Here is a 144,179-nt window from a genome sequence, read left to right as displayed (position 1 = left end):
GCATCAAGCTCTATGTCGACATATGTTGCTTGGGTTCCGTTGAAACCAGACATTTGCGCGGCATTAAGAGTTGGAGCGAGCTCCCACCGGCTCGCTACAGTTTAGAGTGAATGGATGTGAGGCTGAGGCCGTTTTTACACTGACAACCAACTGTGTAGCAGTGATGGATCATCAGTCAACCCTCCTGCCTCCTACGGGGCACCATCGCTCTCCTTCACTTTCTACTCTGCTGGCCTTCTTTAAGAGGAAGGGCTGTGCTTGGGATTTACAAGTGGGGAAGAAAATAACTAGAGCCAACATAAATGCTGATCCTGCTGTCGAATTTTCTGCTGGATGGCGGATGGAAGAGACAGAAAGACTCACACATAAGGTGGAAGAGAATCGCATTAAATACCCAGGGGAAAGTGAGCCAACTGCCGCTTACGTAATACCTGATTTTAACAAGCTGGGGCACTGCAAATGTGAGAAAGCTGCAGGGAAAACAAGTCCCATCTTAACTGACTGGTCGTCGCTGAGCTTTCCCGTTTAAAAAAGAGATTTAAGACATAGTTGGACTTTCATTTCAAGCCAGCAGCTTTATTTTGTTGACTGAAATGGCAGCATTTTCCAGTGACGCGGCGTGGGGAAATAATTAGGGGAAGCCAATAATGCGTCAATTTTTTGGGGTCAGGGGGGGGGGGGGTGGTGGTCAATGTAACGCTGTAACCAGAGTGATTACAGCGCCCAGTATCATTTTACACACATTTGTATCATACATATGCAGGACTTACACACGCCTGTTATCGATTAGGCCACGTGGTCACAGGAAAGGAAATCTCATAATTCTGAAGTCCCGTTGTCTAGCTGCTCAGTGAAAACATAATCCATTGTCAAATTGCAACAGAAAGTACCAGATTGGAGCACTTTTGGTTGGTGACTCAGATGTGATATTAAATAACACATTAAATATATACCGACAGGTTTGTAAGCCTTCAATTGGATCAAAATACTGACTGAAAACTCATCTCTTTCGACTCCACTTCGAGAGATAGAATTACTAACAAATAACTGCTAACAGAGCACTTATATACTAATAAAGGCAACCCGATATCACGGCAAGACGTGAACATGTGACGATTTACCATGCTGGGAGACGTGAAGATATCACGATTTCGTCCCTTCAAACGTGACAGTTACACGGTATTGTTAACCCATGTTAACCAGTGGAGAGATAACCGGAAATGCCAAGCAAATGCTACCCCGACGTAATGATTTATTTTTTAATAGTCACACTCGATTACGCCGATTTTCTTGTTGCCCCAGCTGGTCGACACCTCTTTTAGCAGAAAAAAAGGCTACATTAATGTATTAAATCGATGTTAATCCATGCGTGTGGATTTGGAACCGGAAACAGACGTAGGCAAGGTCCTCAGCTCGATGATTGGATGGTTTAGCCGTAATGCATGCTGGGATTTGGTGTTTATGTGATGTGAAATCTGAAAACCTTTTTTTCAAAATAAAATAATACTTTATTCCGAGTGTGCTTGCTTTTCTCTTTGAAAGTAATCACATAACGGCATTGTAATACATGGTTCGGCTGCATTAAATATTACATATCTGCCGTAATTCTCTATTTATAGAGCCCTGCTTAGAAAACTGAAAACGTGACGTGGATCATAAATATATAAGCAATTAAACAACATCTTACATTTATTTTCACACAATACGTCTCCTATCAGTATCAACACTAATTCGGCTGACTTTTATATTTGATTCAATTGGTAGATAGGCTGTATTCACACCATAACGGTGCAGAGCTGATAGAAAAGGACACCTGGTGGTTAAAGCACGTTATTGAATTGTATTATTTTATTAATAGGAGGATGTGCAAAACAGACAAACTAATAAGGCTTAATTTAAACATTAAAGAGCACACACAGTGACATTTGTATCTACAGATAAATATTAAGCCTGACAAAGTACTTAATATATTGCTTTCCATTAATGTTAACTATGTTTAAGCACTTATTTTAACTGATATTATACATATGTATTATACTCTTATAAAGATGTATGTAGATAGTATAAGAAATATGCAGAATGACAGTTTAATGGTGGAGGAACCTGCGATCCAAGTTTTTCATTGATTGCATAACTACACCGTAGTTGTGTATAATATGATATGTCAATAAATCTTAGCTTAGAAAATCTTGAAATCTTGAAAGGGATGTGCAAACTAGTCATTATATACAGTCTTTAATTAACTATTAGTAGAGAATAACGAGTAATGAATATACTTTATAGGGATCCTATTAATATCTAATAATAAAATAATACAATTCAATAACGTGCTTTGACCACCAGGTGTCCCTTTCTATCAGCTCTGCACCGTTTATACAGCCTATCTACCAATTGGATCAAATATAAAAGTCAGCCGAATTAGTGTTGATACTGCAAGGAGACGTATTGTGTGAAAAGAAATGGAAGATGTTGTTTAATTGCTTATATATTTAAGATCCACATCACGTTTTCAGTTTTTGCGGCAGTTCTCCTGTTTGTCTAGAAGTCTTCTCAGCAGGGCTCTATAAATAGAGAATTACGGCAGATATGTAATATTTAATGCAGCTGAACCGTGTATTACAATGCCATTATGTGATGACTTTCAAAGAGAAAAGCAACTCGGAATAAAGTATTATATATTTTGAAAAAAAGTTTTCAGATTTCACATCACATAAACACCAAATCCCAGCATGCATTGCAGCTAAACCATCCAATCATCGAGCTGAGGATCTTGCCTACGTCTGTTTCCGGTTCCACATCCACACGCATGGATTAACATCGATATAATACATTAATGTAGCCTTTGTTTCTGCTAAAAGAAGTGTCGACCAGCTGGGGCAACAAGAAAATCGGCATAATCGAGTGTGACTATTAAAAAATAAATCATTAAGTCGGGGTAGCATTTGCTTGGCATTTCCGGTTATCTCTCCACTGGTTAACATGGGTTAACAATACCGTGTAACTGTCACGTTTGAAGGGACGAAATCGTGACATCTACACGTCTCTCAGCATGGTAAATCGTCACATGTTCACGTCTTGCCGTGATACCGGGTTGAATAAAGGACTGGCTTATCTATAGCCAGTTGAGTAGCAATTGAAATGTTTGGCTCTATGAAACCTGATGTACTTATATGATCCTGTTTTCTTCAAGGTTGTATCTTCCTGGTCGAATGTACTTACTGTAAGTCGCTTTGGATAAAAGCTTCATCTAAATGCAATGTAATGTAATAAAAATAGAACTATAATTTAAAGCCAGCAACTGTTTTGTTGGTTTAAATGATAACCGTCGCTAGCATATTTAGCTAGCTAATTAGCTTAAACTGCAGAAGTCAAAACTATAAGTAAACAAAAATCATGCCCAAATGTAGCCAAAATATTTGGAGCAAAATGCTTTCTATTTAAACATTTTGGGGATTCCGCCCAAGTTGGCTGCAGACATTGTTCTGTCTTGTTTATTATATCAGCAATGAACATTTCAACTACGAAGGGACTCGAACACTCAATCTTTTGATGCGAAACAGATGCCTTGTTGTCCATTAGGACATGTGGTCACAGAATTGCTATTTCTTTACCCATTGGTAATCTGTTGAAAGTGAAATTAAAATGTCCATTATCCGATTTGACAGAAAGTGCATATTATATATATTAAATAACAAGAGTGAACCCCTTTTTCGATGGTGACTCAGGTGTTATCGAAGTAAATGCTCACCTTTTGAAAGATACACTGCAGTTACAGACACATTGATTTAATACATTACAATAAGGTGCCAGTATACTAACCCTTTCTCCTTTAAAAAGTGATTTAAGGCTAACTTTGAAGAAAATGTCACTTGTACTTCAAGCTAGCATCTGTTAATTGTATTGGCTGTAATGACAACCGTGGCTAGCATGCTTAGCATTAACGCTTGATCTGCAAAAGCCGGACTCTAGCTGACTTTCTAAAACGTTTGAAGCTGAATAATGTAAAGGAGACCCTTATAACCCTTAAACCTGTTAGGCCCCAAGCCTGTTTTTCAGGTTTCAGGCTCGAAAATGACATTCCCAGAACAAATGACCATATCTTCCCTTCTAAAAGGGTTAAATTAATAATCTTTTTTCTCAAAGTAATGATAAACCTGTGAGTTGGATGTAGAAAAGTCAGAATCAATATAGATGTTTTCTACTTTAAAGAAAATTCAGATTGAACATTGTAAAAAACTGTAAATTATAGTGTCCGTCCAAAAACATTGTTGTACTTATAGTGAAAACTAACCTTGGATGATGGGTTAGTAGACTAAAAGCATTAGAAATCCAAAATACAACAGATAATAAGTACCTTGTATCAAGATTGAAGCAAAACAAGTGATATTTGACCTTTTTAGACAGATTTAGCAAAAAAAACCTCTTCTGGGGCCACTTGGGTGGATCTTCCATATCTCTGGCCCCCCTTACTCGATTTTGACATTTGACATCTCTTCCTGACTGTTAGAGTCAATAGAATCGAATGGAAATCGTCCCATAGACTCTCATTTAAAAAAAAATGAAAGCTTTTACAGAGCGTAGGAATATCCCTACTCTGATATCTGGAAACGGAAAAGCAGTTTTATTGCTTATGGATTATCAGAACATTTCAAAGGGGACACAGACACATTGGATTAAAATATGGATTAACTACACCATAGTTTTTTATCGTTTTAATGCCATTGAAGACCAGTTTTGACCAGACAAAGACCAAGGTAAGCCATGTTAGCGTTTTTGGCTACCTAGCGCCACATGTTTTGATGTAGGTTTTTGTTATTTTCTCTGCAAATGTGTAATCTTTGAGTGTTGAGATGGGTACCAATAGATTATGTGTCTCCTTACGATCATAAACGATGTGTTGGATGTGCAGCTAGGATAAGTAATAAGGATGCTAGGAGTGATTTTCGGTGCATTAATAGGTTAGCATTTTTCGATTGGGTCTAATTCAGAGGGTCAGTGTTAGCATTTTGAGTTTAAAAAAAAAATAAATGAAAAAGATCAGTTAAATTAGTTTTTTTCCGTTATATGGATATAAAATATTCATAATTTATTAAATATTAAGGTTCCTTAGACGTTGTTTCCTGCAAATGACGCGATTTTGGCCCCGTGGGGCTTAAGAGGTGGTCTTAAATGTGCCGTTGATGAGGTCAGAGGCTATAAAACAAGGCTAAAAATGGATGTGTCTCGCAACGTTAAAGCACTTAAATCCATACTCACAGTATCAACACATAGACCCGTGCCTTGGAGACAGAGAGGAGGAGACAGATCCAGTTAAGAAAGCAATTACAAACTCCAATTGAATTAGCCTCCAGACCCTTCACTAGATTTCTTAATGCTCTAATTGGGATCAGCCAATCTAGCTGCAAATCTGTCTGCAAGTGGTTCCAGGCTGCAGGGGCAGAGAACATTGCTCTCTCCACTTAGAGCCTTAGGGACCAACAGTAAGAGGGTGTCATTTGAGCACAAACAATAGTTATTTGGTGATATATACCCAAAAAGATAAGAGGGAAACAGACCAAGGAAGGACCTATAAATAAATATGTCTGCGCAAGACCCATGAAGGCCACTTAAAGACACCTATATAAACTCATACTTAAAGGTTGCTTCATCCATGATAGACAGATATAAAAAGGATGGTCCAAAGCAGGGGCGGACTGGCCATTGGGAATACCGGGAGTTTTCCCGGTGGGCCGGTGCTGTGCGTGGGCCGGAGGGCCAAAAAATAAAAAATATTTTTTGTTTTGTTTTGCTTACCTAAATCCTACCGGCCCACATTTGTAAGTGTTCCGGCCACTCCCTGGCCACTCCCTGGGGTGTGGCCCACACCCCACTGGGCTGGGCCCTTTTGATTGGCTACCTATGTTCTATCCATCAGATAGTTTCACTTTCACACATCAGGCCCGTAGCAGCTGTCACTGTGCAGTGAACGATCAGGAGTGAGTGACTGAGAGACCTAGCTGGCAGTTGCTTACAGATGGATAAACAAGCTCCAAAGCGTAAAGGCGTTTTTGTATAGTTTGTGTATACAGTATACAGTATTGTAGCGAGCCCTGGGTTCAGAGGGAGGGGGCTTGCATAGGGGGGGTTGGCAGGGAAACTGGGTTCAGGGGGGCTCTACCCATAGGATAGAAAAGGGGGAAGTGATGTCTGGCTCGACATTATAATTGGCCCGCTGGCCCGGAAGCACTATTTAGACACCCCGGGCCAGCATAAGGTACTTTCCACTTGCCCGCTCGGGCCACAAAAAAATGTGTTTAAAAAAAAAAGAATTGTCCTGTGGTATTGGTATTTTAACTTGCAATTTAGTTAAATTGTTTCGTTTATTAACGCTACAACATAGCGTTTTGTGAGTCGGTTGTCGTTGTTGGGTGAAAAGCAAACAGCTGTTTGCTGCGGAGCGGAGCGCGAGCAGGCTCCCGTGAGCGGGAGCGCGCTCCTTCATACAGACTATCGCGCCACCTAACCATTCGCCATTAATGTTTTTAATACCAGTAGTAACCGGCCAAGCGACGGGCAAAAAACAATCTTCAAATAAAAGAAAGTCACCGGAGGAGTTAAAGGAGAGTGACAGGGAGTATGAGAAGAAGAGGGAGAGAACGTTTCAGCCAGCTTGATCGATGGAGTTGGCTTCTAGTGCAGTGACGCGTCCTAAAACCCTTTTATAATCTATCGATTAGATTTATGATTTGAAAATTATAAAAGTAGGGTAGACATGTGGAGATTATCCGGCTGAACAAAACGTGCATTTATCAAACAGGTTTGTTTTCCACAGACCTTATTTCCAGCTATTTTCCAAAACCCTTTGGAGAAATCCCATTGCTTTTTGTCGAGGAAACCAGCAGCTTATACTTCCTGGTTTTAGGACACGTCACTGCACCTCTCAATATGATGCCAATATAAACAAGGTCTTCTGTCGGCTCTATACATCAATGCCGACCTATGCTGACAAGTAAGTGAAGAGTAGAAAATATAAAAGGTACTGGCTTTAGGGAAATGTCCCAGCAGTTTAGGATAATGAAGGTTCTTATCTAATCTATTACATAGCCATTACATTTCTAACTCCTAATGACAGGAAGGCAGAAAGCGCATTATACAAATAATAATACTCATAATAATAGCTGACATTTTTTTAACAATGACCACAATATCATTATTTTAATAAACCAAATATGAACAATTGAGGAAATGAGGAAGAACTGATGATTCAAACGTTGTAGTACAAGTAGTAATGTAGTTAGTGCATAAATGACTATTGCAACAAATGTGTTAATTTTCTTCATTATAAGTCGATTTTTTTTGGACGAATGCTCCGGGCCAGTGGTTACAATGGTGGGGCCAGTGATAATACAATTCCACCGGCCCGGAGGGCCAGTGGCATTTTACCCTTAATGTCTACCCCTGCATGTAACATATGTAACATTAAGCTGTCTGTGGCTCTTTTCTACAGAGCCCCTAAAGCAGAGGTGTCAAACTAAATTTCATCACGGGCCACATTCGCATTATGGTTGCACTCAAAGGGCCGGTTGTAACTTTAAGACTATATAAACATTTTGAAAATTTTGAAAAAAATTAGGGCCGGGACTTAAACGCGTTAATTAAGATGAATTAATTACACAAAAATGAAAGTGTTAAAAACATTAACGCATTTTAATCGCACTTATATTTGCACCGCGGAACGTTTCTCACTGGATGAGTTTCAGGGCTACCGATTATACTGGAGCACCAACTAACGTTCATTACTTCAGACAACAACAAACCACAGTGAACAATAGTCAAACATGAACGAAGAAGCTGATGAGACCGCTTTGGTTGGCCCTGTGGATGGGACATTTTGTTTTAAAAAACGGACGAATGGAAGCGTCAATAAGAGCACGGTGTTTGCAAATTATGCAAAAAGGAATTTGCATATCCAGGGTGTCCGCGGGGTCTTAAAAAGTATTAAAAGTTGATAAATCAATTTAGCGAAAATTAAGGCTATTAAAAAGTATTAAACGGCATTTTCCAAGGTATTAAGAAGTCCCACAGCAACGACAACATGAAACACCCTTTAATTTACTGAAACGACATGTCGGGAAACCCCCTCAACAAGGCGGCCCCATGCATAGCACGCCGTAAAATGCTGCTTCTTATTTTAAGTTTCGTTGCCTGGCTCCGCCCAAGGTGGGTTGACCGACATACGCAACGCTCTGGGGTCCCAACGGCTCCGTGTGTAAGCCCTATATCATAATTTTCTGATAACGATGAAATAGCCCGCCTCCCACTCCCCACGTCTCCTGCTGCTGCTGGGCTGTCAGAAGAGGGGGAGGAAAAGAGAGGCAGGCACCGTTTATTAAATATTATTATACAGAGAACAGAGTCGTTATCAATTTGTTTTTAAGCTCAATAAATAACAAAGAAGACCTCTGATCGGCACTTTTCTAATTTTGTACGGAAGATTTAAACTTTAACGGACATGTTGACCGGCGAAACATTTTTTTTAACGGAAACTCTGCCGCACGGTTCCCTCGTCCCTTGGAAGTGGCGGAGAGGTGGGTGTTTTTCATCTGCTGGTGGACTACCTGAGAGATATACAGCAGGAGAACACACCGTCCACCGCGGAGAATAAACAGAAGGGCAACCATGGCAACCATGCTCCGGGGTCTTCTTCGCTGCTTTTGGTGTATTTTGTGGCGGCAGCTGCGCCACTTACAGGCCTGGCATATGTACTACAGCGTTTCCAGCATTTCCAGCGGTCTAGTGTGAATGGACACGTTAATTAATCGAATGCGTGTGAACGGAAGACTTTTTTGCGTTTGCGTATGCGTTTTACCGTATGCGTCCTCGTGGGACCGGAGTGTAAGCCAAACTATATCCGGTCACAGAGATTTGCTATTTTAAAGTAAAGTCAACACATATCGACCCTAATATAGTCTATATTAAGAACGAGAAAAGTCTTAACATATATATCGTTTTTTGTAAACATATGACAAATGTGTGAGGGTGATGACGTCAGAGCATCGTCCTATGTGCCAGGGCTTAGCCCCGGACAGCCCCAGCCCAATTTAACCCCTGGGTATTTGTGAGGGAGCTCCTATATAGCATTACCCCGCTGAAGCTCACCAAAGTTTAATATATTTCATAGTTCAAAGTTTTGTCAATTGTTTTGTTTATTGGTCAAATACTGGTTTCTAATGGTTTCTGAGGAGTTTTACTGGAATGAAAGAGCACAGAGTACAGAAGCAACAAAGCAGCATACTGCGTTAAACCTGACCTTCACAGAGAGGTTGAAGTTCATGTGGAGAGGAGGCTTCAGTAGTCTGTCTGCACTCTGTTTAGTTTTGCTATCTTACTATCAATATAGTCAATGTGAGGTAAAGTGTGTAACCGGTTAGAACTCAAAGTTGCGATGAGGTCTTAAAATGTATGGAAAGGGTCTTAAAAAAGGTCTTAAAAGGTATTAAATTTGACCTCAGGATTTCTGCATATACCCTGATATCACCGCAGCACATCAAGCCTCAATTATCACCTCAATGCAAAACATATAGCAACTAGCGTGGAAGCTAGCGTGGACGTTAGCCCGACTCGGAGTACAAGGACCCACACCCAATTCGCGTTGATCAAACAGCGGCCTATGCAACAGAGATTTTATTTTTCATCAGGATATTGGAAGAATAGGAGGGATTGAGATCAATCACTGGCACTTTTTTTATTTTATTTTAAATGGTACACTTTATGTTGAACTATTTATTACGTTGTTGGTGCAACTGGCACTTTATGTTAAACTGTTTATTGTTTTGGTCAAGGTTATTGAGAGAGTTGGACTGAAATTGATTAGATTTTTTAAATCAACTGTTGGTAAATCAACAAAGTCTGTTATGGCCTCTGAAGCATTAGAGAGATGTTTTCTAATAGTCAGGGTTTCCAATGTTCTGAATGTACTTGAAAGTATTGTGTTTTACTTAAAAAACAAAGTGTTATAGTTTACAGAAGGTCTACCTACCTATAGGCTACCTGAATCTCTGAAATGTACTATATTCCTAAATATGCTATTGCTACACTTTATGGCAAAAATTGCACTTTTCTGTTGGTCTTGGTTAAGTACCACCTTGAAAAACATAAACAATGTTTTGTTGCTTAAGCTTATGTATTCAGTCATTATTCAATGGTATACTAAAATCCATGTAAAAAAAAAGTCAATTCTGAGAAAAGGGCACATTCTGAGAGAAAAAGGCATATTTAGAAGAAAAAAAGTCAAATCTGAGAAAAAAGTGAAATTTGAGATGCATCGTGCTCCCTGTATGGGCAACGTGCTTCTGTAACCGTATAACAAACACACACACACACACACACACACACACACACTGCCCTATTATTCCCCCTATTAGTTTTATGATGGAGATGTCGGCGGTCACCAGGGCACATGATGCGTGTGTGTTGTGCTCTGCTCAGCTCCGCTCTGTGTGTGTGTGTTTGGTGTATGTGTGTGTCCAGCACCAGCATTTGTTTTCAAATAACCATGAACAGTGATTTACACACATCTGGCTAACTCTATGTGTATTCCCAAGTGAAAGAAGTTTGTTTAATCTTAATCTTAATGTAGTGCTTAGTCCTGTCGGAGTACACCGGAACGAATGACATTATCATAATATCTTCTGAAAACAAATACCCACACACAGGCGACCGGACATCTTCTTCATAAAACTAATAATATGGCATAATAATCGGGCAGTTTGATGTGTCTAACCATAAGAAAGTATCTTGTCCACACAAGATACTTTTCTATGAACCTTTAGGGGCTCGTACTTTTCTACTTTAACAAATGTCTGTGGGGACATTTACGATTCTGATTCTGCCCTCTTAATGAGAATCGATCTTTCAACAACAAAATAATTCAAAATTATCCATTAGGCCATGTGGTCATAAAAGTCAGATTAAAAGAGTCCTGAAGTGCCATTGCTCGGCCGCTAAGTGGAATACAAAAATATCCATAATCAGACTCAGACGAAGGTACAAGATTGTAAAACTTTTGGGTGGTGACTCAGGTTTAACTACCTTAGAGTTGACTGGTTGACTGCGGCCTCAAATGTGCAGAATAAATGCTCACCTTTTGAAACTAGACTGCATTCACAGAAGCATTGATTTAATAAGTTACTACTTCTGGCCAGAAGGAGGATTAAACCGATAACCTAGACCTTAATAGAACTGAGCTCTAACCTTTTGAGCTGTCCAGCCTGTTTCAAATGATCTTTTTCAAATCTACCAAGTAACTTTGTGAGGCTGAGGTCCTGCTTTCATTCTTTATATAACAGGTCCGTTACTTTGACAACACTGCCTGTTTCAGTGTGTTTGCAATGTGTCATAGAGATGGCTCTGCAGCAGCCAGCGCTTATGGAAAGCAGATCAAAAAAGTAACACCGCTCTCTCTCTCTCTCTCTGCACTCTCTTTTAAATGGCGCAACCAGATATTACTAAAAGATAGTAAACAGATGCATGACCAAAAATATATGAGAATGGTTTACATAATGCTCGCCCAATTCTCTCCAGCATTTTGAAGTAACATTTTTTTTGTATTTACTTAAATTTGTGGTGCCTTAAAATATTTAATTATTGTATTTCACATGTTGTCCTCCAGTGTAAGACACATGTTATTTTGATGTGGCAATTGTATGACTAGCTGAATAAAGGAAGACAAATTAAAACAAGTTTTCATTGCCAAGCGCTTAATTATGAGTGCCAAAAGTAAGACCAAATTCTTTCAACAAATAGGAGAATAATATTTCACCTCATCAATATTCAGTCCAATGAATGAATGTTTAATGTTTAAAATGTGCTTTATATTCCTCATATTGCGTTTGTTACAGCACCTCTTTTTACCCTCTGATTGTAACTGGAGCCCAGTACGTCGTAAAGAAAGAAGCTTCGGGGAACTTTGGGATTTTAGACTTTGCCGACCATTTGTATGCAAAAAAAAACTTAAAAGCACACTACATGAAAGCAAAAAAGAAAGTTTGATGTGATGATCTATAGATTGATTACTACATTGTTGCATTTTCTCTTGAGTACCAGACGTTTACATTAATTTCCATTGTGGTCTTCATTAGAATGGAGTAATACATTTCTGTTCAAAAAGAGGCCCTGAAATGTATGTACTGTAATTCAAGCTTGAAAAGATCACCGCTCAGCACACACATTCATATTCATACTGACATTAAATATTTATCTCGTTCAAGGTTGGAAAAGTATTTGGAGACTAATGCATCAAAATCTACAAACTTGCAGCCTTTTTTATTTCCTCCAGACATTTGCAATAAAAATACTCCCGTCTTGGCATTTGGAAGTGTGAATCTTAACTCCCCTCTTGGATCTACAGCGGGAGAATCGCTCAGCAAATTCCTTTCTATCCTCTCTTGGCTAAGGCAGCCTGACTCTGAGCGTCTGAGCTCCTGAAGCAGCCAACACAGCATGCACGCCCAGTTCACTGCTGACACTTCTGGAAACAACATTCACTGCTTCTGCCTGAGAAGACTAGAAAAGTTTAATGAGTAACAAACTCAATTTAAATGAAATTTCCCTGGTTGGCTTTAGCAAAAAATATTAGTACCATGACAAGTTTTTTTATCATTAGCCACCATTACATTCAAATTGATGACCACTAAAAAAAGCTATAGATCAGGGGTGTCCAAACTACGGTCCAGGGGCCAAATGCGGCCTGCGGACCATTTTGAATCGGCCCCCACTCAGCAAATTCAAAAAGTATAATGACTTAAGTATAATAAACTTCTGCTTGTCTCATATTGTACTTAAATATAAGTACAATAAAATTGTAAATATATATGTTAAAATATATTACACAGTATTCATGAGTTAATAAGCCCAATTTTCAAATAAATTCAGTCAATTCAAGTTGAAAACATGTTCTAACAAATCTAAGTTGATAAGAAAAAAGCCCAATAAGAAACAACCTTGAAATCTACCCTTCACATTTCCTCTCATTATAAGCTGTATGTACAGGACTGTCTCAGAAAATTAGAATATTGTGATAAAGTTCTTTATTTTCTGTAATGCAATTAAAAAAACAAAAATGTCATACATTCTGGATTCATTACAAATCAACTGAAATATTGCAAGCCTTTTATTATTTTAATATTGCTGATTATGGCATACAGCTTAAGAAAACTCAAATATCCTATCTCTAAATATTAGAATATCATGAAAAAGTATACTAGTAGGGTGTTCAACGAATCACTTGAATCGTCTAATTAACTCGAAACACCTGCAAGGGTTTCCTGAGCCTTGAAAAACACTCAGCTTGGTTCAGTAAACTAAATCACAAGTATGGGGAAGACTGCTGATCTGACTGCTGTCCAGAGGACCGTCATTGACACCCTCCATCAGGAGGGTAAGACACAAAAAGAAATTTCTCAAAGAGCAAGCTGTTCACAGAGTGCAGTTTCAAAGCACATCCACAAAAAGTCTGTTGGAAGGGGGAAATGTGGCAGGAAACGCTGCACAACCAAGAGAGATGACCGCAGCCTTAACAGCATTGTGAAGAAGAGTCGCTTCCAGAATTTGGGGGAGCTTCAAAGACAGTGGACTGAAGCTGGAGTCCAGGTATCAAAAGTCACTGTTCACAGACGTGTCCGGGAAATGGGCTACAATAGCCGTATTCCCATGGTCAAGCCACTTCTGAACTCAAGACAACGGAAGAGGCGTCTGACTTGGGCTAAGGAAAAGAAGCACTGGACAGTTGCACAGTGGTCCAAAGTCCTCTTTTCAGACGAAAGCAAGTTTTGTATTTCATTTGGAAGTCAAGGCGCCAGAGTCTGGAGAAAGGCTGGAGAGGAGCAAAATCCAAGTTGCTTGAAATCCAGTGTGAAGTTCCCACAGTCAGCGATGGTTTGGGGAGCCATGTCAGCTGCTGGTGTTGGTCCACTGCGTTTCATCAAGCCCAGAGTAAATGCAGCTGTGTACCAAGAGATTTTAGAGCACTACATGCTTCCGTCTGCTGAAAAGCTCTATGGAGATGAGGAATTCATTTTCCAGCATGATCTGGCACCTGCCCACAGTGCCAAAACCACCAGTAACTGGTGTACTGACCATGGCATTACTGTCCTCGATTGGCCTACAAATTCCCCTGACCTGAACCCCATAGAGAATATGTGGGGTATTGTGAAGAAGAAGCTGAAAGACACCAGACCCAACAATGCTAATGAGCTAAAGGCCGCTATTGAAGCATCCTGGGCATCCATAACACCTCAGCAATGCCACAGGCTGATTGCCTCCATGCCACGCCGCATTGATGCAGTAATCCGTGCAAAAGGATTCCCAACCAAGTACTGAGTGCATTAATGGACATTTTCAAATGTTTGATTGTGTTTTGCTGTTATAAATCTTTTTTTTTTACTTGGTCTGAGGAACTATTCTAATTTTTTGAGATAGGATTTTTGAGTTTTCTTAAGCTGTATGCCATAATCAGCAATATTAAAATAATAAAAGGCTTGCAATATTTCAGTTGATTTGTAATGAATCCAGAATGTATGACATTTTTGTTTTTTTAATTGCATTACAGAAAATAAAGAACTTTATCACAATATTCTAATTTTCTGAGACAGTCCTGTATATCTGAAGCTTCTGTTTTAAGGAGTGAGCTGCCAACCCCAATAAAGTAAACCATCTGGAGAGCTGTGAGTTGTTTTTTTCTTAAAGCATTTTCCAGTATCAAGAATAATGTACCTACATTGGATTGACTTTTCCAATTTATAACAGAACTTATGAGGCAACATACCTCTAGTGAGTGGCCGAGCCCTTCGTATATTTTTCTTCATGTGGCCCTCTGTGAAAAAAGTTTGACAACCCTGCTATAGATGAACTAAAGTTAGATAGAACTCCAATCATAGAAGCCATATGTTTACTTTTGATCTTAAATAAAGCAGTATGCTTCATTCATTATGTTCTTATAAGCCAGTAAACCACTCAATTTAAAAATATTTAATTTTCAGCTGCGTTATTGTTATATATCTTTATGTTTTGGCAACTTGGGGGCAGTAGAGTGAGCTTTATACGCACAATTTTACATATTATGACCTTATAAAGCTTATGTTTACAAACAATAGCCAATTCAGATTAATTTGGAGTTTATTCCTCACTGTAAAGTAAATCCAAAAATCACTTTTCGCCTGATCGGAAAATCTGTTTGTTTAGCAGCTGAATGCTCCTCTGAATTCAGCAGCTATAGTCCCCAGCTGTGTCTGTTAGCCAGCTGCAGGTGTGTATTGGGGGTTTATAAGAGGCTGTGTCTAGATAAGAGCTGAATTCCAGGCTGCAAAACCAAAGAAAATGTGCCAAATTGAAAGGAACGCCAGAGTTGATTATAACTCCCTTTTGGATTATCACTAAAAACAATCCCTTTCAACTAAAAGAGTGATTTTATCCCTTGCTCCTTAAAAGGTATATGTCACCGCACAATTCATATTTTTTGTCTTACCTGTAGTGCCATATATTTAGTTTATTTTGGAGATACGCTCAGTGTTGGAGACCTTGAATAGATTAATGCTTATATCTGCACAATGATACATAAAGTGGGTGTCGTTCAGTAGCAAGAAAATAGTTTATCCATTCAACTGCTCACAAAAAGGCCTGTGGGTTATTTTTGAGACGTTGCTGTTGAGTCTTCACATTTATTTTTCTCTTTTCTTCAAAGATAAGGGAGACATCTCTATGGCTGATATCTCAAGAACTCACACAAAAACAATCTAAACCTATAAATACTACTACTTAAAAGAATATGTATTTTTGATTTTGGGGTGTGTTGTCCCTTTAATCTCAGTAAGGTAATAATCAGTTGCCATAAATACTGAATGTACCCACAGCTTGGACATAAAAACAAATGTTATTGCCAGTACACTCTCCATTGTGCTTGAGTTGAATCTTGGGCAAAGATATGTGCATTTAAAATTAAATCTCAAGCGCCACAAATCATATTTATGGCTCCCATAAAATGCAGCTTTCATTTTCATTCTGTTTTCACAGTTCAATTCAATCACATTATTTTAAAAGCACGGACCCTGAAGAATGTGTCACGCAGCACCGGGGACGTCTTTAGCTTTCCTTTATCCTAGAGTTAAACAGTGTCATTAGCTTCCAAATGGCACACTCCTGACATCCTAAATGCAGTAAAGTAGTGCTTCAGAGAACGAGAGAGGGCCATCCTCGAGCCATTATTATGGGCTACGTCCTGTTTTACAAATGTAGTAAAAGATGCTGAACGAGGTCTCCAGGATTAAAATGCATTCAGCAGAATTGTTTCTCCTCCCTAAAGCTGTGTCACTGCATCATTTAGCAGCTAGCAAGCTGTACAGAGATTTGCTTTTCTAAACTACTAAGAGATGTGCGTGCTCTGCAGCTAAAGGCACTGACCTAGCTTGAACCCCTTCTCTTTAGGAATGTAACACACATTTAAAGCGCCAGTCCAAGTGCTACAGCATTTTCACTTAGTCCGCACTGTTTTCAGGAGTTTCTCCCAGGAGCTACCGCTTGTTCCTTTTCACTGCGTGTTCAGTGAGGGAGCTGTTATACACGGCGGTGCAGAAGCAGCCGAACTTGGCATGAAAGTCAGTCTGTGTCTTACAGAGAGCAGAGCAGTAGATTCAGCTATCTTCACTGGCATCTACCAATAACAAAGGCACAATGCAACAGCGGCTCCGAATCCATCTTTGGAATTTCAGGCATTCATACGGGAAAAAAAACAACACAAACCACAGCCTTTACTTCCCTGGTTTTGCAGAATGTAACTGTGAAATTCAGTTTTAGGGTAAAGTTTTTGCTTTTAGAGTTAACTTTTCTTTAGGCCTACTGATATAGAAAATACTTGTTTGACACAGATGAAAGTGTGACTGCTTTGGAGAAAGTGTCACAAAGTCACTTCAGTCCTAATTTTCCCATTTCCCTTATTTGTGCCTCTGCTCAGCTATTCTCCGCCACATTACCGCTCTCCATCCATTCAACATGTTCCCTCAGGCATTTTCAACTAACTCTCTTATTCACCTGCTCACCTGTTTCGACTCTCCCTCAGAGGCCCGGCAGTACATGACTGGCACATTTTCACACATTTCCGGCCAGATTGTCGATGCAGTTAGCGCCTTTTCTTGGGCTTTTTTATGCCTTTTTATTTAAATGAGACAGTGCAGCGTATAAACATGGAAAGTAGACATGCATGAAAGAGCCTTAGGTAAGACAACTAACAAAAAAACTTAAAATTCCGGACATTAAAATGAAATGTTTCAAAAACTGTATGTATATTTGTTGTGCATGCCCTTTTATCTAAGTGTTTATTTTTATTTATTCTTGTCTCTATCGTCACTTTTGCTGTAACAATGTACATTTCCACTCTGTGGGAAGAATAAAGGTTTTCTGATTCTGATATTTCTAAAAGGCTACATAAGATATTCCCTCCTTTGGTGTTATGATTATTATGGATGCCATGTGCACACAAAAAACGCGAAGTGCAATTTTTTTTAAATGTACCTGATAATCTGGTATGCTATTGCTACAGTGAGATGTATCTAAAATCAACATATCTTTGCTGTGATTTAATAGCTGTATTAGATCAAAATTCGAAAAAAGCTCGTTTTCTGTTATTTTCCATATTTGGCTACTAGGCACATTTTTTCCTCCATTTCTCATTCAACGATGTGAGTGTTGTCAGGGAAATCTCAATGCTAATCCTTTGTCCGTCTCTATAGGCTTCCTGTGTTGTGTAAACACCAACACTGACTGGGTAATCAAAGCTCCAAGTCGTACCGAACAGCTTACCAAACTAACAGATAGCTAACGGCAGCAGCAGTTAGCAGTTAGCAATACTTTAACAACAAGGGACGCTTTTTATTCATGAGGAAACTCTGTAAACAATAATAATACAGTATGTTTATTGTGAGTGAGATTGTTCCCACTCACCAGTTACATTGTGGAACAACAGATTTTCAAACCGCAGAGCAGTAGCGGATTTAGGATTGTAGGAGATCCGGGGCTTAGCCCAGGAGTTGTTGGGGGGTGCAGGGGTAAAGTGCTATTTTTTTTTGCAAGTGGGGGGTGGACCGAACATCCTTTAGGGGGAAGATTTTTTTTAAATATTGAAGTTAAAAGCATCAATCTGGTGCACTTTGAGAGCAACATTAACCCTACCTTAATAATACCTTAAAGCGGACAAAAGGCACTGGAGCACACTTATTCATTAACATCCTTTAATAAAGCAAACTAATGCCTTAACTCACTCAAATACAGTCGTTTACTTATTTCGGTGAAACGAATGTGCGTAGAGTTTTAAAGGAATGCGGATAGTCTCACCTTGATTCTGGCGCATTGTTTATCGTTTTATAGATCTATTCTCCATCCACCATCTTTGTTTGTGACGTAAAGAGTGTAATGATGCGTTCACACCGGACGCGATGCGAATATTCGCTTCGCTCTAAACGCTCCTATCGCATCGCTGTAGTCGCTCGAGTTTCACCGCGGCTGCCAGCTGTGTTTACTCGCATCATTCAACAAGACGCGCTGGCTCGGGAGCTACAACTACAACAAAATGAACATATTTTACCGTGATTAAATTGTAATACACATTTCTAAATGATGCTGAAGTAACAACATACTGATACCGGTTAGTAAAAAACATGAATTAATGCTTGACAAGTCTGCAGACAAGACGGCAGGCGTAAAACCTTTTAAAATGCTTGTTCTCTGAATGTAGATTGGGTCAACCAGGCTAAGCTAACGTTGTATATGCTCACTCCACACTCATAACAACGGCCTACAGACATAAATAAACCAGCGACTGTATTCGCCATGACACAGACAGTCTGTGGTTTGTACTTGTTTAACTTCTGTACAGTTTCTGAACAGATATGAGGAGCTGTGATCTCTGTGTGCTAACTGCTAACAGCTAATGGCTGATGTTTTCTGGTTGAACGTCAGTAACGGCAGGCTGAGATCCTCACCTCTGATTGGCTTCCGCGAGAACACGCCACGTGAATTTGATGCTCGAGTTGAAAAAATTGAACTTTCGCGCCGCATCCACCGCTTCATGCGCGCCGTCGGAGCGAATTCGCGTCTGATCGTGTCTCTGCATTGACTTTACATGTAATCGCGCCGCCCCCAAACGTCGCATCGCGTCCGGTGTGAATGCAGCATAAGAGTCACGTTTCTGAATCGGACACTCTGAGTGGATGCAGTCACAGCCAATCGGAGTCTGATTCAGAGGGTTGCCTGTCAGTTCCGTTGCCTGTCAGTTCCGTTGCTATGGTTCCGTTGTTAAGTGTACTGAAACGAGAGCCGGTATAATTCCAAAACAATATACAAATTGGAATACGTTATTTTAGTGTCTTAAAGGTAGACTGAGGTATGAAGGGTTAACGTTACATCTTAGGATAATTTTTAGTCATGCTCTGTATACATACTAACATATACGGGTATAATTAGTGTGGTTACTCCATGTTTACTAGCTATAACATTAACGTTACATCACTCTTTTTCACTTCTTACTCAGTCAGCCAGACTGCAGATATTACCATTAGATTCACAAACCTGAAACATCATCCATTTCTTCACTACTGGTGATGACATTGTTGTCAGCTGCTGATACTACTGCTGCTGCTGCAGCTTGTGGCGCCTTTTTCAATGAAAATAACTTTCTAATATCCATAACTTTATAGGCTATTAGCAACTCGTCAGGCACTAGCAGAGCCATATGGCAATGGGCACTAGGAAGGATCACTTCTTCTTCAGGGCAGGGAAGGTTACGCAGTACGCAGGCTACTGTCCCGCAGCGGCTGCCTCTCTGGTGGACTCCGGTACTGTACATTAATCCCGAGACGTTTTTTAAAAAACAACAAAAGAAAACATCCGGGGCTTGAGCCCAAATAGCCATCCCCTAGCGCCGCCACTGCCGCAGAGTCAATATATTGTTTTTTAAGTTAGTGTGTCTTCATAATTCTTTAGAAAGTGTAAATTACTATGATCTGTTAAAAGATCTGCCTCAAGAAATAGAGGCATATGGTCACACATGATATACTCTAAAGGTTGTAGGCAAGTGCCTCTTAAATAAAGCAATAACATCCAGTGTGTGTCTGTGTGTGTATACTGTAACTTTAAACATTTGTCAGCGTGTGTGTGTTCTACAGAGCTTTAAAAAAAAAGAGGCCTTGGCCGCACTGAGTTCGCTGCCCTGAAAAAGACGGCCCCTCGCTCTCTCTGGGGATCGCAGTCACAGCTGGTGCAGCTCCATCGCCGTTCACACACCGATGATTATCCACTCGGGGGTCATTGTGCTCCACATCCCCCCCCCCTGGCCCGGCAGTCCGTCACGGTCGCAGCTAGTCACACATGGGTGATTCAGCCAGGGCTCCGCGGTGTTGATAAGCACGCGGCGGTGGGTGGTGGTGCTGACGAGGTGAAGGGGACTCGAGAGTTTCACTTAAGCTTTAAATAGAAAGTTTCACGCAAGCTGCGAGTGCATATTTGGTTGTATGATGGAAAATTAAGGGTGAATATTTTGGATTGCTTTAGATAATATATCCAGTTGCCGTAAAAGCTGTTGACCAATATCAGTGACCCAGTTGTAGTTTTTCATCCTGATCCAAGACTTGCAGGAAGATGATAATACGCCACTATAATAAACACAAGACTTTAATTAATACACACAACTTAAATTTACACCACGCCTCCTCCTGTGGCTCATTAACTTCAATGGAGGGGGTTTCAGATTATCAGCTGCATGTGGTAGCAGCCACCTGCTCATTCCATCTTAATTGCAAAACTAATTTCATTACTGGTATAATTGGATGGGTTCAATGACTCTGAAGACATTCCTGTCACCTGATGGGCCTTGATGGTTGATAGTCCATATTTCTGCAGGATGCTGAAGGATGGTTGTTTCCACCTGGGTGCAATTAGGAGAGGAGACCAGATTTAAAGGGGTAACATGAAGATGGTGAAGAGGTGGCCAGTTACCTAAAATGTGTAAACTTGGATTGGTACAAAATAAAAAAAACTGTGATGGTTTGAGTATTCTAGTCGCTTGATTCATTCATTTATTCACAGATGACAACACAAACAAAGAACTAAAGATCAAGACAATTAACCCTTGTGTTTGTTTGAGATGCTTTTTCAAAAGTGCTGTTTTTGTTAAATAAGAATATTGGCAAAACCACATTTATTTTTTTCTTCACATTTATTTTATCTTTTCACAAACCTTGGAGTTCTACAAGCAGTGAGAAATGTAATTTAAAAAACATTAGTTTGGCATACTTCATAAAATAATTAAGCTGTAATGAGTTCAATAATGTGTATAAATTAATGTTTTGATACCCAACATTTTATATTCAATATGCAATCGTTAACTGCTGTTTGTTCAGTGTAACCTGGCAGCCAGTTTTACTATTCATTGAGGAGAAATGAAAAATAAGCTGATGTTTTTGACTAAATGGTAAAAGCAGAGAATGAAAAATATGCAGTTTACAATCATCTACAATGCGGTCTTAGTGTTATTGTGTGCACAAAATGAACTTTTAAATATTTGAAATAAAGCACTGAAGTGCTTTTCACTTTCAAAGTTGTTGTTTGTTCAGACACTGATGGAACTGCGCTGTGTTGTGCCTATTTACAGTATAGAAAAGGTTTTATCTACCTGAAATGTTTTCTGCTGGTTATGGAAGAGGATTAGGTCCTCATGTGAACCTTTTTTTGGATATGTCCAAATCTGACTTTTTCCCCAGAATTCTTCCTTTACAAAAAAAGAAAATGTTCAAATGTGACCATATTGTTCTTCCATAGCTGGACAAGGGTCCTATTAACAACAGAGCCGGTCAGCTAACCAATCAGAGCAGACTGCACTCTGGTTTCAGAGAGAGGGTGAAAAGAGGTTCTGCAGCACTTTGAGAAAAATAAAGAGTTTTTGAACATTAAAGCGCATGTAAACATGTCACAGTGGAGGCACTAAATACAAATATGAACCTAAATATCCACATAATCAAGCCCGCTGAACCTTTGTTGACGATAGAAGACGAAGACACAGAATGGCTCAGATGACTCATTCAACAAGTGCTCTTTAGTAAGGCAGTTGAAAGTACAAAAGCAGGTTTTAGGAAGACTTTATATTATGAAGTGATGCAGGCAACGAAGGGGCAAAAGCAAAGGCAGTCCAGATATTGTATCTGTATTATTAAAATCTGAAACCGATTCTGTGAATCTGGAACCTGGGGGGTATAATACGAAGCAGGATTTTCTCTTAGCCGGCTAACTTCAGGGAAAACTCGGGCTTTCCGATCCTACGAAGCTGGTTCTCTTTTTAGCAGGCTAGATCTCCATGGTAACTTAAGCTGTGCGGCTAACCTGGGGAGTATACTATGAAGCAGGATTTTCATTTAGCAAGATAACTTCTGGGATTTCCGGTACTACGAAGCTGGTTAACTTTTTAGCGGGCTAGATCTCCATGGTGACTTATCCTGGAACCTAGTCTGTGCTCCGAAGCAGGATAGGTTCCAGGATAAGAGATCAACTCAGCGAAAGCACCACGCCTGCTGACCAATCAGAGCTCAGTGTGCAGAGGAAATACAGTTTAAATTGCCGTTGCAGGAAAGACGGCCGGCAAAATCACAGACTGTGTGAATGTGAAAATCAATAGAACATCACCTCCCATCTTCAGAGCAATCTGACTATTATAACTATTATACTATTATGTTAAGAAAGCTTAATTAAATATCTGCAGCAACATACGTAACCGGATCAAAGTAACATTACGAGTGCAGACGTCGATGTGTCCCATTATCATTCATATCACATCATATCACATCATAATGTAGGCTATCATATATTTCCTTATCTGAGTCAGCTGAGCCGTATCTGGCCGTGCAACACTCACAGTGTCACATACTGTATGCATAACTTAAGTATTATTTTAAGCAACACATTAAGTTGACGAAACACTCGAGTCAAATGTAATTAAAGTCAGATCCACTTGTGTCTTAGACGGGGCAGTGATATCATAAACCTGTTAATGTACGCATTCAAACACTTTTTCTTTTACCAGCTGTATTCACCTTGCAGGTGCAACTATATGGCTTTTATCCTGAATAAAGTGTTTAAGTCATGGATGTTTAAAGTTTAACTTCTTCATATTTTACTAATATTATAGTTGACTTTTCATTCAGGAAGTATGACGCTGCGCTGTCAGTACGCTTCTCCATGTTTGTGATTGGTCAAATGCTCCAGATACCACCCCTTTTATGTGAATGCGCACCTAACTTTATAGGAGATGGCTGGCTTGAGCGAACGAGTTGATAGCCAGCGTTGTAGGACAGTTTAGCGAGAGCGGCTTTGTTTTGGATTAAGTCAACCGGATAACTCAAAACATATCCAGGATAGGTTGAACTAGATTCGTAGTATACCCCCCAGGTTAGGTTGCAGGCTAAGAGCTCAACTCAGTGAAAGCACTGCCTGCTGACCAATCAGAGCTCAGTGTGCGGAGTTTAAAGCGATAAAGTCATATTACAGGAGAAAGGAAATGCAGGAAAGACGGCCGGCAAAAATCAGCGACTGTGTGAACGTGAACATTAATAGAATATCACCTCCCATCTTCAGAGCAATCTGACTATTATAACATTAGCGTTAAGAAAGCTTACTTAAACATCTGCCACAACATAAGTAACCGGATCAGAGCAACATTAAGTACAGTCCGGGGCACATCACATCATCATCATCCTTATCTGAGTCAGCTGAGGTTAGGTTGAACCAGCTTCGTAGTACAGGCCTCTGAAGAAGAGCTAGTGTTGTTGGGCATTGAGTAGAATACAGATTGCCTTTTTTATGGTTGTCAATCAATGTCATGTAACTTAAAGGTGACCTATCATGCAAAATGCACTTTTATACGTCTTTTACACATGAATATGTGTCCCCGGTGTTCCAGGGAGCCCACCAAGTGTCAGAAAACATACCCAAATCCTTAAGAAGGGGATGCAACGGATCTGATACAGACTGATCCAGATTTGAACACTTCTATGACGTCACAGAAGAGGCGCTACCCCTATTGGGCCAACTCCACCAATCAGGAGGAGACAGCCACGGACATTGCCGTTCGAAAGCGCTGGAGACGCTGTAGTACATATGCCAGACCTGTAGATGGTGCTGTTCTCACAGAATTAGCCCATGAAAAGACAGTGTTAAATTGAGCGAAATGAGGAATGGCTAAAATGCATGATCTGTTTGGTATTTTGAAAAATAAAAAGTATAAATATGCCTTATATACAGTGGGGCAAAAAAGTATTTAGTCAGCCACCAATTGTGCAAGTTCTCCCACTTAAAAAGATGATAGAGGCCTGTAATTTTCATCCTAGGTATACCTCAACTATGAGAGACAAAATGAGAAAAAAAAAATCCAGAAAATTACTGTCTGATTTTTAAAGAATTTATTTGCAAATTATGGTGGAAAATAAGTATTTGGTCACCTACAAACAAACAACATTTCTGGCTCTGACAGACCTGTAACTTCTTCTTTAAGAGCCTCCTCTGTCCTCCACTTGTTAACTGTATTAATGGCAGCGTAGTGTGTTACTGATGGTAGCCTTTGTTACTTTGGTCCCAGCTCTCTGCAGGTCATTGACTAGGTCCCCTCGTGTGGTTCTGGGATTTTTGCTCACCGTTCTTGTGATCATTTTGACCCCACGGGGTGAGATCTTGCGTGGAGCCCCAGTTCAAGGGAGATTATCAGTAGTCTTGTATGTCTTCCATTTTTTTATAATCGTTCCCACGGTTGATTTCTTCACACCAAGCTGCTTACCTATTGCAGATTCAGTCTTCCCAGCCTGGTGCAGGTCTACAATTTTGTTTCTGGTGTCCTTTGACAGCTCTTTGGTCTTGGCCATAGTGGAGTTTGGAGTGTGACTGTTTGAGGTTGTGGACAGGTGTCTTTTATACTGATAACGAGTTCAAACAGGTGCCATTAATACAGTTAACAAGTGGAGGACAGAGGAGGCTCTTAAAGAAGAAGTTACAGGTCTGTGAGAGCCAGAAATCTTGTTTGTTTGTAGATGACCAAATACTTATTTTCCACCATAATTTGCAAATAAATTCTTTAAAAATCAGACAATGTGATTTTCTGGATTTTTTTTAATCATTTTGTCTCTCATAGTTGAGGTATACCTAGGATGAAAATTACAGGCCTCTCTCATCTTTTTAAGTGGGAGAACTTGCACAATTGGTGGCTGATTAAATACTTGTTTGCCCCACTGTAGGTATGGTCCTACACTATATTATTCAAATATAGCATGATAGGTCCACTTTAAATAGCACAACATCACAAATGATAAATTAGCCTTATTGGGGCTTTACAATATGTACCGTACGAGACCATCTGCTTTCATTGCAGAAGATGCAAACTAACAGGAAAAAAACTTAGAAAAACTCAAAGAAAACTCAGGCAAAGAGCGACTGAGGAGGGCAGACATGCAATTAATGCCTAGATAAGCAAAACAATTATATCATTTTATAGCAGAAATTATAATACGTTTGTGTACATATGTGTACCCCAAAAAGATGGATCAGGATGTTCACCAACGGTTCTCTGCACCCAGGGGTGGACTGGCCATTGGGAATACCAGGAGTTTTCCCGGTGGTGCTGTGCAAAAAAAATAATAACAAAATAATATTGTTGTTGTTTTGCCTAAATCCTACCTGCCCACATTTGTAAGTGTTCCGGCCACTCCCTTTTTTGTTTTTTGTTTTGTTTTGCTTACCTAAATCCTACCGGCCCACATTTGTAAGTGTTCCGGCCACTCCCTGGAGGGGTGTGAGGTAAGGTAGCCCACACCCCACTGGGCTGGGCTGGGCCATTTTGATAGGCTACCTATGTTCTATCTATCAGATAGTTTCACTTTCACACATCAGGCCCGTAGCAGCTGTCACTGTGCAGTGAACGATCAGGAGTGAGTGACTGAGAGACCTAGCTGGCAGTTGCTTACAGATGGATAAACAAGCTCCAAAGCGTAAAGGCGTTTTTGTATAGTTTGTTTATACAGCATACAGTATTGTAGCTAGCCCTGGGTTCAGAGGGAGGGGCTTGCATAGGGCCGGCATACTTGGGGGGGGGGTGTTGGCAGGGAAACTGGGTTCAGGGGGAGTGGCTCTACCCGTAGGATAGAAAAGGGGGAAGTGACGTCTGACTCAGAGGTCGCGCGGCTGTGGAGAAGAACGTGTTGCCCACATTCTGTTACTGAGTTTAGGCTAGTTAGCTAGCTGGTTTATTGTTTTGGGTGCAGTCAGTTTTGCCTCCACTTGCTGTTCAAATAAATGTTGAAAGAAAAAGTAAATCTGTTTACAGTTCTGTTTCATATGGGTGTTGAGAGATATATCCATAGATTTAGTTCCTAATTTTGCTCTCAAAGTGCACCAGATTGATGCATTTAATTTCAACATTTAAAAAGAAATCTTCTTTGGTGAGGTCCACCATCTTCTTTGGTGAGGTCCACCACCTGCGTCAAATTGTGTCACCCACATTGAGGATGCTTCCTACACCCCATGTTTTATTCCATGTGTCCAAATGTTATTGCATTAATGATCTGTTAACATTAAAATCACTAAATATATGCTGTAACTATTTTGCTCTAGGCAACTCAAGGGCTCAGGTAATGTGATTACTATATGAATAATGGTCCCAAATAACATAAAATGCATAGGGTTTTTTGTTATTGTAAGTAACAAAAAACGATACATACACAACGATACCCACATTAAGTGGGCCTGTCTGTCAATTAATCCCCGGGCCACTTTTTCCCCCCAGTCCTTCCCTGTCTGCACCTCTTAATTTTTCCTGGATCCTATATAGTAACTTCTGTCTCTATGTAGGTTTTCTGCAAGCCAATGGCATTTACTTAAACCCACTCCTTTTTAAAGTTCAGTCAAATGTTTGCATGTTCCACAGCACCTTGTGAAAATATGATTGCACCTTTTGATAAATGCCTCCAGTAAGAGTCTGTCAGTTGCCTGCTGGTTGGAGCAGCCTGTCCTCCTACAAAAAACGACCAAATAGGTAGATTGTTTAAGCAGCTTAGATTACGATCCATAGCCACGTTTTAAAGTGTAGCACCTCTAGTGGTCGTGTAAGAAACAACATGCTCCCGTATATTCGTTTGTTCACAAATAACCCTCTCAGGAAAATCCTAAATTGTAGAATAGTTTGGTCATTAAAATGCTTTTTGATTAGATTTCTAGCGAGAAGTGTATATTGTACTTTTAGAATCCACGTCCAGTGGAGGTGTAGGATCTATAGTTTGATAGATATTTACGAAGATGATCTGAGGTCTCGTCAGGATAACATGTATGCAGCTTCCATGTAAAGTTAGCGTGGGTGAAAACAGTTTTTCCGGTCTCTAAGTTTTCATAATAAAACCGGATATATTCCCCTCACTGTCAAATGATTACAGTGATATCTGCATTACTCATCACTAAAAAACATCAGTTTAGCCTTGTTATACACAATATTGATTGGTTTAAATTGTGTACAATTATTTTGTATTTTTAACCTTCGATTCAGAGAAACAAATAGTTTTTTAGGAGTTTAGACACTACAGTTTCCGAAGACACTACACTACCCAGAATCCCCAGCTATCGTTTGGGACTACAACATCCACCTTGCTTTACAAACCCCGTGATTAGTCGTCAAGCCCTGTGATTGGATGTTGGAGTGGCAGTGCGACAAGGTTGCGTTGAGCGTCGACAGCTCTTTGAAATGGAATGGAACCACGGCAGACTTTCCAAAACTGGAATTGGACGGGTCCAGCCCCTGGGTCCAGCCCATACATCCATGGTCCAGCCCCCCCCTCCCCCCCAGAACTACACATGCTGGCTATTGTGTGTTTCGCAAAATGTTCTATGGCACGTCTCTTTATAAGACGTTTTCGTCTTTCCCACAATTAGAAGTTGCCAGTATTAAACTGTGTACACCCTGGAGGTATAGGGGATACGAAACACAGTGGTGTTATCAAATTTAAAACATATAATTAACAAATGGGTGAAATAATATACCCACATGACACCTAAGGTCAGAAGAGCTTTATTTAACAGCTGGTCTTATGTCTGTGACCCCTCCCGTTGTTAATTGATAAGCCTGAAACATGCACTTGTCAAGGTTCAGAGGCACATTTTGCAAAAATGGCAGTAGCCATCGATCATCTTAAGATAAGATAAAATATACTTTATTGATCCCAAGTTGGGAAATGTTTGCATTGCAGCAGCATAATATAGACAAGGCATTGCACATAAGAGAAATTCAAAGAGCAGAAATAAACAATTCTAATGTAAACATCCTTAACATTTAAATAAAACAGCATTAAAAAAGTAGAAAATATACATGTTGTAATACCAATTTACAGTAATCAAAATATAAAGCAGGATATTATATACATTAAGTGTGTGAGGAATGGAATATTACATTTAATATAAATGTAAAATGTACAGTGAGTTTAAATCAACCAAGATTCTGAATTACGACCTCACCGGACAAAAGGGACATTTGCAGGCATCTTTTCATGCTGTTTGTGAGCAGCTAATAAGCTCTCAAGGCTGCAAACTGTAACATCCCGTCATGTCTGCTAAATTATTCATGTCATGTTAATCAGTTCATGTTATTGTTTCACGTTTAGTTCATAGCCCAGGTTAGATTTATGTTTAGTCAAGTCTTTTTGTTCATCTGTCTAGTCCTGTCATTGCAATTTCTGTTTTATTTTGTACTTACCTCTTGTCTCTCATTTCAGGTCCCCTTACTTCCTCCCTTTGTGTGTTTTCCCGCCATCGTCAGCCCCGCCCCTGATTGTTTCCACCTGTTCCCCCTTACCTCATGTATAAATAGTCCTGTCTCCCTTTGTCCTGTGCCAGTTCGTCTTGTGCCTTGTGCCATTAAGAGAGCCAGCTTGTCACGCCTAGAGATTTTGTACTTTGTGATCATAGTCAAGTTTATTTAGTTTGTAGTCTGCTTTGCTACGTTTTGCCTCTCAGGAGTGATTTTTTAGTTTGAACTTTATACTTATCCAAAGTAAAGACCTTTTGAACAACAAACTTTCTTTTGAGTCGTGCGTTTCAGTCGAAGTGTCTGTCAGGGGTTCTTAACACAAACTTACTTCAGAAGACCAGTTTCCTTTGGTTTGTTTGGTGGCTTGTTAAATAAGATTTTGCAGGACCAGACACATGTTCAAGTTTCTAAGTGAGATAAAACGGAGGATTGAGGGAAGCTAATGTGCTTATTGTTCAGAGTCTGGGGCTCTTGTGTTGTGCTGTCTGGCTCACTGTGCTCAGTCTGCTCTCTGAAGTGCTGCTTTTGGTGGAAAATGCAAGAGTATTTCATCTACACTTTTGTAATTGTTGAAGACAGACTGTCCAAATCCGATCCAATGCTACAACATGTCCACAGAATCTCCCTTTCACAGACACAGTTTGATATAAAACACCAAAGGACATTACGGAGTACAGATATGATGGAAATTGTATTTCCTTAATGCAGAGCTGAATATTGGATAAACATCAAATTTTGTCAGTTGCAGCTTTATCTATAAGTACGTTAAATTAAGAGCGATTTTCAAGCTTTCTATAAGGACATTTTGTCAAACTGTCCAAGAAAGTGAGCCTTTAGTCATCTGTCACTTCTATTGCATCTTAAATGTCAGAAATAAACTTAAAGGGATGAAACCCTTGAGAAAATTCAACATTTTATAGATGCGGTTAGCTAGTCTTAATGAAAGACATTAATCCCTCAGCATTACCATTATGCGAAGGATATTATATGTCCCTTGTACACATCAAGCGCTATATGGAAAAAATGGCAGCCCTGATTGAGTGCTTTCTTATCTTTCATTATAGACAGAGAAAGAAATGGAAACTATCACACTAAACAAATAAGCTGCTTTATTAGGGTTCTGTCACTCGTTATTTCATATTGAATGTCAGTTTCTACATTTTAATTTCTAGATTGGATTACATATTAATATCACTGGGGGGGAAGTGCTCATTTAAAGAGTATATTATTGCATTTATGATGCATTAGCCAGTTCACTTCAAGGATGAATTGAAAAAAGCAATGAAGAAGAAGACCGAACTCTGAATGTAGCAATTCGATTTAGAGAGTGTTTGCTTACTTAGTGTACAGAACAACTTTATATTTATGTACACTGAACAAAAATATAAATGCAACACTTTTGTTTTTGCTCCCATTTTTCATGAGATGAACTCAAATATCTAAAACATTTTCTATATACACAAAATAACCATTTCTCTCATATTGTTCACAAATCTGAAAAGATCTGTGATAGTGAGCACTTCTCCTTTGCCGAGATAATCCATCCCACCTCACAGGTGTGGCATATCAAGATGCTGATTAGACAGCATGATTATTGCACAGGTGTGCCTTAGGCTGTCCACAATAAAAGGCCACTCTGAAACGTGGAGTTTTGCTTTATTGGGGGGGGTCTGGGGGGGTCCGAAAACCCTAGGGTTAAACCCTAACCCTAACATGTTGCCCATTGAGCATGTTTGGGATGCTCTGGATCGGCGTATACGACAGCGTGTTCCAGTTCCTGCCAATATCCAGCAACTTCGCACAGCCATAGAAGAGGAGTGGACCAACATTCCACAGGCCACAATCAACAACCTGATCAACTCTATGCGAAGGAGATGGCTCCATCCCAGGTCCGACATCCGGGAGAGTCCATACCCCCAGTCCCCCCTACACATCCTAATCCTAACCCAATAGCCACATAGTCGCACCACACGCACAACTCATAACCTTGAATCACAAACTGCAACCATAACTCAAAACCTAAACAATTCAACCGACAAACGCAATCATTGAAAGCCAATGAAAGGCAGAGCAGGGCAGGTCATGACTCTTTTCATCACGTGGAAAAACATGTGAAGGTCCAATATTATCAGTCTGCACAATAATTATGTTCTTCTGGTTGTTGCTTGAAGATGGTGGATTTATGGAGCGAAAATAGATGTAGGAGTAATTGTAACAATAGAGGAACCAGAAAAAAGTGTGTTAGTAGACTTTTAGAGCCTTCGCTGCAGCTGGCCCTAGGCTCTGGAACACTCTGCCCCTCCATGTGAGGTCGGCCCAGACCCTAGGGTTTTTTAAATCTACACTAAAAACTCACTTCTTCTCCCTGGCCTTCTAGTCAGAGCGGAGCACGACTCATAACATTTCCCTGTGTTTGGTTTTTATATTTTCTGTTTTAATGTATTGTCTTCTGTTTGCGACTGTAGTAATGTGTTATTTATTATTTGCATGTACAGCACTTTGGCTCGACCAAAAATTGTTTTTAAAATGTGCTATATAAATAAAACCTGATTTGATACACACTTGAACAAATGGTGCCACTGTCACTCAAAGTTTAAGAGATAAGCTACAGTATATCATTGCTGTCAATTCATAACCAACAATCTCCCTTTACCAATGTTTAAATATTTTTGGCAAAGTTCAAAATATGAGTTATTAGAGTTTCTGTGAGAATAGCAAACAAGTAAAGGATACACCTGGTGTTAAAAAAAAACTTCGAAATGAGGATTACGTGAAATATCAGAATATCCCTTATTATAAACCCCAGCTGAATCCACAGTTCCATCCTCCCTAATCCCCACAGATGGGTTTCCATTTGATGAAAGGCAAATGAGATATCACAAACAAGGTAAAAAGCTGAAGCAGAACTCCCATCAATGAACAGATTGCAGCAACACAACCCCCTCCTTTATATATTATAAAAGAAAACACCTCAACAGCACTAAACCACAGCTGGGATTATGGATATCAGTTTTCCCTGTGAATCCCACCGCATCTCTCATGCAACATCTCCTTTGAGACGCATTTTGTGTCCATGGTTGTTGATGAATACTGTACAACAGCTGGATATGTGCTTGGAACATTAAGGGGCGTCAGAGCAAATACAGTGACGCATGCAAACCCGTCGGGGCTATAGGGATAAGCCTTCAGAGAAGTGTGTGTTTTACTGTGTCTATTTATCGTAATAGGTTGAACCCTCAGGGGAGAGATTTGCTTCCCTGCAGCAGCTACTGTTATATGGAGGATGTGTGCCATGCCACCAATGTGGGGAGGAATTGAGTGCTTAGACAGTTGTTACGCCCAGGCCTAGGGGAATCTTAGGCGCAACACAAAGTTGCACTCTCCCCACTCCCAAGAACATGGACGCCAAGACAGAGAAAGCGTTTGGTAAATATAATTACCCAAAATATACACACACAGGAGTAACAAAACCACAAAACAAAGAAACCTAACACAAAAATCTTACCTACCGAATGAGGAAAAATAAACTTACAGGCTTCTTACCTACTCTAACATTGAACAGGAGAAAACGAATTAACCAAAGAAAAGGGTTTTGCACTCCTGAGTAAAAAATACAGCGTGCCTGCAAAGACAGGTAAAGTGGCTTACTTTCTTAAGTCTCCCCGCAAGAAGAGAATGACAAGGTACACGGTCAAAGTGCGAACACAGCACAACAGGACAGATACAAATGCGCAACAGTGTTGGGAGAGTAAGAGAGAGCGGCCGAGGAACTGCACGGCTGCAGCTTAACATGCTCCCGTCTCCTCAGGTGGACCAATCAGCATGCAGAAGGTAGCTAATCAGCTAACGGGCACTACCTGCTTGCTCACTAACACACACAAGAGGAGGGAAAAATATACACACAAATGACCTAACGACCCAGGGTCGTAACACCCCCCCCCCCCCCCCCCCCCCCAACTAAAAATCAAACCTTTCCCTGTTTTGGCGTTACCACAGGGAGGAGATTTTACCCTTCCGTCACCTGCCACAGGATCAAGGTGAACTGGAAGACAAAAAACATTTCTATGAGTTATCACTAATTCATCTGCCAGTACCGCGGCAGCAGAAAGCGACGCAACTTTCTGTTCATTTAGATGGGTGACAATTTTATCTGACAGCTGATTTTTAAATTCTTCGAAAAGAATGAGTTCACGCATGTCCTCTATGGTTGTGATTTTTGCTGGCTTGACACCACCGATCGAAAAGGCCACCTTTTCCTCTAGCAAACTCCACATAGGTCTGGTTGACATTTTTTCCACCACTCCTAAACTTTTGCCTGTATGCTTCCGGTACCAACTCATACGCTCGAAGGACCGTGGCTTTCACAACATCACAATCGAGGCTCTCCTCAATAGTCAGGGCATTGCAGACTTCCTGAGCTTTTCCCACCAATTTACAATGCAATAACAGAGGCCACACTCTCTTTGGCCACCGCAACATAACAGTGATGCGTTCAACAGCATTAAAATATGAGTCTACCTCTGATTCCCTGAACGGTGGGACTAATGTAATGTGCCTACTCACATCAAAACTATCATCGGGATTTGTGTGTGGTCTATGGGTAGGTGTTGGACTGGATGGTAGAGCGACTCCCCGCTCCATCTCCAGAACTTTTACCCTTAGGTGCATGGCTTCCACCTCTAATCCTTGTGTCTCAGCTCTACCTCCCTGATGCGCAGAGTCAGCTGTAGCTCCTGATGTAATGGGCACCCCTGGTTTATAGGGTGCATATTTAAAAAAAAAAAAATGGTAAATGTATTTAGGAACCTATCCATATGATTTTAAGTGGGGGTGGACCTCCAATCCTCTAGGGGGTTCCAGGGGCATGCTCCCCGGTAAGATTTTTTATTTTATTTTGGAGTTAAATGCATCCATCTGGTGCACTTTGAGGAGAAAATAAAGAGACTACATCTATGGAAACAGCTATATGAAACAAAACTGTATACATTTCAATAATCATAAAATCATGGCCATAACCAGTAACATACCATTTCCAATATGAAAACACACTGAAACTTGTTTATTAATTTATTTTTGGTTCATTTATAGTTGTGAGTGTGTATGGGCTCCTGAACCAGACTCTCCTGTCTCCCTCCTCTCCCCCTGCTCCTCTTTGAGGCAGCAGCACAGACTAGTTTTAGCTCTCAACAAGTTTTAAAAGTGTATCTTAACTTTTTTCACCTAGTTAACTTTTTATTTATTTATTCATGCATATTTTACTAATCACTACCCCCTCAAATGGAAATATGTGTTTAAATAAATGGTGACTAAACCGTTTAAGACCCACTACGAACTTAGACTAAGTTAACTATCTAAACACTCAGAGTCGTTTACCTCACCTGAGCTGAGGTTATCCCGAGCTTGAATGACACAGAGACCAATCAAGGGCTTTGATTTATGATCTGTATGACAGTGGCCATGTCGGCAGGCCACATCATGCAGACAGCCAGTCACCCTGTGTGAGGCAGGCCACTTAACAGGCCAGGCCATCGGGAAACCCCCCGGTCCTCCCGATGGCCAGTCCGGGACTGGGTACAGGAGGCGTAGAGCGAGGGATCATTGTCCACAAGTTAATCGATCGCAGATGGCGTCGTGGTCGCGGACGAATATACTGTATATATATCTAAAATAAAAGAATTATTAAAAAAATAAATTAAAAAAAACCTAAATGGGTCGCCCAAGTAAAGTCTATGGCCGTTTCTCAATCTCGAGGATACTGGCTTCCAAGCCAATATTTTGAGGATGCTACGTCAAACAAACTGTCAATTCCTAATACGAAATAAAACAAAAACAAATCTGCAACTGTCTGGGTAATGATAGGCGAAAATTAGAACTCATCATTATTTGTCAATAGACTTGGAAATGATAAGGATGACTGCTTTGTCTTGAATTAAAATGTTATCTGCAAAATCAACATGGTTATGGTGATGAAAACACCCTTTCGCCTACAGCGGAAATAATGGATTTATGAAGGATGTACTTCTCTAATTTCCCATACAACAAATGCCAAAACAGAGGGTCAATAGAAAATTCACGATACTTTGAATTGTGTTCCAGCTGCAAGAGCAACTGTAAAGAAGTCCATGCATCACAAGGGCTGGAAAAACATGCCCCGCGGCTGGAAAACATATTAACCCATAATAGGTTGCGAATAAAGAATGATAACTCGCTTAATGGTGCACACTTTCCTTGGCGTAAAGACTGTGACAGCGTGTTAAAAACAGGCTTTGTCTTCTTGATGACAGTATGATTGTTGTTTACCGTGCAACAGCAATTATTAAAAAGTTATTGTCATTTTTATGTTTAAGTGCTGTGATTTAATATTGTTTGAACCAGCTGTAAAGTCAGTTCACAGGGCTTCACAACGTTTATTCCTTTTTTAGTTCTGATCTTTTTCTGGATACAGATTTAGTGATTTAGGGGCCAATGGAAAAATCCAAGCATGGGGCTCCCCTAATGCGTTTTATGTATCCCTACTCCCTAATTGAGAGTGTTAGAATAAGCATTGCATGGTAGAAGGAATAGGATTGGATTACATTTCATTTAATTTCCATCTTTATAACAAATTTAAGATAAAAACAAACAAATAAAAAACGAATAATAGAATACTGTATTGGTAGAACAGAGTATTTACGGTTCTCACATTGATATGTGAATCCATACAAAAATACAAAAACAACAAGATTATTACACATGTGTAATAAATGTACATTGTGTATGGCACTGAAAAAGAGGTTGATAGACGGACTATGTCAATTCTAAGCCTGCTGACTTTTTTCTGGTTGTATATAGAACTTCTAGAACTTACAGCCAAACGGAAAAAATAGCTGTTTCTTTATGCCATCTCCAGACGATTTGACAGGGAATCAGCCATCACTCAAAAAGAATGAAAGAGGTTAAAAGACAGAGCGTCGGACAACAGTGGAATCAACAGTACACGACAGGAAGTAAACACTAAAGGTACCAAGGTATGGGCTCTATCAGTGTTTAAAGAATGATTAATGGAATGAAAATGTGAGCAGATTTGGACAGTTACAGAAATCCTCGATCAGTGCTGCCTTCATGTAAAATTACATTACTTGGTACGCCTTGGAACAAAAATGGTTTCCTTAGCTGAAGAAATACGATCATTTCTCAGTAATTAAAATCATTTAAAATCAATATTGTGAGTCAAGTCGTCGGTATATTAAGTAGGTGGCCGTGTCAAGAGATATATAATGTGAAACAAAGAAGTCATTATGAAGAACACCAAACAGGGTGATCATGGAGCCAGACACGAAGCATAAAATGCTATAAAACACACTGATAATATCCTGTAATAGTTTTCAGTTTTCAAAACACAGTATAGTAGTTACAACAACTGATGCAGATGCCATCTCTCACTATCCACTTAAATATAGACTGTGCACCAGCCTCTTTAACGCTTCTGAATTGGCTCTTCATAAAAGGTGACGTAATAATTGCTCATGGCACAGATTTATTTTTAGGACCAGTGTTCTAAAAAAGTGGACACATTGTCAGAGGTACAAGTGACATGTTGTTGTTTTTAACACCACTGGGTCAGATCTTTGACTGAAACGTTTCTCAGGCATCAGATTGAAGTGTCTTCACTGTGCTCACCAAATGATAGGGATTGATCTTTGAGATTGCAGGGATCTCCTTTATATCCTTAATCTTCTAAATCCTAACAATCTCTTCAATCTTATACATCTTCTGAAGCCACCTCTATAGTGTCCATTGCTTCCGTTATGGCTTTGAAACCCCCTTTTATTTTTTCCAACTGTCTGTTACTCAATGCATCATGGGTCTTCAGGGGCTGTGTCGGAATAAAATGGAAAGTATGTTCCTGCAGATTTATTGAGAAAGTGTTAAAGTACTGCCATTTTCCCCACTGCTTTGGGTGAAAAATAGTGAAGGAGAAACTTTGTGGGGAAAAAGAAATTGCTGATTTTGGCGGCACTAATATCTTTAAGACAAGAAAAATGTGTAGTGGAAGCAGGGAATGAGTAGTTACTCCCGAATGCGGATTATACACCTTATGGGAGCCGTCCCCTGGATAGTGTGTCACATTAACAGCCTACTTTTGGTTCTAGGACAGTCATGCATCTTGTGATAAAGTACCACCAACCGATGTCTCATAGGCACTATCTCATAGCCTAGACAAGACTTAACATCCATCCTATTGTGAACCTGTAATGCTTGGACTCCTGTCTGAGGGTGGTGCCAAAGGAAAGATGAAGTTGTCATCAAAATCTAAAGGGTTTATTAAGTGTGAAAAATCTATTTTGGGTCATTTCCGACTCAGCTTGTTAACTCTGCATTGATAAACATGGCTCAACTTTATCAGTTTAAGTCCCTGCTCAAACAAAACATTTAACAATTCAAGCAGAAAAGCATAATACTTACAGTTACGGAACTATGGGTTTCTCTTAAGAATTGACATGGTCAAATTTGATTTGCCTATTTCCTAACGGTGGTCATGTTTTTCATCCTATTTTTCTCTAGTTTTATGTAACCATATAAAATATATATTAAAAAAAGTTATTGTCCGAGACACATGTGACTATTGCTTAGCTCTTTCCAAATAATGGGCAGTGATGTTTGTTGTGAAAAGCACTGAAAAAGAGGTCTATGTCAATTCTTAGCCTGCTGGCTTTTCGTGGTTGTAAATAGAACTTATAGAATTTGCAACAAAAGGGAAACAATGAAAGAGAGATGCAAGTGCAAAGAGCTGTTTCTTAATGCCACCCCCAGTTCATTTGACATTCTTTGTTTTTTGCAAAATTAGCGTTATTTGTATTAACAGTATTTTTAACAGGCAAATATGTATACCCAAATTATGATTAATTGAGAGAAAACTCGAAATGCTTTGTACAATTACAGACATTCAGCGCCCCCATATATCTTAAATATCCTAGGTTAACGATATTTGACTATGGGATTGTCCATTAATTACTCAGCCGAGAGGTCCTGAGCCAATACCTGTGGAAACAAATGTCCATCAACACTGACGTATTTTGTAACTATTGCTCTGAGATGTATTTTGTGAACATCAGGTGTGTTTGCACTTGCCTTTTTTAACATTACGCTAAGCTAGCAACCTTAATTATTTTACTTGTGTGACTTTAACACTGTGTAGAGTTGAGCAGCTAAAGAGGCAGATATTGTTCGCAGGAGGTTGTGGAGACCCAAAGAAATACATCTCTAAAGCACGCTAATGTTGTACTTGTCTGCTGGATGTTTAAAGAGGCTAATGTATGCTAATACTACAACACTTTTGTACATACCTGGCAACATTTGAAATCTTTTTACTATTTGCAGTAAATTTGATTATTTTTAAGATATGTTACTGGTGATTGATGGAAAGATTTGTGTCTAGATGGTAACCAGCAACTTGCAAAACAGTTGGGAGTTTGAACAGTTTTCACAAATCTTAGGCTAGGTTGTTCTGGACTGAAAGACTAAAACGCTGAGTGACTGAATCACCAACAGTGCCTACAGCGTGGTTCAAACTATGATTAAACCTCAGCCAAAGTTTGAATGGTTCATTTTAGGCAATGCCAGTCCCTTCAAAAGGAGGTCAACTCAAACATTATCTTTAAGCAGCATTCTATGAACACCACACACCAAACATGAATCAACCTCAGGGGCACAACACTTTATTCAAAGCTCTGATATAAATGAGCCTGCAACGTTCCTCAAACGGCCCCTGTCGCTTCTAATCATTGACATATTGTGCAGCCAGGAAGGACATTTGTTGGATTTTATGCATAGTCAGTTCCGATGATCAACCTACCCATTGTCGCTGGTCGTGTTGCTGAAACGACAGCATTATTATTGTCTCTTTGAGCACAGTGGTGACATAGCCCTGTTCCCCCTGGCCTGATGAAATGGGAGGTATGAGCAGGGACTGGTAGTTGTTGCACTCTCTTTTTTATCCAAGTTAAGGCGCATATATCTCTGATGTTTTCCTTTATGGATACAAAAGCCCAAATGTAAGAAAGAAAACACCCACAGAAGCTCAAACTTCATTCACAGGAAATCAAAGTAAAATGTAAAAAAGTGATGTGAATAACAAGGGCAAGGTACAAGAGAAAATTACAAACGAAAAATGACACACAAAAACAATCAAATCTCTTTTAAAGGGGGTTTTATTTTATAACATTAAAAAATGACCATGCTGTTGCATGACTTGCCCGTTGGAGCTGGTGGCAACTCTGCTCTGACAGATTGTTCATATGTTAATAACAGACAGGGAAACAACAGGGAATCATTTTTACTCAGAAAAGCACTATCATCTCCTTTCAAGTTAGACCCATTCACTTTTATTCGTGGTTCATCAGGCATTGCATAACACATGACCAGAAAACAAAAAAGGATTTACTAGTTATGATAATTCAATTGATTTTATTAATAAAACAAAACATGATGCCATAAACATTCTACAATTAAAGTAGAAATATTACAAAGGAAATGCTTATTTCAACACAAATATCAATTAATTATTAAATTAATGCTTATATTAGAATTATTTATTATATATTTTTTAAATGTTGTAACATTATTTGATTTATCCCGTCTTACTTAATTTGGAACGTCCTCAGCAAAGCTCAACCAAACATTTTCTTTTACAGACAGCTTAGGAAACCTTTGTTGGTAGAACTGTTGCATTGCAGCCTTTGACAAAGACTCCCCACCGTTTCTGATGTATACCAAATTCACATTCATTGGGAAGATCTGAAGATTAGAAAGGCAGCCTGAGAATCGGCATTCCGTGTCTTCAGTCTTCTATCTTTGGGACAGATTCATTCAAAGATTCAAAGGCTTTACTGTCATATGCACAGTAGCTACAGTGTAGAAATGGCAATGAAAAATCTCAAGTCCAGAGCTCCTCCAACATTGCAACATAGTTATATCGGACATAAAACAATTATAAAACAGTGCAAGAAGAAACAGAAAATAATAGATTAGAATAAAATAGTGCAGATTTTGTTGAAAGACCAATGTGCAAGTAATGCAGATTAAGTGAATATACATGTCAGAAAAAGAACAAAAATATATAATACAAATACAATAAGCAGAAGACTAGCCTATAGAGCGTCTTGCTCTATCAGCATCCTTATATATTCCCTGGCTGTAGCTATACTGTATAATATTTGTGTTCTCTTGGACACTACTTATTATTTGTTCTACGTACAAATATATTATGCTGATTGAGGCAGGTTGCTGAAAAAGAATAATGGCCATATAGCATAAACTCATGTTTTTTTTCTGTTTAAGGGCCATCACTTTGATAAATATTTTAACATGACTTCAGATCCACAGTTTGCAAAGTAACTGGTGAGTCGAATTATATCTTAAAGTAGTACTTAGTCTTGATTACACATGTAACCCTTTAATTCCAGACATAATTCCTCTTATAATCCTATGTCTTGCAGTGCTGCTTCTACCATTAACGAGTCTTTCGACATGTTAACGAGCTCCATGGGATCTGCTCTGCTGACTACAATAATAATTGCTTCCACACCATAGATCCTGAGGCTTTTGTATTTGGTCGACTGGCAGGCATCAACGGCGCCACCCAGTTACACCTGAAGGAACTTCAAGATCTTCATTAAAAAATGAGGAGAGTGCTCCCGTTTTCCGGTTTACATCACTGCCCGTCCCCGTCCCCCGTCCCCCGTCCCCCGTCCCCGGCAACAGGTTCGTGGGAATACATCCATTAAATTGGATTCCTGGCCTGCAGGGAGTGACAAGTGAAAAAGAGGTGTTTGAACCAGGAAAGGAGGATGATGTGCATTTTGCGGGTGACAGGAAAACAGTGCCTGTCGTAATAACATGGCTATTTGGTCTGCTTAAGCCCCAATTTCCACAGTCCAAGCCACTGATGTGTTTCAGACACAGTCAATTTGGTGGATGGCTGATCACAATGAAATTGCTGTGAGAGCTGTCCAGTTCGGAAGGCAAAATCGTCCCAAGTGTAATTTGTTTGCTTACCAAGAAAACAATTATTTGTACAGAAACCTTTTTAGTATGTGTCACTCCCTTCTGCTCATCCCTGGTGTCCTTCCAATCTTTTACCGCTTTCATTATAATTTTGTAGCTCCGCTGTTGAGTTTGTTTCTGCTTTTCAAACCAGCAGCTGAACCAGGCAAGTGTTATAACAGCAAACTCTGAGTCCATCCAAGACATTTCCCTGTGCAGTGATTCCCCTACACTCCTCAGTCACACTGGAGTTTACTCAGCAATTTGTGGTTACCATATTCCAGTCATATTATTCAACTCGTGCTTCGACAGACCTGAGCAGAAAAGGTCCTTCTGGTCCATTAGCTTCCAATTAAAACGGATTACTAAATGGTTTGAATGCTCATTTAACGACCATTTTTGGCAGAAGGCCACAAAATCCTTGGCTCTGTGGGGGAAGTAAGACATGTCTGCAAGACAGAATCAGCCTCGTGCTTTCTTAATTGGACGTCAGCATACAACAAATACATCTGCTTCGTGGAGTTCACGCTCCCCTGATGCGTGAATGCAGACTCATGGGTCGGGTGTCAAATATTAATCCATTTGTACAAAGATGCTGGTGTTAAAATTTACATTTGGGGTCAGATTCTCTGTGTTCGAAACATTATGAATAAAAACGAAGAAGAAAAAAATGACTTCCCATTATTTTGCAAGCAACCTCATTTTTCATAAAAAAGACTAATAGAGTAGGAAGACACAAAGCCCACTCTCATGTATGATTACTGTAAATCTAACAGCTTGCAATGAATTGGCTTATCTTAGCAGAAACGTGAATTATACTTTGCGGTTTTACAGGGAGGATCTGAGTGGTTATCCTATATGATTTCATTTCACTGTACATATGAAGTGGACTTAGTCAATGTCATTTCACACATTTTGATTTTTGGCCATTACCATCTTGTTCCTTTGGAATCAGAAGCGACACGAAAGGGTGGAGCTACGTTTTACTGAACAGGTAACCCCGCCCTGAAGCATACCCTGCATAATAGTTTTTTTCACACTAAATGGAATGATAACTAACAATTAAATTCCTCACTGTGAGGACTTTGCATTCAAATGAATAATGTATTTTTCCAAAATGTCGAACTAAGTTCTTCAAAGCTCGGTCCAGTTTTGATTTCAGCGCCACATGAACAATAGGTTCAGTTTCTCTCTGAGACAAGTGATGGCTCGTCTTGTTTGATCGACTGACACTCCCAAACACAAGCTCACATACATTGTCACACTATTGATTTTACACATCCTGATGCAGTTCCCAAAACTCCTTTGGTAGCCACAAAGCCTTGGGCCACTATCCACTCTGTTATGTTTATATCTTATGAAGCAGCATGGCCCTTGTGGGATTTACAGGCAGTGGGAGATATCAGAGAAGTGTTGCCTTGTGTGGCCTGCTTACACAGGCTGGTGACTCGGACTGAGAACAGAGGATCCAAGGGCATCCGTCTGAATGTATGTAATGTATCAAATGTTGTAGTGATTCCACGTGCTCCACGCTCTGTCGTTAACAGTCGGAGTGGTGGTATGTCAAACACACTCAAACTGGCTTTATTAAATGTCAGGTCTTTAGCAGGTAAATCATTTTTAATCAATGATTTTATCACCAAGCACAACCTGGATTTTATGTTTTTAACTGAAACTTGGTTAGACCAAAACAACAGCACAGCTTTTCTTATCGAATCAACTCCTCACAACTTTAATTCTATGACTCAGGTAAGACTACATAAGAAAGGGGGTGGAGTAGCTATTTTGTTTAATGACTTATTTCAATGCAAGCAGACTATGTATGGAAACTTTGCTTCTTTTGAATATGTGGCCCTTCAGTTGAAATGCTCATCTCGAGCTCTTTTCCTAAAAATCTATAGACTACCCAAATACTGTGCAAGCTTTTTTGATGATTTTACCGAGTTGCTGTCTGTAGTGTGTATTGACTTTGACCGTTTAATCATTGTCGGCATTTTAATATCCATGTTGACAACCCTGAGGACAGAGGGGCTAAAGAACTGTTTTGTGTTATCGACAATTTTGGACTGACTCAGCAAGGGTCCGACACACAATAAGGGGCACACCCTGGACTTAATTGTATCAAAGGGTCTGAACATTTCTAAGCTTGTGGTGACTGATGTTGCGCTCTCCGACCATTCCTGTGTTTTCTTTGAGAGCTCTATTACCGTCCATACAATTGTTAAGAAAGAGGTAACCACTAGACGTCACTTAACTGAAAAAATGTTTGCCCAGATTTGTACTCACTTGCCCATGCTAACTTCTCAGTAAATGAGCTAGTTGATCATTTTAATTCTAAAATAACAAATGTCATGGATACCATCGCTCCCATTAAAATAAAGGAAGTATCTGGCAAGAAAATATCTCCATGGAGAAAAGCCATGACAGTGAGAACAGCAAAAACTGAGTGCAGAAAAGCTGAACGCAGGTGGAGAAAAACAAATCTCCAGGTTCACTTGGAAATATATAAAGAGAAACTCGGTTTCTATAATCAGGAAATAAAAAAGGCACGACAATCGTTCTTCTCTGACATCATTAACAAAAATAAAAACAACTCACGTGCCTTGCTACCGTCAACAGACTAACAAACCCCCCAGTGTCGATAGCCTCAGAATTTCTATCCACCAAGGCCTGCAATGGTTTTGCCTCCTTCTTCACTGACAAAATCATGCAAATTAGAAAGGCAGTCAGTGCCTCTGTATCAGGCACAGCAAATGTACTGTGTCCCTGTGTTCACCTAAAGCCAATTCAGACACCATGTCACAATTCCGTCTGATAAATGCTAAAGACCTGGAAGACATTATCCAACATCTGAAATCCTCCTCCTGCTGCCTCGACATCATCCCGACAGGAATTTTTCAAAACTGTTTTTCATTGCTTGGCCTCAGATATACTACACATAGTAAACAAGTCTCTTCAACCAGGTGTATTTCGACAGGCCCTGAAAACTGCAGCAATTAAACCGCTCTTAAAAAAGCATAATCTAGACCAGTGGTTCTCAACTGGTGGGTCTCCTCTTTACTCTTCTCGCAGCAAGATGTCAGAACAAAGTGAAAAACAAACCATAGCATAAAATATTATTAATATGTCGGGTAGTAATAGATTTATTTATTTTCTTCCCAGAGTGTACCAGAATGCATAGTTTATGTTAGTATTTCTAAATATATCCTGGGGGAGATTCCCCCAGACCCCCCTGCTGGGGTTGGGTTTACAGCATGTGTGCCTTTTTATATTGTTCAGCTTTGATTCCATCATCTCATTAAACCTTTTTTAAAAGCATACTTTAGTTCTGTGAAGGGATATAAGGGATATGCACTGTACTTCACTTTTATTAATAATTATGCTGAAAAGCGTATATATTACAGCACGTTTTTTTGTTTAATAGATTTGAGTGCTTCAAAATGTTGGGTCGCGATGTATTGACCAAGTAAAAAGTGGGTCCCGAGGCCTGACCATTTGAGAACCACTGATCTAGACGCAACCATAATGAATAACTACAGGCCAATATCAAACCTTCCCTTTTTAAGCAAATTGATTGAAAAAGCAGTTTTTCAACAGTTGAGTAATTTCATGGTTTTAACTGACGGTTTTGATGTGTTTCAGTCAGGCTTTCGACCTAACCACAGCACTGAGACTTCACTTGTAAAGGTCTTAAATGACATCCATTTGAACACAGACAGTGGCAGAATATCAGTGTTAGTATTATTAGATCTCAGCGCTGCCTTTGATACTGTTGACCACAACATATTGCTAGACTGTCTTGAAAACTGGGTGGGAGTTTCAGCAAAAGCTCTAAACTGGTTTAGCTCCTACTTAAAGGACAGAACAAACTTTGTCTCAATCGGCAATTACAAATCAACCCTGATAAATATGTCATGCGGGTTTCCTCAAGGCTCCATCTTAGGACCTTTGCTTTTTAATATTTATATGCTACCTCTGGCTGAAATTATTAAAAACAGCAATCTAAGCTATCACATCTATGCAGACGACACCCAGATTTATTTTAAAATTACACCAGGAGACTACTCTCCGATTAGAACACTGAGCAAGTGCATTGAGCACATCACTGACTGGATGACTCAGAACTTTCTCCAACTGAACAAACAAAAAACTGAGATCATTGTTTTTGGAGCAAAGAAGGACCGATTAAAAGTAATCACTGAGCTTCAGTCGGCAGACTACAAAGTAACTCACAAAGCAAGAAATCTGGGTGTAGTGATGGATTCAGACCTGAATTTTAACAGTCACATTACAACAGTTATTAGGTCTGCATACTACCACCTGAAGAATATATCAAGGATTAAAAAACTAATGTCGCAACAGGATTTAGAAAAACTTGTCCATGCTTTTATTTTCAGTAGACTCGACTACTGCAATAGTGTATTCACAGGGCTCACTAAAAGATATATCAGAAAGCTGCAGCTGATTCAGAACGCTGCTGCTCGAGTACTCACTGACACTAGAAAAGTGGATCACATCACTCCGGTTCTGAGATCATTACACTGGCTTCCAGTCTGCCAAAGAATTGATTTTAAAATACTACTGCTAGTTTTTAAATCACTAAATGGCTTAGGACCGAGGTATATAGACGACCTACTCCATCACTATGAGGCATCCAGGAGTCTCAGGTCTTCTGGGTCGGGTCTGCTCTCTGTCCCGAGAATAACCACTAAACATGGAAAAGCAGCTTTTAATTATTATGCCCCAACAATTTGGAACAAACTTCCCAAATCATGCACGTCTGCTGAAACACTTCCTATTTTTAAATCCAGATTAAAAACGCACCTATTTGCCGCTGCTTTTAATTGAGCTGCCCATACTCACACTACAGTATGCCTTTTTTAGTCATGTATTCTGTACCTGCTGTGTTTATTTATTTAGAGTGGAACTATCATGCTATATTTTAATAATATAGTGTAGGACCATACCTATATAAGGCATATTTATACTTTTTATTTTTCAAAATACCAAACAGATCATGCATTTTAGCCATTCCTCATTTCGCTCAATTTAACACTGTCTTTTCATAGGCTGATTCTGTGAGAACAGCACCATCTACAGGCCTGGCATATGTACTACAGCGTCTCCAGCGCTTTCGAACGGCAATGTCCATGGCTGTTTCCTCCTGATTGGTGGAGTTGGCCCAATAACCATAGCACCACTTCTGTGACGTCACAGAAGTGTTCAAATCTGGATCAGTCTGTATAATATCCGTTGCAGCCCCTTTTTAAGAGATTTGGGTATGGAGGAAAATAGAGAGCGTTGTGTTTTCTGACACTTGGTGAGTTCCCTGGAACACCAGGGACACATATTCATGTATAAAAGACGTACAAAAGTGCATTTTGCATGATAGGTCACCTTTAATTTATTTAATTATCTTTGCTTTTTATGCCTGTTTTTAAATGCCTTTTTAATAATGTATTTATGCTGTATTTGTTCTTAAATGTCTTTTGCTTTTAATCTGTAAAGTACTTTGAATCGCCACGTGCTGAAAAGTGCTATATAAATAAAATTGCCTTGCCTTGCCTGCCTTGCCTTGCCTTGTGCTCATACAGAGGTTTGACATGAGCCAGTGCGGTTGCTGGCATGTTTAAATATTCGACCGCACAGTGATTCAGGTTAGTGAATAAAGAAGTGCATAGGTTTACAAGGCAAGTAATAAGTGCTTATATGGCATGGCTTTTACTTTATGTAGGTATCATGAAGCAAGCAGCCAGCTAATAAAGAGAGGATGCATCAGTAAACAGATGAGTACATACTAAAAGTCTACGTCTCGCTGGCGGCTATTTGACTGTGTACTAACATTCAGCACACAGCCAACATGTCTGCCGCTTGGAGATATTTAAAAATATCAGAGAGAGAGGTGCGAATTGCGATTTGTAAAGCGTGTTCAGCTGACATTTCTCGAGGGGGTGTAACTGCAAAGACTTTCACCACTTCGGGATTACTCCACCACTTGAAATCAAAACACCCGGACAAATATGCGGAGTATGATCAACGTAACCCTGTTCTCTGACATTCGGTGATATTTTTTCGGTGCTAAAACCCTTTCGGCCGAAAGCCGAAATGGCCTTTTTAACCATTTTCGGCCGATAATTTTCGGTGGCCGAATATTCGGTGCATCCCTATTTAATACAGCTACACCATTGTTTGGTTTCCATGGTAACACGTCTCTTTAGTAGCGCGCGCAACTGAAAGTCTGAGAAGGTGAGGCAGATAGTCACAGAAAACAGAACAAAAATCGACAACTACTCTACTCTCTGCTCACTCCTTTCCTGTGAAATACAGGTCCAGCGCACACATATGCTCCATCAAGGATGGCGCTACAGGCCGCAAGGCATTGCACTTAGAACTACAATATAAGCATGTTAATGTTAATCTAACAGCTCCGGCGATCCACTAGCACCCCATGGACACAGTGAAATAAGTGTTGTTTGATATTGTGGAGAGGGTGATACATCGGTACAGAGAAGAAATATGCAACGGAGGCCGAGTCAGTCACCCCGGCCAGAGGCAACACGATTGTCTGAATGACATGCCCGATTTTTTCTTCAGAAACAATTACAACGCGTTAATGAAAAGACTGGCTCACCGACTTCATTACTGAGATTGACCAGACTCTTATTGATAAAGAAATTTTCACGGATGATTGGAGGATCCAAGGAGCTTCGGAGGCTTTTCTGCACAATCTCAAAAATTATAGACGCCACAAGGAGAGACTTGAAAAAATCCATGCCGAGTTGGATGGAGAAGAAGAAGACTAATAACCTGCGGTTGGTTGAAGCCAGGGATTTTTTCTTTTTCGATACATTGACTTTTTCTTTAAAGTAAAATAAAAATGGGGAACTACTATGCAAAACGCTCGGTATATATTGATCAGAATGTAGTCAATACCCTTTTAATAAGTGTGGTGATGAGGACGATTGAAAACAGAGTGAATAGTGATCCCCGTGTAAACAGAATGGCAGAAGTTTGTAAACTAGAAGACATTTTGGATATCGTTTGTTCTGGCAGTACTATTCCTGGTCATTGGGAAACGATTGTAAACAAAACATTTAAAGTGGTCCTGGAATCTTCATTTTCCGAAACATTCTGTAACATTACCGAAGAAATGAAACAAACATCAAAATTGTATCATGTGCTCTCATTGTATGCTCTGTTTGTAGATGTAATGCATCTTTGTGTCAAAAACAGCATACACATGAATATTTTGACTGAAGTGAAAAAACTCCATCATGATATTTCCAGTAATCTGGGGAATTCTAAGCTGGAGACGGTCCTGGGGATGTTACAATCAGTATAACTATTGATTCTGTGTGTGACATTTTTTAAATGTAAATAGGACATTTTTATTTTTATTTATTTTTTTAAAACTGTTGTCTTCATTATAGCAAGGGGAGCATGTCTGATACATGTGTATTACAGTCCCTCACATGCACTGTTGTCTTCATTATAACAAGGGGAGGGTAACAGTGAAGATGTATGATACATGTGTATTGAAACGTGCGTATTATACCCCCACAGAAACACAGAAACATGGAAACGCATATACAGCAAAAATAAATACATGATATGCAGAAAGAGCATGAGCAGCATACAAGCATTTACCACATGGCAGTACAATGTAGCAGCTATGATATATAAAGTGCAAGATAAGATAAAAGCGCTACATAAAGTGCAAGAGGAGATACCCCTGTGTTAAAGTGCATTTATTTAGCGGTGATTACACGTCTGTTTGTTGCTCAACCATTCTTTAAGTTGACCTTTAAAACTATTGAGAGTGGGACAATCCCGTATCTCAGTTGGGGGGCTTTTTTTTTTAAAAGTTATTTTTCATCTATCATTTTCAACCAAGCAGCAAGAGGTCAAATTTAAGAATAAGTAATAGTTTGTCACGATTTTACGGGGGATAGTCAGAGCGCAATGTCACATCTTAAAGACAGCTTGAACTGGATAAATGGTTCGTCTTCAAACATACCATACGTTCTGCATGTTAGTATATCTGGCCAATTGGTTTAGAGTCTAAACTTTAGACCCTACTGCCCTAGACGCATGCTCTCAATAGGGAAGTCACGCTTTGGGAAGAGGTGTTTCATTTCACAGGTCCACCTTGATTCTTGTTGTGCTGGCTGAAGGAAGAGGGACGGGGGGAGGAAAATTCAGAGGATGAAGAAGCAGAAAAATAACTTGTTTTGTAAAACGGGCAGCACGTCAGTTTCAAGGAAAAGATGACACTGTGTTTATGCATGACATGCAAAATATCTTGAAGCCCTACAACCAAAAAAAAAAGAGTGTGTTAAAAATATGGCAAAAAGTCGTAATATTGTATAATGTATTATTTCATCGAAACAGTTAAAATCACAAACTTGCCTTTTAGAGTCGCAGTCTTTTACAAAAATTCTGTTTTGTTAAGAGTTACCAAAAACATAGTAAACATCGCAATTATTCCCAAAACAAACTGGGAATGGGGACATCGATAACATATTTTAATGTTTAATTTTCTTCAGGGCCACCGTAGTGCACATTGATGAACACTTTAAAACAAAAATAATGCTTACAAGTGTAAATGAGCCGGACTTTAGCTTTGAGCTAATTTCCATCTATAGTCCCTTCACATACAGCATATAAGAACATGACATTTATATATATATATACACAGCAAAAATAAATACATGATATGCAGAAAGAGCATGAGCAGCATACAAGCATTTACCACATGGCAGTACAATGTAGCAGCTATGATATATAAAGTGCAAGATAAGATAAAAGCGCTACATAAAGTGCAAGAGGAGATACCCCTGTGTTAAAGGGCAAGAGGAGATACCCCTGTGTTAAAGTGCATTTATTTAGCGGTGATTACACGTCTGTTTGTTGCTCAACCATTCTTTAAGTTGAACTTTAAAACTATTGAGAGTGGGACAATCCCGTATCTCAGTTGGGGGGGCTATTCCACAATGAGCTGCCTTTAATGGAGAGGACATTTTGTCTAAAGGTGGTCCGTCTGTGGTGGACTTCACAGTCTCCTCTGGTTTCTGACCTAGTGCTGCGTCCAGTGTGTTTTCTGTGGATGAATTCCCCCAAGGAGAGGGGGGCCAGCCCATGTAAATATTATTTTTTTAAAACACATACTTTTAAAAGACATAAAAAATGTCAAAAACTCAAGAATTGTGATTTTCAAGGATGGTACAGTGGTGGTATGTCTGTGGCTTTCTGTCAAACACCTGGATAGCTCTCTTGAACAGCTGTTCTATGGGTTTCAGGTGTGTGGCACAAGCAAACGACCAGTTTGTAAAACAGTATTCAATGTGGGATAGAATCATACAGTGGAGGTATGACTTTGCAGCATTGACAATTAAGAAAAGGTCTAATTTGTTTAAAATGTTGCAAGTTGAATTTAATGGTATTGGATACTTTCTGGATATGTTTCTTAAAAAGTCAAGTGCGAGTCCAATATGACACTCCCTGTTCAAGATACTTGCACTGGGAGACTAGTTCTATTTCTGCTCCATTTAAAAATACATTGGATCCTTCGATCCTTAAAACTAGAACACTGATGGCTGGCTTACGCTACAAACTCCATCACCTTTTAACAAGAGAGTAAGTATATAAAACGTTATTTTGTATATTTTACACATCAGCAGAAACAGAGAGAGATGGCAGGAAGGGGGGAGACAGTCTCCCCCACTTTTACAGACACTGTGTTTTAGAGAGAACCCCTCCCCCCTGCGTCAGCAAACGGCTTGCGCGGTAATACCATCGCCCAGATGGTCCGCTTTTAGTTTCCCAGACGGTGCTTGTCAGGACTCTTTTCACTTCTGGCGGCGGGGGGATATTTCCTTTTTCTTCCTCCACATTGAGGGGTAACGGTGAAAACTCTTCTTTGATCTTGCTTTTTGTTTGCGTTTCTTTGCTTTTTGTTGCACATATCTTGTACACCGCTGGTTCCACAGTATTTTCTTGATGCACTACTTCTTCCGATACAATGGTTGCGTGGAGATCTCTGGAAGACACCAGAGTTAACACAGCCCAATCTGTTGAGGTCAACGTTGCTTTAATACTGTGGGGTCCATACGTTTCTCCATTCTTCAGATTGTAGAAATGCAGTTCATTCGCCATATAGTTGAATACGTATCCCCAAACATGTTCATTTTCCAGAAGCCATTTCTCTTCAAGATCTTCGACCGGAGGTGTTTGAACCCGGCACAGATACTGCATCCTTTTCTTGATTGGCGCTCCGGACGGATGGCGGTAAGTTGTCACAGGCGTCTCGCTGATTAAACCCATATCGAGGCGTCTCTTGGCCATTTTTTATTTTTGGAAAGATGACTTGATGATTGGAAATGACTGGCTTTTTATCTGCACGGGGTTCTTTTTTTTTTATATCACTCCACCCACTCGGTCTTCTGACATCACATAATTGGGGCGGACCCTTCTGTCACTTGTATGCATACGAATGTGATGGAAGCGGCATTTTGTTTTATTAGACTTGGGGGCGGGCCCACCTGTCACTTTGTATGAATACTAATGTGATTGAAACATTTTTTATTATACACCATAAGGCGCAACAGTGGGGGCTTTTCACACCTGTGAATACACATCCCCCCCCTCCTATCGACGGATCTCACACCTACTTGGGATATCACACCTACTTGAGATCTCACACCTCGATCAAAGGGGAGGCGGGACTTAGCTCATTTGCATAATGGGGGAGGTGTGACCTGTCAACTACTACAACTATTGTCTTACTGATACAAACAGCTAGACTCAATGGCTTTTCCCCGCAGACTCATTCAACAGGTGAGTCTGAGAGAGCATAAGCTTTGGAGACGTGAAGGGAGGCTTTCATTACCTGTAGGGAATCACACGAGGCCTTTAAGGGTGTAATGGAGTTAATGATGGGAAGTTTATGGGGGAAAACACACTGAGAGCAACATGAATTGTCTAATGAAAGTGTTATTATGTTGGTGTAATTAGCACAAAAGAATCACACTGGTGCTTCTAATCTTGGCAACATCTTTATTCCAGCTCGCTGATAATATTATCAGTTACCACGGAGTGTTATATTTTCATTTTTGCTTTACAGAGGGAAGAGGGAACACACCAGTTTTTTCTTTGCAACTGGAAGTGTGGTTGGGTCTTGTTCACCAATATCTTAATGCTAAATTATTTGCACCAGTTTTCATATAATCCCATTATAAATTGAAATAGACTGCAAGTTGTTTTTTTATTGGCAGGTGAACAACAGTACAAATCAACATGAAAGGGCATGAGAGGTCAGTGCAATGTGCATACAAATACATATTTAGAAATGAAGAGAATTCAATTCATGAAAATAATCTAAAAAGGGTGAAGCACCTGACTCCAAAAGTACAATAGTTCCGAAGTGGAGGTATTTTTACAGTAAGTGAATGCCTTACACCAGGGGTGTCAAACTGAAGGCCCGGGGCCAAATCCGGCCCACAACCTCATTTTATGTGGCCCGCAAGAGCTTGCAAAGAATATAATAAGTTTATTATACGGTTACATTGAATCTTGAATCTACATGCCACTTTACAGAAGCACGCAGCCGATAAACTACATGTCCCACAATGCATCTCGTTTTGTGACATGCGCACTGAAGAGACTTGCAATTATTTCTTCTTTCAGACGTAGTTAATGATGAAGTTAATACCCTATCCGATAATAATCCAATGCAGAGGTAATAATATAATATACTACATTATTTATATAGTCTTAAAGGTACAATCGGCCCTTTGAGTGCAACCATAATGATGATGTGGCCCGCGAAGAAATTGAGTTTGACACCCCTGCCTTACACGCTTTATATTAAGTAGTGTCAGTATGGTATATGAAATAACATAGTAAAATATGTTTGAGAGGACATACTTGTACCATCTGAAAAAAAGTGTAATCTCTTATAGATTGACATGTTTGTGCAGTGTTTTGCAAAATAAAAATAAAAAACAATTATTGAAATATTAAATAAATGTAACACATTAGCAATCAAGTGTTTTATTTAATGTATGAGGTTTATTTTCTTACCATTTAAAAAGAACCCTAATAGAAAAATACAGGCGGAATTCAGAATCTTAGAGAAAACTACATGAATCGATTTTAGAAAGCAATCCCTTTTCCCCAACGAATGAAGCATGAACCAAAGGATTCATTTGCATTTTAACTTCTAGTTGTTTTTGTTAGTTTGTAGATTCTAGCTCTAGTCTAGAGGAATAAACTTGGGAACAGTTCAAATCAGCAGTAAGACTTCACCCTTCCTGGTCCTTGTCTATTTGTCCTCTCCTCGTTTCAGGTTCATTTCCGTTCAAATAATAATAATAATACATTACAATTATAAAGCGCTTTTCCTGGTGCTCAAAGTGCTTAAATGCAATGACCCTGTTACTGAGTGGTAGATGCGCTTTCTTACAACATGTCGACCTGCAACAAACAGACAAGCAAGATACAGACAGTCCGCTGTCTGCCACATTTTAAACTATAAAATACACCAGGCCTCAGTCCAAGGCTGAAGCTTTGGCGTACGTCTGAGCAAAGCCACAGAGGAATGAATCACAGCTTTATCCATTGCTGCAGAATATCAGCAGCCTTGGTCAGTGCCAGTGGCGAGCCGTGACTTTTATACCTAGGCCCTCTGAACCCCCCCCCCCCCCCCCCCCCCCCCCCCAACTTCCCTCGAAAAAAAGAAGAGTTATTACATCACAGCGTATACTTCAGCGGAATATCAGAACAGCGGCCACAATTATAAATGAATTAAGTCGGCACGGCAGCCCACATTGAAAATGACTTAGGCCTACCTTTGATGATCAAATCACTTAAACACAAAGTCCATCCTCCTGTCCTTTTGGATGAAGCACTTGATGGCGGGGTCATGCAGCTGATCCTTTGCCACTCAATTTAACATTTTAACTCAATCTTGAAAATGACTCGGTTAATAATTTCGCAACGATGTCATCACTATCACTGACATGAGCCATCATGAACGAACTTATGCTAATCATAAATCTATCGATTAGATTTATGATTCGTTAACAATAAAAGTAGGGTAAACATGTGGTTATTATCCGGCTGAACAAAACGTGCATTTATCTAACAGGTTTGTTTTCCACAGACCTTATTTTGAGCTATTTTCCAAAATCCTATGGAGAAATCCTATTGCTTTTTTGTCGAGGGAACCCGAGTGCAGCTTACTTCCGGGTTTTAGGATGCGTCACTGCACCACTTTATACACATGTATAAACCTCACAGCGGGCGGAACTTAAAAAAAATAAATAAAATAAAGCCCACCCATTTAGAGGGAAGATATGATTGGTCAATTGTACTGTCATTTGAGTGCCACAGTGACGCGTCCTAAAACCCGGAAGTAAGCTGCGCATGGGTTCCTTCGACAAAAAAGCAATTCAATTTCTCCATAGGATTTGGAAAATAGCTCGAAGTAAGGTCTGTGGTTGACACACATTAAGAGACGGATCAGGTGTTCAGTCGGATAATCTCCACATGTCTACCCTACTTTTATAATTTTCGAATCATAAATCTAATCCGTGAATTTACAGCAGGACCACCAATAAACTCCTGTCTTCACAGTAACTCGCAGAGATGGCTCAAGGAGCTTTTTTCATTTACCCCTTCACATTCAAACAGAAACGGAACAGGCAGATTCAAAGGATTTATTTCTTTGGAAATGTTATTTTAAATACAATTAAATCAAGTCCTAGAGGGCCCGGACGGCTCACCACTGGTCAGTGCATGTCCTCGGTGCCCGCTCACAAACAAGACAGCCAGCTATCTCCTCTCGCTGGGTGGAAAGGGAGCACGCTGTGAAAGGCTTAACAGCTTTTTAACCGAAAAAGAAAAAGACCAAAAGCAAGCGGGAGAGATAGGGACACTAAATCAAGCTTACACAAAACAATGAATGAAATCCATTTTAGAAGGGACAGATTTCACTGTGGAAGAGACTCCGCCATCCGGGTGCCTTGTACTTGTGTCACTAATGGAGAGATGAGTGCATCGTACAGCAGGAATCGCTAACACGAGCCGCGGCAGATAAAAAAGCAACAAACACAAAGGCTATTATATTGAAAATAGAGGGGCCCCTGAGACAGCGTCCACAGCTCTAAAAGGAAAGGTCAGATTGACGGCGCCGTGCTCGCTGCCAGAAAGCATCCGTCTCCAGGGTCAGCCGTAAACACATGTTATTTATTCAGCAGGACTTAATTAAAGAGGCCCGACTTGGTGTACAGCGTTAGCAGTGATTTCTCCGAGGAGGCGACGACGTTATTCACATTAATTTATCGTCCAATAGATAATCCTCAGGTGAACGCCGTCCACGTCTGCCATGTTCATGCATGGAACAAAGACCATCTGCCGTTTTTATGCAAAACTGATAGAAATGACAAGCTTCGAATGAAAAGATATCAAAAAAGAAATGCTTTCTGCCGACATGAATCTTTGTTACATTTTGTGACCAGAAAAAGAGCGGGCAGGCAGGAGGCGGAGATGAAAGAGGTTTTTTTTTTGTTTAAAGCAGGAGGTTTTTCTGACAAAGCCTGTGTACTATCGACCAAAACCCCAGGGTAATGACGAGTTCACTGAGATATTTTTTTAACTCAGACTGCTAATGTTATCAGTTCTCAGAAATCTCGCTGTCTAGGAGCTCACCATGACTTCTTTGCCGTTTTCTTCTTCTGTGTGTTTTCCCCAGTTTTCTCTTAAACATGTTTTTTGGCCTGCTGCATACATTCATACATAGGGATGTTCATGCTGGGCTCCCCCTCTGGACAAGAGGGGGAGCACTCTAATGACAATATGCTTAAAGTCTGTCATACATATTCAGACTTAGAGATGTTAAAGCTTTGAAGTTCTTCACAATGTCTGTGCCATCAACTTCATAATTCATATTCGTAGAGCCATGGAAGAGGAGAGACAAAAGTATTTTTAAAGTCGGGGTAAAATCAGAAATGAGTTGAGTTTCAACATTGGGACACATCCCAACTTGTATGTAAGTGGGTGTTTCTCAATGTCGAAGACGCTTCCTTGGTAGGACATGTCCCTCCGAGTCGGGTCTTTCAGAGGCTAGGCAAGAATCCTTCCTTTCATTCGGAGAATGAAGAATGGGACAGGCTAGCAAGTGTGCAGGTGCGCGCCATATGAGAGGCCCCGCTTAAATTTTCCGCCAAAGATTTGGGAAATCGGTCCGTGCGCAAAGCATTGAGGGGATTTGAAGACAGTGGAGGATACACTGGTGCATCCTCGAAATTTCCATCAACGAAGGATGCAGTCCTCGTACATTACATTACATTACATTGCATTTAGCTGACGCTTTTATCCAAAGCGACTTACAATAAGTGCGTTCGACCAACAAGATACAAACTTGAAGAAAACAGAATCATATAAGTACATTAGGTTTCATAGAGCTAAAACATTTCAAGTGCTACTCAACTGGCTTTAGATAAGCCAGTCCGTTATTAGTATATAAGTGCTTTGTTAGCAATTCTTTGTTAGTAGAATTCCAAGGATCCTGGACATTGGAACAGTCCTTCGGCGGGATTCAATGACGTAGCATCCTTGAAATAGTGGCTCTGGAGGAGCCTTCCTCGACATTGAGAAACACCCACTGTCTTCCATCAATCCAACACGAGTTAGCAAAGAGAATTGACCCATCTAGGGTGACCAGGTGTCTCTCGTCCCACAAATTGAGATGATGTACCACATTTGATTGACAGTCGCCCTCCTAAAACTTGGCTTTTATCCAATGGCTATTTAGAAAGAAAGAGAGGGCTAACACCATTGGGTCTGTCAGATCGTTTTGTATTACTTTAATGAACAGCAATACGTTAGGTGCATTCTTTATCACCATCATGTTATAGTGATACATTTAGTTTGTGTTAGTTTATTTGTTCAATACAGCCTATATCGAGCACATACATTCGTATGCTTTGATGTTGAAGTACTTAGGCTAATACGGTGCTTTTCTACAGATAACCTTACCACTGCACTGGTAAGGTCAAACTAGGCCAATTAATAAGATGACCCGCTTCAATGAATACACAAAAAATATGAAGAAAGAGTTATCTCTGGGGCTACTTCGCTGCCAGCTGTAGCCCCCCGAGACCCGAAAGTGGCATAGCCTAATGGCGCATTTCCACTGCAGCGCGTAGAACGGTTTGAGCGTGCCGTGCCAAACCCGGCCCGTTTTGTTTTGCTTTTCCACAAGGGGTAGTTCCGGCTCAGGGATACTTTTTCACCTTTTTTCTGGCCCTCCAAAATCGAGGATGTTACTGGGCCAAAAACCGGCCTGAATATGCTAAACTAGTGACGTAAACACTCTCGACTGCTGAATGGTCAGAGAGAATCGCTGGCAAGGGGGCTACAACTACAACAAAATGAACATATTTTACCATGATTTAATTGTAATACATGTTTCAAAAATGATGCCGAATTAACTACATACTGATACCGGTTAGTAAAAACCATGAATTAATGCTTTGACAAGTCTGCAGACAAGACGGCAGGCAAAAAAACAATTTCCAAAATCTTTCACCGGAAAATGGCTGAAGCGAGGCATTACACATTTAAATGCAAGTACAGTGGTGTAGAAAATGTGCACATGACTTGTGTTTAAAGTTTATAATCCGTTTCAGTTTTGCCCTGAATGCAAACAAAACCTTCTGAAAAATGAAACAATGTAATAAACTTTCGTCTGGTGTGCACCAGAGAAGCGACTATTAGGAGTGAATGAGACCTTAGAGCGTTTTGCACCTAAATGAATAATTAAAATGAACCTTGTTTTGACTTTTGTTGATATTTTTGGTTTATGCTCAGGGCTGCACATAACTGGTGCGCAGGTGCGCATGCGCACCCCCCGCCAAAAATAACACCGGATCATTTGAAAAAAGACGCATTTGCGCACCAACATTGAGAGAGGGAGAGAGAGAAAAAAGAGAGATGAGAGAAAAGAGAGAGAGAAGAGAGAGATATTTGCGAGTTGCATAAGAACTGGTAAGATAGCAGGGTTTCCCACACATAGACTTTACTTGAGCGGGCCGCTGGAAGTATTTACTAGGTTTAATTGTTTTAATCCGTCCACGAGCACCACGGCATCTGCGATCCCTCGCTCTACCCCTCGCTATCGCGTGAAGGGTCTGCTTTATGCGCTCCGCTCAGTAACCCTGCTGCGTGCTCACTAGCGCACCTCCCCCCCCCCTTCATAAAGTCAAGTACCCCTTAAAAGGTCCGGTTTATTTAATTTTAAGGATGCGCACCAAGCAACATCTCCAGGTGCTCCTTTAAGAACCAGGGCAAAAAAGTTAGGTGCACCCCTGTTTATGCTACAATGTGCACCAATATGTGTAAAAAAGGTTTGCATACATCAAGTATGATATATGAATAGAATACACATTTTGTTATTGATTGGTGATGGTGATTTTATGATTTTCTTATGGCTGCTTATCCTCCAGGACTTTTTCAAGGTTGCAAACAGAAGGATAACGTTTTATGTTAGTTTGGTGGTTCTGTCCTGGAGAGATGATAATTTTACAAAATATCCTCCTGGGACTCGAGGAAAAAAAGTGTCTTCCAATTTCCTTTTTTGTGTGATTTCCTTCCTATTTAGGGTTAAAAAAACCTCTTGCAATATAGACTTTTTTAATTTAATTTAATTTAAAAATGTTACAGTATGTCCACTGTAAAGGACGTCGGGACCATATTAGTTTGAAAAGACAGCCAAAATTAACAGATAGACTATGTAACGTATTATGGTTATAGAGTGATATTAATACAATAATACATTCACCTTTATTTAAAACATGAATAAGTAATTGATCTGAACATTGCTGTTTATTTGGTCACTAAAAAACTAGTTTGGTTTTTGGTGAATCTTTCCAGATCTTCAAAGACTTTGTGGTCAATGTAGAGGAAAAGTACCTCATTGACTCCAGTCGGCACGGGCTGTAGGGTCATCTTGACTAGTATGGATGTGGTCTCCATTTGACCATGCTCATAGAAACACAGCTTGCATTCCTGAGGCAATTCTCATTTTTCATGGCTCCACTTAAAATAAAAACAACAATAAGACATACGTTCTACTCTTGGCCCACAGGGGGCCATGTCTTTCCAGCTCGTCCCTATCTGTCTCTCTGTCTGTATCTGTGCGTTCATGGAGCCTCCTGCATCTTTCCCCCCCCTTCCTCTTGACCCTCTTCTATCCCAGGTGTGAAATCATCATCTCCCTCATCATCTGAGAGCTCAAAATCTGAATCTCCCTGAACTATCTGGTACAGAAAATGTCTGCTTCAGTTCCGTCTCCTGCAACAATATTGAGTCATAAAGTCCATGAAGATGGATCTGACGTCCACTCGAATGGACATTTATAAAAGGGCTGTTATTTGAAAACTTGAATTATTTAATTGCTTTCAGAACAAATTATATAGTTCCTCACATGTTAATAAACAAGAACATGTATGATTTTCATGGTAAAAATTACAATTATTCAACAATATTTGACTTCTCCTCCTGCTTCTATAACATTTTGTTTTTGGTATGCCAGCCATTTTGGATGAAAAGAAAGAGGAACTTCTCAGCATGCAATTTTAACCAATGACATATCACTGGAAAGACCAGGATGTCCTCTGTACAGTACATCAGGGATTGATAGAGTAGCTCAAAAGAGTCAAAGGTGATGCATGTTAACAAAAGGTCCACTACAGTGGACATTTTCAATGGGCTGGGCCCCAGGAGGACAAAATATAGTTACTCAAGTACATCTTCGCAAATCAGTTATGAGTCTTCAAAACAATCGCGCAAAATGTAAGGCAGGGCCTCTCATATGACGCACACCTGCACACTTGCTCGCCTGTTCTACTCTTCGTTTTCCGAATGCCAGGAAGGATTCTTGCCTAGCTTCTGAAGGACCTGACTCTGAAGACTTGTCCTACCAAAGAAGCGTCCTCGACATTGAGAAACACCCACAGTCTGTGGTTTTGTGGTTTGCATTGAAGATGACGTCACGGCTCCGCCTACACTGCGTTACTATAGTTACTGCCCCAGCTACTAAGCTGTAATGGAAACGCAGCATAAAGTGAGTCTGGCCTACCAAGGCCTAACTATACCGTACTAAGCCGTGCGAGGCCCTGCAGTGGAAATGCGCAATTAGTAGCCTACTTCAACATTAATGCATACAAATGTGCTCGAAATAGGCTGTATTGAACAAATAAATTAACACAAACTAACTGTATCACTATAACATGATGATGATGATAAAGAATGCACCTAACGTAGCGCTGTTCATTAAAGTAATACCAAAAAGGCACATTAAACAAACCATCATGCTCTTACTTTGAAACTTTGAAATCCGGAAATGTCCTCATCAGCAGGCCATCACTCGGTTTCTGAAAATAACCGAGTGACACGAGCAGATTTCGGTCGAGACCGGCAGAAAGTTTGTCTCAAAACTGTGTAAAAAAACGATCCACAAGCAGAGATTTGAGATCCACAAATGCATTTTTGGTTGACAAATACAAAATGGATTCACAAATGCCTGATTGAAAGTTGTCAATGTTAAAGAGATATTCACAAATTCCTTTTGTTTATCTGTAAATTAATTATAGTATTCACAGATCTTTTTTTTATTTGTGAAAATATTTGCCTATTTTCAGATCCGTTTTACATTTGCACATTTATTTGCGAGTTTGCAAATCTTTTAAATGCATTTGTGGATGGTGTTTTACATTTACAAATCACATATTTACCCACAAATTATTTTTATGTTCACACAAATATTTATGAGACAAATCTAAGCCCATAGCCAAGACACAGCTGGGCAGGGGAGGCAGAAACAGAAGGGCAACAGGTGAACACAGTGAGGCACAATCAGACACAGGAGGGCAAACACAGGAAGGAAGACAAGACACAGCGAGAGTAGAATTTCAAAATGAAACCAATAACTAAAGACACAAAACTAAAATCATGACAATTCACACCTGTCACTATCCATCTATAGCCACTGTTTTTTCTGGAATTTGCCAGCACTGCACAGACATTTAGCAGGTCGCAGGGAAAACAAGCATCGGCAGTCATTTGGATACTGCCTGGGAAAAAAGCCAGCAGACTGGGCTCTAGTTTCAGACAGAGGGTGAAAAGAGGTGCTGCAGTACAGGCAGTATGAACAAAATAAAGAGCTTTTTGAACATTAAAGCTAGAAAATCGTGTCAGAGTAGAGGCACAAATACAAATATGAACCTAATAATGAGCATAATAGGGCCCCTTTAAAAAAAAGTCCTAAGACGATCATTTTTGGCATAAATATTTTATCAAAACTAGTTCTAAAATCAATGCCCCAACTGTGTCTTGGAACTTATTCTTAGACATTCAAAAGGAATATATAGAATCGGATAGAAAGATCAACAAGTCACTATTGATTAAGAATGAGCTGCCGTTCCACAGTGGAGTTTCCAGAGCTGGAGGCTTATTAGTGAGACATGGAAAAGGTCAGGCCATTCTAACATAACACAGACCACCCTCAGATGCCATGCCTGTGCCCTGTGATAGTATCAACCCCATGGACCTGTGTGGCTCTCTAGACCCAGCCAGCCATGTAGAAATGATGAGTTCCCTGTGTGCCCTGGCTGCTGTCGCAACCAATAAATCTTCCCTGCTGAGAGTCAGGGGATAGGATGTACTAATTGCGTTATTGATCTGCAGTTTTGCTTCACGACAGCACCTGATAAACACATCAGGGAGAAGGCATGTGTGCCTGCAGAGCTTCACCCTTATCGTTTCTAAAGGCGGGGAAACTAGCCTTAAGGGTGGTGACTGGCCTCGTGTGGAGTTTTCTTTCCTCGCTTAAACACACATCACTGGCTATACACTTTCACAAAGAGAGAACATGCTGTCAGAGCATCTGCTGAATGTGTTCCTCCAGGTGATGTTAGTGGAAGGCGGAGGGAAGAACCGTGAACAATATCACAGTGATGTTTGACTCACACGCCTCATTCTTCTCTCTGTGTTGTAACAACAGAGCACAGATCCAGCTCTGTGATTTAATTAACAAAGGCTCTGCTTTCATTTGTCTGCCTTTGTTTAGTTATGCACCACTGAGTGTGTTAAAGGCAAGGAGCGGCAAGAGCTGAGTGGTTTGTCAAGCAAAGCCACCGACTTCATTTTAATATCTAATAGACTTCTTTAATGAGATCCACAGGAGATTAGTAACAGCCTTAAGGACAGCAACAGCTTAGTGCATGTTGTATCTTATGTATAATGTATATTGTATCTCACTGAAAAGTGCAGATATTTGACAATAACAGTCATGTATCACTAATTTTGCTTATTAAATTAAAACTTTTGCTAAATTTATCATCAGGTTTTTGGCCCTCAATGTTGTGGTCTTGTGGAAAAGAAAGAGACATGAAGGGAAAGAAAATGGACAGTTATATTACTACCCTAATCTAAACACCACTAATCACGAACACATTAACAACAACCACACAAGGTTAAATAGTTAGCAGCGAGGACTAATTGCCGAGAGGCGTCTGTTCATACACAACAGACCCTCCCGAATGTTCACAGTCCACAGCCTTTTGTAGTCCTCTCCCGGAAGTTGTACGCCGGATGTGTGCAGGGATTAGAGGACGTTGATCCAATCAACTCTCCGGAAGCGAGGGGGGGACAACCAATGACATCCAGGGAACCTCACAGCTCATTTACATAAACACAGAACAGAGTTAATAGGACCGGGGAGCCAGCGGCCGTAACACTTAAGTTAATCTTAAATTCTCTTTTTGTTACGCTTGTTTTTTCCTCCTCGCTTTTTGTTAAATTCAGTACCTACCTGTTTAGAGGGATTTTCTGTTTTCTTGAAATTAAAAAGACATTTTTTGCTACATTCAAGACTGTCTCTGGGTCGTGCATTTGGGTTCTCCAGTTTGTGTTAAGGTCGTGACAATATATCTGCTGTGAAATGAAGTGCCTTTAAATGACAACCTGCACAAATGAAAAACATGTTTTTATTCACAAAGGTTCAAATGACTATGCATAAAGAATTGTGCGTAAAGCTGCGTTCACATGATATGCAAATCCAAAAAGGCGGGAAGAGTCGGGTTGTTATACATATTCTGCTCGTTGGTTTTGAACCAGGTAATTTCAGTGGTAGCAGTAGTAGTTTTTGTGAACGGACAACACACTCTCACTCCCTAAACATCCAGGAGCGACGCTTGGTCCCATGGCGTCCAGTTGTGACGCGCCGAGGCTCCTTCAGCTTCATAAACGGAAGCAAAGAGCTTTTAGCTGATTGCAATGTATTCCCATCGGCGGCGGTATTTCACGCTCAGGGAAGCACCGCATCCGTTTATGTCGGCGGCTGTTAAAAGCAATGTGAGAGTCCATCCCCATTGGATAACATTGTACACCCGGAAGTACTGTCGATTGATTTGACAGTGATATCTCCACTACTCATCAACTCAAAAACATCAGATTACCTTTGTTAATTAAACGACATTGATAGGTTTGAATTGTGTACAATGCTTTTGTGTTTTTCCCCTTCAATTCTGAGAAACAACTTGTTTTCTCTGAAATGTGGAGCGCCAAGGAGACTACATTACCCACAATCCCCAGCTATTGTTGTGACAACGCCTGTCCGCTTTGACAAACCTCGTGATAAGTCAACAAGCTCTATGATTGGATGAAAGATACATTCATACAAAAATAATCCAACCCTGTCTCCTAAACATTACGTTCCCACAGAACTAAACTGCATTCTCAATTACGTTTAGATAGAAACGCATTTTCTCCCACGTTACGTTTGTTATGAACGTATCTTTGCCATTTATTTTCTTGCTTATAATAATGATAATAGTCATTTATAAATATCATTTTAGAGCACACATTTGAAATCGAGAATCAGGCTCGATATATGGTTAAATTAAAGTCAGTAGGCGAGGCTGTAATTTCGCCAGCTGTTACTTTCATGAGCGAGGCAGAAAATATTAGTTTTAACATGCCAAAAAGCTGCTGTGTCGTTTATTTCTCCTCAAACATTAAAATAAATCCAGACTTACGTGTTTCATACTTCCTGAAATACTTGTCGACCCTCCGCTTTGCGTCGGGCCGAACCACGCCCCTTAGCTGTGATATAACGAGCATATACCACGGCCTGTCGTGAGCTATTGCTTAATTAACATACAGTATGTTTATTATAACATTTTTCTGTGTGTCAAAATGAAAGACAGACCACACACCTATCAATCATCAAACCGTCGGGTCTTAATTCATTACGTGTTGAATTCTATCAGGAAAGTCGACGGGGGGGGGGGGGGTAGGTCGTGGAGTACTTCGTGACCACAGAGTGTGAACGTTGTGATCAGCTGTTTGAGCGCAGTTCTCCAGTGAAGGGAGGGAGTCTCCCTCCGCAGCCGGTTGGCGTAGTTTTGGCACAATTTCGTTGTACAGACCAACGTTAAAAGCAGCCCTGTCTGTGCACACAGAGACCGACTCTGTCGTCCGGTGATCTAACCGCCTTCTGGAAAAGCTTCACAAGTACATCGGTACACAAATGCGCTTTGTGATACAAGTGACGGTACGCATTTCAGATTACGCACATAACCTGCGTACCAGTTATGTGCACCCCTGTACTACAGCAAAAGTATTCTCCGTCGGGACCGGGACTTCCTGCAACAACACCATGCCGTTATCTTGATTCTGATTGGCCAGAATACATTATCAAAGATGTTCTATTAAGAAGACGATCACGACGTGACAAAAGTTTTCAAAACCGTTTCTGGTCTTCGGTATTTCCAGACAAGTGGCTACTGAGCCACTACTGTGCAATTCTCGGCGCGAGTTGGCGTACTTTATTTTGCTTACTTTAACATCATTTTTCATGGTGGGGCCAAGCCATTTCTTGGTATGGGTGTAGCCTACCCCAGCCACCCTGGCGCTGCCACTGGTGGCATGTATGGGGCGGGCCATTCTGCACATGCATTACATATTTTAACGCAATTCATTAAAAGAATTAATTACCGCCGTTAACGCGATAATTTTGACAGCATTAGAAAAAACTGTGCTTTTCAACCTCCAGCTCCGAACCGGCCCTGGAACCGCGTTGGTGTGAAAGGGGTATACAGTAGGGATGTTAAGATTCACCGATTCACATCGGTGCACCGGCATAAACGTTCAAGATGCGAGTGCACCGGTTGAAAGAGTGCACATCGGCTACAGTTTGGGTTGAACTCGCAATGCATCGATTGTAGCGTCTTTGCATCGGTAAAAAAATATTCATTCATATAATATCCCCTCATCCTGTCAGCACTCAGCAGAGACGATCTTTGATCTTTGCTTCGCACTACGGAGGCTGAGAGTCTCAGTTATCAACACACAAGGAAGTCGAGGAGAAAGAGAAAAACAGCGCACCGAAAAATAACTGCAAATCAAGCGTTTGGCAACACTTCGGATTTTTCAAGACAGACGGACAACTTGAAAAAGCGCTCGCAAATTGTAAACGATGCCGACCCGCTTTAAAGTACACAAGTAGTATGAGGAACTTAGCGACGCACATAAAGAGGCGACATGGGGTCTGCGGCTGAAAGAGAAACCTGAAAGTTAGACTATGAGTTAAACCACTCAGTGAGGTGTTCTGTCAGAGAGAGTGGTGTTTAGTTTACAGCAGCCTGTGACTGCCAATAATAGTTTAAATGTCTTCCTTACAATTGTAAGCAGTTATGAAATACCTGTTTGTGAAAAGTTATTTGTATTCTTTATTGTTCATATAGAAACCACTGCTTTCTGCTCACTGGTGAGTGAGCCTATGAATGAGTGTTAAGCACATCAGGCTGGCAGCTGTATGGGCATTGCACTATGGTAGCTGTTATTTGCACATTGTTAATCATGGGCAATGCATCCTTAAATTATTTAACTGTGAGGTGTTATCAATTTTACTTTACTCTGGAGACAGAGAACACTACTACACTTGTGAAAAGGCCAGTTTGTGAAAGGTCTAACTGTTTGTTTTGTTTAAAGGTAAAAAAGAAACAGCATAATGGGATATGCAGCAACAGGCTGCCAAACAAAAACCATAACATTAAAGTAAAAATACTTTAACGGAAATAAAGTGCAAAAGTAATTAATATACAGGAATTTTCCTTAAAGATTTTACAGGAAAACACTTTCCTCTCTTTTCAAAATCCATTGTCTTAAAATGTTACATTCAAATACCTTAAATAAAGTTCTGATGAGAAAAACAGTTTTTTACTAGATTTGTATGATCAAACACTAAAATAAATACAGAACCTAAAGTTCTACAGGGAGAATACTGTTTTTTTTACAGCTTTTTTATAACATTTTCCAATCAAACAGGTTCAATAAAATGACATCACAAAATGTTCTGGAGGAAACAATTACTCTGAAAACTTAAAATATAAAAATATTTGTAGAATTATAGTACAACTAATGAATACAGCATTTCATATTTAAACATCATACTTATAAACAGTAGAAACAAAAAGTAAGTTGAATTTTTTACTTTGAAACATTCTCAACTGAAAATAACAGTGAAATTACAAAATGGCGATTTGAAGGAGCAGTGTGCAGGATTTAGTACGTCTAAAAATGGGGATGTAGGTTCCAACCAATGGATAACTTGTTCACTCATCCTCCTATCCCAAGTTTGTAGGATAATTTATATTGGCTGCAAAAAACTTGAGGCCCAATCATGTTTCGGAAAGATTCCACAGCAGTTACTGGGGAGTCACACAAAGTGATGGGGATGGGTGGGGCTGAGTTCTTCCTAAAGTCCACAACCATCTCCACTGTCTTGAGAGTGTTGAGCTCCAGGTGGTTTTCCCCACACCAGGTCACCAGATGGTCCATCTCCCACCTTTAGGCAGACTCGTCCCCACCAAAAGATGAGTCCGATGAGCGTGGTGTCGTCTGCGAACTACAGTAGCGTGACAGACTGGTGACTGGAGGTGCAGCTGTTGATGTACAGGGAGAAGAGCAGAGGGGAAAGAACACGGCCTTGAGGGGAACCAATGCTGATGGTCCGGGGGTCAGAGACGTGTTTCCCCAGCCTCACATACTGCTTCCTGTCAGACAGGAAGTCCGTGATCCACCTGCAGGTGGAGTCGGGCATGTGCAGGGAGAACTTGTCCTACAGCAGAGCCGGGATGGTGGTGTTGAAGGCGGAGCTGAAGTCTACAAACCGGATCCTGGCGTAGGTTCCTGCTGTGTCCAGGTGCTGGAGGGGGAAGTGAAGTGATAACTATTAGTAAACCATAATGATTGGTGTTATTATCAGCAGCTGCCAATCGATCCCCTACATCTTGTATGATGGACCTTTGAAGCAGGGTTACACAAAACACACACAAAATTGTAGAACAGTTATTGAGAGCCTCCCAAGGGCATTGATCCTAAGCTAAACCTTTCAGAACACCAATTTTCTAATACCTTAGAAACTACAACTAGCCGTTGGCACGAATGTAATGCTTCAGCTTCCTACAACTTTAAAGCTGTGTGGATGTGGCTCTATGAAGAGTTGTTCATATTTTTCTCATTATTTCATAAGTTTAGAAGGGGTAACAACAGTTACCTTTTGTTAATTTTACCTCAGTGCTAACGCTACTTTAGCACTGGCAAAAGCGATCTTTTTTACTTCATGCTATCTGCACAAACGTATCATATGAAAGCTGAGATTCCACAGATTCCCTTAAAGTATATGTCTCATCACTCAAAACTCACTGAACTAGAAGAAGAAACTTAACCTTAAATACACAATTAAACATTCACAAACTAAGGATTATCTAAATACATGTTTAACTCCATTACAGTTGCAGGACTCACCAGATCTCAAGTCTTCTGTTCTCTGTTGACGTCCCGATGCTCATATTTAACGTGTAGATGTAAAACTATCCCGATATTAGTCCATAAACTCGTGAGCAGACATACAGACAGCTGTAGCTCCGCAGGAGAGCCGCTCAAACCGAGGTGGAAGTTTCAAATTGGATTGAAAGGCGCGGACAGTGCTCATTTGCAGGTTTTTTCGATGACGTTTATATTAACCAATCAGGAGTGTTGTGGACTCATTCCAATCCTGCTTGTATTGTCTGCCGTTGTATGGCTGGATTCCATTTCAAGTGCCGTAGCTTTTTACTTACATTTTACGTTCTTTTATTTGACACCTTTTTTTTACAGTTAACGATACTAGTTTACTATGAAAACAACTTTATTTACACAAAATCATTTTTGGGTATTTCTGCAATATATTACATTTTTTGTGAAGATTTATACATTTATTTAACATTTTAGAGATGTTTTATAATAAGATTTCTTTTTATTCTACAACAGTACAGAATACAGTTATTTTTTGTTTTTTTACATTTTGTTACATTAAATTTAAGGTTTTACTGCAACAAAAAAAAGAAAGTTGCCTTCATTTTACATGCAGTAAAATGATGTGTATTTTATGTGTTTTTACATAGAATTCAATGTAATTTAACATTCAAGACAATTAAACAATGGAATTATCCTGTAAAAAAACGATAATTTATCATCAAACCAATTTACAGAATAAAACCTTTATTTATTTTAAATAAAAGTAATTTACTGTATTTGTATGACACTTAATATAGAAAAACAAGAAAGGTCTGTAAAATAATATAGTACATTTCTGTGAAAAAAATGTTTTTTTTACAGTGCATTATAGGATTCCATTCAGGCCAGAAGAACTCATGGTGGTTATAAGTTTGATCAAGAGAAGTGTAGGCAGAGATACTTACACAGCCATGGTGTTCCAAAACCCCTAACCCTAACCCTTGATTAAGACATGTTTCCCAACGTGAAGGCCATCTTCCAAGTGCCCCTTGAGATTTCAGTCGGCTACTGCGGCAGTGTACACTCCTTCAATGCCTTATGCTGTCTTCACACATGGTTAAGGAGCACCATCGGCCAAGACAGGCTTGATGACCTGGCCATTAAGTTAATTGAACAGGACATTCTGTGGGCCTCAAACCCTGACAACGTTATTGACTTATTTGGTCAATTGTAACAGCCTTATGTTGAAGCCAAATCAATTATAAAAAGGGGAAAAAACTCCCTGACCCAGACAACAATAGGAGGGCAAAGATTGAGAGGAGATGGGAGATACAATATAAGGGGATGGCAGTTAGAAATTGGGAAAATATCAAATGGAACAAATAAGGCAGGAAAGGAGTAGAAAGTATATATCGAATGAAAGTTGGAGAAAAAGAATACAATTAGGGAAAGAGAAGGAGTTATAGAGTGATACAATAAGAACAGGAAACAACCCGTGAAGCAGGAGAAAAAGCAGGACAAGAGAAGGAGATATGATGAGCGAAGGGATGATCGAGTGAAAAGAGAGAGAAGGATAAAGGCAGCAAAGGCTGCCCCAAAACGCCTCGTTGGAGATTTCTCATTTTCCATCGTGAGATTCCTGGGTTCTGTGACGTGTGAACACCCAAATCAACTACAAATGACCAGATTGGCCCAAATGGACCAATCCGCGGAGCACCTCACACACCAGGATCCCTTGGCTAACTAACAGGGAGTCCCCATTGACTTGCATAGAGCTCCCTGAACGCTGGTAATAGACGAGTTGGGATGGTGGAGAAATGCTCTCCGCAGACCCATTCTCACAGCATTATAAAACCCTTTTCTTACTCAATATCAAGCCACACTTATTGTTTTTACTTCGGCTGTGAGTGTTTGTGTGTGCTTGTTCTCACTGTATCACCGACCCGGAAGCCTGTCCGCTCCTCGCAGCAATGAACCTCGCAACGTCCCGACCAATCAGAGCACACTGGGCTCACAGGGAGGGTGGGGGGCAGGAGCTCCAACAAGCTGTTTAGGACAGAGAGTGAATACACATACTATACAGAGATGCTGTATGAGAAACCAATGTGAGTTTGGAAAATTGCACAATATAAATCTATTCTAGTAGACCTCAACAATGGAAATATGATCAGAAGAAATGGCCAGGACATGGGACCTTTAACACTCACATTAGGCTTTACATTGGGGCACAATAAACCAACTCCTCTCTGCACCTATAATATATCTACATGATATATAGCGGCTTTGTTTTGGATTAAGTCAACCGGATAACTCAAAACATATCTAGGATAGGTTTTGAACTAGATTCGTAGTATACTTAATCCAAAACAAAGCCGCTCTCGCTAAACTGTCCTACAACGCTGGCTATCAACTCGTTCGCTCAAGCCAGCCGTGTCCTATCTAGTTAGGTGCGCGTTCACATAAAAAGGGTGGTATCTGGAGTATTCCACCAATCACAAACATAATAATAATAATAATAAATGGGATTTATATAGCGCTTTTCTAGACCCAAAGACGCTTTACATTACGAGTAAGGTCGACAAACAAAACAAGAACAGAAAACACAAACAAAACAAAAACAGAAAAGCAGTCAGGAGGATGTTGGTTCAGAAAGGGGGAGGGGCAGGTTTAAGGATAAGCAGAGTTGAAGAGGTGGGTTTTGAGACGGGACTGGAACAGGGTGAGGGAATCAGACTCACGGAGGTCTTGGGGGAGGGAGTTCCAGAGCTTCGGGGCTGCCGCAGAGAAGGCTCTGTCCCCGAAGCTCCGGAGTTTGGCCTTGGGGATTGAAAGCAAACCGGCTGAGGTGGATCTGAGGGACCGGGGTGGTTGGTAGAGGATGAGGAGGTCATTGAGGTAGGTGGGGGCCAGATGGTGGAGGGCTTTATAGTTGAGGACCAGGAGTTTGTAGTGAATGCGGTGTGAGACTGGGAGCCAGTGGAGTTCTTTGAGGACCGGGGTGATGTGATACCATGATTTGGTGTGAGTGAGGAGTCTGGCGGCTGCGTTCTGGACACGCTGGAGTCTGTTGAGGGATGTTGTGCTGATGCCGAAGAGGAGTGAGTTGCAATAGTCAAGGCGGGAGGAGATGAAGGCGTGAATGAGTCGCTCAGCTGCGGGGCGGGTGAGAGAGGGACGGAGTTTGGCGATACTGGGGAGGTGGAAAAATGAGGTTTTTACAACTTGGCGGATGTGGGGGTCGAGGGAGAGGGTGGGGTCGAATATCACGCCAAGGTTGCGTGCCTGGGTGGAGGGGGAAACAGGGGTGCCATCGATGGTGAGTGTCAGGTTGGGGGTTTTGCTGAGGGTGGATTTGGAGCCGATGAGGAGGAGTTCAGTTTTATTGCTGTTGAGTTTGAGGAAGTTGTGTTGCATCCAGGATTTTATTGCAGTCAGACAGGATTCGATGTGTGTGAGAGGGGGGTTGTGGGGTTTTTGGTGCTGAGGTAGATCTGTGTGTCGTCAGCATAGCAGTGAAAGTCCAGGTTGTGATGGCGGAGAATTTGATCAAGGGGGAGGATGTAGATGATGAAGAGGAGGGGGCCGAGTACTGAACCTTGGGGAACACCTTGGGTGACTGAAGCTGTTGTAGAGGAGTGATTGTTGAGGGAGATGAAATGGGATCTGTCGGAGAGGTAGGACTGGAGCCATCTGAGTGCAGTACCTTCGATACCGATATCCCGGAGTCGGGTAAGCAGGATGGTGTGGCTCACGGTATCGAAGGCTGCACTCAGGTCAAGGAGGATGAGGATGTTGAGGGAACCGGTGTCAGCAGAGGTGAGGAGGGAATTGAGAACTTTGATGAGAGCCGTTTCTGTGCTGTGGTGAGGACGAAAACCAGACTGAAGGGGTTCAAAAAGGTCATTTGTTTGGAGATGGCGGTGGAGTTGTTTGGAGATGATGTGTTCTATTGTTTTTGAGAGAAAGGGGAGGTTGGAGATGGGGGGGGTAATTACTGAGGGAGGAGGGATCCAGACCGGGTTTCTTGAGGATGGGAGTGACAGCAGCAGTTTTGAAGGCAGAGGGAACGGTTCCTTGGGACAGGGAGGAGTTGAAAAGGTTGACAAGGTAGGGGCAGAGGACGGGGAGGCAGGACTTCAGAAGAGGGGTGGGTAGAGGGTCAAGCGAGCAGGTTGTGGGTTTGGAGGAGCTGATCAGTTGGAGTATTTCAGGGGGGGTAACCAGAGTGAACTGGGAGAGAATGCCGTGGGGAGGAGGGCTCGGGAGGTCAAGGGAGATGGAGGGAGGAATTGTGGCGGTGGATGTTGGGGGAGATGTTTGTGTGTCAGATGCAGCGGATAGGGAGTGATTAATGGCAGTGATTTTGTCAGAGGAATGAACATGGAGAAGCGTACTGACAGTGCAGCGTCATACTTGCTGAATGATTAGTCAACTATAATATTAGTCAAATATGAAGAAGTTAAACTTTAAACATCCATGACTTAAACACTTTATCCAGGATCAAAGCCACATAGTTGCACCTGCAAGGTGAATACAGCTGGTTTAAAGAAAAAGTGTTTGAATGCGTACATTAACAGGTTTATGATATCACTGCCCCGTCTAAGACACGAGTGGATCTGACTTTAATTACATTTGACTCGAGTGTTTCGTCAACTTAATATGTTCCTTAAAATAATACTTCTGCATAGGCCTACAGTATGTGACACTGTGAGTGTTGCACGGCCAGATACGGCTCGGCTGACTCAGATAAGGAAATATACAGTATATACATTATGATGCATATGATATGATGTGATATGAATGATAATGGGACACATTGACGTCTGCACTCACAGTGCTAATGTTACTTTGATCTGGTTACTTATGTTGTGGCAGATATTTAATTAAGCTTTCTTAACATAATAGTATAATAATAGTTATAATAGTCCGATTGCTCTGAAGATGGGAGGTGATATTCTATTCATTTTCACGTTCACACAGTCGGTGATTTTGGCCGGCCGTCTTTCCTGCAACGGCAGTTAAACTTTAAACTGTATTTCCTCCGCACACTGAGCTCCGATTGGTCAGCAGGCGTGGTGCTTTCGCTGAGTTGATCTCTTATCCTGGAACATATCCTGCTTCGGAGCACAGACTAGGTTCCAGGATAAGTCACCATGGAGATCTAGCGAACCAGCTTCGTAGTACCGGAAATCCCAGAAGTTATCTTGCTAAACGAAAATCCTGCTTCGTAGTATACCCCCCTGCCCCGGAGCAGGTTAGGTTGCAGGCTAAGAGCTCAACTCAGTGAAACACTTAGAGTGTCACATACTGTATACAGAAGTATTATTTTAAGCAACACATTAAGTTGACGAAACACTCGAGACAAATGTAGTTAAAGTCAGATCCACTCGTGTCTTAGACGGGGCAGTGATATCATAAACCTGTTAATGTACGCATTCAAACACTTTTTCTTTTACCAGCTGTATTCACCTTGCAGGTGCAACTATGTGGCTTTTATCCTGGATACAGTGTTTAAGTCATGGATGTTTAAAGTTTAACTTCTTCACATGTCTAATATTATAGTTGACTTTTCATTCAGGAAGTACAGTATGACGCTGCGCTGTCAGTACGCTTCTCCATGTTTGTGATTGGTCGAATGCTCCAAATACCACCCCTTTCATGTGAACGCACACCTAACTAGATAGGGCACGGCTGGCTTGAGCGATCCACTTGATAACCCGCGTCGTAAGCCCATTCCCAAACCGCCCCCTACACCCTACCCCTCCGTTTGCGCGTTCACGTGGAGGGTCCGCCATATTGAGGGCTGTTCCAAAGCAACAAGTGTGGAGCGGTGTGGAGGGGGAGTGGGCTATCAAGCCCTCAAACAGCGAGTCGGCAGCGGTGCTGACTTGAGACCGGTCTCTACCTGACCAGAGTTACGCTGTGTGTGTCCGTCAGGAAACACGCTGTTTACAAGTAGTTCCAGCAAAACTCCACTGATAAATTGCGATGTTAACAACCTCATGATAACCTCATATTTTTAACTTAGGATCATACCTGTGTTTAGTCTAGAAAAAGGTAAATGTGTGCATTTTATTATAAAGTTCTGTATATTTACAGACCGTTGCACAAACTAAGAAGCTTATAAACATCAGGTTTAAAACTAAAAGAGCTTTGAAACACAAGATGTTTGGAGTTTTATTTGAGTTATTCATTTAAACTTTTTGTCTAAGAGATGCTGATTTGAAACCGTTGTTACATACAGTTACGGCATTTCCTGTTTCTGCCGGAGAGAGGGGAGACCGTCCCAAAGCTTGTTGCTGTATTTACTCCCTCCATCTGAGAGGAGGGAGCCTCGTTGAGCTGCGAGTGTGGCTACAGACGGAGTTCACTCCGTCACGGAGGGGTAGGGTCGAGGGAGTGGTTTGGGATTGGGCCGTAGTACCGTTTAGCAAGAGCGCGTATGTTTTGGATTAGGCCAACCGGCTAACTCAAACATATCCAGGTTAGGTTGAACCAGCTTTGTATCCAGGTTAGGTTGAACCAGCTTTGTAGTACAAAGTAGTACGGACTTTGTATTTCTTCACCTCTGACTCGTTTAAATTTTAGGAGGGGCATTTACGTAGACACGTTGTGCCTTGCTTCCTCTGTTTCTGGCTGATCTTTTCATACCCTTGTTTCTCAGAGAAGAGAAAAAAGACTATTCTAAAAAAGGTGGATACATTGTGTCTCTTCACTTGTTCACTCGTGTACTCTAGGGGTCAGAGTTCATATGGTGAGGGATTCCATGAGCGGTATGCGCCGGCCCGTGCCTTTACCTTGGACTTCTAGTAGAACTGCTCGGGTCTTGATAGATTGAGTGGGGAAGTTCATGAGACCTTTCTTGATAGATTGAGTGGGGAAGCTGGGCGACTGTGGCTGTGAGGAAGTGTGGTCGTCTTTCAACCAGAAGGTTGTGGGTTCGATCCCAGCCCATCCAGTCAACATGTCGATGTATCCTTGGGCAAGATACTTAACCCTGAGTTGCTCCCGATGGCATGGCCAATGGTGTGTGAATGTGTGTGAATGTTAGGTCCTAGAGTAAGGTACACTGCTCTGTATGAATGGGTGTGAATGGGTGAATGACATGTAGTATTTAAAGCGCTTTGAGGGGTCTTAAAGACTGGATAAAGCGCTATATAAGTACAGTCCATTTACCATTTGCCTCTATACCATACAGCCAGCCCTAAATAATAACAAGTAACCATCATGTGTGGTGCTATCTGTTGTTGTCTGTCTTATTTTTTGTTGATTTCATATTGTTTTCACAGAGCTGTTACATCTAAACTAATTTAATATTCAATCCCACACATGACGATTGAGAACATAAATTTGTGATTTACCTCGTTTACCACTTTTGTTGTAATACTATGCATTTAGTTGACACTACTAGCCGAGTTTCTTTTGTCCAATATCTCGAGGGTAGGTACATTGAATTAGAAGAAGAAGAAGAAGAAGATAGAAGAAGAAATACGCTAACGCTACAAATGGCACAACACTGTTACTCTGTTTTTACTGACATGTAACATTTTATTTCACCTTGCTCTATGTTTTTTAACGCACATTCAAAAACGGGAACATTTTCGGGAGTTTTAACCGGGTACCGTCCACCAAAAACGGGGACTTTGCCCGAAAAAACGGGGACGTTTTGGTCACCCCATCTGACTGTGTTTACAGATAAGCACACACGCTAACATTAAGAATACAAGCTCACTTGGGGTTGAGGCTTTTTTACACGTTGCTTGACTGCCTGCCCACATATCTGATCCAAACATAGTAACGTGTATTGGGGAAGATAATTATTTAAAGTTATTATTTAATAATTGTGACATTTATTGTACTTTTTGATGGATGAATGATGCTCAAGGTGAGGGGGCAAAGAATACAACTGAGGAGGCAATGCCCCCTTTTGCCCCGTTGTGGCGCCGGGCCCGGCTGTTATGTAGATAAGGTAGATCATTGGGACCTTGTGCATGTGTTAATCAGGTAAAGAAAGATTCAATGGAAGATAATGCTAATGACATTTGGGCAGCAATTAACTTTACATGCTAATAAAAGGCTTAATCATGATCAGACGATAGCCTTTGGGACTGTGGAGCTGCCAAAGCCTGCTCAAGTGTTATTGGTCATAACTACTTTGACTACAAACTGAAACCCTAACCTAAGTTTTCCGGTTTTCACCAAGTCTGATGTGACAATTCCCTCAAGTTTTTCTAAAATCCCTAGCCACTCACAAATGAATACTTTTTTTATTCAAAAAACAATAGGACCTGTCTATTGCTCAGGCCATAAAAAAGAAGGACAATTACATCAAACATCCATTACAAAAAACGAATCAAACTTCATGCCTAGAGGTTGTAAATGTATACCAAAACAAGGAATTAATCTTCCTTAACGGGCGGACACGCGTAGAGAACATTTTTGTGCTCAATTAGCTCCCTTCTCTTCTCCTGCACTAGTTCTAATCATCACAATGAGAAACGATAATGGAACTTGGCAGATCATTGGAAGTGTCTTTTGACTTTGATTCAAACTAACTCACCGTGAACAAATCAAGGCCGTAGGACTGTCATCAAAGACAAGGCAGCCAATGGCAAGCGAGAATTGTGTTGAATCATCCATATTGAAACAGTATAAGCATGTCATGCCTGTTGCACTTGAAAAGGAAAGGCTCCTATCTGCTCTCAACAGATTGGTATGACTGTTCTGCTTTATGTTACAGGAAGTGAGATAAGAAACAACTCCCACAGTTGTTCAGTGTTTAGGCAATTGATATATCGTCCTACTAAGCCTGTACTTAAATTCCATATATATATCCAAACCGGTTTACTTATTTAACTCTAACATAAGCCAATCACTCAAAGCGATGGTACCTTGGTGCATACCAATGTAGACGTGGAAATCCTTGAATTGCTGTCATAATTGCACAGCCACAATGTTCAAGGTTCTTTATTTGTCAAACGAACATAGCTACAGTGTAGTTATGTTGATGAAAATCTTTTCAGAGTGATGTCAGTGTAAAATGCCATATGGAATGAGGGAGCAGAACGTGTCCCTGGGCAACAAGAGTACCGTAAATGAGAAAAAATAAGTTAATGAATGTGGTAAATAAAGTCTCAGGTGACAGTGGTTAATGTAATTTGATGATGCTAATACATCTCAGAGAGCTCTCATGCTGTACATGCATATTGGTGGTAATGACTCAACAGTATACGTTTACAAATTAGAACTCAGAGGAATATCGGCATCTTCTTATATTTGTTCTAAGTGCCCCAATGACTTGTAATAAGCTGTTTGGATTTCAAGTGCAGTTTTTCTTCTTAATAGCAAATTACTGCACTGTGGTGATATTTCATAAGTTTCATTACAAGTGGTAATGGTAAACCCGAATCAATAATAGAGGCCCCAGTGAGCAGATTTATGACAACAAGAACAAATTGAATTTCATGCAACAGTGTATCGGGTTTTGGCTAGATTTATTTAGGGATTCTGGAAGGGGATAGAGGGGGGGTAAAGACTCAGAACAGGATTCAAACCTGCATTACAAGTGCATGATGCCTGGTGTGGCGTGTGAACGTTTTCCATTAAATGACTCCAACGGTCAATGCGGTTTCACTTTTTTAAGTCAAGCTCACATTGTACTACTTTGTATTGCAGTTAAAAACCAAATGTGAATTTCAAGTTGATAGCAAAATGTTCAAAAGGTAAAAAGTGACAGTTCTATTACCTGTTTATAATTTAAATCCTGACACAGTGAGGTTTCTTTATGCACTACAATGATCTAAATATCTTTGTACTACCACAATACATCTTGCGTATACTTGGAGGAAAACTGCAGGATAATAATACATGCTTGATATTATTATCAAAATAATCAATGGGAAACCTGATGAAACCTTTTCTAAATTAATTGGAAACTACTTTATATGGCCTATATAAAACCCAGAAATATAGTTTCCTATGATGTTTTAGGTTTGAAGTTTATCTATAGGCTTAATAATAGATTATAAAGCGTGGTTGCCAAGGGTTGCATGTTGGGCACTTAAACTAATTAGCATAGTGACATGATTAATGAACAAAATCTGAACATGGCTATAGTTGTATTACTAGATGACATAGAAAGGTGATCTAACAGTCTATTTGTGCGATGTCCAGAAATGTATCTATAACTATGTTGCAATCATGCAACCATTTATTGGCTGAATTTAGGTAATTAATCAAATGTATCTCAATAAAGATAAATTGAGTAAAGATTTTATGGACATGAAGTACTTCTTTCACATGAATGCGCTTGTGAGTAAAAAAGCCTGCACTGCTGTATTGAATATTTATACAAACAATATTGGTTTTGTTTTTCTCTGATGCTTGCTTTTATGACCGCCAAAGAATTACTGTTTTTTAAAATAAAATGCTGCACAGTAAGCATTCGTGGTTTGTTTATGAAGAGAAGCCTTTCTGCCAAATTTCAGATTTTCTTCAGGGTTGTTTGATTGACATTGTAATCCACATACTGCATGTCCTTGGAACATCTTGTGCTCAAGTGTCAGACGATTCAGATTTGCACATACTGTATTCAATGTTCTGATTATGCAAGTCAGCTATACATGCATATGTTGATGAATCCCAATTCCCTTTGAATGGCAAATGCATGCTCAGGACTTTAATTAACACAAATTAACATGATTGCTGTGCCTCAGAAACTCCATAATCCTCTGGACAAAAGTGGCGATAAGAAACAGAAGAACTTCAGCGATGCAGAAAGTGAGACAATACTCAGAGAGGCTGGGGGGAATAAAGCAGCAGTGCTATTATGGCCCCACAAAAAGATGATGTATGGAGGGAGATCATGAGGCAATATAATGCCATTACATCCTTCCACAGAAGCGTAGAAGAAAGTTAAAGAAAAGTGGTTTGATTTACAACTGTTCCCTGAATGGTGCATTGCAGCCAGCTGTGAGAATAGAAAAAGTCTGAGACAGAAAATATCAGGCGGTTGGTGGTGGGAGGGGGCTCTCCCAGCTGGGGATGTGTCAGTTTCTGGCAGTGACCCAGATGAGGACAGTGGCATTATGCCCAGTGTGGAGGCTATATTCTACTGCTGATGACTTGTGCAGGGAGAGAACTATCTGGAATGTGGGTTAACTTCACAAACACCATTTATCATTTTCTTCATGGAACATCTGGGACAAATGTAAAATTAAGAACATCACACAGTCATTAATTGAAATTACACATACAATAACATTTTGAACTGACTGAATGTACAATTTTTTTGATGTGACTTCTAATTTAGATATAAGAGCCAATTCATACCATCAGTCGTTATTTTTCTTGTTTTAAAATCCTTTATCCATAGTGGAGCCTAGCAGATGGGGGTGCTGCAGCCCCCTCAGCAACCCCCCCCCCCCCCCTTCCCGCGTCCATTCGTGATGTCTCGCTGTCTCGCATATCCCACGCAGCAAGCAGGAAATGAACCCAGCTCACACTGTCCGCTCCTCGCAGCAGCGAGCCGTGCAACGTCCCGCCAACACGACACCCAGACCCCACGCAGCATTCTCATCTGTCTGTCCTTACTGGTGTCATTTTCTGGTTGCTAACGCCATTGTAGCACATAATCACTGATGTTCCGCTGTAACGGTGGTAGACAGTGTTGTAACAAGGTTGTGATTGGCCCCGGTGCAAATATTGTTTTGCTGTACATTATAAATGCAAGCCATTAGCTGCCGAACTTGCTGCTGCTAGCTACAGTACAGTACAGGTTGATTAAACGGTTCGCTCTTCACGCAAGGTATCACATGACATGAAAGGGAGCAAGGTCATTAGACAGACAAATTAATTTAGGTTGCTTGGTTACTTTGAAGACTGCGTTAACCGGTCAATGCCATTGGGGCCCCAAAAATAAAAAAAAATATATAAAAAAATTGGCTCGGGCCTGGCCCCCAGTGCGTTGCACCGGCTGCACCGTCGATAGTTACGCCACTGTTGGTGGACTCATCAGAACAGAGTGGGCGAGCTGACCAATCAGAGCACAGTGGGCTCATAGGGAGGCGGGGGGGCAGGAGCTCCAACAAGCCGTTTAGGACAGAGAGTGAATACACATACTATACAGAGATGCTGTATGAGAAATCAATGTGATTTTGGAACATTGCACTATGTAAATCTATTCTAGTATACTTCAACAATGGAATTATGATCAGTAGAAATGGCCATGACATGGGACCTTTAAGACAAGTGAAGTGGTGTCACTCGCTTCCACGATCACTCTGTGATCAGTGCTTGACTATAATTGCCAATAAATAGCACCTGGGCGAAATGGATTTATTTTCCTTTTTTCTTGTTGCTTTAAAGCATTTTCCTCTGTCCTTTCACTTATTTTTCCGTCTGGACAACTCATTCGCACATGCTTCAGGGGCTTTTGTGCTTCATCTCATGGATTACAGTCTGACGGTAAATCATAAAGCCTTTTCCTTCGATGCATCTTTCTTAAAGTGTTTTTCAAGTTTTACTGTATGTGCTAGGCTTCTCCAGATGAACTTCACTGTGTGTGTGTGTGTGTGTGTGGGGGGGGGTGTGTGTGTGTCTGTGTGTGTGTGTGTGTGTGTGTGTGTGTGTGTGTGTGTGTGTGTGTGTGTGTGTGTGTGTGTGTGTGTGTGTGTGTGTGTGTGTGTGTGTGTGTGTGTGTGTGTGTGTGTGTGTGTGTGTGTGTGTCACTCATTATTTCCGAGTATAATAAGCATCAGAGCTCCAGGGAAGGATATTATTTCATCACTATTTCACAGAAATAAAAACACCATTTTGAAAAAACAGCAACACAATGTTTATCATAATTTGCTATTGTTTGCAAAAATATTCCCCCAGATGCGCCAGTTTGTGGCATACTTTAGCTTGTTCACTCACTGCACAATGCCAAAAAACCGAGGAAAAAAAAACATTATTTTGAGAAAAGTTTCCAGCAGGAGAGCTATAATGTGGCCATCTCAGTTTCTGTATTTTTAGTCTGTATTTTACTGTCCATTATTAATCAAAATGTAATTAAATCCAATAAGGTATCCTTTATACAACTAGTTATTTCTCTAATAACTGAGAAACCATTTTGATTAATGCGGTCTGGGTGTGTTCCTCAGAAGCATTTGAGGACCCGATACGAAATCCCTAAGAAACGACTGTGAACTGTGTTTTGTACAAACATAGTACACTATCAAGGTGAGAAGACAGATCGGATGCAAGGCACTGAATATTTATTAGTGTGGAGGGATACTTAGTAAGCATGTGTTTGAATCACATCAGGCCTGTTGCTTATGTAACATATTTTGGAGTGCTAGCAGGTGTTATAATGCAGATTAAGGCAGCCTATCCCTTTAAGACAGAGGGGAGATATATATATATATATATTTATATATACTGTATATGAAGTTGTTAGCTATACAACCAAGTCATAAATACACACACCGGCCTCCAAAGGAAAAGCTTGCTGTCTGCTTTATTCAAAAGTTGGTTATTGAACCCAAAGCCTATTGCTTCGGCCCTGGAAGTCTGCTGAGTCACCCCCGGTATTCATCAACTACGGTCTGGGAGCTGAGCAGGAACGTTTAATAAAATAAGTGCGAGTGTTAGACTTACCTCATTCACACCAATGGTGTTTCAGGGCCGGTTCGGAGCTGGAGCTTGAAAAGCACCGGGTTTTCCTGTTCACACCGCAGCAGAGCAGCCTCTTAGCTCCGGAATCCGGTTCGTTTCAAGCACCAAAAAATTGTCCGGCTAGAGCAAAAGCACCACATACGCCACGCTTACGTCGAGGCGGGGGCAGGGGCAGATCAACTCCTGAACAACAACAAAAAGCCGGCGTTTTATCCAGTTTGTACACAACGATGGAGAAACTTAACAAGCAGCAGTGGTCCACTGAAGAGACCAGCTACCTACTGGGAATCTGGTCTTCGGAAGAGGTACAGAGGAAGCTGGAGCACAATCGGCCATTGTTGTTGTTGTCGGTGTCAGCTGTTTCCTCGCGGTTTGGCTTTATGAAGCAGGCATGCAAACGGTTACGTCATGACGCAAACGATGACGCAATGACGCAGCACCAGTCGGACTCTGGGCAGTGTGAAAAGAGCCGGAGCTAAACCGAAGAGCCGGTTCTGAACCTGAAAAGCTCTAGCACGGAGCTTGAACCGGAGTTGCGTTGGTGTGAATGAGGTAATAGCACTGGGGAGCCGTCAGGGCCCTCTAGGCCCGGGCCTAAGATGTTCTACAAAATAATATTTAAACACATTAAAAAAATATATATTTAAATATTTTTTTTAATATTTCTTTTTAGTTATATTTTCCATTAGTTTGACCAAAATAACTTGATTTAATTGTATTTAAAATAACATTTCCAAGGAAATAAATCCTTCGAATCTGCCTATTCAGTTTCTGTTGGAATGTGAAGGGTTAAATGAAAGAAGCTCGTCTCTGCGAGTTACTGTGAAGAGAGGAGCTGTTGGACGTCCAGGCGGTCCAGCTATGAATTCACAGAGGGCCCAGCTATAGTAACGAGAGAGTAATATCAAATGACAGTACAATTGACCAATCATATCTTCACTCTAAATGTTTGGGTGTTATTATCGCGGACTTTATGACAAGTTCCGCCCGCTGTGAAACTTTTCTTGTTTCCATAGCAACAACAACTTCCTGTCAACAGCGTTAACTCGCCTTCAAAATAAAAGCATGCCAAATTACACTTAAGACATACAACTGCAACGAAAGTAACAAATACAATGCAATATCCTTTTCAATTTCAAAGAACACAAATAGGCTCATTTACAGGTGTTGTTTTGTGTGGTAGAGGGTCGCTTTCATTGATGCATTTTGCACCCCGGGCCGTTGTTTTGATATTCCGCTGAAGTATACGCTGTGAAGTAATAATTGGAGGGAAGGGGTGGGGGTGAGAGGGCCTAGGTATAAAATTCACGGCTCGCCACTGGGTAATAGGATAAACATGGTACGGAAGAAACAAAGGGGTCCAATCGAGAAAAGGGAAAACTGCAAAAAAGCTAAATAGGGCCTCTTTAAAGGCTTTTATTTGGAAATGTGGAGGGATTCTTTGTGTTGCACTTTGCACAATGAATATGTGAATTGCTTGCACAGGTGTAACATTGAGGCCTGTGTGTAGGCATCAACTGAAGTATTTTCAAGTGAATTTGAGGTGTGTGTCACTGTTCATATACATTTATGAAAAGTGGACATTTGCTTTTATATGCTAAATAAAGTCAGAAATGTTTTGAAATTGCTTTCATCCCTTTGGTAACAGCAAGAAGGAGAAAAATAAAATAGGGGGGCAAATTTTGTCAGGGCTTAACATCTTTTAAAATGGTTATTAACTAAGTGTTATGGTATTTCTTTAGGACCCTGCCTTTTCGTCTCTGTTTTATGTCTGCATATAGAACATAATGAGAATCAGAATATGAAATACTTTAATATTGCCTTTAAGGATATGGGGTTATGTTATGGTTGCTCTATTTATAATACAAATATCTATAATCATAGAATACAAAAATATATAAATGGAAAATAGAAAAATTAATTGTGTAAAAATATGTGCACTGTGCTGTAATATACAGCAACTACAGCAACAATACATTAAATATAAGCAACATGTAAAATGATGAATACTGCATTATATATACAAATACGGTTGGAATAGTAAAAATAGCATCATGAATGAAATGTACAGTATAAATACAGAATCACTAGCCAAAAAAACCAAAACCATAGTAATCTATTTGATGGCTGAACATTATGCAGCCCTTTATTTAAAAGTAGGGAAACATCAAATAATTTGTATGCATGAAGAAAACATGCATCTTTTCACCCTATGCAGACTATAGCTTCTTGATAAATATATCCATTATTCATGACGGTTTAAATTGGGACACAGAAGAAAGCACCCCCTGTCTTGAAAGCGGTAGCAGTATATTTCCATGTTGCTCTTAACTAGGTGCATTCCCTTAGGTCTTAAAGGAGTACTTTGGTGTGATAAGAAAGAGTGCAGGAGAGACACTAGCTCCGCCAAAGTTGGAATGATAAACTTTTTTCCCACAGAGAAATAAAGGATTTCATAAATTAGAGCACAGCGGATCCTCTACGTGCAGAGGTACACCCTGAGTCGCCTGTGGGATAAAGCGGGTTTCAGTTTCCTCCGACAGAAAGTTTACAGTAGCTGCACTAACAAGCAGTCGTGTTTACCAGCCCTGAGGAAGGCCTTGTCAGAGCACAAGAAGGACAGTTTGGGTCCCTTAGCTTGGCCTGATCAGGCTTGTTCGACTCAGATGCGCCTGATGTAGTGTATCAAATGCAGGCGAGGCCCAGGGGGACAGGAGTCGACGTGCTGCCAGATTGGCACCTGTCCAAATCCCTGGCACTCAGTCAGAGGGTTTAGAGGTGCTCCTCATGAAGATGATAACCGGCGCCAAGAAACAAACTGCAGCGGGGATGAAAGACACACACACACACACACACACACACACACACACACACACACACACACACACACACACACACACACACACACACACACACACACACACACACACACACACACACGTTTTTCTTTTAGCCTATTTACCTCGTTAACATAAACAATACTCATTACATTGACACATGCATTATTTTTGATTAAAATAATGGTTGTTGGTAATGTATTAGCGACCCCCACAGATGTATGATTTCACTGCGTCCGTGGGAGCTCAGCTCCCATTGGCTCCTGTTAGAAATTAAAATCAATGTTTTGATGCTGTAATGTAGCTTAAACATACCGTCAGTTTAAACGCTCTTTTATACTGAAAAACCAGAAATTCTTGTGCACAAGCAGTTAAGCTTTTATTCTGAAAGTCCTTCATCTACGGTTAGCATTTAGCATGTGGCTAATATACGATTTCCTAAAGAGGTGAATTGAGAAGCGAAACGACTTGGAGTGGTGAAAACCGAAGCCTACTGATTTAACACTACAACGATAGATGTCGAGATACTACCATGTTGAATATTAAATGAAAGTACAGTTTATTTGAATACATTATTGTTTACAGACGAGAGTAGCATGTGACAACATCCGGAATGACCGGAAACCAAACGAGCCGAGAAGTATTGTTTAGAGTATTGATTACAGCGTTTAGAATGTTTTAAATGAAAAGTGATGAAAGAGAATATGAGGAGAAACGGCGTGTTAAGCATATATTGAATGTGAAAAGAACCTATCCTCTGTTTAAATGCAATAACGGACATTGGAGACGAGGTGAGCCGGCTGGCGGGGAGGAGCCAGCAGAGGATATATATAGCAGCGCCGGAGGAGAGATCCGCTGTCTTCTTCTTGCTCAGAGGAACCAGATCACAGCTGTTTTCTGCCGGAACAATATTCTGTCTGTAACACTACCGCGCCTTTTTTAATTAAAGTATCCCATTTGAATCTTTTCAGAGACTCCATTTAGTCTCATTTTAAAGCTTCTCTCCTGGACGCGAGAATAAAGAACATATTTAACACTCCCACATAAAGGCCCAGATACACCGGCCCGAAATCGGCAGTAAATGGGAGTCGGGCCGAACATGAGCGTGGGCACGCCCTATTCGGAGTGGTGTGCGCAGCACCGTCGGGTCTTTTCTGCCGACCTGACGTCTTTTCTTGAATCGGCGTCGGGAACAACACCGGAAGTCAGACAAAGGGATAACACTGATTGGCTGTTCAGCTAGCGAATCAGTGCATGAGAAGCGTTAACGGAAATGAGGGAGGTAAACAAATTATTTAAAATGGAAGATGGAACACACACCGTTTCTATTTCACCTCATCGGTTTATAGAGCTCCTGTTCGTTCATGTTTTCAATGGACGAGAGTGAAAATGGAAAGAAAAACGCTATTTGTTGTTTGTTTATATCACGGAGTCTGTTCTTCTTCTCTGTCTTCCGGTTTTTCCGGTTGTTGCCTCCTTTGAATGATGAATACACACTACCGCCGCCTGCTGGTAAGGAGAGTTATTGCCACTCACGCATACGCAGTTCATACGTGCTCAGCTCGGATTTGCGGTGTGTTCCAGTGCGCAAAGTCGGCAAATACGCAGGAGAGTCCGGTGACGCAACAGTCGGTGTCGGCGTCGGCGAATTCTCAGGTGACTGGCCGGTGTATCTGGGCCTTAACTCGAACCCTGGGCATCACCATAGAAGAACATCTCTGCTTCAAACCACATATTGACAATCTCTTAAGGAAATTGAAATTAAAACTGGGATACTTTTTTAGAAATAAGGCCTGCTTCTCCACAAGTGCGAGGAAAAGGCTTGTAGCTGCCACATTTTTGCCACTCTTGGACTACGGGGATGTTGTGTACATGAACGCCTCAGCCCACTCCCTTCATCTGATGGACGCTGTTTACCATGGGGCTCTCAGGTTCATAACCAACTGTAAACCCCTCACACACCATTGCACGCTGGACGCTTGAGTCAACTGGACATCATTATCAATGCGCAGATCACTGCACCGGTACAAACTCATCTATACCGCTATGCTTGGACTGCTGCCCCTCTACATATCCACTTACATATCACACAAACAGTACAGCTATAGACTACAATCTCAAAATGACATCACTCTGTCCGTCCCCTCAGTCCGCACGGTGCTTGGGGAAAAAGCCATATCATACTCTGCCCCCTCGACCTGGAACACACTTCAGCAGGAACTTAAGCTGACCACTTTGATACCCATCAGCCATCACGGTGTTTAGTGTCCTGTCTGTCAGTAACTTTATGTGGTAGTGTTACCACTGAACAGGTCTCTCTTGAAAATGAGACCTTGGAGGTTTCTCAATACTCAAATTTCCCCTCCTCGACTCCTTTCCTCGACTCCTATCCTCGAGACTTCACTGTAAAAACGCAAACTTAAAATTGTTGGCCTGAAAATAATTTGTTTGTAAGGTGAACAAAAAATATTGAATTGAGTTGCTTACTACATTAAAGTAGTTATCTCGACTATCTTTATTATGTTGTTTGTTTAAAGTGTGTGTCATTTAATTAATTCAGTTGGCAAAACTTAAAAATCCAAGGTTAGAGTTCAAACGAAGTTCTTTGTGTATTCTTCGAGCTAAGAACGGGGTCTCCAACAGAAATCTGCAGGGGGTTTTCTACAGTATTTCGCTTTTACATGTTCGGCAGTGGCACTTTGCTGTTCTCAACGGGACTGATCATCCTCAAGGTGAGCACTTTGTTTGAATGTTGTATTGAAATTATGAATATAGAAAATGACTGATTTAAAGTGTAACATTAATTGATTGCGAATTATTTAGTTGATTGTTTGTGAATTATCAGTTAATGTGGCACTAGATCTTTGTTTGTGGTACATTAGCCGAGTTTAACATTAGCTAGCTAACGCTTCTCTTCAAGAGGAAAAATGTTTTATCATGTCGGTCTGGCCCTAGACTTCTAAGGTATGCTACGATGGACAAGTGTAGCCAGAAACGTGGTCGGCTGTTAGCTTAGCCCATATAAGATGAATATCAGTGGCAGAAAAATATAACTAAGAAAGGGGGTTTTAGCAATATTCTGGCAAACCGTCTGTCGGCCAGAATTGAGGACATGCGGGTTCTTATTATACATCCATGCATGCGGGTCTGTCAGGTAGAGCCTGGAGTGAGGGAGCAAACCAAGCGTTAAACTGTTTTATTGCCAGAATATATGGTAAAAGACGGACTGCATAATTAGGGGAGGATTACCGTGAGTTAACGGATCAACTAGAATGTAACGTGTGTGTGAGGGAATCAACCGTTTAAGAGCACGATATCAGCAAACATGTTTTCACCGTAGCTCCAACGATATTATTTTAAATGTTAATGTGAAATGTTAAACAACATTTAAGGTTAAACGTGTTACAGCTTCATAGATCGACATGTCTGATAGGTGGTAACAGTCATGTCTCTGTCCCCGTCAGTGCAGCAGACCGACGGAGACGAGACGACGGAGTGTGTTGAAGCGGCCTATATGAACAACTACATTCTCCGGTTCAGGTGGCGACTGGCGCGCTAACGGAGCTCCAGGAGGGAAAACCTTTGCGATGCTGAGGTTCGGCTGATTTGCAAAGGTATGCTAACATGGACGTGTGTTGCCTGCCACATGGTCGGCTTTTAGCTTGAAAAATATACGATGGTGCATATTAGCGTTAGCATAGCCAATCTCCATTTAGACAACACTCATTTTAAAAGGTTTTTCTCCTGCCGTCTGTCTGCAGACTTGTCAAAGCATTAGTTCATGGTTTTTACTAACCGGTATCAGTATGTTGTTACTTCGGCATCATTTTGAAACGTGTATTACAATTAAATCACGGTCAAATATGTTCATTTTTTTGTAGTTGTAGCCCCCTTGCCAGCGATTCTCTCTTTAGTTTAGCATACTCAGTCCGACTCAGCCTGGTTGTTTGCCCGCTAAGAACCTCAATGTTATGGGGTCAGAAAAACTGTTACGGCTAGCCGGTTCTACGCCAAGTGGAAACGCAACCAAAAACGGGCCGCACGGCACGCTTAAACCGGGCTGTAGTGGAAATGCGCCATTATTGTAAATCACCTCCGCACCAGCCTCTCGCCTGGGCATGTAGACATGCCTATTTTCTTAAAATAGCTGCTTCCTGTTACATATTGTGATCTCTCTACCTTTGTAATAATCTATCCTATACAACACATCCATTTAAGTTGCCTTTTAAGAACGAGCCATCAGCGTTATGTCAGCTCATATAAGCCGTTTTTTTTATTGATTTTAATTTTATAAAAGATACGTCAATTCGATTAATCTTTTTTTTTTTGGGATCGAATATAAATGTCCCTTCAAATTCCCATCCATAGTGCATTTCACTGCCAGGAATATTCAAATATATTAATGTTTTCAACCCCTTTGGCAGCATCATTTTGGACCCATTTTATATCCCTCATGCCAGGTCGTGGAACAACCAAATTAATCTTGATTTGATATCTGCCGTTGCTACAGCAAGGTTATTTCGGCTATAAAGTGTGTTTAAAAACAAATAAGATACAATGTGTTACAGCTCCTTAGAGTGACATGTCTGGTTATTGATAATATTAACAGTTGTCTCTCTCTGAAAAAAAAGAGATCATGGTGGCACAGGAAAACTATTTAAAGACTTAAATAAACACAAACTGGCTTATTTATTTTTTTATGTTTTTTACCATATTAGGCTGCAGGTATATATCAGCTACTTTGTATTTTATTTACATTCCACAAAGAGGAGGAATGAGAATAGATGTTAGGACTGCCTTCACATGCCACAGTATTTTTTCTCCTTAAGTTTAGTGTTTTATTCCGTTATAACAAAATAGCAATAAACAACGGTTTCCTTTTAATGCCATTCTTAAATAAATGCAACAAGCTGTAGTTTTTGTAGACTGTAAATACACCAACTATATCTTTAGTTCATGATTTGTGTTATCAAATGTTTTCTGCGGCTACAGATATGTATTTTTTGTGGAAATGGGGCTGAAATGGGGCTGTTGTGATAGTAAAGGTTGCAGACCCACCATATATATCATACACAGTTTGTGAATATCTATGTAGGGCTGAACGATATACCGTGTCATGGCGATAACCGCGGTATGCCCATGCGCGGTTTTCACACCACAGGGACGTGCGGTTTTATTAATTTTTTATAATTTAAAAAAATATATTAAAAATTAAAATTTGGAACTGCGATATTAAGTAGGTACATTAACTCAAACACGTCATGTTTCAATTATTTTTGCTGCTTGCTAGAAAAGGAAAACTTGCCCCTCTCATGTCAGGGGTCCTTGAGTGAGTGACTTGCAGGGTCTGCATCACAGCAGGCCCTGCCCCGCTAGTTTGCAGACGATCGAAAACACGGTAAAAAAATTAGCGCGGCACAGGGGGACGAGAATGAAGATTTAATTCGAAAAAGAAAAGCAACATCTGCCATCTGGGATTATTTTGGTTACAAAAAGCTTGATGTTGACCAAACAAAGGTACTTTGTAGACAGTGCCATGCAGTTGTTTCGGCAGCCCGAGGCAACACGTCGAATTTACTTGCCCATTTGAATAGACACCACAAATCTCTATATGACGAGTGCAGAGTTAGATCTGAATGCCTCCCACAGCGAAAACAAAAAACTATTTCAGATGCCTTTGCCGGTGTTACACCATACGAGAGAGATTCAAAACGGCATAAAGACATCACAGATGCCATAACATTTCACCTGGCAAAAGACATGGTACCAATTTACACCGGTACCAAAGAGGGTTTTAAGAAAATTATCCGCTCACTTGATAAGCGGTACGTTATACCGTCACACACCTATTTTTCTCAAGTCGCCATTCCCGACCTGTACGAGAAATGCAGGGCAAAAGTTGTAACAGAGCTGTCAAAAGTGGAATACTATGCTGTTACAACGGACTTGTGGTCCAGCCGGACAACGGAGCCGTACATAAGCCTGACGGTGCACTTTATTGATGAGGACTTCGAACTGAAAAGTCGCTGTTTGCAAACGGCATTTTCCCCAGAAAATCACACAAGGGAGAACATCGCAGCGGGGCTGAAAGAGCGGTGGCTGCTTGGGGCCTGGATGAGACACGTCAAGTCTGTATAACAACAGACAATGCTGCAAACATGGTGAAGGCTGCCTCCCTGAACGAGTGGACCAGGCTGCAGTGCTTTGGCCACAGACTTCATCTTGCAGTTGGTAAGCTACCCCCGCCCACGCTTTATTTACTAAGCTGTGTCTGTATCGAGTGTTTTTTTTTTTTAAATAACCTTTATTCAGGGAAGTGTAACAGAGTAATGCTATCTTTTTCAGGAGTGCTTAACATCCTGTCCTGAAATGCAAGTTTTCTTAATTTGAATCAGTTTCATAAATGTTATGTCTAATGGACATATGTGTTCATGATGACTTATATATATTTACTTTTAATTCATTGACAGTGCGGTATAATGAGACAATAACAGGCTACAGATGCGGAAATATACACACACATATATTTATATAAATATATACAATTTCAGAATCAAACAAGTATGAGAGCACTCTCATAATAACGTAACACAATCAGAGACTGGATATATCCCCCCCTCTCTCTGGTCGCTGAAACGGGGAATTGAAATTACGGGCCAAAAGTTGTACAAGTATTAAAAGTAAGCATATGACACCAAACCAACTGAGACCCGTCTGTCCACACACACACACACACACACACACACACACACACACACACACACACACACACACACACACACACACACACACACACACACACACACACACACACACACACACACACACACACACACACACGTATCTTATGTGGATAAATTGTTATGTGGATAAATTGTTATGCTATAATATAAATAATATATAGATGAACTCAGACGGTTGCTAAAAAACATCAGGTAGGATTTTCTGTGAAATGGCAAGATGGGTGGGAAGAGGGAGGGACGGGGTGGCATGGGAAAGGGATTCCCTATATTTTTTTCTTTTTCTTTTTGTATTGTCTATATAATTTGTATCTGTATAAATCCCTTTTGTGAGGGCAAAAAAAAAAAAACAACGATAAAAAGTTGTTCACAAAAAAAAACGCAATGTATACCGCAGGGGGAAAAAAAACGCAATGTCAGTTTTTTTCAAAACCGTGCAGCCCTATATCTATGTATTGCAGCAAAAAACTGTGAAAGGTAAATTGACCATTTTGGCTCTTTAATTCTAATTACAGATATCATATGAAATGCAAATATTGTGATTTCGTCAGCTCAAGTCATGAGAGTGTACTGAGGCACCATCGACTTCGGCACGGAAGAGGAAATCACTGGCCCTGTGCCTACACCGACTGTGTCTGCACCTTCAGAACCTATGGGGCATTGAGGTCAAACCTCACCAGATCCCACTGCAACACTGCATCAAGGCAAGACACCTGCACCTTTTTTTGTGAGCTATGTGACTTCAGAGAAAAGTGTACTCAAAAGAGGTTTTTCACTCATCTTGGAAATCATTTAAAAAAACAACAGACTGTGAAGTGCCCCTTCCTCAGCTGTGGATTTAAAACGAACAAATGTAAAAGCTTTGGTTCACATTGTTGCAGAAAGCACAGGAACACAGACAAAATAAGGACGTGTTTAAAACTGCATTCTGAAAATGAGGCATTTGAAGCTCAAGATATTATATAATAATACACAGCTGTGCAAGTCAAGATTCAAGTGAGAATGGCACAGAAGAGTATATAGAAACAGAGACTCTTGAACATAAAATTGCATCGCTTTTTCTGTGCATGCAAAGTGTATTGCATGTTTCTAAAAGTGCGTGACAGAAAATTGTTGACGAACTTAATGATATTCTGCACTTCTCTAAATATCAGTCCTTTCAAACTATCTAAAGAGGTTTTAACTAAACATAGTATTGAAGTAGATGATTGTGTTGTTCAAGACATTAACAACGCAATATTCAAAACAAATCCACAAAATATAACCACTGAAGCAAAAGGTGCACTCTCTACTGATTATAGGAGGAATCTATATTTTAAGGAGCACTTCGGTGTAATTGAGCCAACTGAATTTACCTACAAGAAAACCCATACAAATACTTTCGTTTATGTGTCAAGTTTTAGAAAACCTATTGAGGGATTCAGATTTTTCAGCAAAGTTAGTGTTTAATAACGAAAATAAACCTGGTCAATATCATGACGGCCACTTTTTCAAAGTAAACAAACTTTTGGGGGTAGAAGAGGCACATATTTCTATTGGATTGTATATTGATGATTTTGAGGTACGTAATCCTTTGGGGACATCTAGAACAATTCATAAGATCACGCCGTCTACTGGGTTGTGCTCAATTTATCAGCAAAGTTCCGCTCCACTCTACCCTTGATTCAACTGGCTCTTCTTGGAAAAAGTGTGGATGTTAAACTATTTGGTTACGATGCATTTCTTTATCCGCTGATCAAAGATATACAGTCTTTAGAGAGGAATGGGGTGTATGTTGAAGTTCTTGATAAGTTTGTAAAGGGAACAGTGTTTTGTGTCTGTGCAGATAATCTCGGGGCCCACAGCCTAGCAGGCTTTCATGAATCTTTCAATGTTGAATATTTCTGCAGATTTTGTTGTCTTAACCGAAACAAAAATAGCCACTTCTGAGGCAAGGTTGAGAACAGTAGAACAGCACAACGCCTTCGTGGAAGAGCTTAAATAAAGTGATAAAAGTGTGAATGGTGTTAAACAAGCATGTGTGCTAAGTAACCATTTGACCTATTTCCATCCAGTTACTGGGTTTCCACCTGACATTTTACATGACTTTTTTGAAGGTGTTATCCCAGTAGAGTTATGTTTGTGTCTCAAAGACTTGATTAAAAAAGGATTCATTACATTCGATGGACTGAATAGCCGCATTAAAGCGTTTCCATATAAATATTCTGATAAAGTCAACAAGCCACACCAAATTACAAAGGCAAGCTTTGGAAGTCAAAGAATCAGTGGCAATGGACATGAAAACTGGAGTCTATTAAGATTACTACCAAATCTCATTGGGAGCCGTTTTCCAGAACAGGAGCCCTTGTGGGAAATATTGATGGACCTTGAAGAGATTGTGGAAATCATTGTCACTAACACAATATCGGAGGAAATACTGTGTTAACTGGAGAGTAAAATATCTGACCATCGGAAGCTGCTACTTGATACATTTCCTGACTTTAAGTTTCTGCCAAAACATCACTTTATTGAGCATTATGTTCACCTCATACGTTGCTTTGAACCTTTAGTGGACTTGTGGACTATGCGATTTGGGGCCAAGCATAGCTTCTTCAAGAAAGTGGTGCATGATGTTTTCAACTTCCAAAAATGTTCTTCTTACACTCTTCTAAACATCAACACATGATGGCGTATTATCTTGATGGCAAAAACCTGTTCAAACCAAAACTGTACATTGGCAGTGTTGACAAGGTAAACATATCCTCATTGGAGGAAAAATTAAGGGTGGAGATAAAAAAAGTATCCACAACAAGACACTGTGTCCCTTGCCAAAGATGTTCATCTGTATGGGACCCAATATGTAGCGGGAATGATTGTTTCTGCTGGGCAATGCAGTGGTCTGCCAGATTTCTACAAAATACAGTACATTGTGGTCACCTTTGAGAACGTGTCCTTTGCAACTAAGAAGCTCTCCTCTTGGTACATGGAACACTACAGGTCTTACAAAGTTATTGAGAGCGCCTACACTGATGCAGAGATCCTGGATCCAGAGGTCTTGAACGATTACCATCCACTGACTGTATACCCAGTAGGAGGAAAGTTGATGGTGACCCCGAGGTCGTGCCTGTTACATTGAAAGTGATGGTATGTAATATGGATGTGGATAATCATTGTTTATATTGGACGACATTGTTTTTGGAAGAATACATAATGGTGAAATGGTGTCACACACTCACCCATGGGTGGGTGAGTGTGTGACATGGGTGTGTGTGTGTGACATTGGTGTCTTATTGGTTCTCTTTTGACTTCTGAACATATGTATCAACTTAGTGCTGTTGTAACGTAGCGCTCTGTTTATCATGGTAGCTAAGTTGCCAGCCCATTCACAACTTGGGGTTTCTTTTTTTGTCTTCACAGGCTTTATTGCTGCGTGTCATCATACATCCAACACTAATCCAGAAAGTTCTATTTCGTATATGGCTTCGCCCTCTAAGGCTATCGCTATTGGGTAATCCCCCTGCACCCCCGCGCAGCACTGAAACACTTGTAGTCCACGCCCACCCGCAAGGTGGGCCCCACCCTCGGGCCTACTTCCGGTATAAATAGGAAGGTGGCCCGGCAATCTGCTCCCATACAACATAACTTTTCTTCAGCTATTCGTAGAGCCAGTGGGGCCCCGCACTTAGAGAGCTGCGCCATTTACTCATAGAAGCTGGGGTTACAGTAGGTAACCTCAGTTCTATTTCGTATATGGCTTCGCCCTCTAAGGCTATCGCTATTGGGTTAAGGTTAAGCTGGCTCCCTGACATCACTTACCCCGACAGGACACCCAGTACAGGGTGTGTCAGAGAGGAATGGGAGACATCCCTCAAATAAAAATGAATAAATGAACAGGGGGAAGACCAAGATGCAGCCGTGCACGGCGCCAGGCCGCCGTGCGCGCCACATAGCAGGACAGCGCGCGAACCGGACAGAGGAGATGAGATGTGGCTTCTTCCTCCGATTTATGAGAAGGCGGAAAAAACCCATCCAGGGTGATCACTCTTGACCTAAAAGAGATTGTGATGACCTTTGGCATAAAGGCTGGGTTAGGCTGTAGCACAGCCGAACTGCCATCTCCTTGGATCCGGAGGCATGACGGGCCCACAGAGAGAGCGGATAAATCACTCACCCTTTTTGCTGATGTTAGAGCCAAAAGCAGTACTACTTTGGCTGATAACATTTTAAGGGGAACCTGCTCTAACGGTTCAAATGGGGCTTTGCTTAGTGCTCGTAACACCAAAGCCAGATCCCACTGAGGCGCCAGTGCGCGTGACACCGGTCTGAGTCTTCGTACCCCTTGCAGAAAACGTTTCATCAGGGGGTGACTGAACAACGTCCCGGCTCCGAAACCCACGTGACAAGATGATATGGCAGCCGCATATACCTTGATTGTGCTGAAAGCCAAATTCCTGTCCAACAACAGCTGGAGGAATGATAGCACGTGAGGCAGGGGGCACGTAGTGGGGTCCAGGCTTCTTTCTACACACCAGCGCTGGAACGCTGCCCTTTGGCTGTGTAGGTCGCTCTGGTAGACGTGGCCCTGGCGCCTTGAATGGTGCGTACAACATCTTGAGAGAGACCCAACCTCTAAGTGTTCCCGTTCAGGGGCCATGCCCATAGGCGCTGGCCTATCACTGGGTGACTGTAAATCGCTCCCTCCACCTGCGAGAGAGTGTCCCCGTGCCACGGAATTTCCCACGGTCTGCCTGACAGCGTATGCTGTAGGCATGGAAACCAGGAAGCGCCCGTGCGCTCCGGGGCAATCAGGATCACTGACAGCCCCTCCTCCTGCACTCGGTCCAGAAAACCGGGGAATCAGCGGGACTGGGGGGAAGGCGTACAGCAGTCCCCTGGGCCATGGACGATGTGCGAACGCGTCCACCCCCACGGGGGGGAGGTCCCGCGCTGAGAGGGAGAACCAGAGGGCGCATTGCGCGTTCCCGCGTGCGGCGAACAGATCCGCCTCCGCCCTCCCGAACCGGCTCCAAACCTGGGCGATCAGCTCGGGATGTAGGCTCCAGTCCTCCTGGCGAGGACCTCCTCTGGACATGAGGTCTGCCCCTTTGTTCAACTCGCCGGGCACATAAAGTGCTCTGATGGAGAGTAGGTTCGCCCGCGCCCAGATCAACAGCCGTCTGGCTGTGTTCAGAAGCTGCGCTGAGCGTACCCCGCCCTGGCGATTGATGTAGGCTGCCGCGGCTCTGTTGTCTATGGGAATCAATACATGTTGATTCTGCAACAGTGAGGCAAAAATGCTGAATTACTCTCCGTACGGAGATCAATTCCAGCACGTTTATGTGGAAGGACATATGAGTCGGCCACTGTCCCCCCACTGCCCGCGACATGCACGTTCCTCCCCACCCTGAGAGAGATGCGTCTGTGAACACCGAGATGTGTGACGTAACTGCCCAGGGCCACACCCTCTGACAGGATGTGGGGACTTTTCCAATAGGTTAAGTCTGAACCCACGGACAGAGGGATGACCACCATGCGCCTCCTCTGTCGCACGGGGTCAATGCGTAGGCGAATAAACCACCTCTGGAGTCTTCTCATGTGAAGGAGACCCAGGGGAATCACCCCGTGGTCGGCTGCCATCATGCCGAGCAGCCGCATCACGGAGAGGGCTGTCACCACGCTGCGGGGTGTGACGCGTCGGAGAGCTGTCAGCGTCTCCATTCTCTGCCGTGAGGGTCGCGCTCTCATGCGGGCTGAGTTCAATTCCACACCCAGGTAAAAAATACTCTGGGAGGGAAGAGGACAGCTCTTTTTCCAGTTTATCATGAAACCCAGCTTTGACAGATGCGATATGAGCTGTACCGTCTGTAAAGCCACTTCCTCCCTGGAGCGAGCCATCAGCAGCAGGTCGTCTAGGTAAAACAATACTCTCATCCCTCCTCTGTGTAGCGGCTGCAATGCCGTCTCTACACACTTTGAAAAGGTGCGAGGAGCCAGGGAATAACCGAACGGCAGACGGTTGTACTGGTACGATATTCCCTGGAATGAAAACCGCAGGAATTTCCTGTGTAGTGGGATGATGGGTACGTGGAAGTATGCATCCTTTAGGTCTATAGAGGTGAACCAGTCTCCCTGGTGAACACACGAGCACCCTTTTGACCGTCAGCATGTGAAACGGCCTTTTCATTATTGCCTTGTTGAACGCTGACAGGTCGAGGATGGGTCTCATTCCCCCCGTTTTTTTCGGGATAAGAAAGTAGCGGGAGTAATACCCCTGATTTTCTTCCCCTCGGGGAACCCTGGAAATAGCCTCTTTCAACAGGAGTTCCCGTAGCTCTGCTTGGAGCGCCCGACACTGTTCCCGGGATGACAGGCGTGTCTCCTGTATCCCGTTGAACTGTGGGGGGGGGGGAGGCGAACTGCAGGGTGTACCCTCTGCTGATCAGCCTGCTCATCCATCTGTCCATCAGACACACGCGCTGCCACTCCGAGAAACACTCTGAGAGCGGGCGCACATGCTCGAGATGTGTTGTGGTTGTCATGATGACGAGCCACGCCAGAGCCCTCGCCGCCGCTGCCCGTGAGGCAACCCAAGGTGGGCCTAGAGCGAAAGGGCTGTGAGGGGGCGCGTACATGCTCAGAGGATGAGTGGAGGTGTGTGCAGTAATATCCACATGAGGCGTTACCACGGCGCTCATGGGGTTATTGTGACCGTGTGTAGGTGGCATATCTCGGACAGAGGAATGCCGCGAGGTCTGTGGTTTAATAACCGAAAAGTTATAACCATCAGGCCTCCGCAGCGAACCCCGCTGCCTACTGGGTCATTCTATGAAAACGTGCCATTTTCCATTCTGAAAATCAGATTTTCAAAGTATTACTTTTATTGTCTTTAAGGACTTGTTTGGTTTGAGTAGACTCTTACCTGTCAGCCTGAGATGGCACCACATATTTTTCTATCTTATTATTTAATTATTTTCTGAAAATAATCAACATACAAATATGTGTTTTGTCAATCGCGTTACCAACACCAAATTGTATTGTAAAGTATTTGAAGTGACATTTCAAATTTTAAATCTGGTGTATTATGAAAGATACATCATCCCTGTTCACATTCAGAGTGTGTATAAATGAAAATAACAAGGAATATATTTTTTTTACATGGATGGATATGCTCAAATGCATATTGGCCAAGCCACTGTAAGTAATTTTTTAGGAAAAATCATGAAAAAGGTAATATGTTTAAAATCTTATCCAAAATCCTCCTAATGGGGAGTATTGTTATATTTTACTTAACCTTAAAATAAGATATTTGGCTTTTTTTATTTATTATATATTTAGAGTATTCTAAGAGTAACAGGTTTGACAATAGAATATTTTTTCAGGAGACGTGCTTATTTTAAGACTGTATGTAGGTGGATTTGGCAGGGGAAATTATTGAATCCATACATGTAAAAAATGTTATTTAATCACAGGATCATGTAGATAACATTTCATCTCAGGAATATCTGACGAAAAACAGCAGAGCAGCCTCTCCTTAAGCAAATAGCTGCAAATAAGAAGTAACACAGGAACAATAACAGGTAAATAAACAGGATATCTGATGAAAAACAGATAACAACAAACTTAACAAACTGATAACATCAAACTTAACAAACAGGAAGAAACACAGGATCATAACAGGTAAATACACACATAAGTAATGATTTAATTAGACTTAGTTAGTTCTGCCCAGATGTCTTTCTGAATTTCGACATGCCGACATGTGACGTTCTGGGGTGCAGGAATGAGCCTCACAATATCATCCAGTAGGTACCAAATTTGATCGTCGCGGGTGGGCCAGTAAAACCTGTTTTTTCCCAGACCTGCATGGTGCATGCACTTCACTTGTACATTGGCTTCATCTTTTGCCAAAATGATTCCAGGGTACGCTCTTGATCATATGTAATGACGCACCAGCTTCCAACCATGTCATTTTGACTCCAGTCAATGTCCTGGGTTCCTTTGTGTGGCTCTTTTTGGGGCCTCTCAGAGATGACTGGTTGAGGGTTTGAGGGTCCAGGTTCCTCAGCCTGGATAATCTGGCATCCCCTCGACAGAGTGGGGAAGATGAACTGCCGAGCATTGTAACAATTACAGGACATGTTTTTATGTGTGATACACATGCAACTTGCATCCCTGGTGATCAAGTGGCCTTTTTGGTTGGTGACCACCTGGTGAATTCTCATGGTCCCTGGGACCGGTGGAATGTTCTCTGGCATGAGAGAGTGAGCTTCCTCAACTCTCTCAGCCTCCACGTAAAAGAGCTTCACTGTGGTGCCTGTTGTGATCAAAGCACGATAAAGTATGTCACGCCCATGACACACAAGCTGATCTGCCAGTCTCTTTAACACTCCCCCCACGCCATCAGGGGCTCCCTTTCCATGGCTGGCCTCAAAAAAATTCCATGAACTACTCATGAAACCTCTCCTGTACAGCTCTGTACAGAACAAAAAGAAGTTTCCCTTTTGCCTGTACTGTGTACATGGCCCATCACTGAAGAAGTGGGCCACAGACACGGTTGGATAATTGGCCTGAATGAAGTTTAATACTGGGTCTAAATGCTCCCAGATTGCTGGTGGACCTTTGTACTTGCATTCTGAGATGGTACAGAAGCAGACAGGGCTTTCATGTCCACCAACATACAGCACACCGGTATGCATGGTCGCCTGTTGGTGCGAGAAATGCACAGATTGGATCTCTGCCCATTTTGCACACATAATTCTCTGAAAAGTCCACATGGATAATGCATTCCTGTGAGGATAGACTTTTCTTCAGTTCTCTGGAGAATGAGAACTGCTGCTTAATGTTGAATATGTGCCTCTTGAACTTGTGAAGCAGTAGGGTGAAGTGGTCAATGAGATCCAGTAAGGAGCTTTCAATTTGTTTTTTGATTGTCACTTTGCATGACACGGCCTCCTTTTCTTGTGGCCTGGTCATCTCTTTCTCTACCATCCCCCACTCTGTGTATGTAACACGGTCTGAGGGGTCATAATCAGCAGCCAGTGGGAAGCTTTTCTGGTTACATGAAGAACACTCTCCATACATACACTCCTTACTGTCAGTGCTGCAAGTGACCTCCTCTGTGAGCCTATCAAGATTTGTGTGCGTCAACAAATTTAGTTGCTTCAGCCTGTCGACAACAAAGCCAAGATTCTCGTGGACTTTACACATGCAGGTATCTCGGTCCTGCATGGTTGGGTGTATAACCCAAAAGGGACGGAGTCTGCAAAAGAGAGCGTAGGACAAGGCCCTGTGTGGGTTTTCAGATTCAAACTTCTTGTGAAGATTTTGAAGTGAATCAACAAGTAACCTCTTTTGTTTCTTAACACCGTGTCGAGTCATTGTCTGTTTTTTTCCAGTCGTCACGCGACTGACATCATCTCTGACATAGAACTCTCTAATTTTGGATTTGAATGCGTTTGGGATGCGGTTCTTATCTTTAAGGGTGAAGGTAAGTGGATTTACTTCTAAAGTCTTCCATCTTCTCCTCGGGAACCCAGTGGCTCTTTGTGCATATTTTTGGAGGCGGTATTTTTTTATTATTTTCCCAGAGAGCAGTTGGGAGATAACCTGTCGCTCTCTTTCACCGTGTGACTCTTTATATCTATTCTTTAAGTCCCTCAAAAGTGCTGTGTGAAATTTGAGTGTTCTCCGTGCGTCTGACCGCTCAGATGGGGTTCTCAGGTGGTGCTTGGCTGTAGAAGATGGGGAAGCGGCTTCATTCTTCAGACGAAAAAACCTTTTCTTGTACTTCTCTGTCTTTTTTCTTTCTTCTACCAACTTTTCCTTCACTTCCTCAAGTTCAAGTCGGAGGCTTTTTCTCTCCTTCTTTGATCTTAATTGCCCCACACGACGTTGCCTGCAACACAATGAATTGCTGATTAAATAATATTTCTAATTGTCATCTATGTATCCAATCTATCTTTCTCTCGCTCACTCTCTCTGTCTCACACTCACACACGCTCACTCTCTCTGTCTCACTCACACATACTTTCTTTCTTTCTTTCTGTCATTCACTTCAGGTAGTAAGCCATAACCTCTGTCCTTGAACTCTAACCTTGAGGGCCCTGGAGCTGGCTCTGGCTCTGGACTTAGGGGAGGGGTCATGCACTGCTCTAAGGTAGTTGTATGTTGTGCCTTGGCTCTTCTGGATCTTGCCTGTGCTTCTCTCCAGTAGTTCTGCTTGGATTTCCTCTCCCTTTCATCGAGTTCCCTAATAGATGGCCTTTTGCCGGCAGCCTTGTCCCTCCTCGATCTATCCTTCTCTTTTTCTAAATGACTTTTTCTTTCCTCAGGATCAGCATCCCTACGCTGCCTGTATCGGCGCTGTTTTTCTGCTGGAGATAGAGGCATCCTAACAAAAGCATGTAAAATACAAATGCATATTAAATCACCTTTCTTGTTCAAAATAAGTAATTTCATATTATATCATATAAATAACATTAATAATAACTAGAAGCACTCAGAGAGCGCAAACCTCCGCCATGACCATGTCACTGATGCCATAACATCTACACGCCATAACATCTACACGCTGATTCAGATGACCACCAAAATTGAATCACTTATTCCTTTTGTCATTTCCAACAACTCCACAAAACAAACACACAAACACAGAAATCAGGCGATCACATAACCTCCTGGGCGGAGGTAATAATTATGTATTGTATTAATAATTCTGGTTTTGGACACAGAATAAATATTGGAACATGGCAGGGAAAGGGTTAATAGTAACAGGTTTGACAGTAACAGGTTTGACAAAATAAGTTTTTGGCAGCCATTACTTGCCATGTGGTTCACACAATGACACCACATGGTGTGCATTCTAAAGAGGCTAAAATGCATTTTTATATGTACATTTTAATTTAAAGTGTTTAACTTTTTAATACATGATATTATGGTAACGCGGGTTGACACACTATGACCGTCCCCTTCAGTCAAACTAAACACAACTCATTGAAAATTCATTAAAAAAATAGGAGCACTTACTTGTCTGTTTGTCAGTCTTGAGAAAAGGCATATGATGTCACTTCCTGAAAATGATGTCACTTCTGGGATGCTCATTGCCCCTCAAGGGGGCGTGTTTATTCAAAGTAACGCATTTGACGTAAAACGTAGGGACAGTTATAAAATTGAATTTTTTTCAATATTTCAAAAAAGTGAAGAATAAAATACATGCGTCATAGGTTAACTAACAATTGAGGCTTTTCATATATAAAAGTTTTTTTAAGATAATTTGGTTTTATCCTCTTAAAAAGCCAGTTGTAATGTAAAAGTTTTACCGAGGGACAAGACATTTTGACCATATTTAACAGATATACAATACAAAAATCTTTAAAATAAAAAAATATATAAATGTATGAATTTTTTTAATGAACTTTATTTGTTTAACATATAATAACAACTACATTTGTTTATTTTCTGATGTTAATACAGCTTTTATACAGCTTAATGGGGTAGTTTTTGTGTCAGGGACACAAAATGGCACGTTTTCATAGAATGACCCTACTAATCAACAGATTGGAGGCAGCTGGCGTAGTTACTGCGCTCTGTAACTTATTAACCGAAAGATTAAAATGTGCAGGCTTTTGTAACGAACCCTGCTGGCTATTAACCGATAGGTCATAGGCAGCTGGTTCACCCAGATTGGGGGATATGTGAAACACATTTGAAACTGATGACAAAAGGTTGGAAATTAAGCTTCTTTTATTTCCTTCACACTCCCCCCCCAAACCGTCAGGGCCGGCTCTGCTTCCTCGGTGGCTCTCGTGGAGCAGACAACGAACGGGAGTACCTCACTCCCTTCTGACCCCCCGTCTCCACTGGTGGGGGGGCGGAGGCGCGGGACGGTGCCCCTGCTGCCGCCGACGGGCGAGTCTGCCGCCTCGGCTGTCTCTCTGCCTGCCGCTGTGGCCGGGTTGGCCGCTGCTGCTGCTGCTGCCGCTGGTGCCGCTGCGGCTTCGCCGCAGGCTGGAGCCAGCCAACGTGCTGGCGGATATCATCCGCCTGCTCCGCTGCCGCTTTCATGGACTCTACCATGGCCAAAAACTGGGGTCCGAACAGCCCGTCCGAGCTGATCGGAGCGTCCAGCAAGACCTTCCTGGCCGGCTCTGTAACAGCCGCCTGTTGCAGCCAGAGGTGGTGCTGGATCTGCGTCATCCACGCTTCAATCCTCGCCTGGGAGACAGCCACGGACGCGCACAGCGTGAGCGCCGTGCTGGCCGCCTTGCCGATCTCCTCCGCCTCCTCTGGAGCAACGGTGGTGGACCGCTCCACCAGCGTAACCACCGAGTTTGCCAGCAACGCGATGTTATTCGCCGCCGCAGATGCCTGAACCGCACACTGGTGCGCCCGGTCAGCCTGGCGGGCAACATACTGGTCCTTGGGGGAGGCCAACACAGGGCGCCGTCTGGCGACCAAGTTGGCCTGCTTAACCCCAAAGAACGCTGTCAAGCTCGGCTCCAGAGCGGGGGTGGTTGCGAAACCCTCGTCAGTGAATCCCTCAACCTTAGTGAAGGGAACAAAGGTGGCCACCGGAGCCCTCAGGGTCCTCGGGTTCGCCGCAGCCCCCTCCTGGTACCTCCTAATGGCTGGGAAGCGCGGCCAGATCCGGTCACTCCTGCCCGTCTGAACCCGGGAAAAAACTCCGGCCATGTCATCAAGAGCTACCCTTTCCCGTCCTAGGGGAACGAGGAGACCCTTGCAGGCTGCCGCCTTACCGATGATTTCCGGCAGCTCCAGCATGATGCCCCCCAACGCCGACAGTGCCGTGGCAACGGAGAAGGGGACCGCGTGCTCGGCCGTGACACCCGTACCTCGCTCCGACCCCGTCTCCCCCGTCCGGGGGAGAGGGGGGAGTCGTCCGACTCCTGCCCAGCACTCGGCTCCAGAAACAGGCTGTCGTCCCTGTGCTCCTGGACGGGCCAGTCGTCCTCCTCAGCTGCGGCCGCTAGAGCGTCCGCTCTTCACTGCCTGTCGGCTGATGGGAGACGGGCAAATGCGAACACGCGACCTGCTGGTTGAGAGCCGCGTACGCGTGCTCTGGCCCCAGACAGGATTCGCATATCGCGTGTAGGTCATAGCTCATGATGTACCCCGTTTTACATGAGGGACAATCACGGACACAATTGTTGCTCATGACTTGAATTCCTTTCCGGTTGCTGAAGAAAAGAGGGAGAAGATTGCCGGGCCACATCTCATCTCCTCTGTCCGGTGCGCGCTGTCCTGCTATGTGGCGCGCACGGCGGCCTGGCGCCATGCACGGCTGCATCTTGGTCTTCCCCCTGTTCATTTATTCATTTTTATTTGAGGGATGTCTCCCATTCCTCTCTGACACACCCTGTACTGGGTGTCCTGTCGGGGTAAGTGATGTCAGGGAGCCAGCTGTGCGCCTCTCTCCTGCCTTTTGGCACGCAGAGAGCGGCCCATTTCCCCTCTTATAGGAGGGATATTCCTTTTTCCTCTAACACACTTTGTACGGAGTGCCTGGTCAGAGTGAGTGACGTCAGGGATCCAGCTGTGCGCTCTCCTGCCTGTCTGCACGCAGAGAGCTGCTGTTCCCCCACTACGATTGCAGGACGAGGTGGGACTTTCGTCTCTACTTTCTCACAGCGGCCGGTATGTATTGTTCCCAGCCTTCACCCCGTCGGGAAGATAGGCATGTTTTGCTATGTTCCAGGTACGGTGATGAGCCATTACGCATGGCACATCAGGCAGGGGGGTGTTATTGAGCAGGTATGTCTGTGCTTCTAGTGCCGGGCGGACCCAGTGGGGCGCAGACTACATCATGCTTCGCCCTTAACCCAATAGCGATAGCCTTAGAGGGCGAAGCCATATACGAAATAGAACTGAGGTTACCTACTGTAACCCCAGCTTCTATGATTAAATGGCGCAGCCCTCTAAGTGCGGGGCTCCACTGGCTCTAAGAATAGCTGAAGAAAAGTTATGTTGTATGGGAGCAGATTGCCGGGCCACCTTCCTATTTATACCGGAAGGATGCCCGAGGGTGGGGCCCACCTTGCGGGTGGGCATGGACTACAAGTGTTTCAGTGCTGCGCGGGGGCGCAGGGGGATTACCCAATAGCGATAGCCTTAGAGGGCTGCGCCATTTACTCATAGAAGCTGGGGTTACAGTAGGTAACCTCAGTTCAGCTGACAGAGGTCCCTGAATCTTTCGAGGATCTGCAAACTCAACTACGGGAAAAACTTGGACTGAAAGGTGATTTCTCCATACAGTATGAAGATCCACAGTTCAACAATGGACTTTGCAACTTAATGAACATTGCAGAATTGCCTGCCGAAAGAGGTGTCCTGCATATCTGTTGGCATGAAGCCGGATCACCAACGACATCGCAAGCATCCTCCATCTCTTCGCTCGATACAGAAAGTCTCAGTTCCTCAGCCTCTTCGCACAGCTCATCTTCAATTATTTTGACTGCTATCTGCGTCTCGGAATGGCCTTCTCCATTTCCCATCCCGTCTTTCGCATATGACGTAGAGTTAAAGCTCCGTCAGGGCAATGAGACATTTGAAAAAACAGGAAAAGCTCTTAGTGTAACAAGAGACATGAAAATGGACATTTTAGACAAGCTTGCACAAGCAATGTTTGCTTTGAAAGCGTACCGTGATAAATATCAGAGAGAGACAGTTTCTTCTGAGCTCGTCAGAAAATATCCTTGCCTGAAAGAGCCCGGTAGTGGAACAGGACATCAAGGGTGGACAACGAGCATCAAGTTCAAACTTGGTAATTACCGCTCTAAGCTGCGGCAGGCGGGATGTAATGAGGTCAGCGTGAACCGTAAAAGGGGAAGGGATGAGGATGCTGATGGTGGATTTACTTTGACCAAAGCCAAAAGAGGTGAAGTGAATCATGTGCCTGATCATCCAGACAATTACAATGATGATTCACTTGAGGAGCACAGAGGTATACTGGTGACTGAAATGAAGAAGAGAAGCAAAGACATGGACCTCATACGAAGCAAGATGGACCTCATATTCTCCCTAAGAAGAAAGGAAGTTGTTGAGGTTCAAGCGATGGTGATGGAGATCCAGGAGAGATGGCCTGCTCTCTTTCTTCAAGAACAGGCAAGACAGATTTCCTTTGAAATATTATTTATTGTCTGTTTTAGTGCTTTTTAGTGTCATCCAGTGAATTATTCAGAGTGCTGATGTGTAAGTGATAGTTAACAGTACTATTATGACAACAAATGTTTGAGGTCTTTTTGGCAAAACTTTTCAAATTACACATGCGAATTCTAAATGGATTAAGTTTTTTTTTAAGATACAGTGACTAACAATATAAAGTAATTGTAGTGGCCATTTCCATTATTCACAGGTGAGTTGTGGGAGTGATCTTACGCAGATATTACAGTTTAGTTTGACTTTTATTCTCTTGAGTTGTACAGTACCAGTTTTTCAAAATAGTACATTACCCTTAATCCAAACAAAATAAACTGAAATGCCAACATCAATATAATTGGCTTCTACAGTACTTCTGAAAGGACTACAAATTGTCATTCATTGTATTAATGCTTTGTCTTTATGCTATTTTTGTGTACCACAGATTTGCTATGAGTTCCTTCGAATAGCCACCAAGGACCTGTTTGGGACATTTACAGCAGCCTTGGATGAACACTGTCCTCGACTGATAAAGCTGCATAGAGCCAGGAAAGGAGCCTTCGGACAAGGGATGGAAAACATATTGGATTCTCTTAATGAACAGGTAGCTTTTGTCTTTAATGTCGTAATGATCATTTACAATATTCTTAAAGAGAATAAACAGGTGCATCTCAATAAATTAGAATATCGTGGAAAAGTTGAATAATTTCAGTAATTCTATTTGAAGAGTGAAACTTATATTTTATATAGGTGCATTAGACACAAAATTAATTATTTAAAGCATTTATTTGTTTTAATCTGGATGACTACAGTTTACACCTTTTTTATAACCCAAAATGCAGTATCACATAATTAGAACATTTCACCAGACACATTTTGAGACAAATTACTCGAAAAATCTTTGATTTTGAATGTCAAATGTGAAGTTTTCTGTTGCCTCAAAAATGCACTTCTCGTAACTCAAGAATAGATGTGAAAGTTATTAAAAAGGTTAAAATCCATTTATATCTAAAAGGGGTGTCCTATCTTGTAAAAGCATCATATTTTGGTACTTACTTCACTTTTACCTCGTCAACAAAGTTTACATAAGTCCTGTTTAATAATTCAATCTCTCTTCCATCAGGTTCAAACAACTATTGCAAAGTTATTTTGTTCAGAGAAGACTTGCCATTTTAAATAAATCACAAATGGATCCTGACTTCTGAGATTCTGAAATGACCCTTTAATCACTCATTTTAACCATAAATCCTAATGCTCTTTTTTTCTGATTTAAAGACATCTGACATTGCACAGCAACGAATGAGAATGTGTCTGGAAGGTCTGCCCTTATTTGTCCGTGACAGTGCACAGAAGCTCTTCCTGAAATGCCTGGTGTGTACAGTATGGTTGTCCATTAATCATAAGTCTACGTTTAATGTCATACAAGTGCAGTTATTAAGTTTTCCTATAATCATAGATAAAACTGTTTTGAAGATGAAGCCCGATTCTCAGGATAAATACTAGACCTGCTACATAACTACTAGTGAACTAGTTGTACAATAGTTAACATTTTAACAGTAATTATTGTGTCATTGCTGAGCAATCAAACCAGTGTTTTATTTGCAGTTATATAATATCCTTATTTGGTAAATAATAATTGCTTATCTGCTTTCTACATGCAGGACACTGATCCGGAAGAAAAGCAGACTGCTGGTGTAAAGATGGGAGTCCTCACTGTTATAGTAGATGATGGTGGACCTACCCCGTCTCAAATGGTCCACAGTATTGCTGTTGTTTTGGAAGAGACAATTCTACTCTCGGATCTGCCAGACATCCCAACTGCATTTGTCTACCTTTTTGGTCTACTCTATGCCCTGAACATTGAGTTTCCAAAAGAACACAAGTACACTTTTGAGACTGTTCAGCACATCTTCATGGGACTTTCCACCAATTGCTCACAGCGGGTCAGGAGTTTGAAAACAAAGTTCTTAATCTAAGTGAGCATTGGCAAATTCAAAAACTGATTCACAAGATGTCCCCATATCATTTTCCTGCTTTCACCGCTGTTTGTGACTTGAACATTCAGTTCCCAAAACCAAACTAACCCAACTACCGCAAGTTCTTTATCTTTACAGATAAAATGTTAATTAGTGACATGAACATCTTGCTACATTTCCAAAGACATGTTCTCACTCTTAGGGCACAAGCACCTTTTTTCTCGAACATTATTTCACATTTTTCTCAAGCTGGCTTGCATACTCGTTGTTGTAATATTGCAAGGACTAGTTTCTGCCACAATTGTTGTCTTGCAGCTGTTTTTTTTGTATAAAGAGCCATATGAGTAGTGGAAGAGTTGGAAATGGTGTGGTCCCTCAGAGTTGTGTTGGGAGAAATCACTGGCTGTTTACATACCGTTTTACAGATTGTTCGTTTTAGTTATTAAACACTAACTTTGGCATATAACTTTGCCATTTGTTATTCCATAGCTGCTATTGTTTTGACAGCAGGTTTATTCAAAGGGTGGTTTGCACATTTTTATGGAACCCTAGCCTTATGGAAGACTTTTAGTGATGGTGTATTTTCAATGTTGTTAAACATATTCAGTATCATTGGAAATCTTTGTTTTTTACAGTATTTTTATAACAGAAGTTTGTAATAAAAATCTGAACTTTGTATATGTTTGATACATTTTCTGAAACAAAAATATTGACTTTGCACAACTTTCACTTAATGGAATTGTTAGTATGTAGTACTCAAAATAAGAAGTTTCTTTACATATGAAAGGTACATTTTCTAGACCAAAAATAATAACTTGGCACAACTTTCACTTAATGGAATTCTTGGTAGGGGTGCACCGAATGGGAAATTCTTGGCCGAAACCGATACCGAAAATAGGAAACAGTTGGCCGAAAATGATTAATAGAAATATATATATATATATATATATATATATATATATATATAATGTATACATTTTTTACCAATGTGGTTCAGCTACCTGATTATGGAAAAAGACATGATTATGGCAAAACTTAACTTAAATAATAATCACTATTATGGGTCCATAAAACCTTTATTCAGCACTTTTGAATGCATACAGTACATTAATTCCAAGTCAAGTGCATTTTCTTTTCTCTGTAGGATAACTACAACAAAGTGTATTCAAAACAAAGCCAAGGTGCTTTAAAACTGCATAAACATCTAGGCCAGTAGGCCTACAACAAACTAGTGTAAATAAAGACTGTAACAGCCAGGCCTTCAACAACAACAAATGCACCTATAAGTGCATGCATACAAATGTGCAAACTGGATAAATCCACATGAATGTAACTATTTACAAATGAAATTACAATTGAATTTCAAGAATCTGTAAATAAGGCTGTCTGTCCTCATAAGCAAAGTAGTAAACATTGTATAAAGATACATAAACTGAAAACTGGATACAAAATCCACAATCAATTACAAATTAAATTACAATTTCAAGAATCTGCAAATAAGGTGGTCTGTCCTCATGAGCAATGTAAACAACATTGTATCATTTAGATACCGAAAGTACAATATATTGAACACTGTGCTGCTGTCATTTCCCCCTAATGATAACCTGAGATGGTGAATTATAACTCACAATGAAAATTGTTCAGGAAAGTGGGTATAGAGTAGACATGTAGAACTAGATAAGCTTATGATAAGCCAGCCTTGTCTACTTATTAAGAAAAAGTGGGAGGTTCTTTTTAATGAACATTAGCTTCTCTGCTTTATCAGCCATAAGTCTGTTCCTCTTCTCATCAAGCACATGAGAGGCAGCGCTGAACAGTCTCTCGCTGTCAGTGCTTGTGATTTGATCTTACTCCGCATATTTGTCCGGGTGTTTTGATTTCAAGTGGTGGAGTAATCCCGAAGTGGTGAAAGTCTTTGCAGTTACACCCCCTCGAGAAATGTCAGATGAACACGTTTTACAAATCGCAATCCGTGCCTCTTTCTCTGATATTTTTAAATATCTCCAAGCGGCAGACATGTTGGCTGTGAGCCAGCCGCGAGCATGGTCACGCGCCGTGCTTGTCGCCGCGTTTTGATTACGTCATCACAACAACACGTTAGCTTACCAACATAACCCTGTTCTCTGAACTTCGGTGGTATTTTTTCGGTGCTAAAACCTTTTCGGCCGATAATTTTCGGCGGCCGAATATTCGGTGCATCCCTAATTCTTTGTATGTGGAACTCAAAGTTAGAAGTTTTTAAACGTATGAAAGATACATTTTCCAAACCAAAGATAATAAGTTAGCACAACCTTTACTTATTTGAAATGTTTAGTATGCAGAACTCCAAACTTGAAGTTGTACAAAATTTGAATGAGTTGTCTCGACAAAATATAATTAGTTGACTCAATTGAAAAGAGAAACTTAGAAATGTTAGTTGGCCTAAAAACTTACAAATCTTGTGCAACTGTTACCTTGAAATTTTGATTTGTCCTAACTTTTTTTTTTTTTTACAGTGTTGGTGCCGCCCACAGGAGATCGCGAGCGGAGGACAGAGGAGTGGAAGCAGCAGGTGGTTAGAGAAATGAGAACTCCTCTCCTCTGAGCGGTCATTTTAAAGAGACGTCCATTAATGATGACAGGAGGCACAGCAGCACTCTGTCTAATGGACAGATGTGTTCATGATGACTTATATATATTTACTTTTAATTCATTGACAGTGCGGTATAATGAGACAATAACAGGCTACAGATGCGGAAATATACACACACATATATTTATATAAATATATACAATTTCATAATCAAACAAGTATGAGAGCACTCTCATAATAACGTAACACAATCAGAGACTGAATATATCCCCCCCTCTGGTCGCTGAAATGGGGAATTGAAATTACGGGCCAAAAGTTGTACAAGTATTAAAAGTAAGCATATGACACCAAACCAACCCGTCTGTACACACACACACACACACACACACACACACACACACACACACACACACACACACACACCTCCCAAAGCATAATCAGGCTACAGCCGTTGTGTATTTTATTATGTGAAGCACTAAATGGTCTTAGAAAAATATCGACTCTTTTTTTGTAGATATCTACTAAGCTAAAGCAAATAAAGAGAGTAGGCCTGTTATACTGAGTGATATATATTATACACACTGCTCTGCTTTCTGCACGGACCTCACAGCTGTTCTCACTGTAAACATCGCGTTGCCGTTCAAGCAGTTACTAAAATAATATCCAAGGAATGCATGCAGAGCTGTCATTGGCTGAGATAACTCCGGCCGTGCGTAACGCCTCCACCGTTCCCGGAAATGCATCCGCGGAAGACCCATCATTGTCTCCTCGGGTAGAGCTCCTCCAGAGAGCCTCCTCGATGCTCGGTCCTCGAAGTGCATTTAGAGAAAGGAGATGTCCTTCAAAATGGCGCGCTGAAATTAATTTCCGGGTCACTACCGGAGGACCGAGGAGTCGAGGAGGGGAAATTTTGAGTATTGAGAAACCTCTCTTGTGTCTCAATGAGATCTTACACCTGTATAAATAAAGGCTAAATAAAATAAAGTATAAAGTAGCAAAAATTGAAACCACTGAAGTAAAGAACGTGTTTCCCAACATTTTTGAGTAATTGTACTTAATAGCATCTAGCAATAGTAACTAGTTTGGGAAAGAAGGTCATTCATCCAATTTAACCGAACAAACCATTGCCATTCAACATTATCATGACTTTGTAATGATGACTTTGTATAGAGCATTACACTGAGAATAAATGATTCATTTATATTTGGACTGTTTTGAGAGAAAACATTTTTAATTAATTAAATGATTTGGAAGTAAAAAAAGAAAGAATCAATCAATGTCATGGATGGAAAGACATCAAATTACACAAAAACACAACAAATAGATCTGCTGTTCAACTAATTAATCTCCTCAACATCCCAGAGCATGTCTCCAAGCTCAGTATACATCGAAGAAGGTTCCAGTGTCCAGTTTCCAGCCAAAAATGTGTATATCAGATAACAATATGAATACAAGGCTAATTTAATCCAATAGTAAATGATACAGAAGGGATAATTTCTGTTGTTGATGAGAGTCAACATGTGGTATTTTCGTAAATTGCACTCCCATGGAGATTGTAAAGGATTGCCTCTGTGAGTTCAGATGTGTCTGATAGTGAAGAGCCAGCAGGTGGATGAAGAAATGTCCCGTGACCATCTGATGGTCACGGTGTTGATCGGCTTATTGTTCTACAGCACACAATGTGTAAGAAAAGAGTGACAGGATCCCATTCATATCTCCATAGTCAATCCATCTGTTGCACAAATCCTCAACTCTGAGTCAACCTGAACGAACATTAACTAACAACATAAGCATGAACAATTAAAGGAAATAGTGCCAGATGACAGACACTTCTGCTTGTGAATAGTAATCTATTGCCAATTCTTAATCTCTGCTACTGCTGTGAAGATTAAGCACAGCATCCACATGAGACGTCCCTTCACTCCACAGAGCCTCAATGGCCATCAGGCTGCGATGAGTGGCTTTGTTGAGCATCCAGCCAGGAGCTTGGAATAGATAAACATTTGTAAATCCTCTCTCAGATGAGTTTCATTTTGTACGGTATGCTGTGAATTTATTCTAAATTAAAATGAATATGGTGGAGATTCACGACCACTAATGATTGTTACCAAGTAAAGAACAAAATATGGAAACATAAGCAAATGCCGACACACATGACATTATTGCAAAATAAATCAGGTGAAGCAGGACCCTGACGCTAAGGAAATATTAGGCACACACATGTGAAAGTCCACCCTCTTTGTCTTAGTGATAAGAGTTATTAATGGTTCCAACCAATACAAAGCAGTACCAACAAGTGTTTCTACCTGTAAACTCATTTGAATTGTCTTCACTGTTGGTATAAGAAGACACAATTCGATGCAGTTCATAGCCTACATGCTAACTTAGCATTGCTGCCGCTATTACTAGATAACAATATTTATTGAGACCAATACTCTTTGGTATATGTTTCAAACATCAACTATAGAGTGGTTCAGGGATGACATATTTTTGAAGGCCAACCCGGAAGTTTGCATCACGAGGGCTCATTCTACAAAAAGCCAATTGGATTTCTCCATTGAATTTGAGATATTGCACAAAATAAGATCTGCAAATAAACACTTATGATACTTACATGGTTTGCTCAGCAGGATAATCTCCACATATCGACAGCACTTTTATGATTTTTGAAGCATATTTTTATAGGTTATCTTCAGCGTGATCAAGTTGTTGTCTTGTTGTTCAGTCACTTGTTAGCATGATTTCAGTCACTTCTCAACAGTTTCATGACATTAAATAACGTATTTTATGTAGTAAAACATAAATTTTAGGCATCTATCTATAAATTAAAAAAAGAAAATTGAACGTCTAGACAAGGGAACCATAAGTGGTGAAATGCTAACTCATTTCCAGATTTTAGGACTAAATACTGCAATTCCCCCGGAACAATTGTAAGTAAGAGGCAATGTCATTAAGGCCCTGTGTGAGCATCTCTTCCATGGGGTCATCAGGAAATTCCATTTCGAGGCACTTGCTGTACGATATCCTTTTTAGGATCAACATTGGACCCCATTGCCCTGCTTTCACATCTGCTGCTGTATTTTGTTAATTCTTGTGTGTATTCGGAAAAACCATCCAAGAAAACATAATTGAAGTTGCAATTAGGACTTTATCTTCTCATTGTGACAGTTAACGGCTTTGGTTATCTTTGGGTTCACTGTTTGTGGGATATTTTGAGAGTGAAGTGCCATTAGAAAACACTTCTGTAATAGACAATATGCAATTTTCCATTTATTGGCTATCCATTAGCCTGTGTAATATGGTTATATTTCGTGTTGTGTTTTTGACAAGACAAACTGTTGTTTCCTGTTAAAGTCACAACTATTTTCCAGCAGTATATCTTAGCTTCCAGGCAAAAATAAAGCTTTTACTCATCCGCATTTGCACCCCTAATTTATCCATTTGAGTTGTTTTCTCTATGTGATTCTGACTAGGCACTGGTGATTAATTACTTTGCTAAAAACTGCACTCTCATCCCTTTGATTAGAATAAACCCAGACAAAGGGTCCAAGCCCACACCAACTGGCAGTCACTAGTTGTTAGATTAAGTCAGACTGGATGAATGCATCTGCAGCAATTCACACCAACATTTCCGAGAACATACACATTTATGGGTAGGTAAGTAAAGGCAAAAACATCCTGATTGGAGGACGCTCAAGAAGGACGCAGAGGAAGCAAGGTCAGAGGAAGCAGAGGAAGGACGCAGAGGAAGCAATGTCAGAGGAGCCACATGGGACAACATTACTATTCAGGAAGAACACTTCCTGGAAATTAATATCATGTTAGTAAAGTCAATGTGAAATTATCCTGAGCTTATATTTAGGCAAATGTTATACTCCTGTCTCACCAGTTTTCACATTTTAGTACATTTAAAGTGGCTGTCTTTCATTTATTGCATCTTAGGGGTATATTTCAATTGTATTTTATGGGCTCGATACATTATTTAAAGTACTCCTGTGGCTCCAATATGTTCTACATTGGAAATTATTTTTGTTGCTTTTAAAATAAGAACCTCAAACCACTATGTGACGTACATTTCAGCACAGTACTACCACAAGTTCTTGAGTATAGGAAACTAATATCCCCTTCCAGGCACTTAATATCATTGTCCACCTTGCATTTTTCCATTAACTTTAATGAATCTAAATTCGTTCCTGTTTGTTTCACGGATGAAGGGGTTTGTTTGCACTGACTGGGATGAAATTGATTTCGGCATCCTCGCTTTTTTATATTGTTTTAATAACTTGATATTTGCTTCCTAGTGGACGTGTATGGTACGTCATACTCCAAGTCAATACGAGCCCATGAGAAAGTGATTGGTGTTTTGCTTTGATGAGTGTGTTCGGAGTGGGAACACATGACAGCCTGATTAGAGAAGCCAATTTACTAAAGGCATGCAACATGACTGAAATGTTGAAAGTCATTCATAATTCATAATGGACTCTCAGTTTGTTCCCATGTAAACAACCATAGTCTTCTCTTATCATTAAGTTCTTCATGGTTCTCAAATTAGAATTATCCAGGAACTACTTATTGAGCATTTCTTTTGGTCAGTCTTTAATTTTTTCTTCTGCAGCTTAAATGTTTGGGTTCATAAGTAATAACAAACCATAAGTAATAAATATGGCCTTATTTACAAGGCATGGTTAGATGTGCATCTAAAATGGATTGAATACATTGAGAAAAATCATCTTTATGATTCAAACTAAGCAATGTTGTCTCTTCTTAAACGTGATGATTTATTTCCGAGACAACATCACACACTAACATTGACTGTTTCAATTTGCAATATTGTTGACAAAAGATCTCCAAGCACTTCAGAGACATGTTTTGTATTTTGTCTGTGACCTATTGATGAAAACCAGTATAATAGGGGACCTTTAAGGCCTTCCATGCACACACAAACAGCATGTTAGGTCACAGAAAAAGGAGCTTTTGTAAAAATCCGGCAGGATGAAGATTTGGTGTTGTCCTATGAAAGTATGGTTTGAGCTGGGACTGAAAAGATTAAAGCATATGAGGTCAGTAAAATAACTTGAAGCTGCCTACACCATCCAGTAAAAACAAATGTTCATTTCTTACAATTGAATCAAGAACTTTAAAATGTGTGTGATATCTCTGGGCAGACTGTGACTGGTTAAGTTTGTGCATACATTGGTATAATCATGAAGCCTGTGGCGGTATCAAATGATATGTGAGAAACATTACCATTTTATTTCCAAATACATTGGACTTTGAAAACAATGTTGAAGGTTATTTGCAGCCCCCAACTAACTACATGTAACAGTAGCAGTTAAAACTATATAAACTTGTGAATGAATTATGAAGAAAAAATCCTTACAGTCAGATGTTTTACTCTGTCCGAGCTAAAAAACATTAATTGGAAAACAGCCTAGAACACAAGCAGTACATTGTCAGTGTTTCATACTGACCTTCTCATCGCACCTGCCTTTAATCAAGCACCAATTAAGACTCTGATTATGATTAGCATCCAAGAGCATGCTCATTAAATGGCTCTAGATTACAAAGAAATTACAAGATTAAAATGATGATTGGAAGATTGATTTTTACTGTATTTGAACTTGGATGAGCTAGGATAGGACAATTTTTTTTTAATGTTTTTTGGCAAAATATGTCTAATGAGAACTTTTAAGATTAAGGTTAGGTAAACACATTAGCAGCACTGTAGCCTCAAATGTTGGGTAACATGGTAACAGTATCAGTAATATTACAACAAGAATAACTTAACTTTTCAATGTAACCATGCGTGTACGGACAGCTTAAACTGCATTACTTAGAATCTCAAGAAAAGGTGTGAAATCCATTTATACGGTTGTTGCTTTACTCAAACAACAACCATTGAAGAGTAACTTTTTAATAAATTATAATGTATTTAAAACTAATTGAAGTAGAATCACAATCTAAAAATCATCAACACATGATGATGATTTTGTGTTCAGATTTGACTGAGTTCTGACTCGGAAGGACAGCAATGTTTGACGCAAATTGCTGGAAATTAGATGTTAATGGGTTTTGAAGTACCTTAATTGGTATTAAGTATTACCAATGCCAAGGAGGTTATGTTTTCGTTTGGTTATCTTTCTGGTTATCAGCAGGATTATGGAAATACTGGCCTGATTTTCAGGAAACTTGGTGAGCAGATTGTTCTGAATTGGCCAAGGAAGAAGGCAATTACTTTTGGAGCTAATCCAAATAAAGAGGCAGATAGATATGTTTCCCCCCTTTGGTTTACATTGCCAGACAGGGCATTTTTGTGCATGTTTTGTTGTTGGAATCATCGAAAATCTTTTTTTTTTTTTTTAGGAACTTGACTGAATTATTGGTTCTGTAATGCAACTACTCAACAAAAAAGTACTAAAGCAAAAGTCTTTACTAATTTTAGAAAACAAAGTCAATAAAAAATGCAGTTTTGAGAGGAAATGCTTCACAAAGGAAAAAGGAAAATAATGCAAGGCTAAATAAATGTGGCACTACAAAACAAAGAATGGTTCTTGGCTTGGCGCTGGCTGTCCTGACATGAGATGGAACAAGACGAACTGGCACGGGACAAAGGGAAATGAGGAGTATATACAGAAGGGTTAATGGGACACAGGTGGCAACAATCAAGGGTGGGGCTGACAAGCACACTGGCGGGAAAACAGACAATGGCAGGGAGTCAAGGGCCACGAAACAAGAAGGTAAGATAATTTCAAAATAAAACAGGAATTGCAATGACAGGCGAGACTGGACTTGAGTGACAAGGCTAGAACTGAGTGACTGTGGCAAAACATGGCAAAACAACAAAAACAAAAATCTTCTTGGTTGTGTCCGTTTTTACTTTGCACCAGTGTTGTAGTCAAGTCACCAATTCACGAGTCCAAGTCACTCTCGAGTCACCACTCTTCGAGTCCGAGTCACCAAGGGAGAGTCGAGTCCGAGTCCAAGTCCGAGTCACCCAAGGAGTGTCCGAGTCATCATTACCTGTGTTCGAGTCCGGGTCCAAGTCCGAGTCACCCAAGGAGTGTCCGAGTCGAGTCCGAGTCATCATTACCTGTGTTCGAGTCCGGGTCCAAGTCCGAGTCACCCAAGGAGTGTCCGAGTCGAGTCCGATTCATCATTACCTGTGTTCAAGTCCAAGTCTGAGTCACCTAAGAAGAGTCCAAGTCAAGTCCGAGTCACAAGTCTTCATGAATTAACCTTTGTGGATATACAGTCTGTGTTGAAATGTTATACTAATCTGTCTATTGAACTGCTGTGAAGCGAGTTTGGCTACAATTCTTGTGGTGCTATACAAATATAAAGCTTATTACTAATATTATTATTATTATATATAAATAAACTATATATTTAAAATGAGTTTTAGAGAAGTGATTATATTTGTATGCCAATATTTTCCTATGGTAAAGTTTTCGTTTTGTACTTTTATTTTTATAGTAATAAGATCGGACTCTTATTTTTGAAGGAACTTTTACCGGTTAAATCGGTTTACTGATAAAGATTTGGCCCCAGAAAGCACATGGCTACTTAGCATGCAAAATTACGTCATTCTGCATGTTAAGTAGCCATGTGCTTTCGTGTTATCTGAATCTTTATTTATTGATTAGATCACGTTACTCTGATGATAGTGTTCAAGACAGCCTATATGTCTGAACTCGATCCTTAGAGTAATGTGTTAGGGAGCCTTATCTTCAATATTGTTTCCACATAACGAGCATTTTGCGCTGCTCTTTTCCAATGTGGAAGAAGAATGTGTGAAAGCATACAGCACGATGTGGGGTGTGTCTGAGACATCTTTAGACTAGAATAGCGGGGCCCAGTCCGTGAACTCACCTCGCAGGTTCACACGCCAGGATAGAGGACATGAGACTCCAGAGAAAATTTGCCTGAGTCCGAGTCCAAGTCGGAGGGTCAATGTACAAGTCGAGTCCGAGTCATCGTGGGGGGGAAAATTCACGAGTCCGAGTCCAAGTCAGCGTACGCGATAATTCACAAGTCCAAGTCATCGTGCGCGAGAATTCATGAGTCCAAGTTCGAGTCGCGTCAATCAGTGCGGGAGTCTGAGTCAAGTCACGAGTCCCGAAAATCGGCACTCGAGTTCGACTCGAGTCCGAGTCCAGGACTCGAGAACTCCATCTCTGCTTTGCACATAACAACTTAAGCTCATGAACACCAACATCGATATTAACAACTTCCACATTTTGAAAATGGGACTATCCAAGGAGCATGAGAATGCACCATTATCATTGGCTTTCAAAGTGTTATTTCAAAAACTGTTTCCTGTGGTTTTGTCTCTAAACATGCGCTTGTACTGAGCCTCACCTACTTACAATAGATTCCCATGTGGACGGAAGGCAGTCTGCTTTGTGCTCAAGCATTAATCATTTTGAATTTCATATCGTCACAGACTCCATGTTCCACTCACTTAAAGATACAAGTATTTTCTGCAGATTAGAGATCAAGACAGGTAATCAACAGCATACACAACCTCAGCCAAACCGAAATGTCTCAATTGATTTGGAGCGCAGGTGCACGAGTGCGAGTGATGATTACCTCCACAGCCTTACCGTCGGGCCATCCTCTTCACAATAGCCACACTCCAATCACTGGGCTTTCACTCTCAAGGACCAGTGGGTTGGTTTCCTAGATCAGCGCTAACAGCGTACTCTAGAAAAAAAAGAGACAGCTGGCTTTAGAGCACAGGTTCCTGGATGCCTAAAGCTGTGACAAAACCACATTGGGAGACACCTGGGGCTGCAGTCTGCTGGCTGGTAAGTGCTCTCCCTAGAGAAGGAGCAGGCATAGATCTCGCCTCATGGGGGCTGGTATGCGAGGAGCCCTGCTGGTTTTTCAGTCCTGAATATGTGGGATCTGAACCTTAATTGGTATGCGGGTGATGCCTGAGCTGAGTATTATAGGGGGAAGGTTGGGCTGGTGTGTGAGGGACTTATACAGAGGGGAGAACATGGCTCATTCATTCCCAAGCACATGTAAAAAGACAGCAACAGGGATCTGAGAGACTGAGGGAAATCAAGGAAATAGCATAAAGTCTGCAAGGCTTAAAGAGGCAGGTAAGTCAGGGGAGGAAAAATCTATTTGGTTCTCTATTGAATAGCGCATAACTAAAAAAAGCTGGTTAGAATGGGCAGTTATTCACATTTGTCCTTGCACTATTTCGCTTAAAGGGAAGAAACTGTGGTTACATCGGGTATCATGCATACTTTTTTAGTACAACAGGCATGATAGTTTCTGGACTTCGTTCACCAAACAATGATTTTTATTTTACTTTTATGCTATATTGCATGCTTATTTTTGTAGTCTAAGCAGCAGAGGTGGGAGTAAGTCCTACATGTGCAAGTCTCAAGTCTTGACCGACAAGTATCAAGCAAGTCCCAAGTCACTGTGGTGAGAGTCAAGCAAGTCAAGTCAAGTCATTGCTCAGGTCAAGCAAGTGAAGTCAAGTCATACGAAATGCTGATGAATAAGCCCAGTTTCCGCAATTAAATCAGTTAAAAGACAGTGGTTATGAAAATGGATTCAGCCCGCTTTGAACTTCATTACATACACAGTTAATCATTTGAAATCTAATTTAGACCAATGACAATCATATTAGATTCATATTAACCCTAGAACTGTAGACAATATAGCTAGTACTCAAAAAGTCTGTTCAAAAAGGCAGAATTCCAGGTAAGAAAATCATATATGGCATTTGCCATTACACATATTTAATTTAAATTTCTGTTAACACTAGAACCGCCAACAGCGTCAGCACCTACATAGATATCATTTTCAAACCATTTAATTTGTTCCTCTTCATAATTTCCTTATAAACTAAGCAGGACGATTTAAAACTCACTTAATTGGGTTAATTTAGAAATGGCTTCAGTTTATCATCATAACAGATCAAAAAGTTCAGATTCATTTTACAATAAATCAAGGAATGATGAACTTCTACAAACAAAAACAACATAATTAAAACATTTAAACAAACTACTAAAAGTAGATGAACTACATTATTCAAAAGTTTCCAGTAACTTCTGATAATAACACGGGAAATAAACGAGGCATCTCTTTTCCTCTCTCTCTCTCTTCTGACAGCCCGTCAGTATCAGGGTTAGTCAATATGAATCCCTTGGCGGTTCTAGTGTTCATTTACCCCGTTTTGTCTTCTCTTTGCTTAATCGATTTGAAACGAAGTCTAACGTAGCTTAAACTTAACGTTAACTTTCTAGCTAACACAACCCAGTCACTTAGCCTACCTTTCTCTGTGGGATTTTTTTGTAGTGATGAATGAAGTTGGATGTTTTGGTGGTCCTGTCACTGATCTTTATGCTGCAGACCCTGCAAACCGCTGTTCTCTTTTTATTAGCGTCATCGACAAAATAATCCTTGAATCCAAACTTCACTATTTTTGGAGTAAAGGTAGCTGCTGCCATGTTAACTGACACTCCTGCCATCTAGTGGGTTGCCAGGTTTGCGCGCATGGCGTTATAATCACGTTTTTCGAAAAAACTAAACGTAATATCCCACTACAAAAACAAGCGCAAATATTTAATTTTAAACAGTCAAGTCCTTTCAGGTTTTGAAAGGACTTGACCTTAAATCAAGTCTCAAGTCTTTTATCAATGTTATTCAAGCAAGTCTCAAATCTCAAGTCAAGACTTGACTCGAGTCTGACTCCAGTCAAGTCATGTGACTCGAGTCCCCACCTCTGCTAAGCAGTACTTTTACATACCAGGAAATAATCGTATCCACTTTATTTCCACATATAAGATAAAAAGATGTCCCGAATTCTAGGCAAGGCCAGCTGTTTCTGTATGCTACGCTACGCTAATCCCCTCCTACCTCTTTCTTCATACTTATTGCACATACCAGAGATTAGTATTGATCTCAAAACGTGTTCAGACCATAGACTGTATATATAAATGGACGTAGGGTCCGTGACGTCACCCATAGGATTCTGCAGAGTTGCCGAGAAGCCCTTAGTAGGCGGAGTCGGCCACTAACGGCTCGACAGTGACGTCAGAGTTCAACTCCCGCCTTCTCCAGCCTGCTCCAAATAAGGGCAAAGAGGCGGCACCGAGGCGGGACCTGCTGTCACCGAGCTGAAAGTTCCAGAGCTAGCTGAAGCTACCAAGCTAAGCTAACATGCTCCCCATCGGCACACTGCCGTGGCGTTTTACGTTTCTAAGGTAAGCGGACATGAAACTATTCAGCAAAACTATAAATAATAATCTAAGTTATTGAGTTTTTAGCATAATACTTCAGAATCTTAAAATCCCTTAATGTTTGTATGCAATTGTGCTAAATTCAACACTGGAATCAAGCAAATATTAATATGTTTGCATGACATTAGTTATTTATATTTTGATATCACTTAATTATACGTTTAATACATTTAAGTCAAGCTAAGGTACATGTGATGGTAGCTAGTTAGTGCTCTTACCTGTGAGGCCTCCTCCAAACAGCCTAATAGCCAGACTATATCATTAAAACTAAGTACCAGTTCTAGATCCTTGACTTTAGACAAACAATTCAAAAGACAACATGTATTTAAAGACCAATCTTTATTTGAAGGTGCCTCTTAACCTGATACATTAGTTATACAGTAATAGTATTGACAATCTAAAAAAATTGAGCAACTCAACAGTCAACTTTATGTTTCTTATTGTCTAAAGCATTTGTTATTTTCATTTCCCCCCTCTCATATTCTGTGTGGACGGATTGAGACAGCATGGTGTCCAGAAAGCTGCAGAGACTTCAGGGAGAAACCTCCGTGTGATGGACGTCCTGTCTGTTTGTTTGGAGAGGACTGATGGAGGAGCCCATGCTGGGCAAAGCTGATACCAACTGCACAGGCCTAGTCTGTCACTTTATTTGACTAAATGTGTTTACTTTAATAGTTTTACACCTTCTGTCCATATGTGCTTTTTATTTAAAACATGTTTGATTAAGTTTTGGTTCACATTTCAATAAATTGTATTTGTATTTGCACTCCTTTTGTCCATTATTCTTACTGAAAATGTTAGATTACACATTCATATCTGACTGAAGATTGGCCCCATTTATTTGTGACGTTGCAAACTCTGCGGTACAAGGCACAAGTGATGTGAAGCTCATAAAGCGAGGCAAATACAAATAATCAGCTGATGGAGTGTAGATGTGGAAATAGGTGCATTCGATCAGCTGACTGTTTTTACAATAAAAGTAGTTTCTTAGTGTGCTGGTCTTAAAATCTCATAGCATCAGCTTTTAATTTTTCTCTTGGATGTTCTTCTTGACCCTCAGAGAAGGAGAAAATGTTGTGTCTTTCAGGCATGTCCTTTCCTAACAAAAATGACAGGAAACATAAAACATATTATTGCAGAACAAGTGTGTTATTTATGAAAGCGGTGTGTTTGTGTGTTTAGGGGCTGTAGATATAATTATTTTGTAATTGTAATGTTTTTTTTTTATTTCAACAGTGAGCTACAAAGACAATCAGATTATGAATGAAAAGTATGAAGTTCATCAACATTGAAATATATGTTATTATCAAAATAATATTTAACTGTTATCAAAACGTAGTGCAACTGTAGAGGCTTGCTCTGTTGTCTCACTGAAAGAATAACTTTTACCACGTTTTTTACAGACAATATTGAAGGATAAATAGTAGCAGTTCTCACTATGTGTTAAATATCTTTGCCTTTAATACATTTAATTAGAAAGCTGACCAAATCATATTGCTTGTTAACATCTAAATGTAACTTTTGGCACAGAAAAAACCCTCAACTTCACTGGTGTGTAGGTGATCTAGTATTGTTTAATGGAATGTATATCAGTGTATTAAAGTCAATACTTTCTTGATTCTTTGTACAGTATGAAAAACATATTATTTGTACCTGTGCTGAAGTTCATTGCTGTGAGGAGTCCAGTTTTGTCTCTCACTCTCTGGTCCAGCCTGTCTGCATTACCTGGTCACCTTAAACAAACAGATATATATGTAAAGTACCATGTGTACAAACAATATAACTGATTCTCATCTGATGAACATGTTGGATTGTGTATTGTCCGAGTCAGGGTCCTTTTTATTTTACAGTAACTTTGGAAGTTGTGTTACCAATGCTTACTTTTTATTTGATACCAATTTGGTAATGCAATTCATAAAAACAACAAGGTTTGTGTTTGTTCTTCAGATGACTGTGATGTTAACGTGTAAGCTCAATAATGAACTCCAACTCAACCAACCATATTGTAATATCTAAGTAATCATCTTGAAATATGAAATTAATAATTGTAATATACACACACATCTTGTTCTGAGGTTGATTTCACATACACTACTTCGACATTAGCTTGTCTACATACTTGAGCATAGCCAATTTAAATTAACCTTAGTAATGCATACAGTTCCTTCCTACATAATAATCATCTCTCTAAGTTACAAGGATGACCTTATTTTATCAACTTCAAACAGAAGCCGTTTGTTGTACAGTATTAGCCCACTTAACACTTGTCTATTTCGTTTTAACGTTTATATATAGTCTATGATTTTAACTTGGACGCTACTATTAGCATCGTTAGCACCGATGTAGCTACCACTAGCTTACACGCTAACCCAAGCCGTAACATTAATTACGTAGCTGATTAAAATCATTAACACATAAATAAGTACTCAAATTTCACTTACCGCAAAACCGCATTCATGCACCGTCTGTTTCAACCGCAGAGCGAGTCACAATAGTCCGATATATAAGCATGAAGAACAAACAAACACGGCCGGGGGCAAGTTGTGTTCCCTGGATGAGCTAAACAGGCAGAGTGCCTGTAGCTTCACGGAGCAGCTAGCAGAGAGACAAGAAGCTAGCAGCAGCAGTCACTTCACAGAGCCGTCACTCAATGTGACCACGCCCTAATTTATGCAAAACCTTTAAGACCTAATATAAATAAAAGGGTCGTGTTAGAAAACAATTCACTCACAGATCCATAACCATGAAAGTGGAATCTAACTATATTCATAATAATATTTAATGCATCCATGGGTAGAAACATGTTTTTTTCTGCTGTAAAGTTGGGCATTTTAACATGGGGGTCTATGGAAATTGCTCCTTTCTGCAGTCAGTCCCTATCGGCCAATATATGAACTGCAGTGTGTGCCACTTCTGTATTGGCGTCCCGGCTCTTCCACAGAGTTTGCCGCTTGGTTCAGACACATAACAAGGTGCAGAACATGTGTTTCATACAAAGTCCATAAATCCAAGTAGATGGATAGTCTGCAATTATATAGCCCTATATCCAAAGCGGGGTTTTCAATCAATCAATCAATGCATTGGCCGTGAATTAAACCCAGGTCAACGGTTGGAAGGCAGTTTGCATAATAAGCTTTTAGATGCTAATTCGCCAATGATGGCTAGAAGTGAGGCAAGATGGTAGAACAATTAGGAAAACAATATTAGAGATAGCACTCTTCATTCATGATTGAATCAATCTATAAATGTATTAAGAGGCATGTGATGTCTGAGTTCAGTCAGAGGCTGAGCAGAAAACAAAAACTAGCACACACATGGGAAAGCTAGCTTACCGCTAATGTCTGATTGGTCAGAACATCTACTATTAAAAGATATATTTTATTTGGCTGCCTAGTCAGCGTTTATGGTAAACTCAGATAGTGTTTGCTACGTCAGTAAGCTTGCTTAATTTCTTTGTGACATCATAGCTAGTCTAAAGGCTGCTCAAAAACAGAGCTCTCTTGTTCCGGTACCTTCTATTGCAAAGATGTCCAGGATGCATACATTTTATAGTGTTTTGGCTGACTGTAATATTCAGCCATATTTATTTGAGCCTGAGTAAATGGCCTAAGAAAATACTTACTTCAGGCTCCTACTGATAAACTGGAATATACAACAAGACCAACAGGGCAGAATGATTGAGTCATTTTGACACTTTTTTATGCGTTTAGGTTTGGCTTTTTTGTGAAAGGTAATATCGTAAGAAGCGTAGCTCTTATGCACTTCTATTGACAATGTGTAAAACCTTGTTGCAACCTTGACTATGGAGCCTCTGTGTTTCAATTTTTTTACCTGAATTAAAATGGGCTACAACTCTGCAACAGTGTATTTTGACCTGCCATGAGAAGCTAACACACGCATCCTCGAACAGTAAATGTAGACAGTGCCAGCATGACTCCATATGAAGGAGAACTCTGCTTTCTCTATCAATATTGCACTCACTGGAAGATCTCCAATTGACTTCAATTACTGTCAAAACTGGTCAGACATTCAACTAAAATGTGCTGAATTTTCCCTTCAACACGGATAGCATAGACACACCACTGGTCCAATTTATGCAAATCATTTAGCTTACTTGTCTATCGGGACAGACCATAAAATATATTGTTTCCGCGTTGCATGAGTTTACAATAATACACGTCATTACTTTGGTCTTATGTTGTCATTAATTTGTGTCTTTGTGCTCTTGCTTTCCATTATCATCCCCCTAAAGTTATGGCTGTTTTGGAGTTTGATTGCAGAAAGCAGTACAATATGATTGTAACACTAATTAATTGGAATGACGATACCACAGCCCAAACAAAAAAGTTATGAGGCAAACAAACAACATCAAATTGCAACATGCTGCTGCTTTTCAGGGCACTCAAGCAACTGATGGCTTCACTAATACGTGTGTGGAAAGCTAAAGTTGTGGGAGAAAATATTTACAATCACTCCAATGATGCACTCTAATTCTGCCTTTATACGCAAGCGTTAGGTGTCAGTAGGCCATGCAACTCACGGTGGCTGACTCTTGGTTTGGGCATCTTTAATTTGGACTCCACATGTCAACATGGGCTGTTCCAGCTTGGACAGAAATGAAGAGATGGATCAAACGGAGGGGCTGAATGAAGCACCTGGCCCATTGGTCAGATGTGCCCCGCATACCTAATGCAGACCCTTCCAGCATCACATTAGTCAATCTGTCCACAGCCTGGGGTTCCTGTCAACGTTTATTTCCCCATTTCACACACACACACACACACACACACACACACACACACACACACACACACACACACACACACACACACACACACACACACACACACACACACACACACACACACACACACACACACACACACACACACACACACACCTTAGAATAACCTTCCAAGGAAGCTCTGCATGAAAAGCACATGGCACTGGCTGTGTTCCGAACCAACTGTGAGTTCACATTTTATTAACCCCTTTGCTGGATTCAAGATGGCCGCCCGGTGAGCGGGGCGTGCCCTCTCTGAAAGGCCAGTATTCAATTTGCAATGTAGCTGAGCCTAAGGGAGTAGCAGAAAGTGAATCCAAGGCTTTTGATGTTAGGCTTTGTCCATTTACGGAGCTATGAATGCCGAAAAAGTGAAGCAGCACACAGTCTCTCCTACCACTGGATAATTTAATATTTCATATGATGTTCCATATACTCAGATGATTAATAGATACATTCACCTGCAGAAAAAGGTTCTGGTAAAGGTCAACATGCCTACAGCCAAAACACATGGGGCATTGGGGCATGGACGTGACACGTCACATAGGCTGGGTGGAGAGGCTTCTAAACCTACTGCTCAGGGTCTGTCTTTGAAGATGGCACGGAACAAAACGCTACAATGTGTGCATATTGAGGTTGGCTAAGAGATTATGCAGTTGGTTATGCGTGATTTCATTCCTCATTCAATTAATTTTTCCAAATTTCATTACAGTTTGCAGTTTTAAAGGGGCCCTCATAGGCTCATTTCACGTTCATATTTGTATTTTGTGCCTCCACTGTGACATGTTTACATGCTTTAATGTTCAACATTACTGCCTGTGCTGCAGAACCTCTTTTCACCCTCTGTCTGAAACCAGATCCCAGTCTGTTCTGATTGGTTAGCTGACCTGGCTCTATTGTGATTGATCAACTGCTTATCAACTTGCACTTGCAATGTGTTGGAGTGCTAGCCAATATAAGCGCGAGTGTTCCATGGTGATGTCATTATCTTACTGAAGTAAACAAAGAATTACAATGGAGGCATTTCAGGCAGAGGGGGAATTATATTGGAAATAAACTCCCTCTGGAGGGAACTTTGGGATTCAAGCCTTTGCACACCATTTACATGCACCAAAACCCTACACACTACAGGAGGGGAAAAGCCCCAAAAAGCATAACAGGGCCTCTTAGACACAAGGTTAACTTTTTAAATTCCAGCTAAACAAAAAACACAAATTTGTTACTTCAAGTGGAAGATCATGGTTTGGCTTCAAATATGCAGGCATTATTTTGTTGTTAAAATAAAATTGCTGAACAACATTTTAAAAAGTAAACTATGGACTTTTGGCTTCATATGTGGCAACAACATTCCAGGAAATTGTGTTTGTTTGACCCATCCATTGAGGATGACATCATAACAACAAAAAATAGGGAGTTACGCAGAGTACTTCTACTTTTTGTACTTTAAGTGCAATTTTAAGGCGGAACTTTCACTTAGCAGAGTATATCTACACAATGATATTGCTACTTTTCCTTAAAGGGGACCGATTATGCAAAATGCACTTTTTGATGTCTTTTATACATAAATATGTGTCCCCGGTGTGTCAGGACATCTATAAAACAAAACGGGGTGCAAACGAGCAGATCCAGGCACTTAGAGTAAAGTTGTTATAACAGAAACAATGCACTGCATGTTTTGGGAGTAATATGGTCTGTGTTTACATTAGCAAGCATGCTAACACCCAGAGCTAACGCTGTACAGGAGAGAATATCGCGGTAAACCCTGCGAGAGAGAAACGTTTGAGCTCCAAACTGTTTCAGAAATAATGCTTGAAGTGGTTTGGAACATAATATGGCATTTAATCACGGCAGCGTTTAGCTGAGTTTCTCCCGGTAGAAAACTCTCTTAGCAGGGGAAAGCTGCGTGACGCTACAAAGGGGCGTGGCTAGCAGCAGCTGTTCCATTTAAAGCTACGGTCACAGAATCAGCATTTTTGGAACCAGGCTGGAATAGAGGGGTATGAGGCATGGCTACAATGGGAGATCTGTTTGGTATTTCAAGCAAAAGACTTCACAGACATGTTTTGTATAGGTATGGCCCTACAATATATTTTTCAAATATAGCATTATAGGTCCCCTTTAAGTAAAATATATGACCACTTGTTCCCTTCCAACCCTAAATCTTTGAAGCCAAGGGGTTATTTTGATGTTGGCAGTAAGCAACACTTTTATTTATTATCTGATAACCGTCCTCACATCCACCTTGGCACCCACCTGCAGCGGTACATATGCCACATTTCCGCCCGTAACAGATCTCAATGATTTGTCAGCCATGTGCAGCCAAGTGAGGTCTAATCTGCTGTATCTGACAGCTGACAACAGTGACTAAGTGCCCACACATTTGGTATCGACTGTTTCCCCAGGGCAGCTGCCACTGATGGACTGGAAAAGGTAACAATGTTGTCCTCCGGGGAGAACAACCCAGGCCCTCCCCCGTACCCTCACCCTGCTCGCACAAAGTGGGCGTCAAGTCAGCTGCCCACTTGATCTCTTCAGCGTACTTAATTAGCATAGCAGAGCAATCCCTAAAGGGGAACCTTGCTGATGTCTTTTGTGTGTGTGTGTGTGTGTGTGTGTGTGTGTGTGTGTGTGTGTGTGTGTGTGTGTGTGTGTGTGTGTGTGTGTGTGTGTGTCACTAAAGCACATTAGAGAAAAAGAGGATAGAGAGAGCTTTAATGTTATATTCTTTAGCATTGAGAGGGCTGGTTTTACATTTTAAATTATTTTTCACACTGGTCATTCCCATTTTGGATCAATATTACAACTTTCTGTAATGACAGGACTTGATTCAAGTGTTTTTTTATCTGACTGCTAGGTGGCAGTGCAGCATGTGTGCTGTGTGTGTATGCATGCAGTCTTTTCAGCTGGGAGGACACTGTTCTCCCTGGCCACTGCAAACCAGATTAGGGGGATAATCCTAATTAAACAGGCTTTTATTATCTTTTATTTAGTGCTATCCGAGTATATGTCTCCACTGAGTTCCTGTCTCTTGAAATTGATGCAATTTATCCGTGAAATACGTGAATGAAAGCTGGCCAAATTTGATTAGAGCCTCCTAAAATCCCATAGTCTGAAGGAGCCCTTTCCGATGGGAACACTTTCATTTCAGTCTTGTCAGTTTTAGGGCCATATTTGTCAATATGATTAAATTACTATAATCCAATTCTCCCTGGTACTCAAACTCTTTGAGGGAGGATGGAGATGGGATGCTTTGATGGTGCAGAATGAAAGAGATCAAATTGATTTTCCTCACCTTGCATTACACTGTATTGATTGACCACAATTCTGTTGCAGGTTAATCGAAAGTTGTGAGTAACCAGGGGTAATCTCACGCTGTTGATCCTTACATTAACACTGAACCTCCAGCTGCAAAAAGAATGTGACTCTATAATGCAGCAAACACTTAAGAGATGATAGGAGTCAGCTCATACCGCATGACAATTTTCTCTTGGCATATTTCTTGGGTGCATTTTTGCATGAGCCAAAACAGATGGAAATGTCTCATCCTCCGTCTCAAATACGTACCTTCATTTCAGAGAGTGGGTTGTTCAAGAGAGGCGTGACACAACATTTCATCATTTTTTACAAGGCCTTGCAACTTGCTTGCTAATGCAAAATAAATTGCTGCGGTCCCTCACAAGCAAATATGCATCCCACATTTTCCTATCATCGCATCCAATCTTCTTGACAAGTGGCTCAAATATGACCACCCAATTCACTACGGCGGGGAATAAATCTGCCGCCATCGCCAGTCTTCAAGTGAAAGGCTCCCTACTGTACATCTTGACGCCGTCGTTCATGGTCAGTTATGGCTGTTTACGGTCACTAACCCGCTCCTACTACATGCTGTAGTGTAGCTTGTGGAGGACTTTATTGACAAGTACACTCATAACTCAGGCTGTTGGTGCTTCACCGGCCGTCATCTGTTTACCACTTCATCCATCTCCTCTATGGAGCCCCGCAGGCGACCTGCAGATAAATCGCGCGTGGGGCCTTGCGAATGTCTCCAAGGACAACATTTCATCGGTATGTACCTGTCAGTCTCATGAAATATGGAATGGGCCAATTCTTATTCGCAGTGGGCTAAAGCAGATGCTTATCTTACCTTAAAACCTTGAGTGCTAAACAGCAAAACAGTCAATTCAATAAATGTCCCACTGACATCCTCTGTATTTTAGACGCCATTTATAGAGTCTCTAATAAGCTGAGCATGGCTTGTTATTGTGGTACTTCCTATAACTGCAGCTGGACAACAAATGCTAATACATGCATGTCAATTCACTCCCAGCACCTCAGCCATTTGAATACAGCAGCAGGCATCTGTGGACATAGAAGCGTGCTGCTGGCAAACATCCCAGGTGTACATAGCCGCTGGCAGTCTGTACTAGAGACGAGAGGTGTTTGTTTACTTTATAACCGCTCCATGCTGAGGCCTCCGCCATTCACTGCAGCATGATTTGGTGTGCTGGTGTGCATACCGTGATCAGTAAACATCCTTTTGATGCCTGTCTCCTCACATCCCCCTCCCTCTACCTCTCCGCTGAGAGCTGCAGGAGGAAAAAGAGGAGGAGGCAAACATTCATGGTTGAAGCCGGTACATCGGTGCATCCATCCACATGTCAGGGAAGTCATTACCATTGCAAGCCCGCGAGACAGCCAGGCTTTGGGGGAAGACTTCCCACTTTCTATCTCCATCCTTCCGGAGCAGCATCAGTTGGGATTTGGTGGAGGCCCTGTGAAGTCAAAGCATCAGCTCAGAGACCACGTGGGCTCTTTTCCTGAGGACAGACATTTAATGAGATGGGTTACTGTGCCCACGCATGACTGCCATTAGCAGTGAGTGCAGAAAGTGTCTCACATACAGGGGGTTAGAGAGTCCATTCTCTGATGAGGAACGGTGTAGATTCCTTGGTATGCCTATGCACACGGATTTAATGGAGCAACACACTGCGGCTAATACAATGTACATTACCTAACAATGTTGCCAGAAAGACTAAACCACTGCTCCAGCAAAGTATGAATTATACACATGATTTCCATTTAATGACAGTACACAGAGCTTATTTTAATCGCTACAACAGTATATTTAGTCTAGCCCCCACAGAGAATTGCTTACAATTACCAAACCCATTTATATTATTAAAAATGTAAATGACCATCTATTCCCAGATACTACCCTAAAATATGTCTATCCTCTCCTTCTCATGAAATAAAGGTGTTGTTCTGCTCTGATCCACGCTCATTTAAAATGAAAGATACTTAGTGCATACTTTAAATATTGGAATTGAATAAGCCAAATAAAAAATCAGTGCTAACTATTAAAATGCTTATTTGTATTTTGTGCCTCTATTGTTTACATGCTTTAATGTTCAAAAAGTGCTTTATTTATCTCATATTGCCAGTGCTGCTGAACCCCTTTTACCCTGCTCTGAGATACTCAAGCCACACAATAAAGCATGCATTGGAAGTGGCTACCTTGCAAACAGGCACAGTAAAGGAGACAAATACGTCATGCGTCAAACGCGTCATATTACGTCACACGGGGGAGCAACTTTCTCGGACTCCTTCTCTGCCCAATCCGCGGTAGTAGTTTATAGTTGGTTTGAGCGGTTGTGATTTAATGAGCTGGTATATTTTCGGTAATTTTACATTGTATTTCACCATTTTTAATCATGCAAGTTCGAGTCCCACTGCAGTCAGCATGTCGTTGTGTCCCTGGGCAAGACACTTCACCCCAAATTGCTCCTGAATGTATGTAAGTCGCTTCTCTCTCTCTCTCTCTCTCTCTCTCTCTCTCTCTCTCTCTCTCTCTCTCTCTCTCTCTCTCTCTCTCTCTCTCTCGGCACACATTGAAATATCTGATTTATTAATGAACCACTAAAGAGAGGTTCAGACACATACCAAAACATGTCAAGTTTCTCCAAGGCTGAGAACATATGCAGCCTGTACTTTTTAGTGTAGTTTATGTATTTTTTGTATTTCTCTGTGACCTGCTTGTATGTACAGTAATTACTAGGTGTACTCAGCGCCGTATAGACTGAGAGTTGCTTCATCTCCGTTCACTCCAATGGACCACTTTTTTACAGCAATGGCGGAGCGTGGAGCCTCTCAATCGTTCCCCGGAAGTTAGCGCCAAGGCTAGCAGAGCTGTAGAGTTGCAGCATAATAGACCGTTCGTGACGGACTTTTAAAGGTAAGAAGAAGTTTAAAGATTTATATTGCGGATATTATCAGTACATCTGATTCAAATTAACATGTGTATTAAAGGATGTCAGTGGATTATCCCTAAATTAGTAGATTTAGGGAACGTTTACAGATAACAGATAAAGCTAGGATAACGGATCAAGTTAGCAACACACGTTGAACAGCCTTTTAATTGTAAATTCCGTTCTCTTAATGTCATTTCGTCCAACGTTGTTGAATTAGAGAAGAGGGGCTTCTAAACGGGATTGTATGCGGGGGTGGAGGGAGTTAAATATTAGATAAATATAACTTTGGTGCGTGTAAGAGTGAGTGTTTTTAGCAGAGCCATATTGTGTCCTTGTGATTATGTTGATTATTACCTGTCTGTATAATGTTGCAGCTCAGCTGATTTTGGATTGATGGCAAAGGGAGAGGGACTTAAGTGAGAGTGAAAACACAAGGTAAGTTTAATACTACTGTTTTATATAAGTAAGCATACTAAACATGTATTCTATCACTGTATTATATAAGTCATCTTGTTAGTAACCTACTGTATGGCAGGTGGAGGGGAATTGATGTTACAGGTGGAGGAGCAAAACTGCAAGACTGCAAACTCACAAGACAGAGAAATCAAAGTTTGTTCTCCAGAGAAGAGGTTGATTTCACTTCATTTATTTCATATTTTCTAAAGATGTGGAAATGGCAAAAAAAATAATTGAGAGCTGTAACCAAGACAACTGTAACAACATGAGTAGAGAGCCACCAAGGTTTTTCAAGTCCCTCTCTTACTCCATTTTGCTAACCCAAACTTCCAGGTACATGACGGGACACCTTGCTTGTTTTTGTTGTTTGCGCTCCTCTGGCTGGGTGCTGGCAGGTGGAGGGCAGTGATGTTGGCAGGTGGAGGGCAGTGATGTTGGCAGGTGGAGGGGCAGTGATGTTAGCTGTTACACACCAGGCTCAAACTTAACACATTGCATCCTTCTTTGCAGTGTCCTTATTCCTGGAAGGGGAATCTGCAATTCCTGCAGAGTTTTGTAACCCGCTGGTCGGCACGCAAAGCAAATTTTTAAAGCCTTCTTAATTGTCTCATTGCTCCATTTCATCCCCTTTGTGGTGAGTCTGCCTAATGCCTTAAGTTGGTCTTTTGAAAACGTTTTCTTATATTTGTTGTCCCTAATTTTCATTGTTTTCTTGAGAGCTGCATTTTCCTTCCTGATTTTTCTTAGTGCAGACTTTCCTTCTTGGCTCTTTAATTTTCTCTTAAATTTTTTTAATAGATCTGTTTGACTGGCTGCTGGTTCCCTCGTATGCTTACTGGCTGCTGGTTCCCTTGTATGCTGACTGGCTGCTGGTTCCCTCGTATGCTGACTGGCTGCTGGTTCCCTCGTATGCTGACTGGCTGCTGGTTCCCTTGTATGCTGACTGGCTGCTAGTTCCCTCGTATGCTGAGTGGCTGCTGGTTCCCTCGTATGCTGACTGGCTGCTGGCTGAGTGGGTGGTGTCCACCCTCCCTGTCTCTCCTCACTAGCCATGTCCTTTCTTTCTTCACCCTCACTTTCCTTTCTCTCAGTCTCCTCATCCCTTCTTCCCTCAATCTTTGAGACTAATGTAAGTAGAAGACATGGCACTGTAGATTTTCGAACATTTAAAATATTGTACCACTTAAAAATAAGAAATATGACTTTTGTTACTAAGAGTTCATACTTATTATACCCGTGTCACCTTTCACACTATAGCTGTGATCATGAGCTATGGGCTTTGTAGATACAGGTCCCGGGGTGAATCGTGGTGCAGGGGCCCTTCTCTTTTTGACCACAGGGCGATGCACGAAGATGGTGGGTATAGCCTCTGCTCTCAGCCTAGTCTTGCCCTTTTTTGTCTTGACAAACTGGTCTGCATCAAAATGTGCCTGCGGAGTGACTTGAGGTTACTTCACACACAGAACAACTCAGTTTTGTCTGCCCACATACATATTCCATAGTGGTTGAATACACGGTATTAGGAAACACTTTATACTTACTGGACATGTTATACTCATTACATACTGTATATAAAATATGACCAAGAATGTGAGACAACTTTATAAAAATTCATATCACATCTGTTACTGATGCCATTTTTCATACTTTGTTAAACTCACAAATAATAAAGTTCCATAACTTCAGTTGGGCACAAAGACCTTATCTCCCCAAGGCAATTTCCCATCCAATAGGTGTGCTATATAGGTGTGTATAACCCTTTCTCCTGTCTGTTACTCCCTCTTTCAGCACAAGAACCAGAGGGGGATTCAATGGAGCCTGAATACCTGAACTGAGACCCTCACCCTGCACCCTGAGTCTCAACTCTCAGTGTTTTTCAAGCCTTTCCCTGTTTTTTTGTATTAAACAAAACATTAAGCTTTCCCAATGGTGTGGTTTTCGTTTTGTGAAAAAGTGCAAATGCAGTATTTGTATATAATAACCTCACATATTTTTTTGCTGTTGGTCATGAAATTGCTCCTGCTGACTTGAGCCAGCCATTTTTTCCTCCGCTCTGTGTCAGTGGGGAAGCCGTACATTCGTACTCCTTTCTCGGAGCGATTTGACCATCCCCAGGCAGAACAGCAAACCATGGTGGCGACTAGGAGGCAGCACAGCAAACCAGGACAACACGGAGGAAAAGGCACAGACAAACTGCATGATATGCTATTCAATGTTTATTGAATTCCATGTATTTGCAATGGATGTTCCTAAAACAACACATTTAACATCATCATGCTGCTGCTGCTGCTGCTGCTGCTGCTGCTAGTCCTTTGATTGTCACCTTTCGGTCTCCTGTCTTTTCTGAAAGCCATAAAGATGACATTAGCCATTTAGATAACTTGTGTCCTCAATTACCATGGGATTACTGAAACTACCATGAATTTAAGAAAATGGTAGAAATGAATCTAATCTGAATTTTGAAGCATTCCTTTAGATCCCCTCCCTCTAAATATATCAATAAACATTAGAAAGTGATGCTCCTGACTACCATACAAGTTTAAGAAGATAATATTGGTTTTAAAGAATTCAAAGCTATAAACAGCAACGGGCTCTTTAACCAAGGCACTGTTAGCCTAACATGTAAACTAGTTGTTCACACTAATCCTAATATTATCACTTAATATTAGCAAATTCTATTTTATTTTTTAAAACATATTGATGTAAATACATACACATATCGATTTGTTGTATAAATATTGCAAATCAAAACCTTTATTCAATAATAATTACCAAAAATCATAGTTCTATCTCCTGTTATCTCATTCACATTGCCCACCATGAACTTCCGGGGAACAATCCTCGTCTGCATGAACCACGTGACGATAACCGTTTTTGGACTTCCGCTGTCGTAACTCTTCTATCTATATGGCGCTGGGTGTACTGTTCTCTCTGTGTTTTACTGTGTCAGTGTGAACATAGATTAAACAGCCAGCCAAACTCTATTGAGAGCCAGGGAATGAGCAGCCATGCTCCTTTATTGACTTATTTGAGTGAAACTATAAAAAAAGAAGTTACAAGGCTAATCTCATACATGCAAGTGTAATATACACATATTAACACACAGGACCGCTAAGAGTAAACAAGGTAAATATAGCTAATGCTAGCTGTGCAATAAGCATGTATACAGGCTCAACCCGGTCTCACGGCATTTCGTGTTATAGTCACAACATTTAATCTATTGATTCGTGTTTACCAACACGATTTTTTCGTGTCACACAGAACAATTTTAAAAGCATTGTATTTCTATTAGTAGTCTGTTTCGTGCCTGCAGCACGTCTTTTTGTCTGTTCAGGTCTCGGAACACCGGAAGCTGTGGGGTTCATAAAAACATGTTCTTACTCAATATCGATTATTGTTTTTATTTTAAATCGTATAATGTCTGACTTTTTTTGTCGTCTGTGAGGAAAAGAAATGGGGCTCAGAGCCTCAGAATACTGAAATCTGTATTTTTTAAATCTTTGTTTCCTTCTAATTTGTGGTTCTTTTCTAAATAACACTGTTATTTACTCACCAATAACACACAATTATCCTTGTTTTTATTTGTTTGATTCCATAATCTCAGTCTTTTTTGGCGTCCGTCAGGAACTGAATTTCAAAATAAAAATAACCGGAAACAGACGTAGCATCATTGCGATACACAGCCACTGAACTGATTACCCAAGATCCTCAGCTATGGTTTAAGTTAGCTGATTGGATGTTTTAGCCGCAATGCATGTAGGGGTATGGTGTTCATGCCATATCAAATCCGAAAAACTTTTTTTTAAAAAGAAAATAATACTTAATTCCGAGTGTTTTTGCTTTTCTCTTTGAAAGTCATCACATAACGGCATTGTAATACACGGTTCGGCTGCATTACATATTACAGATCTGCCGTAGTTCTTTATTTATAGAGCCCTGATGAAGAAAGAAAGAAATGCCTACTAAACTGAATACTTGACGTGGACCATAAATATATCAACAATTAAACAACATCTTCAATTTCTCTTCACACAATACGTCTCCTTGCAGTATCAACACTAATTCGGTTGACTTTTACATTTGATCCAATTCGTAGATAGGTTATATTTACACCATATACACCATAATGGTGCACAGCTGATATAAAAGGAAAAGTAGAAGGTCAATGATAGAAATATAGAATATAAAAAATCAAGAAGATACTATAAGTGATCTCTACAATAAAACAGTTTAGTGCAGGATGTACAAATATATTAATAGGAGGAGGTGCGAAACAGAAAAACGAATTAACCTTTATTGAAACATTAAATAATACTTTAGATTAAGGTCTTCTTTTAAATAAGAAAAAAGCTTTGGGGGTATCTACAGATAAATATTAAGCCTGACAAAGTACTTAACGTCTAATATATTGCTGCAATGTTAACTATGTTGAAGCACTTATTTTATCTGATATTATACATATTAATTATACTTTTATGTATGTAGATGGTATAAGAAATGTGCAGAATATGACAGTTTCAACGGTGGAGGTATACACACATATTGACAGATGACTTGTAATGCACTGTTGAGGAACCTCAGCTGCGACCCAAGTTTCTCATTCATTGCATAACTACACCATAGTTGTGTATATCATATGTCAATAAACCTTAGAAACTCTTGAAATCTTGAAAGGTGGGGCTGGCAGTTAAAGGGATATTGGCCCTTTATTAGTCATTATAAAATACTTATTAAAGCCTTATTCTGCATGATCCTATTGTACAAGTAATAAGCCATTAGTTGAGAGTTTGTCCTCAATAACCCTCTAATTAGTGCTTATTTATTGCAAGTAAGGAAGTTGTTGCACATGACTTTTGGTATGCTCTGCTCAATATGGGCTTAATAGAGTGCCACAGTGACGCGTCCTAAAACCCAGAAGTAAACTTCTTCCGGTTCCTTCGACAAAAACCAATGCAATATCTCCATAGGATTTTGGAAAATATCTCGAAATAAGGTCTGTGGTTGACACACATTTAAGAGACAGATCACGTTTTGTTCAGCCGGATAATATCCACATGTTTACCCAACTTTTATAATTCAAACCGGAGAGATGTGATGTATGGAATACATATTTATTGTTACACGTCATATAAATGAAATGATTGCCATGATAATACAACAGGATAATGGAATGGTGTTTGGCGATTAGGCCCCGGTTTACAGGATAATCATTCAGGAGGGAAAGAACCGCTCCGATGAAAATCCCCGGGGTCTAGACACTGGTGGTGGTGATAAGTAGGTGGGACCCAACAAGGGTGTAATTTTTTTTTTTTAAATATGCTCAACCAATCGGTTGAATTGGCCTTTTATGGTAAGCTAGCAATATGACTTTTTCAGAGTTTCAGAGATGTTTTCCAATAAAATATGGTAAATAAATGGCTAGATTCATGATAATATTACTACATCTAGTACTGCCTTATGAGTCTCAGAGTGAAAGAGTGGTAATAATTTATATAGCACCTTTCATGCATGGCATTCAGCCCAAAATTGAACACAGATGAGCAAGTTAGGCCAACACAGGATATAGACATTTGCTGTTAGGCCAGTGGTTTCCTGTTAGGCCAATTCAGCATATACAGTAAGATGAGCAAGTATTCTTTTTATCATGAAAAACCCTTTATATTACTTTTTTCCATTTTTTTTTATCTTTTTTGAATATATCTGGTTGTATATATTGCTCATTTTCCATAGAAGAAACAAATATATTTGAGTTTGTGTTTTATTTGAGTTTGATGCATACACATACTGTCAGAGCCGGCCCGACCCATTAAGCGACATAAGCGGCCGCTTAGGGCCCCGCAGCCACTAAGGGGCCCCCTAGCAACAAAAAAAAAAAAAGTTTTTTATTTAAAAAATAAATAAATCTCAGTACACTGTCGCCGTGATAAGTATGTTTAATTAATTGTGTTAATATGCCTAGATTGCCTACTCTCAAAGTCATGTATTATATTATTGAGTCAATAATATACATTAACCATGCTTTACCTGAACCTCATCATGACACAAGAGAGGACGACAGGATTGTAATTTCCCGTGTTCAGTGAATGCAACAGAGGCAAGACACCAGACCAACCAGAGAGTTGAATGGAAATAAACATCTGTCTTATTGGCTGACAGGTACCTATCCTGTGAGCTGTGACAATGTTTAAAATGTCAGACGGACTCAGAGTTTTTGAAGATGGACATAAGAAAACATTTTCTGAAAAAAGACGACAATTCTCAAGTGGTGGCTCACATAACAACCCCAGAGCCACCACTTAAGCCAGGTAAACAAGGTATGTAAATGTCAGTAAACTTCCAAGTTATGCGAACATGTAAGCAAAGCATAAATTACAGCTACGTTGACGTTACTTTGAATCGCGGGGGTAAGCTAAACCGTTAGCAAGTAGCTATAGCTAGCCAGATATATTAAATAAACACTGTCATATAATCTAAATGTAATGTTTTTTAGCATTACCTGGTGATTTCAAAGAAAGCTCTCTGGGAAATGTTGACTTACTGTTCGACATGAAGCTAGAAGCTACCTTACAGTACACAGTTGATCCGGAGTCCTGTCAGTTAAAGTGTTTCACAGTTAGCTTAGCTAAGCATCAACCTAGCACTGAAATATATGGATGTTCGGCAGTGTTGGGCAAGTTACTAGTTACTTTATTACTAGTTACTTTATTAGTTACTAAATTGTAAAAGTAACTAGTAACAAGTTACTTTACTTTAAAAATAATAACAATACAAATACAAATGTTTGTGTTGTTCTGTGGCACTGTAAGACAATGCTTTCTGTCCTGCGCACAGTTTACATTTGACCGTAATATTTTTTGCGTCCACAAATTGAAAATAGTGGTTATATCTCCAAGTTGTAAATGCGCTGCTGCTCTCGTTGATACTTGCATCTGCCATTGTGTGTGTGTGTGTGTGCTGGTGGTGAGCGTTGCCGTGTGTGTGTGTGTTAGCATTAGCAAGTGTTCGTGTGTGTGTATTTTCCCCATAAGGCAAGACCCGCCCAACTTTGTCTCTGATTGGCTTACCCTGAAATGTTACCCGCGTTAACCAATCATCACTCCTCTCTGGTTACTTTCACTTTTCCATGGTACTGTGAGAGGACATCGCTGTATTCGCCTGTAAGTTACATCCGCAGGGAGATTCGGTTCAGTTCCATCACATAATGTAACGCAGTAACGCACCCATTTAAATCACAGTAACTATAACGGCGTTACTTAATGGGAATAGGTAACTAGTAACGCTATTAGTTACCACAAAAAGTAGTTGCGTTACTGTAACGCGTTAGTCCCAACACTGGTGTTATGTGACAGTATTTCTGAGAAACAGTCAGCTGAAATGGTGGCATAGTTGCCACTGCTTTACATGTCAACAGCATGTTTGAACGTATTTGCAGCAGTAAATGTGTCTGTTTGGCCACTGACGTTGCCATAACAACACCTGAATTTAAATATGCAACCTCTTTTTGTGACAGATTTTTGCAAGAAATTATAATTCTTCTGAATGATATTCCTATTGACAGCTAGTTTCTATGTAAACATTATGAGATGGACAGCCAGAGAGAATAAATGAAAAACAGTTATGAAATACTATATGACAAAACAAGAATACAGTTTAAGTGATTTGTAAAATATCCATAAAGAAAAATCTGTTTACAGTTCTGTTTCATATGGATGTTGAGATGTATCCATAGATCTCTTAATTTTTCTCTCAAAGTGCACCAGATTGATGCTTTTAACTTCAATATTAAAAAAAAAATCTTCCCCGGGGAGCATGCCCCCGGACCCCCCTAGAGGAGGTGAGGACCCCCCTTGAGGAGGTTAGGTTCATGGTGTTTACATGATTATTTATACAATATGTGTGCTTGTGCTAACATTATAAGACAAAACTTGGTTCCGTGTTGTGTGTAGTGGGAACGCGCTAGAGTGAGGGGGTCCCCCAAGCCAAAGCTCGCTTAGGGCCCCCAAAAGTCTAGGGCCGGCCCTGCATACTGTACTGTATATGATGATTGTTGAAAATGTACTTTTACCATAGAAGGACAGCTCGACCATTTGGTAGAGGCTCATAAAAACAAAACTGTGTGGTCAGTAAAAAAAAAAAATGTGTTTGTGCTTATTTGTGGCCCATTTGATAAGAAAGTGCAAAAAAATAACTTTTCCATAGCTTTTTTCTTGGCCTGGCAGTTAAAGGGATATGCATGTTAATTAACAAATAGTTGATGGTTAATTTGTGCACCTTAATATAAAGTGTTACCAATATAAGCAATATTTAACATAAATCCACCTTGGTAGATTGGAACAAACCGGTTTATTTTGTACATAAAGCCATTATCAGCTGCTGCAAAGACTTCTTCACGTAAGTCTGACTGTCATTGCAGTAGAACACTAAAATAACAGTATTACCCATGGTATTAAATGAATGACTATGCCCTTTTCTTTATCCTTTTCTTAAAACAAAATAATCACACTTAGGCAGAACAAAATGAATTGCCTAATGTACCAGGGATGAACGATTCGAAAAGAAAATGTCTTAACCTTTTTGAAAATCCTTTGTTATAGAATTTCAGCACAGTTTTCACCATGCAGAAAGTCAAAGGGAACTTCTTTTCCTAGGAATGCTTTTTATTCCCTGATACATGTCCCCAATTAAGAATAATGTGTCAAATTGATGTTCATAACAAAAACCCTCGGAACCATAGGCAATGACAAATTGTTCTCGTTTGCACAATACTAACATGTGACTATAGAAGCAAGTGTGTGTTTTTATTCATATTCCGAGATAATGTAGAGCCAATGAGCATGAAAATGCAGCTGAATAGAGCTAGGGTTCTGACCTCGAAAAAAATGTATTTGAGACAGTGATATCTGCTACTTTCTTAACATCTCAAGAGTAAAACCTAATGCAATGATTTTGTTATGTTTTAGTTTTATCTCACACAGGCTCCACCCTCTACTGGATTCTATGGGTACTACTCTCATCAATGATGCGCAAGCGTTCACATAGTGAAGTTGTATAAACGTAGCTGGCCAATCAGGGCGAGCCTACCTGAATGCGGGCCTGGCGCCACGAGGGGGAAAAAGGGGGCATTGCCACCTCAGTTGTATTCTTTGCCCCCTCACTTTGAGCATCATTCATCCATCAAAGAGTACAATAAATGTCACAATTATTAAATAACTTTAAGTAATTATTTTCCCCAATACACGTTACTATATTTAGATCAGATATGTGGGCAGGCAGTCAAGCAACGTGTAAAAAGGCCTCAACCCCAAGTGAGCTTTTTTTGTAATTAATGTTAAACCGTGTGCTTAGCTGTAAACAGTGGGATGGGTGACCAAAACGTCCCCGCTTTCGGTGGCCGGTACCCGGTTGAAACTCCCGAAAATGCTTCCATTTTTTAATGTGAGTTAAAAATCATAGAGCAAGGTGAAATAAAATGTTACATGTCAGTAAAAACAGAGTAACAGTGTTGTGCCTGTTTGTAGCGTTAGCGTATTTCGACTACTTCTTCTTCGCCCCGGTTGCCAGATATCTGGCAGTGTGTGGAGGCATCGTGGCGACAGCCATTGAAAACAAAGGCTCCAATGGCTGGTATGGTGGGGATCCTCAGGGTGCAGGGCTGCACGGATACAGCGTGTCCCGGCGTGCCCCCCCTTGATGAGATTCTGGCAGCCCATCTGCTCCCACTGGCAGCAGGATGGGCGGAGGGTAAAAACACAGCCCAATTGATCTTACACCTAACCAGGTTGGGGGGTTGCGGTCAATTGGAAGAAGAGCAGTCCCATACTTCACCAGCAGGTGGGGTATCTGGGGATTTTGCTCAATGCAGCGCCCATCGAGAGCGAGGGGTACGCCCCCATCGAGAGCGAGGTATACTCCCCATCGAGAAGGAGGACAGGCTACGTGCCACTCTGTCAGAGGGCAGACAGACGTGGTGCGAGGAAGGGAGTCTAGAACCTCTGACCGGTACATTGGGTTCTATTCTATCCTGGCTATAGCTACTGGTGGACAAGGGGCTTGCTCATGCCACAGTCAAGGTGTATGCAGCAGCAAACTCGTCCTGTCATGCGGGATTTCGCGGCAGACCAGTCTTTAGCCAACCGCTTATGAAGCCTTTTTTGCAGGGGATCAGGGGACAACGCCCAGTGGTGCATGTCTCCACCCCGGAATGAGAACTGCCATTGGTGCTCGAGGCTTTGGTTACAGAACCGTTGAGCCTCTGGAGCTCTCCTCCCTGTAGGCGCTATCATTGAGAAAGAGAGAGAGAGAGAAGCCAGGCGCTATCATTGAGAACGAGAGAGAGAAGCCAAAGGAAACAGCTTTGCTGCTTACTTTGACTTCTGCCAAGAGAGTATGCGAACTGACCGCTCTATCGGTGCACCCGAGTTGCCTTCTGGTTTGTGGTGACCGTAGCAGGGCGACACTCAGACCGAACCCCACCTCTGTTCCCAAGAACAGACGGTTTTAGTCGTCCACCTATGCACGGCGGCGTCTTCATTTACGCCAGGCCCGTTCATAAGGTAAGTATTTCTTAGACATGTCTGGCTCCTTTTTCATTGTCGGTGCTTGCTGGGGTCAGTAAGCTGTATCCGACCCCCTTGGACATAATAGACTTACGTTTTCCCATCCTCCTTAGGGACCTGGGAAACGTGGTGCGCAGTGTGTAGGCACTTGCGCTGGCACCTGCAGGGTGGAGCTATGGGCTTATTCAGACCAATTAGGCTCTACCGAGCCAAGTAAGCTGCGGCCCCGACTTCTCCACGGTCAC

General features: G+C 40.9%; 1 protein-coding gene and 4 long non-coding RNA genes across 8 annotated transcripts; 3 read left to right on the top strand and 2 right to left on the bottom strand.

Annotated features, from left to right (window-relative positions):
- Nucleotides 1-83,468: 83,468 nt before the first annotated feature.
- Nucleotides 83,469-121,136, bottom strand: LOC307013758. Its single transcript, XR_013801053.1, has 3 exons — nt 120,923-121,136; nt 119,217-119,330; nt 83,469-84,188 (listed from the first exon to the last, which is right to left on the bottom strand). It is a non-coding gene; the product is annotated as an uncharacterized lncRNA (long non-coding RNA).
- LOC307013989 (uncharacterized protein) lies at nt 91,513-108,731 on the top strand. Its single transcript, XM_079641646.1, has 4 exons — nt 91,513-91,651; nt 106,525-106,683; nt 107,355-107,450; nt 107,741-108,731. The coding sequence occupies exons 2-4, from the start codon at nt 106,651-106,653 to the stop codon at nt 108,053-108,055; spliced, it is 444 nt and encodes a 147-aa protein (XP_079497772.1). The 5' UTR covers nt 91,513-91,651; nt 106,525-106,650; the 3' UTR covers nt 108,056-108,731.
- Nucleotides 121,137-121,736: 600 nt separating the features above from the next.
- LOC307012964 lies at nt 121,737-122,657 on the top strand. Its single transcript, XR_013800793.1, has 2 exons — nt 121,737-121,855; nt 122,397-122,657. It is a non-coding gene; the product is annotated as an uncharacterized lncRNA (long non-coding RNA).
- A 55-nt stretch (nt 122,658-122,712) lies between these two features.
- LOC307012963 lies at nt 122,713-124,544 on the bottom strand. The gene is made up of 3 exons (XR_013800792.1): nt 124,333-124,544; nt 123,545-123,624; nt 122,713-122,990 (listed from the first exon to the last, which is right to left on the bottom strand). It is a non-coding gene; the product is annotated as an uncharacterized lncRNA (long non-coding RNA).
- A 7,708-nt stretch (nt 124,545-132,252) lies between these two features.
- On the top strand, nt 132,253-135,300 carry LOC307046894. 4 transcript variants are annotated; one of them, XR_013810271.1, is made up of 5 exons: nt 132,253-132,464; nt 132,800-132,906; nt 133,297-133,773; nt 133,820-134,012; nt 134,177-135,300. It is a non-coding gene; the product is annotated as an uncharacterized lncRNA (long non-coding RNA). The 4 variants fall into 4 exon arrangements; XR_013810272.1 differs by having other exon boundaries at nt 133,297-134,012; nt 134,177-134,734; nt 135,167-135,300; XR_013810273.1 differs by having other exon boundaries at nt 133,297-134,012.
- The last annotated feature ends 8,879 nt before the right edge of the window (nt 135,301-144,179 follow it).

The sequence above is a fragment of the Notothenia rossii genome, assembly GCF_949606895.1.
Source record: "Notothenia rossii genome assembly, chromosome: 7".
Classification (NCBI taxonomy): Eukaryota; Metazoa; Chordata; class Actinopteri; order Perciformes; family Nototheniidae; genus Notothenia; species Notothenia rossii.
The sequence above is the reverse complement of the archived record's forward strand: the minus strand, read 5'-3'. Positions and strand labels throughout refer to the sequence as shown.

Excerpts from the sequence above, each read along its gene's own strand:
- LOC307013989 (XM_079641646.1), top strand. The coding sequence starts at position 106,651 with ATGGAAAACATATTGGATTCTCTTAATGAACAG. Across the intron at positions 106,684-107,354 it reads TGGATTCTCTTAATGAACAG|ACATCTGACATTGCACAGCA; the intron begins GTAGCTTTTGTC and ends TCTGATTTAAAG. Across the intron at positions 107,451-107,740 it reads AGCTCTTCCTGAAATGCCTG|GACACTGATCCGGAAGAAAA; the intron begins GTGTGTACAGTA and ends TTCTACATGCAG.